This window comes from Fundulus heteroclitus, chromosome 2, assembly GCF_011125445.2.
Source record: "Fundulus heteroclitus isolate FHET01 chromosome 2, MU-UCD_Fhet_4.1, whole genome shotgun sequence".
Classification (NCBI taxonomy): Eukaryota; Metazoa; Chordata; class Actinopteri; order Cyprinodontiformes; family Fundulidae; genus Fundulus; species Fundulus heteroclitus.
In genome coordinates this window covers 10,838,070-10,950,506 of record NC_046362.1, presented here as the reverse complement: position 1 = coordinate 10,950,506, position 112,437 = coordinate 10,838,070, and the positions used below count along the sequence as shown (strand labels likewise).

At 40.8% G+C, this 112,437-nt stretch overlaps 1 protein-coding gene across 18 annotated transcripts; it reads left to right on the top strand.

Annotated features, from left to right (window-relative positions):
* Positions 1-211: 211 nt before the first annotated feature.
* Positions 212-111,921, top strand: LOC105938498 (neuronal cell adhesion molecule). Of its 18 annotated transcripts, none has more exons than XM_036147395.1 (32): positions 212-359; positions 55,664-55,743; positions 81,087-81,255; positions 82,844-82,855; positions 83,437-83,542; positions 84,883-85,076; positions 85,450-85,572; positions 86,747-86,917; positions 87,437-87,493; positions 89,536-89,647; positions 89,727-89,911; positions 90,051-90,185; positions 92,337-92,480; positions 92,594-92,705; positions 92,801-92,967; positions 93,504-93,651; positions 93,783-93,907; positions 94,172-94,201; positions 94,864-94,965; positions 95,588-95,785; positions 97,015-97,085; positions 97,229-97,454; positions 97,623-97,738; positions 98,016-98,220; positions 98,457-98,579; positions 98,970-99,146; positions 101,504-101,563; positions 102,645-102,764; positions 105,293-105,451; positions 107,207-107,338; positions 107,610-107,688; positions 111,009-111,921. In XM_036147395.1, the coding sequence occupies exons 3-32, from the start codon at positions 81,165-81,167 to the stop codon at positions 111,253-111,255; spliced, it is 3,927 nt and encodes a 1,308-aa protein (XP_036003288.1). In that variant the 5' UTR covers positions 212-359; positions 55,664-55,743; positions 81,087-81,164; the 3' UTR covers positions 111,256-111,921. The 18 variants fall into 18 exon arrangements, with proteins under 18 accessions (XP_036003288.1, XP_036003297.1, XP_036003300.1 ...); XM_036147398.1 differs by lacking the exon at positions 212-359 and adding an exon at positions 49,596-49,724; XM_036147404.1 differs by lacking the exon at positions 55,664-55,743.
* Positions 111,922-112,437: the final 516 nt, after the last annotated feature.

The window sequence follows — 112,437 nt, the reverse complement described above, 5'->3', positions numbered from 1 at the left end:
TACCCTTAAGAGGCTGAAACGCTAATAGCCTGTACATATTTGTGTAACAATTTGCTGGAGCGGCTCTGTGCCTTCAGGGCACCGCGCGTCAGTAGCAGCGGCGCTGCAGTGCATGCGCACAGCCTGGAGGATACAGCTGCTGCGCGCCCCCGCCCGCGCTGTGTGCGTGAACTGGTGGGAGAGGAGGAGAGGAGGAGGGGAGGGAGGGAGGACCAGTGAGGCAGAGGAGGAGGCAAGTGCAGGAGGCTTATACAGAACGGGACTACGCGTAAATAAACAGCAAAGCAGCAAAGCGCTTCGTGGCGGAGGAGCTGAAGAGCCGGAGCCGGGCTTCTCGTGTCGCATCGAGGAATAATCAGGTAAGCAGATCTTAATTACACCATCTCTCCGACACACAAGCGCGCGCGCACACACACACACACACACGTGTGGTGCAGTTTACAGTTCACTGTCCGGAGTTTGTGGATGAAGGGGCAGCGCTCTTCAGCTGGATGCTGGGTTTCAGCAAACACAGACCTCTTTGAAGCTCCGTCGCTGGTGTGCAGGGGTCATTTGAAAGCCGAGCGTACTTTTCTGGTATTCATATTTATGTTCTGCTGGAAAAAAATTATTTGGAGTCATATGAGCTGTCAAAGCGAGGGTTTTGTGTTTGCTGTGGCTCAAGAGGTGCCGAGGAGACTGATTAAGGTCACTTATCTTGCTCTCCAACCCTGGCATGTGATCTCTCCCTCATCACACCCCGCGCTGTATTTGTGTCAGGTGAGTAAAAAGATTGATGGCTCTACTCTGATGAAACAAACTGCTAGAATTTAACCAATAAAATTAGAGAAACAACTGCCATGCATTTACAATGGGAAATTGTAATAGCTGTTTCTGCGTTGAAAATTTGTAGGTTTAACTGCTGAAAGACACTTGTTAAATTCCCACTAGACTAGTTTAAACAATGCACTTATCTAAGATCTAACTAAATATTAGACTAATTTTGCTCATCTGTTTTTTCCAGTCATATGAAAAAGAAACAAAAATAGGACTCTGTTTGTGAATAAGTTAGGAAAATGTTACCAAAAATAGTGATGGACATTTTAAATCGTTGAGGCCTCTCCAAAGTATTCGATTTTTTGACCATGACCTTAAGTGAAGCAGACTTGGTAATATTAGTTGGCGTGGAAGGGATTTAAAGGAGGAAACGCACTGGAACTGTTGCGGCGCGTAAGCACAGCAAAGCAGCATACGCGCATTCTACGCTTAGCTTAGCTTTTTTATTTAAATTAGTCAATAAATGTACACTAGAAGCATAATATGTGCGTATAACGCGTGTATTTACGTTACGCATTGCCTAAATTAGATTGAAGTTCTAATTTCAGATGCATATAAGCTCCTGTTTGGCAGGGAATAAACGGGAAAACAACATCCTGTGTCAAAATTCACTTTGGAAAGTATCCCAAAGGTTGAGTCTCAGTTCGGCCACAGGGTGGTAGGACATCTTGTTGCTCTGCTGATTGATGTGACACACTCATTTTTGCTGAGCTCTCCGTCTTTCCAACACATTGTCAACTAGAAGAAGGAAGGCCAAGGCGCGCCTTCTATTTGGTGCTCTTTCCAGGTGGCGATAGTTCTTTTCAGAGCAGAAACGAGCGTACTTTTCAGCACCTGGTGTAAATTTACGCTTTTAAAAACACGCCTGTAAGCCGCTCACGTTACGCTTACGTTAGGTTTACGTTACGTGCCCGGTCTATTTCCTCCTTAAGAATACATTTAGAACAAAATGTGTTTCTGTTGCTGGATAAAAGAATAGTTTTCTGAAAAATTATAATAGTAGTCCCCCAAGGCTCAATGCTAGGCCCAGTTTTATTTTCAGGTTTTATCAATGTCGTTGGCGGAAAGAATATGCCTGCATCTAAAGTGAACCTTTATACAGGTTAGACCACTTTGCTCAAATGGATCTTCTTTGAAGCAGGCTGGTGACAAGTTTCTAATAGCATTTTGGCTGTTGCAGGCATCTGTTGGTTCCTAATGTGAAGAAAGCAAAAATAATGTTGTTTTCCAGATAACCTTCCCATATCTCAGAAAATACTGTTTTTTCTGCCCTGTAGGTAGAGACCTTTTCAAGACAGTATCATCCTATACATATTGAAATATTTGGTTGGATGATAGCCTTTGTTTCAGAATGGATATTGCTTTTTGAGTTAAAATACTATATATTGAATATTGCATGCTTTTTTTGGAACTTGGCAGAGCTGCATCCTCTTCTATTACACATTGATGATGGCAAATGATCTGCGTGTGCTAATAATGCCTGATGTATGTGTCTCTCCGGGAGAGTTCAAAGCTTTTTAAAGCCTTCTGTCTTAAGAGTGGCACAGTTTTTACTAGGACGGATTTGTACCTTTATTATGATGACGCTGATTGGATTTATATAGTATATATGTTAAAGTAAAAATTAGCTTGAAATTTCTATTGGTGTGGCTTCTGGACCAGGTCTCCCTCCAAAGAGAATAGTTGATTTGAAGGGACTTCATGGCTACCACTGCTCTGGTTTAACAAACTTTTCTTGTTAGCAAATTGTGGACATATTCATTGATACTAACATATCAGCCTTACTATCCTGAGCTGGACATCACACATCCATCCACCCATCCGTTATCCAACATGTCTATCCCTATTGGGGTCGCGAGGGGTGCTGGCGCCTATCTCCAGCTGTCAATGGGCGAGAGGCGGAGTACACCATGGACAGGTCGCCCAGTCTATCATAGGATATCACACATATCGACTGCAAATAACAGTTGACTGAACCACTGCCTTCAGGTAAATCCGAATCAAAATTACGCTGATTACTGGTACCAAGGTACGGCAAGATATGCCGAAACTTTCAATGCTTAAGATACCGTTCCTGAGGTTTAAAATCAATTTAAGGATTACTTGCTGGTTGGCAGCAAGCAATTAAAAGACGATTGCTTCATTTTTCACTCGCTTATGAGAAAAGCATATCACCTGTGTTAAAGAATTTCAGGTTGCGACAATACCATTGCATCAATAATAGAGGGATGTAACCCATCACTCCTATTAAGGAGACATTGGTGCGTAGAGCGGAAAGTTTTGGCCTCACGGAGGGGCCTAGCAGGCAAAATGACACAATAAGGCTGCGTGGACCTCGCAGAAGCATAAACCCGCTTTTAGTCTACTACAAGCAGAACAACAAAAGGGATAATATTCATCTGTATGCTCATTGTGTTTCATCTCTGTGTTTCATCCTATAGTTCATCCAGCCCAGTTATTCTCTGTTTTAACTATTTTCATTCCTAGACATTACCACTAAATGAGCTAATGTGCCAATACCTTTATGCCATAGAAAGTACTACTTTTTTGTATTTTTTTCCCCTGTTTGTTTTTTGCCTTCTCCAACCCCAAGTCACTGGCATCTGATAGTTGTTCACATTGTGCTGTGTTTATGTTGAAATTTTTTTGTATAGTATTGTATTGGTATGACTGTGGCACTAAATAAATAACTGATAAATGACTGAATTGAACTAAACTGGAAACTACAACCAAAATCAGTCAATGTTTAGTCTATATTTTTTGGTTAAGGCTGTATATCTATATAGAAATAGCAGCAAATGTTACAGATAACCATAAACCTATAAGGATGTTTTCTGTGGCTGTTTGTTTTTGTTTTGAATTTTGGTGTAAAACCGTGACACCAAGAAACTAGGATGTTTTTAGTAAATTTTCTCATAACGTGGACATATAGTAACTGGCCTATCAAGAATCAAGATTTGTGGGCAGGATTGTTTTAACAAACAAAAAAAGTAGCTAATAAAGTATAACAATTAAACTTTTTTTTTAAAACCTGTATGGATATTATAAATTTAAATTTACCCAACTAACATTTATTTTACCCTCCAAAATAAATTTTTATAGTAAACAGTAGCTCACAGTTCCTTCCTTGACCTGTGTGGATGGGAATTGCTGCCTTAATACATTAAATCCCTCATATCCTAAGCTGATTTTCTCCCATCTTTCATTCCTGTCATGCTCATATCACAACTTTATTTTGGCTTTCACAGACCAGTCTGTTCGCTCTGATTTCCCCACATCATCAGCCTCCCATTGAGACTCCCCCAGTTCCATCTTTGAGCCGTCATTTCACAAGTCAAAAAAATCGCTGCACTAAGAAAAAAAAAAAAATCCAATTCTCACCCCCAATCCTCGGCTTTCTCCCCCCTCTTCTTCCTTCTGTCTGGCCCTCCCAATCAAAGATTTGGTCAAGGGGAAGCTAACAATCATCCCACAACACCCCTCTTTCCCCCTTCCCCTCGCCATTCTCCTAAGACGCTCTCACTCGTACGCAGGCCCAAACACACATGCCTCGACTGTGCACTTTTGCTTTCTCCTCTGCTGGCCAAATTAATACAATGCTAATGACCTCTGCTTTATTGTCTGAAGCCTCGCTGCTCTCTGAAAAGGCTGACACACTTTCCAGTGATGTTTATTCACTCCGCACAGACTACAGTTAATCTGTTTAAGAAGATAACAATATCCCTCTATCCCTGCTTTATGTCTCGTTAGCATTAACGCAAGAAGGGGAGGCTGAAACGGGAGAAATCTCAGCGTTTGTGGACTTTTTGCCGGTCTCCTGGTCGGGCATTACCCTGGAGCGGTCGGAGAAGTTCTAACGGGGGAACATCTCAGGCCCACTTGACAAATGTGGAGAAATCGGGACAAGATAGTGACCTACATTGTGCTGCCATCTTTTACTCTCAGCATCAGCGCAAACGGTACCAAGGCGGGGAGGAGGGGGGGGGGTGGTGGAGAGATTTGCATAACTAAGGGATTACGATGACACACGTTGGCCGGAGTTAGTGCGAGCGCGCCAGTCTAAGTCACACTCCTGACCTAAAACCAGCAATAGCGGTGCTTCTGGGCTCTGGGGGCTGTGGGAAAAGCTTGGGTGTTTGGAGGGAAAATGCCACCGATTCCACCCTGTGGGCCGAAGAAGCACGCAGACTATGCTCTGACAAACGATCGGGGGTCCTTCTGTAAGCAGCTGTCTGTGGCCTGGTGAATGCTGCAGTATGGAACAAAGTGCCTCACTGACAGAGCGCTCTTCTGTGTCACTTTGTGCTGATGGTGACATCATCTCTTTGAGGAACTGGACTGATCTCGGGAGCCTCTCTGTTGGCGATTATCTCAACAAGGACACTCATTTATGTAGCAGACTGATTCATGTCAGTCATTCTCAGATGGAACTGATTAAGCCGGCCGGCTCACTGACGCTGAAGTCAACGGGAGAAAGGTTCATTATTATAGTTGGCATTTATAGTGCCTTTCGTTGTCACTTTACAACGGCAAACATCGCTGTATTTCAATGGTTCTTCACGCAATACACCAAAATAATTGGAACATAATTGTGATGTATAGGTTCAATAATAAATGGTTTACAGTTTTTTTTAATATGCATCCTTCCTGCGTAAATGCTTTGTAGAACTGGATTTCTTTTATTCTAGCAGCAGGTCTTTTAGTGTTTCGGTCTTCCACCTTAGAGACCGACATTTCTGTCCTGTCTTCTTTGCAAAACAGCTCAAGCTTGGTTAGATTGGATGAAGAGCCTCTGCGAACAAACACTTTCATGACTCATTTGGATTTATGTCTGGACTTTGACTAGATCATTCAGAAATCTAAATACTTTATGTACATATTTAAACCATTTATTTTACCTTTGGCTTTATATTTTGGATTGTCAGGCTGGAAGGTCAAACTCTAACAGGTTTTCATCCAGGATTGTCTTTTATTTTGTTCCATTCATTTTCACATCAACTCAGACCATCTTCTCAGTCCCCTCTAAAGAAAATGATTCCCTGACAATTTTGTTTTTACAACCTTTCACCATGTGAAAGTGTTAGATTTTCATAATTTTCTTAGGCATCTTTAACAAAAATCATCTAGTTAAAGCATCATATTCAAGTGCGTTATCTGGTTGTTTCAAATGAGTAAAACCTTGTTTTAAAATGACTGATGTCTCTCAAACATAACGCTTTGTTGACTCAGCTCCTAGTGTAAATACTAGAAATGAAAGGTTACAAAGTAATATTTTGAATGCTGTTTTTTTTAAAAGAAATCTGATTCCGTTAAAATGTATGGGCAGGTGAAAATAGATAGATAGGAAAAGCATACAGAACTACAAAAGAGATTCACACCGTGTTCATCACCTGTTACCACTTGAGCTTCAGCATTTTGTAATTTGGGCATCAGCCATATGCTGGGCTTCAACACAGTCTATAGTACATGCTAGCATCTTTTGTGTAAAATACAGTTGGCCAAATAGAGCGTGTTTAGACACAGATTTCACTATAAAACTAAAATGTTTAACGCTGCAGTAAGGAGTTCTAAGATAACCGTGGACTGAGCCTAAAAACCTTACAGGCTCTCCCTCCCCCCCATTGCTGTGCTATATCCCTCCCTCCACAGCGGAGCCTGCTGTACTGCTCCAGTGTTTACCCTATTTGTATTTTGGGCTCGGTCTAATTCTTTCCTTCTAGCTTGCTGTTATCTGTCTTCTGTCATTGTTTTGTGAGCAGGTGCCACTAGAAAATTATTCCTGTACATTCCTTAGGTTGTTGTCCCGCCAGTAGCACAGCTGCAGCACACTGGCAATCTTTAGCTTGAACAACGATATGCGCTCTGCGGGGCAGGGCTGTGAACAGTATGTACACGAGTGTCACCCTGCTAAGACACTCCTCCTGGCCCTGATTGGTCGTTTCTGACCGGGAGCGAGGTATTTCTGCAAATGGCAGTAGAAGCAGAGGGAGAAGCCAGAGGAGCTTGATTTTGTTTTGCTCACAGATTATCGGTCTCATATTTTACTGTCAGGACATAGTGACAGTTTTAACAAATGTGTAGAAAATACATTTAAAAAAGTTATCTACTGAGACTTTAAGTTTATAGTTCTTTTAAGTGGTGAAAATTAGCTCTTTAGATGGGTCCTGCTCTGAAACGTTGCTAGTTTGACTCCCCCATGAGAACTTGTCTGATTCGCCAAAATTAGATCGCTGTGACTACTGTCTACTTACAAGAAAGATACTGACTGCCCATAACTGTCCAACACATTTACATTTCAAAAATTGTCTTTGAAATAGACTCTAATTCACGGTATAAATTCTCTGAATACTTGTTTATATCTTCAGCCTACCAATAAAACAAAGATGACAATGGTAGACTAGCAGGAAGAAAAAAATGGCCCACTAAACAGCTGTGACAGTCCCTCTTTTCCTTACTGTCTCTGATAGTAAACCCCAACCAACCCTCATTAATGTGCAATGATGTTTTTCTTGTCATAAAAAATTGCACAGGCGCAATTCAATATTTCACCATCATGTGTCAGTCCTGCTGATTGACCGAATGATTGAGTGGGCTCTGGGGACCCATATATGATCCAGCAGCCACTGTGAGAAGCGCCGGTGCGCTGCTCAGCTGAGATGAGGCCAAATCTCCAGGGACTGATGGAAGCCCGTGCCTATCCATTAGTGTCACTTCGGCCTGGGTGTTTCTTCCCAGCAGAGCGCTCACACACATCAGCGCGGCACACTGACATTGCCTGGACCCCCTTGTCACAAGCATTTTTGCCTTGCTTTGGGACTGATGTGCGCCTCATTAGAGGAAACGACACTCCCGCCTTCCGCCACGGACGCTTGAATGCTTGGTTGTAATTCAGATATATGCATGCGGAGCCAGAGGAATACATCCAAAGAGTGTTTTACAGACGTATTCATTATGTAGAGGTGCAAACACATCTCACTTTCTGCCTTTCTCTATTTGTGCGGTGGTCCTCTGTGGAGGCAAGGTGGTGGGTGCAGTTAGAGTTTCACAGGCAGCTAGGCAGCAGCTTTAATAGGAACTGACATGTTCCTGTGAATCCACTCAATGCAGCTGCAACTGTTGATGTTTACAGCTCAGACCTCCATTATTCTGTCAAGGAGAAGTGGTGACGTGTTGCCAGAAAAAGCCGATGAATGAGATGATTTATGTGTCGCTCAAAGCAACTCTACTGACTGATTAGCGGCAAAGATGTGAAGACTTGTTGCCTTTTTCCTCTTTGTTTATAGAGTTCCTCAATAATCCACACGAAGCATGTAACATGATAAAATTAATTCCTTGTTAGAGTAATTTTTGTTTCCATTGTTTTTACCAAACATTGCAAACATTCTAAAACAAATCCAACCTTTAACCGTCACATCAAATGGTATTTATTATTGCTAGTATGATATTCAATTTGGGCAAATGTGGATATTTAAAATAATCAACATTAGGTTGTAGATATTTCTGATAGAAAGGTTTCAGTTTTATTTTGGCTAACCTACTCTTTAAAAATGGGTAGAGTGCCTCCTCCGGGTCAGGGAGGATGTCCTGCTCCAAGTGGAGTTTAAGTTTCTCGACGTCTTGTTCACGAATGAGGGAAAGATGGAGCAGGAGATCGACAGGCGGATTGGTGCCACGTCTGCCTTGAAGTAGGCGCTGAACCGGTCTGTTGTGGTAAAGAGAGAGCTAAATCAAAAGGTGAAGCTCTCGATTTACCGGTTGATCTACGTTCCTACCCTCATCTATGGTCACGAGCTTTGGGTCATGACCGAAAGAACGAGATCCCGGATACAAGCGGCTGAAATGAGTTTTCTCCGTAGTGTGTCTGGGCTCTCCCTTAGAGATAAGGTGAGGAGCTCAGTCATCCGGGGAGGACTCAGAGTAGAGCCGCTGCTCCTCCACGTCGAGAGGAGCGAGTTGAAGTGGCTCGGGCATCTGGTCAGGATGCCTCCTGGATGCCTCCCTGGTGAGGTGTTCCGGGCACGTCCCACCGGGAGGAGGCCCAGTGGAAGACCCAGGACACGCTGGAGGGACTATGTCTCTCGGCTGGCCTGGGAACGCCTTGGGATTCCTCCTGAGGAGCTGGCCCAAGTGGCCGGGGAGAGGGACGTCTGGGCCTCCCTACTGAAGCTGCTACCCGACCCCGGATAAGCGGAAGACAATGGATGGATAGATTGTCTTTTTAAAAATATGTTTTTATCCTTTTATTTGAGAAAATCTGCATCCGGACCATTGCTAGGATTCCTTTCAAAAATGCTGAAATAATTATACCATGTCAGTAGGTGGCAGTAACATTGGTGTTAACATAGAAGTTAAGGGAGTTAAAGGTATTTTAGATCTCAATTTGTCACCAAAAATATCCGGTTTTGAGTGGCAGGGAGGTACAAATGTTTGCAAAAAATCAACACTTCAACAATTTTTGCGACGGGGCCAAATCTAGATATTTAATACCTAAATTTGGCCCCGTCCACAAAAATGCAGTGATTTGGGGAGGACTTTCTGCACTTGTGTGTTTAGACTGTATATCTACAGATTATTATAAGCATTGAGATACTGCTGCAGCTGGCCCACTCTACACGTGTCCTCTCTGGCTAGCTTTGCTTGAAACTAGCAAATGTAAAGAAGCTGGACAAATATTGTTGCTCTACAGATATATGCCAACTTGATGAAAATCTTCTGACTCTAAAGTATTAAATGAGAATATTCCCTGGACTTCTAAGTGCGAAATGAATGATCAAGCTCCTTTTTCAATAAGGTCAATTTGGGAGAAGGCTTGCTTCAAGGGTTTAGTTTAAATGTACAGATGCTGCTTGTATTGATAAGAGCAGCAGTTTCCATCTAAAATTAGATAGTTATTTTTGGGAAATAGGTGCTTTGACAGATGGTGGATGAGTAAAGGTCAGTGCAGCCATCCCACTGTGACCACATTATTGGACCAGAGCTTTACAGCATGACAGTCATCAAGCCTAATCACTCAAGGTTGCCAAGGGAACACTATTATCAGACGTGTCAGGCTATTTCACCCCTTTGCTGAGTAAAGGGGTGTAATAACATGTAGACATGCTCTTTTTTTTTGTTGTGACCAACTGCCGGGGGGCGGCAGCAATTGAGCCGTCTTTTCAACTGGGTCACTGGGATAATGGAAAGTAATGGTTTGGGTTGTACGCTGGTATTCTCCGGCCCCACGGCAGTTCAGCTCATCTTGCTCGGATCCGCGTCTCAATGTAAATCAGTCAAATTGAAATTGAGAAACGGAATATGAGGAACAGGACACAAGATTCAGATATTGAGCTGTTTTGAGCATGAGAAACAGTGAATTGAGGAGGGGGGGCAAGTGGGAGTGTTTTCGTGGTTTCGGAGGTGGGGGGGTTCCATGGAGGAGGGGCGGATCATGTACCACCGGCGATGTTGAGAAGGGGCAGGGGGAACAAAGGGGGTCTGTTTTCTCTGTCTGTACTGGTGGAGCGGCTTTTCTCGCCTCTTCCGCGTGTGTGTGTGTGTGTGTGTGTGTGTGTGTGTGTGGGGGGGGGGGGTATGGGGCTTACATTGGAGAAGATATACAATTGAAAGCCGGGTGCTGTGCCTCTCTTTGAGCACATGCTTGTTGCTGAAGTGGGGACAAAAAAAAGCAGTTTTGGCCACTGAGAGGCATTGGGTCTAATAAACCTCTGGTCAAATGTGGAAGGGCAGCAGAGGTTTGGTGTGGTTGTTGGTGGCCCAGTAGCAGGACGTAACAACACTCAGTGCTTCCCCTTCCTGCCTTTTCCAACAACAAGGGGTGGGCATTGCTCCACTGGCATGGTCATGGGCTCACCGAGATTCAGGGGAGTTAAAGGAGAGTGCGGTCTGGGATGAAGTTCTCAAGCATCCGTCCATCTATCGCTTAGTTGCGTGGAGATTATTAAAAAAAACAACAACTTTACGGCAAATTTCACTCCAGATTGGCAAAGTAATGAGTCTCGTTTGCCTCTTCAATAGCTCAGTAAATACAGAAGTGGACTCATTTGTTGGCAGGCTTTTATTGCAGTAGCAGTGGAAAATGTGAACATATCAAACCTTTATTTTGAGCAAATTTCTTTAGTTAGGGAATAATTTCATGGAAAAACTACAAAATCACTGGTGGGACAAATATTGGCACCCTTACTGTTTATACTTTGTACAACCTCCTTCTGCCAAAGAGACACCACTTACTCATCTACTATGTTTTAGAATGTTAGAGCATACAAAGAGAAGTATTTTTGACTATTTGTCTTTGTATAGCCGCTCAAGGTTCTCCAGAGTCCTGGTTCCTTTCTTATGCTCTCTTTTTTTTCAGCTGATCCCTCCACTTTCTCATAGGTTTTTGGTCTGGAGACTAAGATGGCCTCGGAAGAAAGCTGATTTGATGTTGATTTTGTGTCTGGCCAACCATTTGTATGTTGATTTGGCCATGTGTTTTTGATCTTTATCCTGATAAATCACCCGGTGGCGACCCATCATCAGTTTTCTTGCAGGGGGTAGACAGTTTTTCGAGTTTGCAATCTCCTGACATTTAGGAGAATCAAACAGCTTCCCAGGGCCTTGGTAAGAGCGTCTCGCTCACAGCGTCGCATATCTTCCAGCGCATTCATTCATCAGTTTGTCATCAAAACTTACCTGGAGCAATAGTTGTCTAAATATTTTAATGTTGGGTTGTTTTACGGCAATAAAAGATTAATTGTTTCAAGATGTTTTTGCACATCTTCCTCCGGGGAACGCTTACAAGTTTGCTCACATCTGAACATCACCTAGAAACTCTTATTCTGAATATTGAACTACAGATTTAAGATAAATATCATAAGGTGATATGATAAATATTGCATCCGTTAAACTCATAGAAAAAAGAGCTTTTAGACATGAGCAAACAAAGGACATAGATGATGCCCTCACAAGATGCAACCATGAATCAACAGGAACGAGGGGGACACTTAGCTGTCAACTCATGAATGAAGTTGACATGGAAACACACATTTGCCATGGTTCACGTGCCTCTCTGACCTCGAGATCTTATTTAGGCCAGGCTTTTCTAATGCCCTCAGCCTCTCATCCGTCCTTTAACCCCGCCCACAGCCCAGCCTTGGCTAAAAGGAAGCATGTTAGCAGCTCAGTAGCCACCAATGAAGGGCCCTTAATCCAAGTGGGATGACAACTTGGCTCCGGAGGCTGTTTCTGTGGCGCTGAGACCAATGGGCTTTTCTTTCCCTCTTTTTCCTCCCTTAAAGCCCCCAAACACAACCATGGGATTCCTGAGATTAAAAAAAAAAATTTCCCAAAGGAGGCAGAATAATGAGATGGTAAACAGATCTAAGGGTGGATTCCCTCCATTCAGCAGAAGATAGATAGGGACATCCCTTCACAAATCAAAAGCAGAAATGACAATGAAACATCAACATTTTTTTTTTTATCCCTGGTGCCACATGTTGTAAAAAACATAATCTATACCCACTTAATCTTTTTTCCAGGCTTCAAAATGATTAGGTAGGATTGAGGTCAGAAAACCATTTGAATCATAAAATGTAGTGCTGCTGTCACACCAAATCCCTTTTTCCTTCCTTTACACCAATCAGCTGCGCCGTTCTGAGCTCACGTGTTTACAGAGATTTAAGTGGAGCATTAGTTAATGTTAATGTCAAACAACAATGAACACCACACATGTGTTCCAGCAGAGTGAGTCCCCCCGCCTGGCAACTAAGGCAAATTAAGAACCAAATAAGGATGTAGTTCAGGTGCCGTTTTTCATTTTTAGCTAGCACTGTACTTTCTTATATGCACATTTAATAGGAACCATTGTTAAACATGTTTAAATAATAAACTAAACCAGTCTTTAATTTGAGTGCATTAATACAGTGAGGGAAAAAAACAACAACTAATATTACACTTTTAACCACATCACTGGTGCCACAATCATTGGCTCCCAGAACAGTTCAGTTAATGTAAGTTTTATCTATTTATGTTTATTTATGTTTTTAGGTTGATTATTGTGTGTAGGAGCTTTTAATTAGAAGTCAAACACTATTTCCCAAGAAGGACGTTGAGACCCAATTCCCTGAGTCACTCATCAAGCTGGGAAAGACAAGAAAACATGGCATTGCAGGCTTTATATTTGACACAACTGCTTGCAAATCTTCTCCATGTTGACATCAAAGTAATAATAAAATGTTTAGAACGGCTGAAACTGTGACAATTAAATAAGCAATCAGGTTTTTTGCCATCACAGAGAGGATTATCGTGGAGAAAAATCAAAATGTCCAAATATCTTTGCTAGAGAACTGCAGTAACGTTTGCAGTATGATATTACAGCTATAATATATTTTTCTATTTACTTCAAGGCTATGGTTTCAGGATATGAAGAACATACAAAATAGTTTTAAATCATTGGTTGTTTGAGTGGGAACAAAGTGTCTTGCTGGAAGGTACAAATGGAAGGATGGGTGAGTGTGAAATGTCCCGTGGCGGACGACTCCATTTATTATGGGAAAAAGTCGGCCAAGACTACAAAGACATGAACGAGAAAAGGGACAAAATCACCAGGTGCCGAATTTTGATATTTGTTCATTCATCAATTAGTAAAAATGTCAGATTATGACAATAAGGTGTAAAACGTGCAGTCCTAACTGGTTTTAACTCTGCAGCTAGAAAGTTATGTTTGAAATTAATTTTTGAAGACCAGTGAAAAACATGTTTGGCAATATCCTGAAATCATCAGTTGTGGAAAAAAAACAACTGACAAACCTATGTATTTTGTTAAAATCATGAATAATTTCAAGTAACATTGCTCACAACAAACATTGACTTTCTTCTTATTTTATAGTCTAGATAACTGAACATATATAATCATCTTTTTTTTATCCTATCTTCATCAGAACCTTATTTTTTTAACCTAAATAGCCTGTAAATTTGGTTTGAGGACAGAAACCTCGGGACGCCATCTATATGTGTTAAGGATTTGCACCAGACCAATTTGGCATCAAGCAAAGCATCAAAGGAATAACAATCAGCATAATCTCCTCGTGGTCAGTCCTTTTACTGGCTTCTCACTCGGCATCTTTTGAGGCTGGAAGACAGTAATTGTCCTGGAGATAATTTTCTCGCTGTGAGCTAGCCGGGTCCGCTGTGATGAAGGGCAAACAGACAAATGGCAGCTTCATTTATCAGGATATCCTCTGAGGCTGGCCGGCCTGATAACCCAATCAGATGTCTGAGAGCTGTCTCTGGCTACACCGGGCGTTTTCTCTACTATGTTTGTCTCTATTTATGTGGAAATATCAATAAGTCCATGTGGAAATACCCATGATTCAATGTGAGTGTGCCGCTAGCGATAGCTAAATCCCCGTGGTGTTAAAAGCATATTGCAAATGGCTCATAAAAAAAAGTTACTTATCTTTGTTTACCATTTTCTTTACATTCTCGCTCTATTACGCCATTGTATATTGGGAAGTTGGCAATGAATGGCTTTCCTTCTTTTTGGATTTAGTCAGTATTGTGTTGGTGGAGGCTGAAAAGACTCTGGGCCGGAGCGGACCTAAAGCTCGGGTCTTCAAGGTTGGCTGGTTCCGGGCCTCTGAGGGCTCAACGGACAATGACCACATCTCTTCATGAGAGGAGTCATGGTGGATGTGTTACTCAAAAGGGCTCCCTGCGTGACATGGCACACGCCTCCACAGATCCTGGGAGAGAAAAATAGGACACTTTTTACTCACGGTCGTTTGTAATATATCATTGAGGTAGAAGTCATATAGCTCCCGGTTTTGATGTTAGAGCCTTTATTGTAGTTGACATTTTGGGATTCGTAGAAGGCAAAGGGCATTTTTTAGATCTTTCCTTTGCTTTCATGAAACGCTTTGGCTCGGAAAAAGGGATTAAACTTGTTGTATTTATGTGCTGCTTTCTCTATGCAGTTTATTAGCAGCCCATTATAAATACATTCAAAGCAGTTCTGGTCAGAGGTTTACATACGGTCATCATGAGCAGGAAAATAATGTTAATTTGAGGATTTTTAATGACGCTTTTGAATCTATTGTTATCCAGGGTAGAATGATTATACAACAAACATATGTTCAGTGTTTGTTTTAGTAAATAAACTGCATGCAGAGGTTTGAGTTTGGGATTTTTTTTCTAATCCCCATACGGTCAAAGTTATACACACAGCTGATCATCAAAAAAGGATTTGCTCACTCTATTGCCGAAAAGGTTTTGCAAATTGATTATTGACAAGGCTACAAATAATTTTCAACATGCCATTATAATTCAATTGTTGATGAAAACAAATTAGAAGTTTAAAAATGTATATATACTCCTTTTACTCCTTATTCACCTTACTCAACTTCTTGGTTCAATAAAAGTACATTTTTCTATATAAATCTGCCTGTGGTGTGAAGGATTTATGGCCTAAATGTACAACAAGCTTCTGACATGATTCATGGTGGATATTTCACCAACTCTTCTTGGCAGAACTGGTTGTGATCATTTACCTCTTTTGCCCTGGCAGAAAGCTAATTCTAGGCTTCAAAAATAAGCTTTGAGATAAAACGCAACTATTTAGCTAAAACAACGAGAAGAATATTTGAGGAGTCAAGACATGTTTTTGAGACCTGACAACATTGTACCAGTTGTCCATGATTGTGGTGACAACTTCATGCTGAGGCTCTGCTTTTCTGGTGTATTGCACAAAGTGAAGCACTTTGAAGACCACCTATTGTTTAGCCTCACCTAAAATTAAAAGCAAGAAGGGTAAATCCTGGACCCAAATAGATTTTCCAACAGGACAACATTCACATTCAAGCTGTTTTTTTCTGAATAGATGGACCAGGACAACTTTTAAGTTATTTATATATAAAGGTTCAAATAAATAGTAAATGCTCCAAAGTAATATTACATTCATATGCATAATAATAATGAAATCCTCAAACAAAACCTGTAAATAAAAACCTGGAGTAAGCATTTGAATTTGTCCTGGCTGAAGTATGATGATTACAACAATAGCTTCATTTACACAACTGTCTCTGAGATCCTGAAGTGCTCAGAGCTTAAGGGTTTATTTAAACCTCTGAGACTTTGGAAAAGGATCCTTCGCTTCCCTGAGAACAGATTATGCTCTGATCTCTACCACTTTCCGTCAGTCTATGTCTCAGACCTCTTTCTGTTCCTCACATTGTTTCATTTCCTATCCGACTCTCTTGTTTCCATATCACTTTTCACATTTTTCATATGTACAGTAGCCAACTGTTGTTGACCACCAGTGTTGTCACCCTGATTTCCATTCTCATCTGGGTGAACATTATAACTCTTAAGGCTTTGCGTAGGGTTAGGGTTGATAGTTCTTATCTTATAATAATAATAATAATAATAATAATAATAATAATAATAATAATAATAATAATAATAGTACTAGTACTAGTAATACTACTAATAATATATTTTATTTACAAGTGCCTTTCATAATAATCAAGGTAACAGTACAAATGTGTTGTGCCATTGCGTTTTAAGTTACTAATGTTTAATAAAGAACTCTCGGTCTAGGTATTGTCCAGTGCCTGTAGAAAGTCTAACATTTCTTTATGGCTTACCATTTATAATCTGATATTTCCTCATGGCTTGATTGCACAATAAAGGAAAACATAAAAACCAACAAGATTAACAAGATTAAAAACACAACATAAGTTATATGGAACAATGCAATCACAAGGAGTAGGCATGATTGAACATGTGGGTTTTAAGTCTGAATTTGAACCCAGGGAAGAGTATCAAAGTTACTGGTGTTTGGTGGGATAGAGATCCAGAGTTTGGGAGCACAGCAGGAGAGCGCTCTGCTCCCCATGGTGCTGAGGTGAACAAAGGGAACAGTGATGTGGATAGAAGAGGAGGATCTGAGGAAACGACAGGAGGAAGTGGTTACGTGAAGGAGATTGGATAAGTGGGGCAACGTTGGTGGAGGATCTTGATTTTAAACAGCAGGATTTTGAATTTGATTCTGAATTTGACAGGGATCGAATGGAGCTGCTCTTGAACTGGGGTGATGTGATGAAATGAAGATGTTACAGAGACGATGACAGAAGCTGAACTCTAGGCCATCTGGAGCTTATGGAGGGGTTTTGAGGGAGATCAAAAAGAAAAAAAGTTGCAATTATCAATATGGGAGGTGTTTTGGGATGAGGCTGTGACCAAGAATTGAGGTGGAGTAAAGTAGGGACGGAGACGATTAATGTTGGATAGATGAAAATATGCACACAGGGTGGTGGTATTAATGTTAGAGATGAAAGATACGGAGATATTAGGAATGACACGAAGACTATGGAATATTCCAGTGTGAAAACCTGTCTATTTTTGGAGAATACAAAATTTCTTCCTATAAGAAGGAGCTCAGTTTTATCACTAGTTAATTTTTGGAATTTTGAGGTGAACCAAGATTGTATTTCAGACAAGCAGGACGTGAGGGAAGCGAGTGGGAGTATAGAGTTGGGATTACCGGATAAGTAGAGCGGTCCTAGGGCAGAGCCCTGAGGCACACCGGATTTTACAGGTTGAACAAACTGAGTGCCACCAGAAAGGTAGGGGTAAAACCAGTCAGCGGGGGTGTGAGTGAATTCAAGCAAGGAGAGAGGAGAATGGAGTGAGAGATTATTTCAAAGGCCATGCTCAGATCAAGGAAGAAAGTAAATTGGATTCAGCTGCTAATAAAGATAATTGGTGATTTTTATGAGTGCTGTTTCAGTATTATGTCGGGAACAGAAAAACTGGAATTGTTCCTGAGAAATTGAGTCCAATTTAAGCCTGTTTGCTGTTGTGATGACCCAAATAACTGAGAATTTGTAGAGGCATGTTCCTAAAGGTTATTTTGAGTTAAAAGGGAAATGCAGTTGAATATAAACTGTTTTTTTCCCCCCCAAGTATTCTGGAAATAAAATGTAAACTGGAAAAAAGGTGGAGATCATTGTATTTGCTGGGATCTGATCAAGTTTTTTTTCAGTGTAGGAATGAAAATGCGGTCTTAAGGAGGGTGGGAACAATTCCAGTAGCGAACGAGGAGTGAATGATAGCAGTCATGAAAGGAAGGAGAGATGAGAGGCAGGATTTAGCCGGGGCTGAAGGATAGGATCAAGCTGGCAAGGAGAGGGTTTAGATTGACTGGTGATGTCTGAGATTTCTGAAATGTTCGGCAGTTGAGAACTGGAAAGTGGCTGACGGTAGGAAGAAATTACAAATGTTGAGAGAGCAGAAGGGGTAGGAGATAAACACGGGTGAATCTTATAGATTTCCTCACCAAAGAGCAGCGTCATACAATTACGGGTATCGGTTAAGTACAGATATGGAGATAGTGAGTCCAGAGGTTGCAGAATATTGTTGAACAGTGAAAACTATCTTTTAGAGTGACCTTCATTGGTGCACATTTAACAGAAATAATAATTAGATTTGTTTTTTTTTGAAGCAATTATTCCTAATAATCTGAAATATGAGTGTATACATTGCTACATTGCTGTTAGCTGGAGCAACACAGTTCAGCAGATTGTTTAGATTTTCCACAATTGACTCAAAAGGTCTGTGTTGTGATATAGTGTATAATCATCCAGAATAGAGTAGCTACATAGAAGCCAGATTCATTGGTTTCTACTCAGTTGTGCATTATTTAAAAAAAATTATAATTAAGCCTCTGGTTTCCCAAGTCATACTCTTCAGGATTATGCTGGCTGTGCACCTAAAACCTAACCCTGGGAGAGAGTGATAACCAGACTCTCATAGTCTGAAGCTGGAAAAGACTTAAGCGGGGTACTGATGGTGAAATCCATTCAAACTGAATCCACCCACCCAAAATGTCAGTCACACCATCTCAAAACCAGTCAGCATCAATCAGGGGAGTGAAGGTCAATCAGCCTAGCTTTTTTTTATTATTTTTTTTTGGAAGAGATAATGATAGAGAGACTGATTTCATGTACAGTTTTGTTCAAGTCGTTCACAACCCCCCAGGCTTTGAAGCCAAATCAGATGTATGTATGCTGGTAGACGCTCAACAGATTAAAGAACTGAAACCAATCCTTTATTTTTCTCCGTTATGTCCGCAAAGCATTTTATAGCTTTCTTTAAACTCACTTTTGTGTCTATCGAATCAAAGTATGCATTTGCTGTCGCCGTTGTCTCTTAGATGGCCCATAAAAACAATCACATGCGTCTTATATTGATCAGGTGTTTGTTAAAAGGAAGCATGCATTGAGTGTGGAAGAGGTTGGGAATAGAGATGGGCCGAGTAATTGGCTCTTTGAAGAAATCGATTTTTAGCTTGTGTGCTGCAACAGAAGCTTAAAAATCCTATCTGCTTCCAATCAGTGAACGCACCATACAGAAGCCCTACCAGGTTGCGCTGACAACAACAGTCTTCAGAGTGGAAGCTGTCACTAAGTGAGGAATACTCAAAGTTAGCCATTTTATCCATGAGGGTGCAAAACTGTGCTTTTATACTGAAAATCTTTGTCCATAGCCCTTCTGGTTCGAACTTCTTGCGTACCGAATGAACACAGCGTTATTTTAAACCTGTACACATGCAGAAGTTAAAGTGCGGAACTAGGGTTTAAAAAGCGACACCAGAACAAGGCAGACAGAACTTCCCGCTATCAGTAAAGCCGGCTCTTGAGAACAGTGAGCTTCTCATTTTTAGCAAAAGTGAGAAAGAAATGTGGACCCAATTAAAGCTTTGTGTCAGCAATTTTCAACAGAGATTGGGTACTTACAGTAGTTTGCTCTGCACTTAAATTAATTACTCACCAGAAACTAATGTCAAGCATCAAACTCAAAGCTATAATACAAATCTATTTGCCCGTGATATTCAATCACCCATAGGAGTCTTTATAGAATCACACAGGTGACCACCCCTGTAATGTGTCTAAGTCTGTCTGACGAGAGATGGTTTTCCCAACAAAGGCGCTCCCGGCATTCAAGTGAAACTCGCACTCTGGATTGTTTATGTATCAAAACAACTTCAAAGTAATTTTTACCAAATTTCAGCGCAGCCTTTTCCAAAATTTGTAAACAACATCAACAATTTTCATCTGATCGTGTAGTGATATACTCCATCTTTCCATCTATTGTCTATATCGTCTCGTCCTTCATTAATTGACTAAATCAAACCAAACCCGTCAGTTTTTAAAATGCTAGAACGTACGGATAAAATCTAAATCATTACCATCACTTACTGGCGAATGAAATAAAGAAAATATGTAGACATTTTGGTTTGTTTCTCTTTATTGAAATATACTGAAAATATACCAAACCATGACTTTAAAATGGAGGTGCACACCCTTTCGTGCACTCTATCGGCGAGGGTGTTTAAAAGTAAAGTTAGAGGAATGCACGGCAATGTAAGGTGCTATTTAACAGGAAAATGTTTTTCTACTGTATGTTGAGAAATGTTGCAGTTCATCCAGGCTGCAAGGGAGAGCTAGACTTCAGGCTGATCTGATTACAGCGAAGTCACTCTGTTCTATTAGTTTAATATTTCAGCGCCTGTCATGGAACACGCTGGATTGGGATATATTGACAACAATTTAGAAAATCTCAGTGAAGGTAATTGTTATGATTACGATCTATACTTCAAAGACACATGGAGACTGTTGTTTCAGTTATGTGGGCTGTTCCAGTCACATATATTGCTTAAATAGGATGCTATACTCAGGTATCATTTGTTTTTCCTTTACAATTTTGCTAAAGTTTGCTTTACAGCACCTGTTCTTGTACAGAAAATTATAGAAAATAATCAATGACGCTTCATTACAAGATGGCTGGAAAATGAAAAATGGCCACAAAAGCACACGTCTTCTTTCAATCTTCTAAACAATGTACCTGTTGAAGGCCTGAGGATAAGTCTTCTCCCAGTGCTACTTTTCTTATGTCTCCATTGTGTCGCTGCCTGTGTGGGAAAATTTATGGGATTCCACTATCAACACACTTGCAATTTTCTTCTCCTCTGTTTCATTACAAAAGTTAAAAAGTTGCAAGGTTTTGTCATGTCGGCTTCCTTTCTCAGGGGATTTTATTGTTGCCGAGCTGTTTTTCCCCCCGCCTAGGGGGGGAATGAAGCCAAAGCACAAGCTGATGATTTGGCTCGAAAACAAAAGCCTCTGAGTTTGTTTAGCTCGGACTGTTTATCTAAACTGTGACTCAGCTGAAATTGGATTTTGGATCTGAATTTTGAGAGGATGCAGAACATGGGGTGGGCGGTGGGGGTATGGTGTCCTTGGCAGTCCTGGTGGAAGACCACTTTCCAAATGACTGATTTAAAGAATGAAAGCTTCTTGAAGAAAACCTTCAGCAGAGCTCAATTATCTCAACGGGCGAGGTCCATCTTTTTCCATGATGCCTTTTAGTGACACATATTGTGTTCTGTGGAAGAATAATGAAATAAGAATAATACGCAAGACAGCTCATCACACTGCTTCAGTCTGACTAGCACGTCTCTTTCTTTCAAACATGGTAATTTGTATAAAAGTGGCTCTTGTACATAACAGTGGACAATTGCACAGTTAACCTCCTTTATTCACCGCTGTGGCCCTGCTGGACTGGATCAGCCTCACCATATGTGTGTTTTCAGACGTGAAAATAAGCTGAATCATAGGTATGTGCTTGACAAGGTAATAAGGCAGACATATTGTGGAAGTCTTTGTTGGTATTTGTATCAAACTCATTTACATATCAGAAGAACACAAGACTTTAGCAAATACAATTTAAAGTTTGCAAATATTTCTATATTATATATTTATTTATCATGGGAAAAAAAGCTACCTGAATGAAATTATTCTTTTAAGAAAAAGTAATTACACCCGTTGGCAGCCTAGTCAGAACTCGGCCACTAATCCAATTGAGATGCAGTGGCATGGACTTTAAAGGGGCTCTTCATTCTCGGAAACCCTTTTTACCTTTGATTTCTACGGATTTGTAACACGCATATCATTCTGTTGAAATACAAAGGTTCTTCTTCTTATTATTCATAAGCACTCTTTGATAGAAATATGTGAAGAGCTGGCCTTGAATTAAGATGTGATTTCATATAATTAGGCAATGAAAACAGGGATTTCAAAACAATATGCATAACACGATCATATCCATTTTGTTAAATAAGAAACCAATATTGTTAATAATAGGGTTTAGAAAATATAGCATGTTGGTGAATCTATTTGTCTTCTACATGAAGACGTGCTGTCAGTGGAGGAGGAGTAGAAAACAAGTAAAGAGGACCATAGATCATTCTATTTGCAGTTTTCTGTTGAAATGGAGGACCATCCATACTCTTTACCCAGTGAGCGGAAAGATAAAGTAACCTAGAAAAGAAGAAGCTGGGGAAATGAGAGTCTATATCAGCACAGCTATTATTACCAGGTGAAGATAATTTATGAAGGAGCGGGGGTTAGAAACGGAAGCAGAGGTTGCAGGCTTTCTGCTGGACTGGTAAGTTAATTCAGTATAACAGTATAGTGTATTTTTGCTGTTATGTTTGACTTGGCAACAGTGCCAAAAACATTTCATACGAAAACTGTGGCTATTAGCTGTTAGCAGTAGCTAATACATGAAGGACATGTTAACATTGTCACATTTATGATAATCAGTGGCTTCTGTAATAGTTATTACATGCTTAACTGTGAGGTAATTTGTAATTACCTCAGCCAGTGTGAAACTGGAGCTTTACTGAAACAAATTTAACGCCTTGTCTAGCACGGGCACTAGACTTCTCTAGGCTTCCACTATACAAGGAATTTGTTTATAGGTATTTACTTTTGCCTGCACTTCATAGTGCCATAAAAGGATGTCATAGCATCGTTATTTATGATTTATGGAGGCAAATGACTTTGTTTTATGTATTCTATACAGCAAGTGTTGCATTTTTCCTTAGATTGCATTGATGGCCCTTCAGGTGAACATCTCTTATCGCCGCTTTTATCTGCTTATTTGCTGATATACAGCAATGGCAGGAACAAGAGAAGCAAGGGAAACACACCACAGGAGACATGGTGCCCATGCAAAGTTAAGCACAAAGTTATTTAAACTTCTGTCAGATTTAGATCTAAAATCATTTTCACTCATTCAAGAAGTTTGTTTCTGTAAACAAAATGTAAATGAGAAAGACATCTCTTGAAATATAATAACATGTAAAAGTAGTTCACGTTTTGAGAAAGAAATCTGTTTCTGTTTACATTTTGTTTAAAAATCGCATGTTGAAAATTGTATGCACCTTTCTGAATAAATGGTAGACAACTCATTATTGCCATTGCAGCAATCAAATTGTTCTTATAACTGTTGACCAGCTTTATGCACGTCTCCACCGGTATTTTGATGATTTATCTTTGGTGATGAGCTCCATGTCTTACATGGTTGAAGACGTCTTTGCCATCACCCCAATTTTTAGCCTCTTCCACAGATTTTCTATCAGTTTCAAGCCAGAATTCTGGCAGGATTAAAATTACTTCCAGGAAGAAGAAACATGTTGGTCATGGTAAAATATCAACTTATATCTGTAGCACATGGAGCCTGTTAGCCGAAGAAGATGCCTTGTTTTCTAGGCACAGCCATCCTGCACTTTCCTATGTGAAGGGAAAGTAATTCCCAGGAAGTCAGGAATCCATTCAGATGTGAAAATCATTTTGTTTCATGCTGGTCTCTAGCTGGTTACCTAAAGATACTGAGTGCAGCGCTCTGCCTGTGGCCAATCAGTGCTTTTTGCCTCATTCTTCATCCAATCAGATTAATTCACGATTCCTATCAATCAAAGTCACACCCCTGGCAGCTGAGATGCGCAGGCATTAATGGCTCACACACACACATTATGCAAACGGAAGAGTCGGACGACAAGATAGGAGCGAATGATGCTGTGAAAGAAAATGATGTGATTTATTTACAAAGTAATAATTTCACGAGGCTTTTGCTGGAGGAAAAAAAAATGGATGTGGATACAGCAACTTGGACCGGACCAGCCAGACTTAAAAACCCAGCAGCAGGCAATTTACCATGGACGGATTTATATTTAAGCAGAGCATTTATTGTTGTGTGATAATGTCCGACAGCTACTGACATTTTTGTTTATCACCAGCATTCAGGGATTCAATCAATCAATCAATCAATCAATCAATCAATCAATCAATCAATCAATCAATCAATCAATCAATCAATCAATCAATCAATTGCTTATTTACTTAAACCTTTACACAGCCAATAAAGACAACCGAAGTGCTTTACAATTTAAAATAGAGAAAAACATAGAGAGATAAACAAAACAACAAAAAATAACAGGTAATAAAGATAAGAAAAAAAAATCACAAATAAAATATTGTGGTGCTACTTTCTATTAAATCCAGCTTGGACAAATGAGTTTTGATTTGACAAGATATTGATCAGTGGTTGAAAGTAGATCCAGAGGGAGCTGTCTGGATGCTGAGTCTGGATGCTGCTACTGGGAAGGACCATTCATCCAGTGTTTGAACCTGGTCCTTGGCATATCTCATAAAAACTGATTTGAAGACCTTTAAAGACCTCCCAGGCACACAGCAAATTTGTAGTGTGTAATTAGTAGTTACGGTAGTTAATAATTCAGACAAATAAGGCCATGGAGGATGAAGACAAACAGGATGAAAAAGAAAACTAAAGACTGGAGGATACAGATTTTGTTTGTTAAATAATTGTCTTCATAAAACTGCTGCTTCTTATTTTTATTATTACAAGGAACAGAAAAAAACAGAATACATCATTTTTCAAAATATTTCAGATTTTTATTTGTCCAGTATCACTTGAAAATTTAGCTTTTATTGTTACAGGTTAATTTTGTAATACAGAAGAGCCATTATTCATATCATTATTTAGTTCCAGAAATATTAAAATCACTTTTATACTTGTAGACTTATGAAAACCCATCTGAGGTTTATTTAAATATTCTGTCTAACTGCAATGAGATTCCAATCCAACTGTATTTGTAGAGCACTTTAAAACGCCACAGCGGCCCAAAGAGCTGTACAGAATTAGAAGGATATAAAAATGTTAACATTATAAATCTTCTTGAAGTAATCAGAGTATCATTAAAGTGTGTCAGGACTGGGCCTAGTGTCCTGTTTCTTTGCAAACCAGAACATGGTCACCCTAGTTCTGCACCAAAACAAATAGCAAACCCCACTGTTTTCCTTTGCAAACAGAACTCATGCAGCTCGGCTCTAACCTCCCAGATGAATGGAACGGCGCATAAATGTTGCAACTTGTTGACAATGTTTATTTTGAAACGGTGTTAAAAGTGGTGAAGGTGACACTCCCCTGCTAGGCAAGTCGTGACAGGTTCTTTTTGCTAGTGGGAGAATTTCACACTGGCAGTTTTATTTATTTATTTGTTCCTTCATTCATCTTCTGAAGGGGAAGACAGTTTAGAAGGTTGTGTCTAATTTGACCGTAATACACAGCTGACTGACTCTTCGCATCGGCAGTCGGGGGACGACGGTTGCTGCTCTGTGTTCCGCCGTCTCGTGAAAAGGAGTTTATTGCAAAAGACTCCACATCACCCAAAACCTTTGCAGTTTTTAAATCGTGGCTCCGTCGTATTGAGAAACAGGGTCATCCCTAGTGTTAATGACTTGTATTTTATGATGCTAGGCTTTAGCCGTGCAATAACAGCAATATCAGCGGATTCCAGGCCATTTACAATCAGCCTTTGTATTTTCATTATATTTGCTGGTCAAATTGTGCAGATGACTCTTCTTACTACGTGCACATCATATACAGTCCAGTGCATCGTAATATTGTCGCTCTCTTCTATAGGTCGTATGCACCTTGAATCCAAACAAAGTCTCTAGGTCTGGCGTTAGGATGGGGCTTTCTCTTTTTCTCTTAGCTCTCGTTGCACCTTTTCAGAGAAGAAAACTTCATTTGCTGTAATCATGGATTGCTTTTTGCCACTTCCCTCTCGACTCCTTCCGCAGCGTGGATTAAATATAACTCAGGATAACATCCCATCATTCCCTGAGGCCAGATGTAAATAGCTTCAGTTATGGCGCTGTCCTGTTTTCCTCTCTGCTTCGCTCGCCTTTTTCGCCAGAAAAATATAAGAATGTGTCGAACTATTCAATAACGCCGCGCATTGTGCCGTATGATTTATGATGGCGCTGGTAGAAACGGCGGTTTTAACATATATGTGATCCAACTAAGTTGTTTTTCCACCAGCAGCAGCAGCAGGTTTCAGAGGCAGAGAATGCAGAAGTGGTGCTCTAAATGTTTAATGGAGAGTTAAGGGGTAAAGGGGCATCTTCTGTCTCTGGCTGCAAAGTGTCTCATTCCAGTCTGGCCAAGGTCCAGTGCTCACTGCAGCACTCTCACCCGCTATGCTGCTGCGCCAAGAACAAACACGTTCATCGGGGAGTTTTTAGCCCTGCTGAAGTTATGTGGGGTATTGACTGGTTCGTACAGTACAGTCTTCCCAAGCACGGCCAGACTACAAAGAGCATTTGTCTCCGGAGTCGTCTGCACCTACATTTCATTTCGTTGCCTCACAGCAGCGGTACCCGACGAGAATGCAGGTCGCCCGGCCACCACCCACCAGCCCGTGTCACTGTCAGACCCTCGGCGTTTTGGTGAGGCCCCGGCGGTCCCTGAATGGCCCTTTCAATGCCACTTGGTGACAATGCATTTTTTTTTTTTCCATGCCATAAAGCAGATGCTGTATTATGGCAGCACAATGCCGGTCCCATCTGAAACTGCTTACCATGTGAAAGGCACACCGGGATCAGGATGCCTGCCACTCTGTAGGGCTATTTAACTTGCCACTCAATAATGAGTACACAGTGGAAGGAAAAGAAGCAGACAGATTTAACTGGCATTGTGATCTCTGCATGGAGAGAGGAAATGGCAGAATGAAGTGCTGATCCAGGCCATTCTTCTGAGGCTGGGACTTTTCATACTTTCTGAATACTGTGATTATTGCAACACCAGATGACTTTGTCATCAGCTACACCTATAGCAGGGGGAGCTCGCAGCTTCAATCTTTGCATACCTTTATAAAAATCAGCTTTACATGGCCTTCCAAAAAAAAAAAAAAAAATCTCTTGAGCCATCCACTTTTTCTCATTTTGCTGTCATATCCCCAAACATCAATGGATTTCATTTGGTCAACACACGTTTCTGCCTGACTACAAAGCAGTGAGTAATTTTCTTTCCTCTTTTAAAGCTTGTTACGTCATACCGTCACCCCGCATCTCATGAACATGCAGCGACCGTTAGTCTGACCCTGAATGCTTTATTTTGTGGCTAAACACTCAAGCACGACCTTGAAAGGTCGGACGTACCCAACCAGACGGGACGGTTGGTCAGGCGCTCCTCACTGTCCTCCCAGATTAAATGTAAGAAGCAGAACCTGAAGACGGAGAGCACTCAGACCCACTTCTGAACCCAAGCTGTCGTTGGCCCTCAGCACCACTCAGAGGGATAATCCTCCCTGACAAGAGCTCTCCCAGACCGTCGACCGGTCATCAGTCTTGTCAAGTGCCTGAAAAATATACAGCAACAGCACAAACACGCACACACATAGAAGAGCCCAGAAGGGGACGTTTTTTTTATTTTTTTTTAGATAAATTTAAGTCCCACCTGTGAGGAAGAATCGAACTGTAGAAAATAATGATGTGTTAGATACAACCCAGTTGACTGAACCAATTTAATTTCGGCAGTGGTTACAGTTGGGTGAACAAGAAACTGAAGTCATTTATTTATTGCTGCTGTTTGGAGTTCAAATATATATATATATTAATATAAATATATATGTAGGCAAGCTTTGAAGTTCAGAAACTGCAGTATCCTTCTGGCTGTATACCTGCGCTACCTTTGTATTCAGATGGTGGGTTTTACTGAAATCGCTCGGAGAGAGTCCGTTTGGCAAGAGATAAAGAGACTTTTTGATGAAGGTGAAGAAAAAGTGAAAATGGGGAAAGATGGAAGATAAGGTGTGGAGGTGGTGGAAAGGAAAAAAAACAACTTTTGTTCATGTCATATTTGTTTTTCTTCTGTCGATAGAGTACTTGTAGTTAGCTATGGTTTTCTCTGTCTTCTCTTTAATCCCTCTCATCTTCTTCCAATTCTGTAAAGAACGATAGGCCTTTGTGAGCTTTAAGGGCTCCACCTTACTGCAACCTTACATTAACGGTGGAAAACACAGCTCAGCTGTAACAGCAAGTTCATCTAGATGATAAAATTATATGTGTTACTTTCTCAGTGGGCTTCCTCTAGTATATTATATACAGTGATATAATGAACAGGTATAAAGCTATTTATTTTAACAAATTAAAAATTTAGACCTACTAGATTTTACCTACCTGTAATGGTGATTGGGGGGAACAACCCCATGGGAGGATCCCAGTGTAGAGGCACAATTACGTTCCATTGTCAGACACATAAATTCATGCAAATGTACATGAGGCCAGTTATGAAGAACCATAAGGGGTGTGAAGGGGAACTCACCATGGTCTATATAGAACTTTACATCTAAGATTTGTGTAGTACATTTCCCATTCTGAACATGAGACCTGTCAGTGATGTGTGTCGCCTTGCCTCTGCAAGCAACCTGCTCCCTTCTCGAATGGTTTCCGTTTTCATCCGTCACCACTTCTGAAGAACCTACCCATGGCTGAGGTCCAATGATCTGTTCTGTCTCGGCACCCTTCAACGCAAAACCGTCCAATCTGTGTTCTTGGTGAAAGTTGATATATGTCAACACGCTGCCAAATTTTCCCCCGGTGTGTTTTCCTGAACTATTGCAACAATATCGTCGTACTGACTGGAAATTTCTGTCAACTGCAACATCAAAACCTCGAGCTGCAAAATGAAATCTTGCATAAAGGATGTTTTTCAGCTCCATCACTGCCTCTTTTGGTGGTTTAGAAGAGTAACTGCATCAGGTTGACTCCTTTTGCCGCCTTGGTGCTTTTAGAGATCACACAGAAGGCTAAAGTTTTTTTCTGAAATGGGCAATAGATGCAACTAACTCTTCTTAATTTGAGCATTTGTGAGATGTGACTGTTACATGCAAGTTCACTTTTTTTTAAGTTTTCACACTGCTGAGGTTAATAGTATCACATCTTATTCGGTAATCTGAAACTATTCCCCATTTAGTTGAAATATTGAATCTGTTTGTTTGTATATTATATAATTTTTTAATAAAAACACAATTAAACTGAAAAGAAATCTGCATGGTGAAGTTCTAATGTTTTGTTAGAGATTCGCCTATCAGAATGTTGAGAGCAATTTCCAGCGTAGTTTTGGACTTGGCAAAAGTGAATAGCAGTTTTTAATTTCCATTTACCCATTTCAACATAAACAGAGGCTTCCAGCCATTAGGTAATTAACTATTAGACACAGAGGCAAGGTCATATATATGTGGAAGAGAGAAGTCTGTATACATATGGTGTGCCAGCATGTTGGTGTCCGATTTTTAGTTCAAATGTGAACAGATTTAAGTAGTTGCTAGTCTGGATTTAGACTTTCTGACACGTTCACTTTCTGACCAGGGTGTTTAGTTGCCTTCTGTGCTAATTTAATGATTTTTACTTTGAAACTTTTACTATTTTCTGTCAGGGTTTGTTTACTGAAGAACTCAGGAAGCGCACACGGGACTAAAGTTTAAGAGTTTTTATTAGAGGAGGTGTGCTGGATGGTGGATGATGATGGTGGATGATGATGACCGGGATGTAGGTGATGGCAGGAGCTGATGGCCTGGAGTGAGTGTCCATAATAGCTAGGTGGCTAGGAAAGCATAGTGCTGCTTGACTAACAGGCCTCGTAGCAACACCTAGGCACAGAGCGGAGCTTCTCTAGGGCGGCTAGTCAGGTTAGCAGTTCTCAGGAGACACCAGGACACAGAGCAGAGCTTCTCCAGGAACAACAGCAGGGTACCAAGTCTTTCAAAGTGACTGGCAGGACTAACCTTAAACGAGAAAACAGAAACAGATCTTCCAAGGCAAAAAACCGAGGACTGGCATGGAGTGGTGGACAGAAGAAGACAGCCCAGTGCTGAACTGAAGGCAGAGGGAGGTTTAAAAAGAGCACTAAACAGGTGGAACAAGGGTCTGGCTTATTAACTGGTAAATTGTTATCATGTGTGACTGACTGCCGAGGAGGTGAAGTGAAGATCACAGAAAATAACTGATGACAATGAAAACTAACAATAAATAAAGTCAGACCTAACCCAAATGAGATGAAAAAAATAAAAATAACAGAAAAACAAAGCCAAACAAAAACTCAACCATGACATTTTCTCAGAGATTACGGGCAAAGAGAAAAGGAAAATGCTGACTCTAGTTGGAATACAACAAAGCAGATGCATACCCATGCCTTCCTAGCTATCCACTCTGTATTTAATAGAAAAGTGTAGATCCCACCACAATCTCCCACCCTTTGGAAAATATGCTCATCTATTCACCTTCGGAAACAATTGCATTACACATGTAACACACAGGCTGCGTGAAATCCCTCTGGGTTGTAAATAACTGAGCCTGTTGCACAGATACCAAAGAAATCACATCAGTGAGAAAACTCGGTCTGTAAATGACAAAGCTGTTGTCTCCAGAAAATCAACTAAAGGTTTTTTTTTTTTTGCCCACAGCTTCTTCTAATCCTTGGAGCCAGTGTCTTCGTCAATGTGCATCGAGGCACAGCTTTTCTGTTTGCTTTGTTTTGTGACTAATTTATTCATTTAGGCGGCGGCAGCTATATTCAAAGACAATAGTGCACAAGCTCTGAGTTGAATTAACCTCGGTAGTTATGCGGTTCTGACGAAAGAAAAGCCCAATTGTTACTCTCTCCTTAAAATTCTTGCCCCCCTTCTGTGCTTGGCATCCAAGTGAATAAATGACTCGATCCGAAAAGATGTCTGAACCCTTGTTTTTGAAAGATGGAACAATGCACTGCTTTATCTGTGCCTGGGTTTCCAGATTGTAACCTTCAAAGTTAAGCATTCTGGTTTATGCTTGCATATTAATGCCTCTGAAAGCATGTATCCCGACCTGCTGTCGGCGCAGGATATTTCTCTTCTCATAACATCTTAAAATAATCAGCTTAAAGCGTCTCCAATAAAAACATGGAATAAAATGCTAATGGAGTCCTTTAATCAATACACGAGCTTTTCACTGTATACCTTATAACCTCCAGAGCCTGAACATATAGGGCATTTGAATGCATTAGGGGTCAATTTCAATAAAAGGGCTATTTGAGTTGCAGTTAAGTGTTTAGAAGTAATACTTCCTGAGGTAGTGGCCCAGGTATTTTCATACTGAAGGATCTTGCTTGGTTTAATGTACTACTCTCTATATGTGGTCAGTCAAACGCACTTCGCAATGCAGCTTGAACTGTCATGAGATTCACACAAAGTCATTCTCCAGGCTGATATTCTGACAAAATCCCAGTCAAATAATCTTCTATTCTGTTAGCTCTGGTTGTCTTTTTATTGTGATGAACAAATAATAATCGTTTCTTTACAGTTCATTTTGTTATGTGATTGATGTTATTAAGCTTCGCTGAAACAGAAAATTACAACCTTTTTCAGAAAGGGAGTCCACAAAGATGCATGCATCTGAATCCTGGAGCATTTTTTCTACTCTGGAATTTACCTTTTGTGAGTCTTTGTGGACATTTTAGCCTCAATTTCCTGCTCTTAGCAGTGTTCTTAGGACTGACATCCAGTTTGATCGCCTGCAGATGTAGTTCATCTGCTTTGAGGTTTTATGCTTTGTTCAGAGATAGTCCGCAACACACCTTGGTTGTAAAAAAAAAAAAAAATTGCTTTTTGAGCAACTGTTGCCTCTCTATGACTGCCCGTTCTCCTCTTACCTCTGACGTTAAAAAGAAAACACTGCTAAAGCTCACTGGATATTTTTCCTTTTTTGTACCACGCTCTGTAAAACTGAGCGATGGTTGCACAAGAAGTCAATAAAATCCAGTTTCTTCCCAATTTGGATGCATTGTTTGAGCTTAGCAAGTCCTCTTTACCCTGTCTAGAGGCTTAAATGCACAGAGCTGCTGCCAAGTGATTGGTTGATTCACTTTTTGTGTTAACAGGCAATTGTACGGGTGTGCCTACTAAAGTGGAATTCAAGTGTATTCTTTATTATGGTGAAAAGTTAATGGTCCTCCAAATGACTGCAGGATGCAGATGCAGAACAAGAACACATCATGAACCATCATGCTTGTTTGGCGTTTGCCAGATTTGAGGATCTACATAAAGGCCAAACATCTTCACCCAGGTGTTTTTGGTTCCTAGGAAATTCAGGAGGCCTGGTTGTTTGTTCGGATGTAACTTTGAAAATCTAAATTGTGCATACTTTTTCCAGTTATTGTGAGGAGGCATTTTCAGACAGTCCTTGAAAATAAGCCACAGTGGCTCTGTTTTAATGAAAAAAAGTCTACCTGTACTCGTATAGATTTTAACATCCAACAACACTAACTGAAGCCTAGAGAGTCTGAGACGTGTCTCTAGGGTATGTTTGCAATTTCTGTGACAATGACAAAGCATGACCTTGCTGTGAAGAATCTTTCTGAGAAGATTTGAAGCAATCCTAAATATATCTTATGAATATTCATTATCACTGTGGAATGAAAAAGCCCTAGTTGTTTGGAAATGGAACTATGACTGCTTATGCATTCTTGAGAAATTCGCTGAAAGAACAGAAGGGTTTAACGTGGAGTAAAAAGTGGCCATGATGACAACAAATTCCCTTTTTCTGTGGTTTTGGGGGTATAATATGATCTGTTGTGCACTGATGAAGCCGTGTGAATGTCAAGAGTGGGTACTAAAGGCTCATGGACATTCAGCTTTGTTGCTTTGCTCAACAACGGACAAATCAGAGAACAATTTACTGTTCTACATACATTTTCCTATGTTTTAATCATGTAAAGCACTTTGCATTGTCTTTGTACTGAAATGTGCTCTACAAATAAATTGGCCTTGCCTTGCCTAGGTAGGTTATCTTTCTACACTATTCATATTCTCCTATTACCTGACGCCGCCAGATAGATTTGCTCCGCATATCCATCTGGAAACCTTCCGTTGAAGTAATTTTGGGAAGGGGCGAAAATACTGGTTAGCTGATTGGCCTATGTTGGTGATAGACGGGCCAAATAAACCAATCAGATTCGTCGTCGCTCGTAACAGAGCGACGACGAAAACACAAACACAAGCCAAGCTACTCTTGCTGCTGCAGGTAAAGGCTCGTTAGCTCAGCAAAGAAATACTCTGTAATTCCAATAAAACTTGCTCGATAGCCGCGCTAACGCTAGTTTCATCGGCTGAAGCCGCCATGTTCTTTAGACTGAACTGTCGCTTCTCATTGCGTCACACCTCAACCCGCCTCAAAGCCAACGCTGATTGGACGTTCGTTTGGTGAACGGCTCCAAATTTTCTTTAACGGAGGGTAGCCAGACTGATCTGCGAGTGAAACCTTGAAAGCTTGCGAGATCAGGATGGTCTCACGAGGCTAATTCTCCTACACCATCAAGCAAACAGCCATCCCCTCCATCCCTCCAGCCGCCCACCCCACCCCGCTGATACATCTTTGCGGCTAAGTTAATGGCATGAGTTGTGTTAGCATGTCTTACTACTTCACAAGAGGATGGGTACTAAAAAGAGGAGCTGTTATGTCAGAGTTTGCTAAAAAAAAATGGATGGAAGTTTCTGCGTACGGACGAAGGATGAGAAAATTACAGAGCAGTGGCTGAAGTTCATTTGTGGGGAATTACCACACAATTATAAACCAATGTGAGACTATGTTCAGCACACTTTACTCAAGACTCTTTCCTTGGACATGGAGGAATGCAAGTCAAGGGTTTCGAACAAAATGGTTTTGAAAACAAACAAAACTTCTGTAGCAACACTGAAGGTGGCGGCCACAACACTGTCATTACCCATAAGTTTATTTAATTTCTAAATGCTGTCTTGTCTGATAAATGTATATACTGTCTGAAGCAGCCGTGCTGCGAGTTTTTCGCCGCGGTCCTGTATTTAGAGCTTTAGATTCCCACCGTGTTGAATCGAGCTGCCAGGTTAAAGCCTTTGGTCAGCTTGGCCTCGCCTGTCTGACATCCTGCAACACAAACACTTCAACCAGCCATAATGCCATAATAATATATTTGTGACAGTGCTGCGCTGAGAAGAGAGGTGTAGATGGAAGGGGCAAGGACGTGTGGTGGCGCATTAGACTAGTTTCCCATATATGGTTGCAGCCAATCAGAGTAAAGGGGATCAGAGGAGTGGTGGCCTAGTGGTTAGAGCAGCGCGCTTGCACTCAGAGAAGGATGCAAGTACCCGGTTTGATCCCCAGTGCTGGCACTCTGGGTTCCTGAGCAAGACCTTTAACCCCAGAACGCTTTCCGGGCGCTGCACATGGCAGCCCACTGCTCCCCAAGAGTGATGGGTTAAAAGCAGAGAACAAATTTCGTTGTAATGTGTGTTTCAATGTATGTTTCAATGACAATAAAAATTATATTACTATTACTAAAGTCAATTAGGTAGAGCCGCATACCCAACCATGCCAGGGAAATCTGACCTGCCAAAACAACCCACTACAAAAAGGCGACTTTTTTGTTTTTTTATGAATTTCTTCAGAGAATTCACATATGCAGCGAAATCAACTAGATGAAATAGTTTATACAGTGATGTCAGCACTCCTTTAAGAATACTCTACATATCATTACATGTAATTTACCACAGATCAGCATTCTCATGGTTGCATACAAGAATCTGTAAATAGTATTTATTTGTCATTCAGTTTTGCAACTGTGTTACTAGTAGTTATTCTGATATTAATTCCAAACTTTGTCAGTCTCAATATTTATACAGTAACCCAATCTGAGACTATTTGAGACATATAAAAATCTACTTGGGCCCTAAACTTATTAAACCAAAAAGCAGTGTGTGTAACTTTAAGTCAGAAGGAACAAGCATTATACATTACTTAGTAATTTGTAATGGTATCTGGCCACAAGAGATCGCCCGGCTGAGGGATAGGTGTTAGCTGACTGTGGAGAACAACAAAACAGCAGCTCAGAACAACAACACCAGAAGCACGGTTGCATCCTGCGTTTGGCTGCTACACGAAGGGCGGCCGAAATTCTGGCTCGTGCAAAAAGCAGTTCAGATAAAAGCCTGCCTTCGTCAGTGTTCCCAGTGAGCAGTGAGGGCTTTGGAAATGTGATGCCGAGAGAGAGAGAGAGCTTTGTTTTTTTTATTTTTTTTAAGTCAGGTGTTCCTAATAATAGAAAAGTGCCAGAAGCCTTCTTATTGTTTGTGTTCCCACAGCTCTTTGTCTAGTTTTGTGCTGTAATGATCGGCGATCGGTCGGTTTATTCCCTGCTTATTTCAGCATCGCTGTGTGATTTTGTAGTTTTTCGGCCATTCTTTAAGGCGAGATCCGTGTTCTTTGTGTGTTTTTTTGTGTTCAGGGTTCTAAGGCAGGGTGAATTATTGATGCTGTGTAAATCCAATCTTCCTCATGGCAGGTGTGGCATGTAGAGCTTGTTGTGTGTGTGTGTGTGTGTGTGTGTTCAACAGTGTCATGGAGGAGGAGGAGGACGAGGAGGTGGAGGGAGCAATATTGTAATTAAAAGGAAGTCCGCTCTGCAGTCCAACCCACACACGCAGCCACACAGACTACCTTCCTCACAGTCATTATAACCGTAAACGTTCCTATACATCGAAGTTTGAATCTCCTTCACCTTTACCTTTCAGTTTTTTTTTCCATCTGTCTGACCCTGCTGCACGTTCGTCCTCCCTCCTCCTCCCACCGCCTGCGTCTCTTCCTCTTAACACTTTCGACTCCATCTCCCCGTTGCTAACCGGCGTGCCTGACTCAGAACGCAGCCGTCCGTTTTCACATTGTGGAGCAGGCGGACGAGCTGCTCGGGTTTGGCCAGAGGAATCAGCTCATTGTGCCTGAGCTGTCACCTGCACCACGGAGCAGGGGCGTCCTGGGAAGGGGAAAAAAGGGGAGGCGGGTATAGAAGAAAGAGAGGAGGGCGAACGAGTCAGGAAGGCTGGGATGGATGAAGGAATGTGTGGTCTTCCTCCACTGAGGGACTTGGAAAACACCAATCGAAAAAAAAACAAGTGTGAACTTAAAAGACAACTATTTACTGTGATTCACTAAAGATAATATAAACTGTAATTTGTTTTGATGTAGTGCTTTGGTCCTACTGGTTTTGGAGGCCTTGATGAAGGTATTACAGGCCAAGACCCATTTTACATGTTCACTGATATCTGACTTTGGCAATTTCTATATTTCTTCTTAGAACTATGATTTAACTGAATAATATTTCAATATTAATGACTATAAAAGATAACCAGGTTGCTTGATAGTGGTAGCTTTGAAGCCAGAGTGCATTAAGGAACATTATATTTGTTGTTACATTTACAGAGCATTGACAAGCTAGCAAAAAATAAATAAATAAAAAATTCTCAATCTGACCTGCCAATCACAAGTCAGGGCCAGTAAAGAGAAAGATTTTGATGACACATCTTTTTGACAGCACAAATGTATAATTTGTTACTACCAATATATATGAGGTTTATGGCCTAAATATGAATTCAGATTAAGGAAGTAATAAAGCTGCTACAATGAAAAAAGCTTATCTGGAGATACCTCCCTGTCACAGCGGTAATTGCTGGAAACCGACTTTAAACTGAATAGATGGGTCTGATAGTGATATATTAGATTTAGAAATATGTGAAGGCTAGTGGAAACTGTCTCTGGGCCAGGCTGGTTTACCTGGCTGCTTTTGTCTGCTTCTCAGTCCAGTTTCCAACAGGTTAGGCTTTCAATCTGAATGGTTTTAAACAACATTATTCGCCCCGATGGCTTCTTGAAAATGGTGTTTAAGAATTTGTGAAGTACGCTTGTCCATTGGGAGAGATGAGTCATTTTCAAGAAAGTAGAAGAGAAAATCAACAACTGAAAAGCTATTTTAGAGCTGATTTCATTTCAGTGTTTGCCTGGCTTTATCTGTGTGGACGAGTCACCATAAACACACACACATAAACAAACAGGATATTTCTGTGTGGGTGCTGTTATGCCAAAGAGACATACATCCTCTCATATAAATGATAAATATTTGTTTGCTAATGTTGCTATTTTGCAAAACTTAGTCATATTCAATAAATTAGAATATGCATTACAAAGAGGCTTGTTTACCAGATTAAAAGTACCTTTTGAAAACAAAAACAGCCTTTAAGCTGGTATTAGACATGCTTTGCATCAACCCCCATTTCTGCATGAAAAATTGTGCTTTTTTATTGGTCTGATGCAATATTCTAATCTTAATTGCTGTATTGTTTATTAGCTGGAGGTGGGAAAAATATCCTATTTACCAAAAACAAAGGCTTTAAAACATAATCAGTCTGTGGTAATCTATGTTTCCCACAGTGAATTAAGTTACTGAAATAAAATAACCTTTCAATAATATTCTAGTTTATTGAATATGACTGTACTATATATATATATATATATATATATATATATATATATATATATATATATATATATATATATATATATATATATATATATATATATCCCTTTTGTATATATTTCTGACTATCACACTCTCTCTCTCTCTCTCTCTCTCTCTCTCTCTCTCTCTCTCTCTCTCTCTCTCTCTCTCGTGTGTGTCCACGCTCCTGTGTGTTCATGCATCACTCTGCCATAGACAGGCTGATTCATGCTCTCTCCTTCACCACAGAGCACCGTAGCATACCGTCACTCCCACCCCGCCATCTGCAGCTTGGATCAGAGTTGTTTATTTTTAGCAATATGCGTATTAACAGAGAGTGCAGAAGTTATCCTTTTTCATATTTCTATTGAGCCATTCAACGCAGGACAGATTTCGTTTTGAAAGGGAGGGCAGGAAGCAAAGGATCAGACTGACTAGGTGTTCATTAATGCTTTGTGCTCATCAAAAAACAGTCCAAGTATTTGCCGCAAGGCAGATAGTTTGATGTTTTTCACTCTGCTTTTTCTTGGCCATCTGTTTCTTATTTGAACAGGTGTGTACTTGTGCAAAGCTTTTATGCCGTTTAGAAACCATTCTTTGGTTTGGCTTTCTGTGCCCATTCACTGAAGGCTGGAAATGCAATGCAATGTCAGATAGTATGATACACAAAAATCCTGAGCTAGTTGTTTGATTTAAGTTGTTGCCATACTGTTGCTTTGAGATTAGGCATTGCTGTCCTTATAAACCATTAATTTGACTGTGTATCAAACATGTTCGCTTCAGAAATGTAACATATATTGAATAACTTTGTAGGCTTTTATTCCGCTAATTTGAATCCTGGGGTGCAAGTTCAGGATAATGACGGCAAACATAGTACAATAGCAAGGTTGAGATCAAAGCATATGAACATGTTAGTGACTCAGTCAATGCTCAGACTGTATTACAGTTGAGAATCTGAGGCAAGACTTGAAAAAGGATGTTCAGAGACACGGCCAGTCCAATGTGACTGAGCTTCAGCTATTCTAGGAAGACGGACGAGCAAAACCCCAAGTCTCTAGATGTCAAAGATGGTGGAGATATACCCCAAGGCGGATAAACAATTGATACACGCCACACTTATCAGATTTATATTTGTACAAGGAAACCACGTGCCATTATCATTCTGCTTCACAATTATGTACTGCGTTGTGTTAGTCACATTAACTTCTGATAAAATATGTTGTAACATAGCAGATTGTGAAGTTCCTGTTACAGAGGACTCTGCTTATTCAAGGCAACATATCTCCGCCGTTTTAACAACAAAACAGCCTCTTTAGTCCCAAAGTTCCACGCTCAGAGAAATGGACTTGCACTTCTCTGTGACTTGAAGGGACGTGTGTAATGAAAGACATGCCACAACATCTTTCCAGCAATCTGTCAAATGCGTCACAGTCTGAACCCCTCTGAGCTTCTTGCGACGGCAGAAAAATGAGGGGCGTGTGAGAAAAAGAGAATAATGCACTGATCTGTGTTGGTCTATCTCATTAAACTACACCGAGGTTTGTGGTATTAACACGACAAACGGTGAGAAACTTTAAAGAGTGCAGATCTTGTCGGAGGGGGCTGTATGGTGACCTGCTCAGTTGTTCTGTAGAGGCTGGGTTGAGGAGACAGGTGGTTGGGGAGTAGACCTCCCAGCATGGGGGAAGATGAAGATTAGAAGAAGTGTGGAAGAAGGAATATTTGGTTGCCCTCCTGCTGCCACACGCATGCCCATCAAAGATCGCTGCTGGTGACACCGAGCCGCCTCAGCTGTTGTTTTGGTTGGTTCATGACACTAATGAGAACTAATGAAATTTAAACCACAGCTTCATCAGCGAGTTCTGCTCTTCCTGCTCGTAAACTACGGGCTTAATGCAGTAGAGCTGTGTAAAGTGAAACTACCATTCACCCGCCCAGCCCTAGCCTATACGTTATGCATCAGCAGGCCTGGCTGTTTTTGCTTATGGCCGTAGCGCTTCCAACGGTAATGAACAGCCTGGATGGCGCGCCCCGTGCGGCATCGATTGCGCTCTCTCACACAGACGGCGGATGGAAATTGGCCCTGGTGGGGAAGCATAGGCGGCGCACACATGCCTACGCCGTCTGTGGATGCATATGGACACCGAGATCAGAGCACATACACATACAGAGAGAATGAGTACAAGGGAGACAGTGTGTGTCTATTATCACCCACGGACGCTCGATGCTCACTGGACTGGGGATGATCTTCTTATGGGTGACAGTATGGGCCGTATAAGAGGAAGAAACCTGCTCAGTGGACCTCTCCCTCCTTTTGCTGTGGAGTACTTTTGGAAATCTTCCACCTCCCCTCATGTCCTCAGCTGGTGTGCTCTGCAGTTGGAGGCAAGCCCCATCCAGACACTGTGTCAAAGCAGGCTGCAATGCTTCCTCTCCTGCTTCATTAGCACATGAATGGTTGCCATATTGCAGTATACATTCTGTCACATTCTGGCAGGCCACTCAGAGTCATTGGCTAGTTAACAATACATAAGGGGAGCTGGATTTTCATCAAATGATGCATAAAAAGCAAAAAATAACAATATATCAAAGTCTCTTGGGGCCATAATTAGACCAGTCATGAAGAACAAAGCTGTTTAGTGAGTTTATCTTGAATGGAAAGACTCACCCTGGAAATATCTGCATAATATCTAAAGATCCTCAGGGAGATTGTGCAGCAAATAAAAAAGGAATGGAGTCTGTACAAAAACACATAAAGAAAAGGCTATATATAAACCAAAATAATTGCCAGTTGTAACAATGTTGCTATTGCCTATTTAGAAAAAAGTATTATCTTTTTATTTCCCAGCAGCAGTAAAAGATGTTGACGTTCTCTTTGTCGAAATGCAATATTCTAGAAATAATAATACATTTGTTGCAGTGTTAGATCCTCCTTTCATTTTTATTAAAGTAGGACAATGAGCATCTAGAGTCACAAATAGAATTAAAAAGGATTAAATAAGGTACAATCTTTGCAATAAGCTGATGAGTGAGTCCACCACATCTAAGGGCATTTGGAAATGTTGGAACCATTTTATGACTCTCAGAGTAAAAGTAAGAATCTACTGTTCAGCCCAAACTTATTTAAACCCTGGTAGATTCAAGTTTAAAGTAATAATTCTAATTTTACTATCATGGTCCTTTATATTATCATCAAATGAAGAAACTTCAGGTGGCTACAGTGTTTAGTCCCAGACTTTGGATATAAGTGATTTAAGAACGATGCAGTTCCTGATTTGTCTTCAGAATGGCACAAAACTCAAAGATAGATTTCGTGAACAATTTGAAAGAACTTCTCAATGACCTACAGGTAGAAATATCCACTTGTAGGTGCTTTGAATATTTATTTCAAAGAAATAGCTGAATGTTTATGTATGTTTACTGTTGACCAGCTTGATTGTAGGCTGCACAGTGGTACAGTTGCTAGCATTGTTGCTTTGCAGCAAGAAGGTCCTGGATTCAAATCCTGGCCTCTGGTCTTTATCTGTATGCAGTTAAAATGTTTTCCCTGTGCATTCGTGGGTCCAAAAAAAAAAAAACACATAACTGGTCTGTACATCGCCTGTTGTGAGGGCGTTTGTCTTTCAGTTGCCTGTGTTGGACTGGCAACCTGTCTAGGATGTAGCCCTTGCCCATTAATTGCCATAGATAGGAAACCATCCCCCCATGTGATGGATGGTTTCCTTGCTGTCACTTGTGTCTTCCTGTGTACCTTACTTGCCCTGTTTTTAAAAAAAAAAATATCTCAATGTCATTGAGTTTTTGTTTCCTGGTTAAGTAAAGGTTAAATTAATAAAATAAAGAATATAGAAATATTTTGTGCAAGTGTATCTGTAGATGTACACAACATTTTGTGAAGTGAAATAACTTTCAATTATTAAAAAAATGATTTTAACATGTTTTACTCCTTTTTCTGTCTTGTTATAAAGACTAATGAGCTTTTTCCAGGTAAGGAATATAAAGTTAATACATAGTAAGCACATCTATCTGGGAGAATAAAAGGGTTTCAAGTCTCTTTTTTTTTGCAATCACTGACAAACATTTTCCTCTTTGATAGTTTTTGTAAATGGACGGTTGTTTTGCATGATCCCTGTAATCATCTGACTAGCTTTGCACTGAACGTCAACATTGCGGCATTTACTGGATTCAGTTGTTGACCGTTAATGACAGGAGTCATATTAAACCTACAGATGGAAATCCCATTTCTACGGTATTATTTTGCATTACAGAGACCAGGAAAGGTGTGAATACATAAGAGAAGAAAAGAAGTGCTGGCCCACTTTTCCCTTCCGCTGTTTGAAGTGTTGTGTGTGTGTTTTGGATTGTGTCTCTGAGGCTCTTTGAGTAAAAAAGAAATACGATACGCACTGGTCCTTAACCTCTGGGATGGTCTGCTGCCTCTGTGTGGTAAATCTCTTCTATACCACCCTTGCCTTGTCATTTTTACTGCTCTCTCTCTCTCTCTCTCTCTCTCTCTCTCTCTCTCTCTCTCTCTCTGTCTGTCTTGTGTTTGTCCATGTTAACACTTCAGTCCTGTCAGTGAGTCTCATGGCACCATGGAAACCAGTAACACCACTCTCCAGCAACAGTGTCACACTGTGTATAGGTTTGTGTGTGTGTGTCCGTGTGTGTGTGTGTGCCGATGGGTGGGATCCGGGTGTTGTTTAGCTTCAAATAGCTGAGGAGAGGTCACGGCCGTCTCTCTGGGGGTCTTTGTGTAATTCATGTAAATTGTCTAAATAACCTGACCACTTTCTTTGAGCTCTGTCTTCTTGATTGACAGGCTTTTTTTTTTTTTTTTTTTTTAATTGTGTATTTTTTTTCTAATTCTGTTAGCTGCAGTGCTGGTCAGAAGTTTACATACAATTGTTTTTGCATTTAATGATGCATTTAAAGAGGTGTTTTTTTCAAGGTGGAGCTATTATACAAAAAAATACACTTTTCATAGCAGACAAAGATGGAGGTGTTTGGCTACAATGTAAAGAGAAATGTTTGAAGGAGTCATTCAACCCTAAGAACCTCTGCAAAGCCTTGGTCCCTTTAGGCTTGTAAAGTGCACTATAAGCAAAGGTTGATTGATTGATTAAAAAACAGTGAACAAACTGGTAAGCATGATGATAGTGGTATCATGCTGTGGAGTAAATTGAGGCCTTGTTTACTGGTGCGGTAGACATATTGGTTGGGAAAATTCAATTCAGTTTATCTCTATTGCGCCACTTCTGAACAAATCTCACCTCGAGGGACTTAACAAAGTCAATTCACTCTGTTGAGACGGACAGTTTGGTTTGGTATCAAACGAAACCCAGCAGGTTGCATCAAGTCATTGACTTGGTGCATTCACACATCCTGGATGTGTAGTAACAGTAGACAGTCGCTTGTATTGTGTCATAGACTTTGCTTCATATCGAGCATGCATATAGTGTCCATGAAAAGGAAAAACTCCCCTTTAACAGAAAGAAACCTCCAGCAGAACCAGGCTCAGTGTGAACGGCCATCTGCCACGACTGACTGGGGGTTTGAGAGGACAGAGGAGAGACACAAAAACAGCACAGGACGCACTGACTCAGGGGTACTTTCTGTGTCAGAGAGTAATGAAGGATGACTACATTCACATTCCTCAACATCGTCTCAAGACAATCATCTAACATTAATCATTTCTGAAATGGCCCTGGCCTTCGCCCCATGGAACATACTTTGTTCAAAGGCTGGTTACAAACAACCAAGATTTTTAAGCACAAATAATTGTCCAAAATCCAGCCATAGTTAATCCAGGAACTGGTTCATAGCAACAAAATAATGAAGTTGTTTTTATGTTTATTATATGCTGAAAAGAAAACTGTCCAAATTAATCTGTCAGGCCCATGGCTGGTGTATGTAAACTTCTGACCAGACCTGTACATATCCCTCTTCAGCACCTCAGCTCTCAGAGCCCCCCTTCTGTTCACGTTTTAATGAGTTGATCCAGAGGTAACGAGACCTAAATTGATACAGACATGGATGAGGACAATGAAAAGCAATTGCCTGAGGACAGTGCTTTCTATTCCTATCATGTCAGTGTCATGCTTTATTAGTTCATACAGGAGAACATCCAAACAGTTTTCTCCTCGACGTGACCTGAAAACACATAAGAGCACCTTTTTTGTATGACGGGTTGGAACAGACACAGTCTTGAGGATTACTGAGCAAACATTAGAGAGCTAAATCACCAATACTTGTTATTTAATTCTGTCGCTGGGAGTAGTTCACAAGTGTCCCACCACCCCGCCTTGATAGTGTGGTGAACCCAGACCCTTGTTTTCACCCCGAGCCAATCATATTTCATTCCCATTCACACTTCTGACAAGGAAATTCAAAAGAAGCCCTCACCATGGACGCCCATGGACACCCACGTACACACAGGCACAAACACACACTCTAGTTAGGACTGCATAATTTCACTGCCGCACGAACTTTGCTCTGGTAAAAGTTGCCATTGAAATATTGTAAATCTATTGGTGTCATGACAAAGAGCAGGCAGCGCTTGCGCTCCTATCTCAGTGTGTTGTCTAAAGGAGCAATGGGCCGGCGGGGATCGCCCAGTGTCTCTGCTCTACAGAGTCAGTGTGCAGAAATAATGCCCATTAGACTTGGTCAATCACACCCCTCGCTCAGAGAAATATGGCTCTTTCTCCTGTTTCATACAATAATCCATACGCTTCAGTCCTATCCATCATCTCTCTGAAAAGTGTCTGCTCCCGTGAATGCTTTTATTTTAATTTCTTAAAATTAATGCCATTTCACGCGGCGACGTCAAAGCTAATAAACCTTTACATGCTGAGTTGTTAACATATAAAAAGGCTAGAGGCCGTTCATTACGAAATTAAAAGTAAAGCCGCAGCCTAGGCGAACTGTTTAGACTGCAAGTAGGTGGAAATGATATACGTGCAGTTCAACAGTAAGCATCTTGTTGGGCCCAGGTTACATTTTAACATGTTTTGTGACGTCACAAATGTGGATTTGGAAATTAATAGATGCCACACCCTTGTTAATAATTGATAATTGAACTTTATTGATCTCACAATGGAGAAATTCACTTCTGCATCTTAACCCATCCCCTTGGGGAGCAGTGGGCTGCCATGTGCGGCACCTGGGGCACAATCAGGGGTTAAGGGTCTTGCTCAGGGACCCAGAGTGCCAGGACCGGGGATTGAACTGAGTACTTGCAACCTTCTCTGAGTGCAAGCGCGTTGCTCTAACCACTCGGCCACGACTCCACCCAGAACCAGATTCTGTCAGGAGTGGGACAGAATCTGTTGAAGCAATGCAATGCAATGTTGAAGCACTGCATAAAACTTTTTTTTGTTTTTATTTTGTTTCTGTTGAGATAATGTCTCCCTGTAAGAAAAAAACAACTGAAGATGTTCAAATTGATTTGGGCTTCAATAGTTGAAGACATTGTTTAGTGGCTTAGGGGTTTGGGCTTTGCCACTTTGGCATTGGGGTATGAGGATGGTGGCACTGAGGCGATGCTGTCCCTAGGCAGACTGGAAATTCGGGTGCTGCCCTGGAGTGGCAGTGGGCATGACATGGAGGTGTCGGTGGTGGGATGAAGGTGTTTTGGATGCTGGCACTGAGGCGGGGTTTCAGCATCGACCGCTGTGGCCTCTTGTTTGGCCCGCTGCTGCCCCTGACTGGTTTGGGTGGATTTGGGGCGAGGCCCCTGGGTGACTTAGGTCCTGCTTTGGCTCCTGGTAAGGGGTATTTCTGAGCACTGGCGGGGAAGCTTCCCCTGCACGCTTAACTCAGTGTGTGGGCTGGAGGGCTTGGTGGCTTGGACTTAGTGGGCAGGGGGCGTGCGAGTGTGGGTTTGGTAGATTTGGATCTGAGGCCTGGGGGTAAGGTAATGGATTCAGGTTATGCCTGGGTCAACAGTGTGGGTTTGAAGGCTGGGTGCACCTGCCGGGGCCCACATGGTGTCTGCGGTCCTGGCTGATCCGGTGAGTCTCTGGATCCTTGTGCACGGTGTGGTCCTTCTGCTTTCCCCTTTTGACCCCTGGGGGCTAGCTCACCAGGCATAATGGTCATGTGCCTTCCTTACCATAGTTCTCCTGAATTCTAGCTGCTACGCTGGAAGGTTACTGTTACATTAATGTGACCTGCCTACTTTAATGCTGGATTGAATCTGAATTCAATAAAATCAATCACACAATTAGGGCACCATCTTGAGTTATCCTTTCTGTTGCACATGTAGACCTTCAAGGTTCTGGGTTTGTATCCTACAGACTGCCACTCTGGGTCTCTGATCAGTTCTGACAGGCAAAAGTTGCACTTTCTAAGGTAACTATTTTCCCTTTGAAATTAATGAAGCACTAATCAGAGATTGGCAGCCAATTTCCAATCTCCAGTTTCTGTATGATATGAATACTGGTAGTCTCCAAATTCTCTTTAGCACTCTTATAATCTTGTTAGTGTAGAGTGGTTTGGACATGTGTTTTTTGTTTTTCGCTTTTAATTGGTATAACAGTCAAAAACACAAACTCAAAAAAAATGACGCAACATAACTGTCAGATACTGAAAATAGAAGCTGTCTAGAAAAAAGGGTGATAAACAACTCCTAGATTTAAAATAAATTAATGTGGCCTGCATGCAATGTTGCTCACAAAGAGGGTTAAGAAATGTAATTAACAGAATTCAAAATATTTCTAAATGCTTCCTTTGAGCAGTCATTAATTATTTATACAGTGTGAGTCACTGTAAACCGGTTGTAAGATGGAGACAAATTGATTCCCTACATGAATGCAGACCCTTACCTTGTTTGTCATTACCACATGTTCAGTGACACAGATGATATGCTGCAGAGAAATAAAATAAAGCAACTCATTTGCAGAAGTCGGGATCAGTTTAAAAGTTGAAGCCTGAATAAACGGCTGACCTGCCTCCATGGAAAACAGTTTTCTTCTTCTGTGCTTCCTGTCACTTTGTTTTTTAAACAAATGATCCTGAAAATAGCCGAATGTAAGCTGTCCTGCTTCAGTAAACCCACACTGAAGAGTTTTATTGTTATAATTACTGTAACTGAGAAGTATCCAGCTGCAAACGTCCTTCTCAGGCCTCGCCCACACGTCATGAATTCTTTGCTTTCATGCTCAGCACCTACACCAAGTCATGACTGCGCCACCTACCTCTGACTGACCGGAAACCCAAACACTAAAGACAAATTACATTAATATGTTGCTAAATGATAAACTGTTTGTTCCATTTGTTCTTTTTATTTGCACTATATAAAAACAGCAACAAATCTCAACAAGAATAAAGCTAAATATGCTTGAGATAAGAAAATCTTAAGGGGCTTATTTGACTCTCACCTGAGTTTATTTACATTTATTATACTTACGTAAATTAAAGATCTAAGTGACAGTATAAAAAAACATAAACAAATGGCACCCAAAATAATTTTCCTAAGTACGTTTTGTTCAGAAGAATATTTCTAAGTCTATCTTTGAAATTTTACTTGTATAAATCCATGTATAGTTCGTTCTTTGTTTTTGTTTTTTGAAACAGAAAGACCAAAGAACGAATCGGGCACGGATTTAGACAGAAGTACAATTTGAATATTGTGTTCCACAATTGGACCCCTCTATGCTGAATGAAAAATGTTTTCCTGTATTATGATTGAGTTCATTGCTATCTGTTGTGAATAAGGTTTTACAAGAAACAAAATATAAGGCTACCCAAAAAGTTGAATATAATTTTATATTAAAATATTTGATTATTTAAAAAGCGGCACTGGAAGTTCAAACCTAAGGCTAAATATCACGATCAAAATATATTTTGCTAAACAAATAGTTTATGACTATAGCAAGAATGGGTAGCGCCCCATACAGTTTTACAACGTATAAGTCACAGATATCAACAAGTAAAGAGCTAACAAGCACCTTAGATAAACTAAACTACAGAGCTTAGTATGGTGGTTGCATTTTTTGATCTGAAAAAGATCAGATTTTAAGTTTCTCATTGTCGTTTTTCCCAGTTCCTGTGAGTGTTTGATTTTTCGGTTAATCTTTGTTTGAACTTTTTGTAATGGAAAGCAAAAGATCCAGAATCTTCCCACACAAATTTTGAACCCAGGAGAAAATGTCTGCTTTCGATGTGTGTTGGTACTCAGACAGGGCCTGGGTATGCCCAAAGTCTGTGTTGTGACATTTGAGTTTAAACAGGATATTTTACCAACCCAAACCAACAATTGCAAATCCATATAAACAGGTTCTGTTTCTCAGAGATGGTGTGAAAGAAAATAAAATATTTTATGGGTGTTTTGCAGTAAGAGGGCCGGGTGCACGTCGCAAAAAGCTAGCATTAACAGGAAAGAAACAGGAGATGATGAAGCATCATCAGCTAGTAAGTAAAATCTTGGGCACAATCGGGCCTTTTAAATAGACAGGAGTCCTAAGCATATTGCTAACTTGATTACTAGGTGGCTACCAGCCAACAAAGCCATTTTTTTTAGTGTCTTAAGATTTTTCGGAAGAAATTGCCTCAACATTTATTTTGGCTTTTTGCAAATAAAAATGATTGCGGTAATCTTAACTGACCTGAACCAGGAAAGGTTTAGTCGGATTTAATGTCAGACCGAGTCAGAACAATAGAAATGTATCCTTTTGTACAGGGTATGTAAATATCTTCGCCTTACCTTTAGTGGTCACTTGATGCTAAATCTTGCAGCTACAGCTCTTTGCTAGAATAACGACCTGAATCAGTTTTTCGTTTGCCAAGTTTATTTCATTGTGTGTATATCTTTATCTATCTATCTATCTATCTATCTATCTATCTATCTATCTATCTATCTATCTATCTATCTATCTATCTATCTATCTATCTATCTATCTATCTATCTATCTATCTATCTATCTATCTATCTATCTATCTATCTATCTAATATATATATATATATATATATATATATATATATTTTTTTTTTTTTTTTTGTTTTGTTTTTTTTTTGTTTTATTTTTTTTTTTGAAGAAGAAGAACTCCAGCTGCTATGCCACATTTCTTTCAATTTTTAGACTTGTCACCCTCTTATCTTTTTTCTGTGGCTCAGTGGATCACTTAAACAATTTCACATCTTAAAACAACTGGAGGTGGGACACATTCTGTCATTATTTGTTGTTGTTGTAGGCAGTAGGTTATTACTTAAGTTGCTAAATAGATGGCAGCTTTTTCACTGTGACAGAACGCAAACACATGACCTCTGATAACTTTAAAACTCCTAACTTCTACATGTCTTGAGTAAAAGCACTGAAAACAGTTATAAACTGGTGAAAAGATGTGAGGCAAAGAGCTATTTGGACAAAGAGGGCTAAGTGATTGTTCAGCGGGATGGACGTTGCTCTTTGACGCAGATAATGTTACATTTTCTGGGCTTTTGTCACGAGAGGAGGGTTATTTAAGGCCGGGTGCAGAGAAAAGCCATTCTCTCAAACCATTGTTGCCCTCTGCAACCATAGCTAACAGACGTCAAAAGACTTTTCACATCCATTCTTTTAAAATGGGCCGCGATAATGCTGGTGAGGAGTCGGCAATAAATAAGCTTCCCCTCACTGAGTCAACTAGATTAGATTGCACGGGGACATCTGTCGGGTGTAGCTGAGCACTTTCATTGGCTTCTAACTGTATGAGAAAGGAAGTGTTTAGGATGTGCCCGGAGGCTTTTCCCCCCATTTTTTTTATCTAAGTTGCTGCTCTATTTCTGCGTCCATCTCCACCCTCCATTGAAGATTGAGGAGGCTCTATTGAGTCGAGCACATTTAGCAAAGCCGACAGTTGTTTTCATCCAGACTATGCACAGTTCGACTTAACATGAAATTAAAGTGTCAGGTTGGCTTTAATGTTCTGCCAAATTCATATAGCCCAATGTTGCACCCTGTCTTCCGCTTGTTCTCCTCGACGTTTGGTCTCTGATCCAAAACAAACAAGTTTCTTTAAAAAGTCTGAAGCTCCTGCGCAAACACGTCTCCAAAACCCAACTCGGTAACTTTTGCGGACTCGGGTGGCCGTTCATGCGATAGCAGGAAATGTTTAACCCGTATTGTGGATAGACAAAAGGTCGTTTTAATCCCAGCGAGAGAGGGGAGTGGTGGGTTTGTGGGTGGGGAGGAGGGGGAGGAAGGTTGGTGGGTGTGTTAGTGGAGGCAGATTCTTTTTTTTTTTTGAGGGGAAACAGCTCCTCTCTCTCTACTGTCACTCAGTCACAGCCGATACATCGAGGAATACACAGCTGCTGGGATTATGACCGCCGAACTCCGCTTTCATCCGGCAAATACAAAAGCTGACAGGATCTGTCCAAACTGATGCCTACGAAGATTAAGGTGAGGCATCGTGTTTCCTATTCAAAGGTCAACGAGTAGTGGTTATGTAAAAAGTGTTGATGATAGGATCTGCAGGTGGCGTACAAAAAGCAGTTTTTATGTTGGATAAAATAGGAAGACAATGATTACTTAATACTTAATGATATATTAGAAGCCAAATTATTACTTGTGACAACTTACTGATATCAAAAAAGGTACCGGCAAGAAACAGGTCCCATTCTAAAGGATGTTTCACATATTTATTATTGATTAAAGGGATTATAACCAAGACAACAGAATTATAAAAAGCGTTCACGGTAAAAGCTTATTTACTAGATTGTTTTTAGAGGAGAACAGTACAATGATAAAGATGATGAAGAAGCAGAAGATGAGTCAGTGAGTGTGTCTGTCTTTATTCAGATATTTATTCTAGTTATTCTCCTTTCATTGCAAAAATAAAAAGCCAAACAGAACCCATATCTGTCCACAAAAGCTAGGTCTTCTGAATTCAGGTCCTCACTTTTCCTATTCTAATAATTTCACACATTTTTGGCATCAACGGTGCTTCTGTGCCTCTTCTATGTCCGCATTCTACCTCTCATTAGCTGACATTTAAACACACAGCCTGCTTATGGGTGATGTGGATCTCCCTTCACATGAGTGATGCACACACAAACACACATTTATTTAAGTATTTTCTATAGAATAAGTTAGATACATCCAAATTCTAGTCTTCAAATGTTTTTAGTGTTAACTCGAAAAAGTGAAGGAAGTCTTCTCTTGGAAGGAACCAAATACTGTTTCCTTCTGAGAGAAGGGGGAAAAAAAACATGTGGCATTATTGGGAGTCAAGCTTGATCAACTTGTTGACTTGAGCTACGGGCTGGTTTCTGTTGTGAAGCCTACAGAGGTTTTAAAATGTGTCAATATTTGCAATATTGCAATATTTCTGAGCTGTGTGAAAACGAAATTTCGTTCTGTATGCACTCTGTGTATACAGAATGACAATAAAGAAAGTCTAAGTCTAAGTCTAAGTCTAAGTCTAATTTCAAAGCTGCTAAAACTGTGTCCTTTTAAAGAGATGCCAGAGAAAGCATCAGAGTGACCACCCTTTTCTCCAGGTGTGTACTGTAGACCATAGACCAATGAAGAACCTCCAGTCTGTTATACCTTGAAACCTTGGTAGTAAAGTTAAGTGAAATAATCTTATTATCTGCTAAAAAATGCATAAAGCTCCTTTAAAAGGAGGTTTTAAGAATGTGTAAAGAATAAAAAAAAAACACAAGGGCATTCTTATTGCTTTGAAGCGAGTTTAGCAGATATCTTGTTAGTAAAACTGCCTTACTGTCATGTCAGTCAGGTGCTGGTTATTCTAGCCTTGTACTGGAGGTACAAACAGGCACATTTATCTGGAGCCCTGTTAATAATTTTTGCCTAAACCTGCTACTCCCTTGTAACATAATGTAGTAAATACTTAGGAACTTCTTATGATAATAATTTGACTCATAAGTATTAAAGGGCAAAATTTACCATAAAAGAAAACCAATATTTTATTATTTTTATGTGCAGCCCTTGCATATTTCTTCAGTTTTTTGCTTATTCTCAGATCATCAAAACAAACGATTACTTCTGTTTTTCATCTAATTATTTTCTTAAGCGCAGGGCGGGGTGTGTTTGATATATTATAGCATACTTTGTGTTGTGAGACAGGCCTGTTCAGGTGATTTCTCGATCCTACGGGTCGTAGCACTCAGGCCTAGACGTGGCTGGGGAAATTGAGCCAGCTAGTGGAAGCACAATAAGTTGTTGACCGGGAAATACCTCTTCGAACCTAATGTAATGCATTTGCGATGCATTTGTGAAGAACCATTCTGGTTCACCGATTGAATCAACTGATACCAATCAGTTGCTCACTATCCTTAGCTTGCAGCTTGACACGTTTGTGATCCTGTGATTGTTGAAGCAACATTGTAAAAAGGCATAAATATTGAAAATAAAACCAAGGTGTTCAGAAGAAAGATGGTAAATCATCCACATAGGTTACAGGAGCAGCAGTATCTAGCACCAAATCAGGCTGCTTGTGTTTATCTTGCAGTTAATTAGACTAAAATCTGGTTTTACTCTGGGCCTGTACAAGTTTCAACAGCCTGTTAACTCTGGCATTACTCACAGCATGAAAACGGTCCCAGAGGTGTTGAGGATCTCTTGCTGAGAGCTGTGTTGTTGTCTCGTTCACTTGCCACAGTCTGGCTATTTTCAGCCCCACTACCACATCCCCTTCTTCCTATCTCCTTGGCAACAGATCTAGACTGAACTCTGCCCGGCTCTGTGGGGTCCGAGGGCAGAGGTGGGGCAGTGGGACGGCGGGCCCGACGTCGTGGGGCGAGGCCCGCTTTTGATGGGATCAGGCTTTGGATCCCTCCAACAGGATGTGGAAAGGTCATTTCGTTGCTGTGTCTTATTTAGAGTTATCAGCGGCATAAGCCTCTCACGGCGATCTACTAAATCCACGGGAGAAGCAGAAACCATCAATTGCGTTTGGTACGAGAGCTCTGAGGTGCATGTCTGTACTGTTTCTGTGAAGTCAGCAACGGTGTCAGCACTAATACAAGGTGATATTTGAAGAGAAAAACATCTATGTCAGTGTTTTCAAAGTCTGGGTCAGAAACCTTCTAAATCCAGGGCTATGGGAACATCCTTTTCTTATCTGTTGTTTTCTCCAATCCTTTTTGAGTAGACATTTATTGACGACCCGTATGTTGTCGAAGTCAAATAATTGCACAGCTGGTTGAAATCAATGATGCATGGTTTCAGGGAAGGTAGGACGAGAAGGCTCATGATAAGTTTTAGATATGCAAAGAGTTGAATAAGGAGGAAACCTGCAGCTGACGATAGCCTCCGTGTGACGACGCCAAAAGCAGTGCTTGTATTTAACCATGTGTATTCCTCTCATTTGGGCCTCCAGACTCTTATTTTGAGCAGCAGACTGAAGTCGATAAGCCTTTTGCTACAAGTAAATTGGATTGGCTTCTTCAATCATTTTGCCTGTCAATCCCTTGGAGCATGTCTGCGTTCACCATGAGAGGCTATAAAAGAAAAGATGTAAGAGGATTGGGCATGAAAAAAATAACGTCAAAGCAAAAGAGTCCTTACAGATTGTTTTGAATGAAACCTTGTTGAAGGAAGTGCTTTCATCGCCATGTTTGTAGAGAGATTCGACATTTGGCGTGCTGTCTAAGGTCAAGACACATCTCCCACAGCTCATTGAAGGACGATGGAGAGAGGTGAAGGGAGAGGACAGATAAAAGCATGACATCGTGGGCGAGACGTGACAGAAGGAGATAAACGGGATGATGCAATTCATTTTATAACCGGGTGCTCAAGTCATTTGTGATAGGTGGCTCAACATTTACAGTGCCTTCCAAGAGCATTAAAGCTAGGGTCGGTAATTTTCCCCCAAGTCCCATCTTGAATAGCTGCGTATGTGCAAGACTGTCTTACGCTGCTCTTTCGCTCTTCATGGGGATCACATCTTGAAAATCTCCCAAAACCCCCTCTGGTCTTATTTATTTCTATTGAGGCTGTCCTCTTCTTCTCATAAACATGAATGCAGCTCGCTTCTTGCGACTCTCAGCCATGTTGAAAGTATACAGTGAGAGCAGCGGAGCTACAATGAACGGCTAACACTGACTAACCGGATGCATAAACACTAGAAGGGTTCCTGCGCAGCCAGCAAGCGGAAACTAGGAATGAACGAGCACACACACTGGCGTTACGTGAGCGCGTCAGAATGATTGGCATGTGGGACAACCATGAGGGACAGAGGGGAATGAGCGCAATAACAAGTTTTTACAGGCCTGCAGCTCCCACAGAGATATTTAACTCCTTTTTCTGAATACGTAATGTATTTACTACTTTCAGAATGGAAGGGCGATTTTACCCAGTATAATAAAAAGTGCTTCTGAACAGGAATACCAATTATAATTGAAATAATGAAAAAGTGTACTGTACCACAGCAATGTGTTATTTGCAAATCTTATGAGACTGGCCAACGCAAAGTCAAGCATCATTGTAAGCTGGAAGGAAAATTATGCATAGTTCTTTTTTCACAAAAAAGATAAGGCAAGGCAAGTCAAGGCAAAGCAAGGCAAGGCAAATTTATTTATATAGCACAATTCAGTACAGAGACAATACAAAGTGCTTTACATGATTAAAATATAGGAATAAAAGCAAGTAGGGATAGAATGTAGAAACAAATACGAACATTAAAAACAGTAAAACAGTTTAACTGGAACATTCAAAGGCAATTTTAAACAAATGTTTTAAAATACTAAGATAAACACTTAGTACTTGGTCCCCTTTACTTTCATACCCACACAGGAAATCCACCACAGCTTTTCAGTTCATCATTCTAAAATGGAGATTAGCTAAATTGGAAACCTACGCGAGACATGAATGTCCATCCAAACTGACAGGCCAGGAAAGGAGCGTATTAACCGGAGTAGCAGCCAAGAGGTCATAATGGCACTGGAGGAGCTGCAGAGATCCAAAGCTAATGTGGGAGAAACTATACCTGTTAGCCATGCTCTCCCGAAATCTGACCTTTTTGGACACGTGAGAAGAGGAAAGCTTTACTTAAAAGAAAAAAAAAAAGCCACGTAGCAAACACAACAAACACGAGGGAGAAGGTTGTGTGGTCTGACAACAACTAAATTGAATTTTCTGACCTAGATGCAAAACGGAGTGATAACCTGGTAAAAGTAACACTGCAAATCACTCTGAACTCACCATCCACACTCTCAAACATGGTGGTGGCAGCATCATGCCGTAGGGATGTTTTCTTCCATCAAGGAGAAGGAAGTTGATCAGAATTCATGGGAAGATGATTGGAGCTGAATACAAGACACATTTTCAAGAAAACCTATTAGAGGCTCCAAAATACTTGATACAGACCAGTCTTGAAGTGAAACCGATACAAATACCCATTATCTATAACTTTAATCTCTCTCTTTTTTCAGAACAACTGTTGATAAATGATTTAAATAGGTGTGTAATGGAAAAAGTAAAAAATTTTTAGACTTGCAAAAACATCTGTACAGCAGTCTTACCAATGTACCGCTCTGTCCGAACAGTATCTACAGGATAGATAGGATAGACACTATCCTTACTACATGTAAGGACATGTAAGGATCCGTGTAAAGATCCTTGTCCTTACATGTAAGTCCTAACCTTAAAGCAGGAAAAGCGAGGGGACAAGACACAGGTGAGAAAATGAAAGAGAGGGCATCAAGGGAGGAAAAAGGATCTGTTATGGCTGGTTGGAGGAGAGACGAGGAAAATTAAGACAGTGGCGGGGACTTATACCGAAAAAGAGAGTCTGAGGGGGGAAATAGGCAGGCACAACGGGGAAAGTCTGTAAAGGATGACAAATAGATGGAAGAAAGAAGAGATCAGCGATATAAGAGAGCAACAGGAGATGCGAGAGGTGAAGATGTGTGCCAGCTCTGGGCCTTTTGTCAGCATGGACTACACACTGTTTGTGTCTGAGAGTCCAAAAATCACACTGGTTTACACAGCTTGGGTGTTTGCTTTCCTTTCTCTTACAAATCTTTTCACAGTTGGGTGTGTTTTAAGTGCATATCCAAAGACCAAACACACCCATAAAGGTTTACACGCGTTCTTTAAAAAAAAGGCCGAGCCTTTGATGAGGGGAGATTTACTGTTGGCGCATCCCATGGTTTTGACAAAAAGGGATTTTCAGCAGATTGTAATAAAACCAAACACAGAGAAGCGAGCCCATTGTGGATGGAAGTGGGGGGGTACAAAACGTCCTACTGAGAAATCTTTTGAAAGAGATTGGATTTTCATTTGTGGTTGCTTTGAAGTCCTGCTAACGAAAGAAGAAAAATCTGAACGCTGTAAGTTAAAATAAAATGTACTTATTCTCTTAAATTCACCAGACTGAAGAAAAGCCCAAGAGGAGGAAGAAGCAGCCATCTGCCCAGCGAGGAAGAGGAGACAGGGTATTTGGGTTTCTCTGGTAAGCTGGAAACATTTCTTTGTGACCTGTTTTTTTCGACATCACATCACACCCTCCTCTGATATCATCATTTTCTTTTAAAACTGTGTGAACCTCCAGCCTTTTTAACATCAAACGTTCTCCTTAAAGTCATCTCTAGTCCCGCAGGATGTAAACACATAGATGTCACTTGGTTGCCACACTCCACAGATCTCCCCAGCCTCAATATGTTCATCTGTGACGCTGAAAGGCCGTGAAAAACATTAACGCGAACACTTTTCTGTGGAGATTATGAGTCAGCAAGCATCTACCCAACCTTTCTCTTCCTCTTTTGAAAGTCTGCTGGGATGCCTGCTTTTTTTTTTAACCGTAGCTGTGAGGCAAAGGTCACGGCTTGCTTGACTGCCATTTGTCTGCTGGCGGGGAATTTTGGCAGCAACGATTGCCGTGGAATTACAATGAAACAGCGTTTGAATGGTTTGACTGTCTTTTTTGACGCATTTGGTTCTCGGCGTAACAAACCGTGTCACCACTCGCCCACCGCCGCTTTACTGCAGTACTTAGAAATCACAAAATATCCCTAAGAGTCTGAACTTTGCCTTGTTCCTCACCGCTGTTGGCACATAATAGCTTACAGCGGAGTGTGTGGGGGTGGGAAGGCTTTGCACACTCACAGATTTGATATTGCTTGAACCTTTTCACGTTCACAGCCACAGAATGCCCTCCGCACCGCTCAGAATTAGAAAAAAAAACTCACTTTATAATAATCTGCTTGTTTGTTTTGGTCTTTCACATTAAAATACCAATAAGATTCATTAAAGTTTATGGTTGTAACATGTGAATGTGAATACTTTTGCGCTATGTATAATTATGAAGTAGTTATCTGACGCTTAAGATTGTTTACACAGAATTGGTTTGAAAGCAGCTCTATGCGACCTTTGGCTCTCCCTCATTGTGCCGAACTGAAAGTGTGTCTATGATCCGACAGCGAGTCGATCTGATGCTCTTTGAGCGAGGTGACGGGGTGTGATGTGAGTCCACCGTCCATCGCACTGTGAAGGAGGGGTTCCACGTCGGCCTCGCAGCACGCCGCTTCCGGCTGGGAGCCGGCACGCAGAGCTCAGAGCCGAGGGACTCAGATGTGCTCGAAGCTAATCTGGCTCTTGTGTTGCCGCTACAGTTGTTTTATTTATGCCGGCGGAGGCATTCCCCCGGCCCATGCTCCTCTCTCTCTCTCTCTCTCTCTCCTCTGCTTTTGCTTTCCTCTCCGTCCTTCTGTTTTGTCTCTGAATTCTTTCCGTTTCACCCGTGTCATTGCGCTGTTGCAGCGTGAATGTGCGCTGTGGGCCAAAGAGGCTGAGTCTACAGTTTTCAATGGCCCGAGTCACAGAGGGACCACACTCAGGAGCGGCACACTGAATTTAGTGGTTTGAAACACAGTGAGGCATGAAGCGTCTATTGTGAACAGCTGCATTCAGGGCCAGGACCCTCCATTAGAAGGCCGCAGAGGTTTCTGTTTACCTCCAAGCTGCTGTCTTTCAACCGGTTTCTCTCTCATGGTCGTTGGGGAGTGTGGCATTATCGTTTCAGTGTTCTGGATGCCAAACAGGGCTCGGTGGGACTTACATACTCTTCTGGCACAAGTGATAATTTTACAACCAAATGATTTTGGACTCCAAATCTTTCTAGCTTCAACACTCTTATTTTTTTGTAAAATTAACAAGTATTGAAAATATATGAATACAACAGATAACAGTAGATTTATTTCTCTACATTATGTTAAGAATCTGAGGTGTGGAGCTATATACAAATCTTAACTGTATTTTCGTTGAGCAAGCCTTAAAAGAATAGCTTAAACTTTTTTGAACAGGGGTCTTATGGAGTTATCATTAGTAGTTACTATCTTACCAGCTGTTAACTGCATTTAAAATCATATTGGTCCAACTTGGACCAATATGATTTTATGATGAGCAGCAAAGCTAATGGCTTTTCAGAGTGGAACTAGCTTCAACACAGCCCTTCCATGGTATTGTGGTGTTAGCACAGAATTATAAATCAGATCACCTCTCTACTGTATGTCCTGTAAAACATGACGTAATACATTTTTATATAAAAAAGAAAAGAAAATGATAGTCCTACTACGGCTAAATTTATGAATAATTGATCACTACAGTTATGGTAATGCTTTGATTTTGAAATAGCATGTACAGTATAGGAAAAACATAAAAAAGCTTCAGAAGTAAAACACGTGTGGCACAGAATGTTATTTTCTTTACAGCCCTGGTTCTAATTTAACAAAAATATCACAAACTGGGATTATCCAGTTTATAATTTATGGTATCATCTTGAATAGCATTTTAACAGACATGCTAACTTTGAAGCTCGCTAACCGCAGTTTGATAACAGCCTTAATAAGGGTGATACGTTGGTGCTCTTGTAGTTTTCGCACCGTGACTTTCCATGTTTTTTCATTACTGGAAATATTTCCATACAGCCTTCTCTATTTTTCTCGAATAGAAGTAAAGTGTTGCAGCCCTCTTTCAGCTAGCTAAATGGCAGTGTGCAGTAGCAGGTCAGGGAGTGCTGCATTGCTCCACAGAGTCAGGGGAAACTTTAGTTACTCTGACAATTTCTTTGCCGTTTAGTAAATGGTGTGAATAGTATGACGGAAATGTTAAATGGCCCTGAAACTGTAACTGTAAAACTTTGGTATAACTTAACACAAACCAAAATCTGCCTTATTTTCTTCCATTTTAATTGACTCTAACCTCAAATAGATTACAGACTTTAATGTGTTGGAAGTGTAAACACACACACACACACTTCCATTACTTTCACTGTTAAATTTGACTGCATTGTATTTTAAGCAGACTGACTTGAGCTGCATGTAAATAGATCAGAATCTGACTTTTCGATTCAACTATATTGAATTGATATGAACTGAATGTGGATACGGTTGTGTTTTACAGAATTGGATTTAAATGGAGTCTTTTTGGTTTGCAGCAGGCCAAAAAATTAAACTAGTTTTGAATTTGTTTCTTATAAATTAACCAAATTAAACTGAACTTTAAATGAGCTAAATCTATAATCATTTACCCAAAGACAGAGATCACTTTGATCTCTGCCTGTTGCTCATAACAGCAGCATGAAATCCTACTTCAAATATTCCTAGCTTTCCCTTCAAAGTTCTGGATCATGTACCGGTATATGTGAAAAAGGTCTTCAAAAATATAGATAAAGACTAAAACAATACTCACAGCATTTTTAGGAACAGGTATTTACACCTAAATAAAGCAACCGAAGCAACCGAAGCTTTAAAGTTATCCCGCAAGGTGAAGAGGAGCCAAGCTTAAATGAGTTTGACAATTAGAAATATGGATCCACACTGAGTACTTGATGATGGACAGATCAAAGATGTAAATGCTCACACATGAAAAACCTCAGCCCGATTATAAGGCTGAGAATTGGAAGAGGGGTCAGGAATCTGGAGAAGGAAATGTCGTCCATCACAGAGAAAATGAAGATGTAGCATGTGGAAGAAGCAGAGGAGAAACTGAGCTAGAGCAACGGTGGGAATGGCAGGGAGAATTTTCCAGAGTGTTCCCTTACACAGAGACCAAGAAGGCTGAAGGTAATACTTTCAAATAGAAAGTCAAGCCGACACAGAATTGCTACCCCAGTGTCGGCTGGTGGGCTGTTAGCCTTATCACACTCTGTTCGACAAGGAAATAACATCGAAAGTTATCTGAGGCTTCTCCAGCGCACAGTAGACAAATATCTGGTCGCCTCATCAAAGAAGAACAGAGTTTATCGAGTTGACCTGAGATTGAGGAGAAATTACAGTGTGGTATTTGTGACAGGTGCGATAACCTGGCTGGGCAGCACTTAAATGTCTCAGCGTTTGGATCTGCGCTTTGATGTTCGGCCCGAAAAAGAGATTAATCACCTTCTAAAAGAGAGTATAAGGCGTTAATGTCAAAAATGATAGCAAGGTAAATGATGGACAACTGTCTGGATGAAACCTTGATGACTTCAGAGGTTTATTTCACACGTTGGAATTTGGGGATCATGCGTTCGTCTGTCCATCACCGTCTGATCAGCGAGAGGCGGGGAGGACGACTGACGGCTGTGCAGATTTGTAGATTTGCATCATGAATTGGGGAAGTTAAGTAGCTGAACAGGAAATCAAGCCTTACTAATGTTTACACACGGTCTGCCTAAAGGTACGAAAGCTCAAACTGACTGATTTCAGGTTGTTCTCCTCACAAGCCTTTAAAAACTGCTATAGTAGTTGCCCACTTACAAAGTTCTTTAGGTTTTGTAGCGTTTTTTTATCAGATGATCAGGGAATTTGTATGCCAAACAAAGATAATTAGAATAAATACAAAAAGCAGTTTTCAAATGATGATTTTATGTGTTAAGGAAAAAAAAATCTGTCCAAACCAACTTGGCTGTATGCGAAAAAGTAAATTCAATACCTGTGTGCTGGCCATGATAACACCAACTGCAATCAAGTATTTACCAGCCATTTTTGGTGTTGACTAGGGCACACCAAATCCTTACATTTGTTTGTTTTGAATAATCAAGAGGTGGACTTACTTGTGTGCCACAGATTATTGTCTTCATTGGTGCGCAAGAGCTGCAGGCTACAGGTGACTGAAGACAGGATTCAGGGCTCCATCATTCAATGCAAGTCGTCCAGGTCCTTAAGAAACAGCCCCAGACCACGGTACTACCAACACCATGTTTAACAGCCAGGATCTTTTTCTGAAATGCTGTGTTAGTTGTACGCCAGATGTTACGGGATGCATATCTTCCAAATGTTCCACTTTTGCCTCATCAGTCTACAGAGTGTTCCCCCAAAAGTCTTTGGGATCAGACAGGTCCTATTCACTTGATTTATTGGAGATTCTGTAATAATCAGACGTGTGTGGGAAGAAAAAAATTGAACGGTCTAAAATGTGTTAATCATAGTTAATTCAAATGATCGGTAATTACTTTTTCATCCCTTTGATAAATGGATGGTGATTAAGTTTTCACATGCCGGGCTGGTGTGGACAGCTTTTCTCCCCGCTCAATAAAGGAAATCATCATTTTAAAATTTTTTGTGTTTACCCAGGTTATCTTTGATTGATAGGAAATTTATTTGATGATCTGAAACATGGAAGTGTGACAAAAAAATCCAAAATCAGAATACATCTGTTTACGGTGCAAATGCTTTTTTAAGGCACCGTACATCCTAATAATAAGTGATGGTTAAACAATAAAGTAGGGTGTTAGTTTTTAAGGTGATATTTTACATCAATTAAAAATTTATTGTACCAATAAAAAACTTTCAATTATAGAAGTTTTCAGTTTTCCATTTTTAACTCATAGATACCTGTAGGTATATGTATGAAATATGTAGTTCACGTTCATGAAGGAGTATTTTTGCTGTTAGAAGGAGGGATCCCAGGAAAAAGATATGGGACGACTGATCTAAGGTTCATGCCTTTATAGTATTCTCCAAGAGCACACACCGTGCAGACATAAAATGGGTGGAAAACTCAAGCCCAGTATCTCACTGTACCTGCTAGAATCAAGTTCAAAACCCAATGAAAGAGAACCTTGATGTGGTGCTATATATATATATATATATATATATATATATATATATATATATATATAATTTTTTTTGGACTGTTGGGCCTCCAAAAATCCAGAGCTGCAAATAAGGAAGGTATGTTAAAAAAATGTGAGTTGAGATTTTCACATTTTTCATTTTAAGAAACCTCTTTTAAAATAAGTGTCAAGAATACTGACTTGAATTGCAAGACACCTCAATCAAAATCTCGCCAGGCCTTTTTGTTGCATCATTTCGCTCCCCACCCCCCTTCGTTTTTTTTTTGTTGTTTTTGTTTTTTATCTCGTCTTTATCGTTTTCAGTCAAACAAAGACGCCGTAAAGAGATAGTGAGTGAGAATATGAAATAGATTATAATAAAACAAGACTGGACCTTTTATGTCTGTAATATTTAGTTTTACATTCTGTATATGGGGATATATGTTTATAGGCAGTGCTGGATGAATTCTGCTGAACACTTTGTTTGAGTACATACGTGAAGTGCAATAAAAGTTCCTCAATCTCTATGCAAGGGTGCGTTTTAAAGACTTTATATACTGCAGGCCATCGTCTCTCTCTCACGTTTGGTTGTAAAGCAGTACCAGTATGCAGCTATAGTCCTGAGATCAGATGAGTGGTGGGATTCAGACGTTCACGTTGGGCCCCTGGGCCTCTCCTGGCACACATCGTTTCAGATGAACGCATCGAGGTCTTTCTGAGGAGTCTTTTTGATAAGAGCCTGGCAACTCTCTGACGGTAAACAGTTTGAGCAGGCTTTCTCCATGCATGTTGTGTCTGCTGCACGGGAGAAGGAAGGTGTCTGCAGATGCGCTTGTTTTTCTATCTCTGTGGTTGTGTGAGAAAGCAAAAACAGGGCGGGGACATCCCAAAAGAGACAACTGGTTTCAGAAAGAAGGACACGAATAAACAAATAGATGAATGGAAGGATACAAAGACAGCTTTTGATAAAAACAGCCTGAGTGGTGAGAAAGGGGTTGGGGAGGCCCCCATCGAGGGGGCTTCTGCTCTTCTTCACTGTCTTTCAGGGATGCTGGAGAAAGTTGGCTTTGTGTGAAACTTACTCAAATTGACAGCCTGGGGTTGTGTGTTCTCTTTCTGAGGTCGTATCTCAGCCCTCGCATCTGCTCAACCTTCCTTCGGGCCCAATATTAACTGCATCTCTCTTTTTGTATAGTAAGCTGAAACACAGTGGATTATCCAGTTGTGTTGTCTGAGTTATTGTTTGTTGGATTTAGCTGTTTTTTCTGCTTATTTTTTTAATTGTATTTACTGCAAAGCAAAAGCAGATTTTAAACCATTTCTCTGTTTAAGAATGGCATTCTAGGCAACCCAGGAACTGCATTAAAAATATTTTTTTTTCTAGCCAGTTACAAGCAGAGGTGACGTCACACTGTGTGTGAGAAGTTATCATCACAATTAGCGTGTCTTGCTGTAACAATAGTCTCCCTTATTCCCAAGATCAGAGCACATCCTTGACTTAACTGTGACATTCTTACTCAATGCAAGGTTTGTTGTTTTCTAATCTGATTTTTAAATTTAAGGACGATCGAGCTGAAATTTGTCCCATTTAGGTCATCAGACAATTTCCTGGTGCGTGCGTATTCAAAATGATGCTTTCATGTATCTCCCTAATGAAAGGCCGAAGACGACCTTTACAAAATGTCAAATTGTGCTTTCAAAATGGTAATCTATTTTGTGTGCCAAAGTTTCCAATTAAATAGAAGACAGGAACTAAAACACTCAGGCGGGTGAATATTTTACTTAGAGTTAAAAAAAATCATAATGTTTAACAGCCAACATCTGAGCATCTGAGCCATTTTTTGGAAGGAGATATTTTTGAAAGGAATCAATTTCTGTTTAGAAAGAAAGTCAAAGGTTTATTTTTTTTCCCCTCAAAATGCCTCGGAGCCTTTTTTTTCCCCCTCCCTTCTCCTGAAGTCTGATTTGTCTGTGCATAAGTATCGACTTGGCTTCAGGACAGAGATGATTGTCCTGCTGCCGTCTGAAACTGGTTGGATCGGTGTGTTTGGAAGGGCCTCTAAGAAACCAAATGATTTATGTGATTGGCAGGCCAGGGTCTCAGTTCAGGGCCAAGCCTATCACTGTAAACAGGCGGCTCCCTCGGTGTCGAGGTGGAATACAAATGCCTGAATTTAGATGTAACCGCTGGCTCACCTGCATCTCTGCCAATTCTGATGAGAAAGCTCTCCTGCTGGGAAAGTAAAAGAGAGAGCAAATGATGCAATGTGGCAGCATGCTGAAAAAGCAAGCAGGTGATGTTTGTCTTTAGGTTTCTTCAGCATGTTAAATTCTACCCCGTTTAGACATGCCAATATGTTATTTATCCCGTTTATTGTGGGCTAGTGGTACATTCAGCGTCACGCACGGGCACTTCACATTCTCCACTGAGAAGCTTCACATTTTTTAGTGAGATTATTATGAAATTCTTTCAGGTTTTCTCACAGGCATGTTTATACCTGCGTGTGTGCTTTTGGACATTGTTTTGTATAAATCAATTATGGATAAATGAACACAGGTGCGTTCAGCGTTTTCTTCAATTTTACCCCAAATCTCCAGCTGTATTTTCATTTACAGGAATGCAAATAACCAATTAGCCATCAGAAAAATCAGTTCATATCTATATTTGTTTATTTTGATTCTTGATTTTAAATCTGAACTACAAGCTGAGGTGAAACGAGGTCGGACACAACTGACTGGTAAAACCTAACGTAGATGTTTTTCTTCTTTAAATCTGCCCATTAACTGTATGGCTTTATTGAGGAGAGATTAGAGTTAACGAAAGGATCTGAAAAGTGCTGAAAATGACTAAAAGATTAATTTATCAAGCTTTCCTGGACTGGAACTATGGTTTCTTTTATCCTTCTGTGGGATTATCTCTTGGGGAAGTCATACATTCCTCTGCCTTATTTGACCCACGCACTTACGAACAACCTGAGTCACCTCTGATCTCCTTCCCTGGAAGCGAATCACATCCACCCTATCCGGCAGAGCTATTGGACATCACCGTGTCAGCATGTTTCTGTGCATTATCTGACTCCTTGAGGCAGTCTGAGTAGGCTCCTGCATAGCCTCACCCAACCATTATCCAACAGCCCAGAAGAGCCTTCCTCTGCTCTAGAGACTGGGCTCATCCCTGCAAAGGCGGACGCGGGACGGAAGCTATTAGCGGAAGCCAGGTGGACTGTTAGTGTTAAATGAGAGCAATGTTTTCTCTCTAATCCCTATTTGACTTCCGAGGGCTGACGGAGCAGTTTGAGGCCATTATTTCCGATGGGGTCAGATGATCTGAAGCGATGAAGCTGTGTTTGTCTGAGCTGCAACGCCCCCCTGGGCAAAGCACCAGACCTACTCAATCAAACCCTCTCTGCGTTAGACAACTTGGGGAAAAGGAGACAAAACCAAAAACCTCTTTTTACACTGTAGGTCCCTGGTGTACTTTTCTTTTCACACTTTATCATGTAAACTTACAAGAAGAGTTTGAAAAAAAACACTGAGAGCTCCTTCCTGGAATAGCTTAGTCTAGCATCAATGTCTCTAATGCTCATTGTCTTCAATCATTGATCCCCAAGAGAAGTACAGTAACATGTCTCAGCGAGGCGCCAGTAGCTGGCTTCAGATACTCGCCACCAGAGACTTTCTGTTTTGTTCTTTAATCTCCAAAACCCTCTTTAATTTCACAAATTGAACAGCTATTTTCCTTGTTTCATTCCTGGTTACCGTTCACAAGTTTCTGAGCTTTAGAAATTAATTGCCTACATCGCCTCCAAACACTCCAAAAGGGGAACTAAAAGTAAGTAAACTTTTCTTGAAATTACAGTAATCGTCTGTGATTTAAGAACATAAATAAGACTGTCTGCCAATGGAATAAGTATTTTGACCCCCAGAATAAGAATATTAGGTAAACTGCACTTGGGATAAGATGACAGAGATGAGTTGTTCCCATTTTAAGTACAAAAATCTCATTCCATTAGCAGATCATTTAAACTTGCCTGCTCAAATCAATGACAAATACACTCATTCGAAGAAGATTTTACTTACTTTTAGTTCCTTTTTTGCAGTGAAGCCACAGGAAGGGGGAACCTAAAGTGAAAATTAACTGTAACAATGTTCAGTTTACGTGATATTCGAGTGCACAAAATAATCAACCTCCAATAAAGCCCTGCTCTGGGCCAGATCATTGGTCAATGTGATGCAATATCTCCAAAGTTGGGTAAGAAATCATTTGCTCTGCCAGATTGCTCTTTTTCATGAACAAAACAATCAAAACTGCGAAGATAGCTGCTGTTGCAAGTGGGACCTGGTCACTTTTAAATTGGTGAAGTATGAGATTTTTGAGTTTCTGACAGGCCCACCACTGATCAGGGACCTATCATGCTTAAAATCGTCCTATTCCAAGAACCAGATGATGTTTTGGTGCCTTTCTAGAAAACACAAACCTTACACGTCACTTAAACCTGCTGAGAAATTGAATGTAGAGCTTTTAAAATGAAAATCCTTGCAAGTTAGCAATTGTAATAACGATTGCATGTTATTTACGCATCTAAAATATAAATGACTAAAAGTTTAAGAACAGTAAAAACAAGTCTTCCATTTCTCACCACCGGTGCACTTCTTGATTGCCCCCTTCAATAATAATAATAATAAAAAAAACACTACAATTTGATTTTCTCACACTTTGTAAGGACTATTGTTTGTCTGAAATTGGATGGTGAGTCCTTTTAGAAAGCAGCCGAGTGGAAATGATTTGTATTCACCTGCTGTATCTGAAAAGAGCTGGGGAGGGGCTACGCGAAAGAGACGGGGGCCGCTACATAGTGCTTCCTTTATGTGATAATGGATTGCTCTGACACTCACCAACATTGTGGCATGGCGTGTTCATCAGGAAGCACTCTAACTTGTGGGATGAAGGGTACATTTTAAACAAATGCCTTTAAAGACACCTGCATTGCCACCGCAGATAACCGAGTTTCGGCATGTATTGTTATTTTTATCTCAAAAGACCAAGGTGAAAGGACGGCATTGCACATCCATGAATGCGTCCTATCATTCTTCTCGCTGGCGAATTAATTCCTTTTTCCTATTTTTCTCTCTTTTTTTTTATGTGCTTGTATTCTCTTTTATTGGCCCAGCTGGGCAACTGGATTCTTCTGGCAGGAACACAAAAGAGACAAAGTAAAACCCAGGACAGGCAGTAATGAGCAACTCCTCTTACAGTGTTACATGCGGACCTGCCGCAGTGTGGGGAAACCTTCTGGAGACAATGGAGGGGTTTAAGAGGTCTCTAGTCCTCTGAAGCCCTCTTTGATTGAGTTTCCTGGGACTGGGCTTCGGTGTTTGGGATGACTGTGGAGTGGGAGCTACAGGGCTGGAGGGAGGGGGTGGCGAAGACCCTCCTCCACACTGACCTTTCACAGACACAGGTGGGGTGGAGTGTTAGGAGCTGTTGGACGACGATGAGGAGGAGAGAACTGTGGGAGAGGCCTATTGTGCGGCGTGAATGTCAAGGTGCCATTCATCAGCAGCAAACTGGCTGCCTCCGTCCACCTGCTGCAGATTTTCTCACAGCTCACGTCCTCCCCAGCCTTGTGACCCGTTCAGATTACACGTTCTGGTAACATGGTGGGGTGACAGATTGTCTCAGCGCTGATTTTGCAGGTGGATTTTGATTGATGTCACCTTCTGCAGCTTGCTCTTGTTTAGGCTTGACTCAAGCAATAACAATGATGACGCTGTGGAGGGACATAAACCGATACGAACACGCAACGTTCCTAGAATTTTGTTTTGTTTCCCTTTTATCACATTAATCAGAAAACGTACGCCACATGGCCGATTTTAAAGTCTTGACTTAGACCTGTTCTTGGTTCTGATTTTCACGGATGATATTGTTACTTATCATAAAGTCTGCGTCCTGCTTAAAAGCACAAAGTGTCTGATACAACTGACTGTGGGTCAGCTTCCATTTTGCATGTATCCACCAATAACGATATTTAAACAAAGGGGTCTTTATCCAGATGGCTGATTGAAGGCTCTGAGATGTGAGATAGCGGGAAACTAGACTACCCCACAAAATAAAAATAACCCCTGTTTTGTTTAAAGTTTAATACACTTTAGATTTAGCTCCTCAGTTAATTTCATATGCAGATTTCCATGAATATGGAAAGTGGCTTGTGTATATTAGGAACCATGGTGTCTCTCACTCACTATTTCTCCACAGCTACAAGGGAGTAACTTCCAACACTGTCACTTGTCATGTGTTTTCTGAAATATGGCAAGACGTCAGCAGAGAATTTGTATACCACAATTCCCAAATCACAGTTAGCTCTGATGTGACATGTTGGGGGAAGGAACAATGAATAGCTGAGCAACCCCCCCCCCCAAAAAAAAAAACAACAACAAAAAAAACAAACAACAACTCTACTCAATGAGGTGTTGAGTTGAATTGACCCTGTGAAGCTTGTTGCAGGTTATTGTGTTGCTGCTACTTGTTGCAGCTTCCCAAGTCAACCATAGACTTGAAAACCAAACTAGATGTAAGAAATACTAGACTAAAACTATAAAAATGAATTGTACGTTCTTCTGGCTGCTCCCTGATGCGCCCTGAAGGGTTAGGGTTGCTCTTGCTGATGCAACCCAGATTACAACCTTGGTCCCCCTTATCAAATAAATTAAATGTTTAAAATATAGTGAAAAGTTTATTTGAAGTACTATACATTTTTAGACTTTTTTAATAACCCCCCACAACACTAAATATCCCTCCAAGAGAGTATTTCCCATTTACATGCAATTTCCAGTCATGCAAATTAGGGGAATGCATCATGAAGCATTTTCTAGCAACTTTTAGTACAGCCAGTAGCTACTTTCCTTACTCAGGCATTGGCAGCACGTTTTACTACGTTATCATGTCAACCTCGTTTCAAAACATTTCAGATAGTCTTTTGATGATCTACAATTTCTACAAGATATTCAACAGACAGACATTCCTGTTCTTGCATGTTTCTGATTTCCTCTTTAACTACGAGATATCATCTGTCCTAGTTGAAGGCTTTCTGCTTCAGAAACGACCAAAGGTTACACTCTACTCAGTTAAAGCAGTACTGATGGTCCATCTGCTACTTTCTCACTCGTGAACGAAATGTACCGGTTCACACAGTTATTCCAGATCACAATCAGCGCTCAGGCCATGTTATCTGATGTTGTCGGCAGGTGTTGAAACAACACAAAGTGCAGACAAGTATATTTGCCAGTTGTTCGCTGCCTATAGACTGTATCAGCTCAGTTTATCAGACAAGGGTCTATTATACAATTGTGTTGTTCTAGAAGGGCATTTTTTAAATTGTACTGGTAACTCATTGAGCCCCCACAGAGGGCTTTGTAGGCTCACCATTGATGCCGTGGTCCACGGGAATCTAGCTGCAACAAAACGTCACAGCTTCCAGCGTGTTTGAGTCTGCGGTGGGCATATTCCGGGCTCCCTGTGAAACAGAGCCTCTTTTTGTATCTTCCTAACTTTAAGCCCGACATAAACTCCACATATTGGTCCCCGTATAGAGAGACCATTCAGATGTAGAGTAAGCCATCCGGTAAGGATACGGTGCCAAACTGAGATTCTAATCAGTAATCTTTTGTTAAACTCAGAGGAGGTAGAGAGGTGTTATTATTTAATTTTTTTTCCCCAAGCAGATGTCAACAGCAGAGTTTCTGTTCTGCATTAATCCAGGGCTGACAAATGGTTTTGTTTCTCTTTGTCCCTCTTTTTTCTATATATGTGTATTTGATGACAGAGTTGACATCTTTTTGTATGGATATGGCTCTAAAAGCATTAGGAGAATCGCCATGGATACAGAGTGCCCTTTGGAGGGCAATTTTGCAATCATTCACTCTGCTAAAATTGGATGAGTACCTGTGTTTAGCTAGCAAACACTTTCTAGCGTTTGTGATCTACAAAACTGAAGGAACTGATTGTAAATTAGATAGCCTATTATGCACGGAGGCTTCTCTCTGTCCTCTTAGAGGATTTGCATGTTTTCCAGGAGATTAGTTTTATGTAAACTTTTGTGTTTTTTTTTAAGTTGCTATATTTCAGTAGGTGAAGTGTGTCTTGTGATGTTGTGTGCGGAGGAATTTGAGAGTCCTTTTAGCTATTGAAGAAGCCAGTCACCATGCATCCCTCTCACTCTCCTGCATTTGTTCAGCACAATGAATGTCTGCTCAGCATATGAATGGCTTCACCCATAACAGTCATGTGAGAGGGCAAGCAAACTCGAGCTCTGTCCATAATGTCTTGCTCTGGTTTAGTGTGAGAAAAACTATAATGAATGTCGAAATGTGGATGCCTATGCAAATACAGAAGATGAATGCATGCGCAAACTTGGATGAGAAAAAAGGTTTGGGCATACAAAATAATAGTAAAGAAAGAAAAAAAGAAAGAAAGAATTTGCTATCAAATAAATACCACAGCTGAACTTGATCGCACCACCTTTCTATGGGTTGCAAAAAATAAAGGTGCAACTACAGCCATTATCAACTATTTGCTTAGTAAATTTAAAGGGGCCTTGTCATGTATTTTAACCATAAAAAGAAAACACAAAAACTATATATCAATCTTCAAATTAAACAATATGCATCAAGCGTTCTGCCTGATAATGTTTATCTAGTCCTCTTTGAGCCTGAAAAGAGCTTTGTATCAGCTGCGATTAGCAGACATAAAATTGTTGCACCATTTGCCAGAAGTAGCGCAGAAAGCGAGATGGTGGACAATTGACACAGTTACTGTAAGAGCCAGTAGAGCGTTCTGCAATGCCTCGCAGTAAAGTGACAGCTCGACGTGGTCGTAAATCAACCCGATCTACAGCTTTAGGGTTACTGAACCTCTTTCTTTTCACACCTCCACTGGGCGTTGTTAACTTGCTTGGTTCCGTTGCTTCTCCTTGTTTACTCAATGCATGTATCTGCAATATCGTACTTCCGGTCACTTGGTCTTGTTATGCACAAAAGCATTTGGTTACTATGAAATAGAAAAAAACCTAATTGTAAAACACAGAAATAAAATATAATAAGCAACAGGATGCAATAATTTAAACGGAAAAGCTTTGCAACCACAGTGAGCTACTGCCGTAAATATTCGTGAAGTCGTAGTACGTGACTAGGCTCCTTTAAGACATGTGCACAAATGTCCCAACTTTGAGAAAAAGGGATGTCCTTTTAAGAATCTTGATTAAACTGCTACTGTATTAACTTATATTTTAAAGGTTTTGCAACATTATAAAACAGTGAAAGAATTAAAAGACCCAAGAATAGGGAAAGACCAAGTTAAGCTGTCATACACTACTGGTCTAAAATCACCCCTATTTATTTTATGCTTTGCTTTAGAAGGCATACTTTATTGTAATATTTAAAGTTGTCTTGATAATTTGTTTCCCTGGATTTCTAAAGCGTTTATGCGGTTTTTCTTTGAACTTTGGCTGCAGTTTCCTATCTTTGGTCCAGGACCTGTACCTCACCATGACAGTATATCGTGTAGTGTGTACTTAAAAAAATGAAGAGGACAAATGGACAAAATAACCGTTCCATCTCAAGAAACTATAGAACAGGCGTGCGGCCTGTAAAGTCATATTCAATGGCAATGGCAATTACTATCATGATGCAAAAATATATATTGTTTGGTCTTTAAAAGATTTTCTGGTTTGGTTTTTGCATTGAGTAGACTAGAGTTGTGCAGTTTATATATATATATATATATATATATATATATATATAGAGAGAGAGAGAGAGAGAGAGAGAGAGAGAGAGAGAGAGAGAGAGAGAGATAGATAGATAGATAGATCTCAAATCCCAATTCTACAATTTCAATGGATGAAATACGGCAAACACAACTGCTGTGATGCAATATTAGAAAGGCTCCAATGTTTAAGGTGGAATTTTTTTAAAAACTGTTTGCCAACACCGTATTATGCCAGGTGGGCAGATTTATCCTGTTTTTTTGCAAAAAGAAAACACAAAAAACTATATATCAATCTTCAAATTAAGCACTAAACGTTAAGCGTTCTTCCTGATAGTGTTTATCTTGTCCTTTTTGAGGAAATATGGCAATCACAACTGCTGTGATGCAATATTAGAAAGGCTTTAATGTTTAAAGTGTAATTATTTTAAAAACTGTTTGCCAACACCGTATTATGCCAGGTGGACAGACTTATCCTGTTTTTATGCACACACCTGAAGTAGATGTCAGTAACTAAGAGGTCAAAGCTCAAGGAGACTCCATGGGTGATCATGATGATGAAACACCAGGAGAAAATTCAATTCAATTCAATTCAATTCAATTCAATTCAATTCAATTCAATTCAATTCAATTCAATTTTATTTATATAGCGCCAAATCATGAAACATGTCATCTCAAGGCACTTTACAAAGTCAAGTTCAATCATATTATACAGATTGGGTCAGATTATACAGATTGGTCAAAAATGTCCTATATAAGGAAACCAGTTGATTGCATCAAAGTCCCGACAAGCAGCATTCACTCCTGGGGAACCGTAGAGCCACAGGAAGAGTCATCTGCATTGTACATGGCTTTGCTGCAATCCCTCATACTGAGCAAGCATGAAGCGACAGTATGAGGGAGGACATTGTAGCACTTTCAGTAATATTACAATAAAAGTAGAAAAACGAACAACCATTCTCTTTCTTACAGGCTCCAAATGCAAAATGGCTAAAGATCCAATTTAGAAATGGTTCCTATTATGTGTAGATAAAAACCTGGTTCATCCTTTGAGATTTGCAGTCTTTTAATGCCTGAATGTATTATATCTCAGTTACGTGGTTTGCCTAACAACAAGACTTGATTTGAAAATCACGAGCTGCTGTACTGTGCGTTAAAAGTAAAAGACGACATACATGGGCATGTATTTTTTTAAAATAGCCACTAATTATTTCTGTGTAACACAGTTAGCGGGTAGTGGTCGGGTGCCGACCCTCTGAGGTGTGATACCAAGCAACGATTTTCAAACATGTTTTATTCAGAAGCCTTGATGATTGTGGTAAAACTATTAACGGCCGAAATTTGGTAATCTCTGTGTTTTTTGTGTCGGCACTCTGGAGTAAGACATCTTTAACCACCCTTCAGAAATCCTGGAGTACTATTCATCTTCAACAGCTTTAAGGATAGTAAGAATGTTTGGCAACTTGAAAGCTTGAAATATAAGAAAGTCAGTGATGACCTGTGAACAGCCCTGTTTACCAGATTGAAGAAAACTCTTCAGTGGGAATGGGGGTATAATCTGAACAAATGACTTGGCGTTGACATTGTTTTTCTTCCTCGCCAATGATGAGACGAAAGCGTAACCCCTCGTTCTCCGCGAAGTCGAGAAGCCCAGAATTTCCCCGCTAACACCTCCATCTCTTGTAGAGCTGCTGCTTCCATCTGCATGCTAAAAAGAAACCCTCTCGCTCTCTCTCAGAAGCACCGGCGCCATCGCTGATTAGCATTTGGACACAAGGGACGGGGAGCAAGTCCTGGAGTGCTGTTGCCGTGTATGAGGAGGAAGCTCCGTGAATGCCAATGGGCTGTGCGCTGAAAGGAGGGGAACTGAAAACAAATTGCCGGACATGTTGCATTAGCACCAGATGTCAAACAGAGTTAAGAGATGTTTTATGATGAAAACTGGGGACGGCTTCCATTAAGCTTGCGAGGAACAGTTATGAAGAGGATTGTTAAAAAGCGACGTTGTCTCCATGTTTGCCTTGTAGTAGCTTGAAAAACAACAAAAAAAACACCAAAGCGTACAGTTCCCATGATGCCAGCCAATTTTCATTGCCAACGGGGGTACGAGGGAAAGAAATACTGATGTATAAATAATGGCTGAGTTTCCTGAAAGCCTTCCAGTAAGGACAGCAGCGCATGCCCGCTGCTTCTTCCACCAGGTACAGTAATACACCTGTACGTGCAGGGGTGGGGTGGGGGGGGTCTGTTGCTGCTTGTTAAAGGCTTGCAAAGCTTTTATATCATCAAAGTCTTTACTGGATTTCGTGTTTGCTCTGTTAGACGGATGGCGCCCACATCACAGGCAAAGATTAAATACAGGACATGTTGTGCTGTGCTCAGACAAAAGCTTAGATATACAAACAAAGTGCGTAAGAGCTTTTTTTATATAAAGCCCCTGTGGTCTCGAACGGCGTTGTCCGCCTAAAATGAAAGAGCTGAAAGGGGAGAATAGCAACAGCGTACAGTATTTCTAGAGGAGCCGGTGACTGATGATGTCCCATTGTCTTGCATTGTACAGCGCAGATAAAAGGGCTCGGCTTCGTTTTTTTTTTAGCTGTGAGGTCTGCCCCGAACAACAGGATGCCAGTTCACATGTTAACCGGCGCAATTATTTGCATATGGTCTCCCAATTATAAAGGCTAATGAGAAGATTAGGGGCAACCCGCGCTGCCTGTGGAGCTTCCAGCGTGATCGAGCGACGGCTCAAAGAAGGGCGTCCTGGCCATACTTTTCACGTCACTGCTGGAAAACAAAACCTCAGCGTACATTTAATCCACCTGTTTTGATAGTTTTTCAGGAGCCAGCGAATAACCTTCCGCCGCCAAAATGTTTTGAGGAACCTTCCTTTCCCCTTGGCTGCTTAATGGCAGAGAAAACTGGATGAGGTGCTTGGCATAAATAGAAGCGTCCTCAGAAAACATAAAGTCTTCCAGGCGTTTCCATTTTCTCCCCTCCACTTTTCCTGCCTGTACGGAGACATCCTCGTCATTATAACCTCCCCATTCAGCTGCCTGTGGGGGGATCCCTGCTGCTCCATTAAGGCCATACCAAGCCTCACAAACTCTGATTGCATGAGCCATCAATAGTGCTGATTATGGGAGTTAATTAGGATGCCTGGAATGAGAGACTGACTTTTTTTTTTTATTTTTTTTTTTATCAAAGATGTTAAAATTGTGGACTTTTGAGGCAAAAGCAATGATTCTGTCGGTCGCATCTTTGCTAGAGGTTAGCATGTAGCGCAAAGATATTGGATTAGCCGTGTGTTCCAACAGGATCAAAGTTAGGGCTTTCCCCCACGACGACTGCTTTTCATTTACACTTCCATTCTCAGTCCTTGAGCCCCTGACACCTCCGTTTGTGTGTTCAAACGAGCTCTGCGCTCTGTGTCCGTGCGTGTGTACTTTTGCGACATGTGCACAAAACCAATTAGTTTTGGGATGTTGAAGTAGCTGGCTGTGGCAAAATGACAATGGAGTAATTGAAGAGGCCAGCTGAAAGAGAGGCCAGGCTGCTGAATGCGGCTCTGACAGAGGAGAGAACTTCCCTCGCTGGCAAAATAAGTCTCACGTAGCTGTAGACAGTAATGAACATAAGAACCTTTCAGTTGGCTGACATTAATTATAATAAGGTTTTCAGTTGCTGAGGGTTTACTATACGTCCAATCTTGTCAGTTTGCAAATTAGGAAACTGCTTAGATTTTAATCTTGCAGTTTTTTTTTTTTTGATGAATGTTTTGGACTCTGCTTTTTTTGGTCCCTGATAGACATCTGAGTAATTTAGGAATATTTGGCTGGTCCGGCACTTATCTGAAGTAAATAAAACCGTACGCTTTTATAGCTGTAAGAGCAGTAAACTAACACACTGTATTTTATCATTGTCAAAACTCAGTTACCAGCGGTATACTGAATGCTGCAGTCGCTCCGTATTTTTCTTACTTTTCTCCCTGTACTTGACAGTGCGATATATTTCATCCAAACCAGAGCTTCTGCAGGTCTGCCTCAATACGCTGCCTTAGGGTTTATTTAATTTAAAAAAAAGGCTGCAAAAATATTCTGACAATTCATCCCCTGAAACATACAGTATCTGTATTATTTGTTGGAATATAAAATTATCAGCAATTTTGATTTTGTGATTTAGAACTGTTATAATTCTTCTTGGGATAGACGTTCTCACAAACTTTGTTTTATATCGACCTAACGATCTTCCATTTACTCACAACCCAAAGGCACTCTGCTGGCTAAAGAGCCTGTGAACAGCGGAGGCCATTGTTTACATGACGCTCCTAGAGAAAATACCGTCCGCATCGTTACATCCTCACCACCAGCCTGAACGATTGATACGCTAATGGATACACGAGTTGGGCTGCTGATGTTGTTTATGCCAAATTCTGACCCTACCACCGTAATGTTGGAGCTGGAATCAAGCCTCTGTGGACCACATCATATCTTCCAGTCTGTTAGAATTGAACTGCGGTGGAACTGTGGTCTCAGCGTCTTGTTCTTACCTGACAGGACATACACCTGTTGTTGTCTACCACTGCTGCTGCCCATCTGCTTCAACGTTTGACATGTCAGAGGTAGTCTTTCCACGAACCTGTCTTGAAATAAGTAGGTATTTTTATGTGAAAATTGTGGCCTCCGATCTTCCGGCTAGTTCACGTCACACAGTCACAGACAGCAAACCGACAACAGACAGTTGGGGCTGATCGTCGTCTGGGACTCTGGAAAACAATCATTTGAAGATTGAGACCCTGAGCCAAATGCTTGGGACCGGATCAAGTCATCCCTGTCTTGAATCAGGCAAAACAACGTAACTGTAAATGTAAATATCCTGCGATTTGTTGCCGCGAGCTTCAAGGGCAAATAACTGCAAGAATTGAATTTGAGCACAGGCTGGTTATTAAAAACTGCATTACAGTTACAGTACAGGGTCAATTTGTAATGTGCGGGTCTATGTGAAGGACAGATATGTTTAACCGAGATAAATTACATACCTAAGAAATCCACAAATAGTTAAAAACAGTATGCATTCAGTGGTAAGTAGTCCCAGATGCTGTGCTGTTTAAACCGGTGTATGCGTGTGTGTGTGTGTGGGATCTGAAAACAAAACGGCATCTGTGATGGAAAAAAAAAACAAAATCATTCTGCTTTCATCTGCTCAAGTGGAAAGAGAGGCGTTAGAGAGGGGCAGTTTTCAATTAATGCAAACTTAAATAGCAGAAGTCCGTAGGAGCCATTAAGAAAAGGCATTTTTGAGAATTTTACAAATACATTGTTTTTAGACCTTTTCTCATGAAAACCACAGACTTAATGAAGACTTAGTGGCCTGGAAGCTGCTGTAATTATCTTCAGGCATTCACTATATCAGGTGACATAAAGCAGGGTTTATCATCCTCTCAGGCTAATCTATTTGATGGATAGCTTTTTTAAGAAATATCAGCGCCTTTGTCATCTCCAACCGATCATGCTTCTTTCTAAAAGGCCTTTTCCTGTTCGATTTTATCAGTCGCCTGACAGGGTTTGGCACGCCATCCTAAACAGTGCTTTGGATTTATCTGGGCCTCAGCAGGAGCTTTATTGACTTTGGCTTTTTTGTCTCTGTCAGCACGAGGATGCATTGGAGGCTTTAGCCATAGAGGCAGATATTTGTTTTTTTGTCTTAAAGAACTGCATATCTAACATACAATTTCATAGCTTTTCTCTTTTGTCTCGCTCCGCCTCGCGGAAACCCTGTGTTGGTGGAGCGAAGGTGCTGGAATTAACAACATGAATCCTTTATTATTTCACTTGAACAGGGTAAAGTCAGCCTCTTTCTCCACTGGCTGCTCTGTTGGTCTTAAGAGCCTCGCTACAATTTCCACTGCCTTCCTGCTGTGACAGGGATGTGAATGGTTGGCTCCATATCACTGCAGCTCGCAGGGATAATCATATCACACACACGCACACACACACACACACACACACACACACACACACACACACACACACACGCTCCCTGTATACCGACAGTCGCACACTCCTGCAACTACAGACACTGCAGAGGAAGACTAAAACCTGCTGACCGGCTGGAGCTGAGCTTCTACACCTCATTAAATTGGGAAATGAATCCTGGACGAAGTGCTGGCTCCATCCCAGATAAGCTTGAGGTGTTTTTGGATTCAACATATAAGTTGCTGCGGCTGCTTCCCGACGTCTAATTTTCATCACCTATTCTGATTCCTCTTTTACCTGCGAAGTAGAGCGGCACGATATATCGACTTGGTGTTTTCATCCCGTATTCGATGTCTGCAATATCCCCATCACAAAGGATTGTTATATTTCAAGTGAAATAGTTGATAGTGATAGGAAAATAATGATGATGGAAAACAAAAGTAAGCAAAATGTGGGTTAATTGGAGCTAATGTCTTCATTGCTATATTAAACAACAATGTCACAATTGAGTGTTTGGCTGATATAGTTCACACCCCCAATGAGATGTCAAGCTAAAGCCAGATTGAATGGCAAGTTTCCATTTTAACATCTTGTTTTAGCAGTTTCCCTATTTTTCTTTGAGTGCAAATCCTTATTCAAGGTTTTGGAGTCCAGGTGGCTAACCAACTTTCCCAAATCCAGCATGTTCCACAGCAGACAGAGGTTGAAGCTTTTAAAAATGTTACTTCTTCACAATTCAATTCAATTCAATTCAATTCAATTTTATTTATATAGCGCCAAATCATGAAACATGTCATCTCAAGGCACTTTACAAAATCAAGTTCAATCATATTATACAGATTGGGTCAGATTATACAGATTGGTCAAAAATGTCCAATTATAGTTTCCACATTATGTAGGGTGCTTTTACTGCTCATAAGAAGATTGGATGTTTTGACTTACTGGTGCCCGATGGTCAACAATCAGGACCAGTCAGCCTGAAAATCAGCTGATTCCAGGCCGACAGCCAAATTTCTCCGTGGTTCTCTAATCAGTTTTAATTTGATTGTTCACATTCAAGTCATTTAACCATTGCCATTAATGAAATGTTTGTTCATCGCTTAAGATTTTACATTTCTCACAGCACACTGAAAATAAATATTGAAGGAGCGAGTGTGTTCAGGCTCGGCAACCCTGCCTGCAGCTTTCAAAGGAACTGGGTGAAATACTCCCCCTTATCTTTGTGTGTCAAATCCCAAGCCAGACCAGCCTTTTTGTGAACACAGCCCTGTGATTGGCTGAGCCGGCCGAACAATGCCGAGCTTCCCAAGAGAGATGTAGTCGAAGCCCGAGGTAACAAGTTACCAGACACCGTCTTTGGGGGCCATAACTGTATCATGACCCTGGGGCAGCACTAACGAGCACATTCACTCCCCAGGGAGGACCAGGCCCCGAATCCAGGTCTGACTAACTCACTGTTTAGCCTCTGGTACCAGACACAACTTCCACCACCTCGTCTAAAACCTTGTTCTGTCAACCCCTAAAGGCAAGGCAGCATCGCACATCTACAGCTCTACCTCTTAAGAGGCTCTATTAGATTCTTTCATGCTGTAACCGTCATTAGAATCCCACATTTTTCTAACGTGCTTTTGTGATGGTTGAGAAAATGAGCCTGCCCCAGCTCTAATTGAAGTTGTGACATTTTAATACCAGACTAGTAGATGCCTTGGGTGCCACATGCGGGACCGAAAGATTAAAAACAGGTCTCGCTGCAGTCATTAAAAGATAGAGAATGGCTCATTTTTAAGCGCTTCCTTTATTCTTTTTCCCTCCTCGTTGAAGAATCTTTACTCATATAAAATAGTGATGAGATCCTTGCAATAACATTGAATAAAAACAAATGCACTGTTTAACATTTTGCAGCTGATTTCCTATCTCTGGTTTTTATAAAGCTTTAACTTGATGATTACCCTTCAGGGAATATAACATTAGAAGATGTAAAAACGGCACTCCACATTTTGTACAGCCTTCCTGTCAAGAGCAGTGAGAAATTGCATTTGATTTTTAGTGCAAAGACTAATTGTTTAAGAACCTCACATATCATTGGCTGCATTGCCCGAAGAATGCGGGCAATGCAGCTTGCACGATTTTGGAGAACATCCAAAATCGTGCAAGTTGCATTTGACATCAAATCAGTAGGAAAAAAAAGTTACTTTGCTGCACACCGTTCACCCTTCCTGTTATCTGCTGAAATGTTTCCTCTTTTTCACAGTCTGAATAAGAAGTTTCTTAAATGATCCACTCTGGAAAGATAATAAAACACTGTAAAAGTAGGAACATCGTTGAAATAAATCAGCTGTTATGTTTACATTTGAATAAATATGACATGTTATTAGCAATAAGTGTACTATTTTCAATAATCAATAATTGGCATTTGAGCTGTCAAACTTTTTTTACAGTCACTGATCAGCTTTTTGGGATAGACTTCCTCAATACCATTGGTATTTTGACACTTTATCCACACTCAATCTTAGCTCCCTCCGCAGATTCTCTCTGATTCAAGTCAGGACCGTCTGGACCATTCCACAACATTCATACTACTTCAACACATGTTGGTAAAATTACACGATCACTTCGCACCTGAATCTGAAAAAAGAAATTGTTTTGGGATTAACATGTCTTACAGTTTCCTTCCACTCGGCTTCTTACTTCTCTGTTCATTCTGTGACTTAAACACCTCGCTGACATTGAAGAGTAGCTACCTTTGAGTCCAGAAGGAAGAGAGTTGTTGTCAGCGCAACCTGATAAAGCTCATGTATGATGCGTTCAATAATCAGAAAAGTGATCGGTCTCAACAATTCAAGTCACTCTGTAGTGCTTTTATGATAGTTTTAAAAAACATGTTCTGTCTGAGCTCTAATAAAGCAGGGACATTTAGACCTAGATCAGCTCTTTCCTTGGGTGAGACTTTGCACAAGGGAAAGATAAATAAAACGGGTCTTATTACTTTCATTAAAAGATGACTCCTTTTTTTATCCAGTTTCTTTAGTCTTTTTACTCCTTATCTGAGAACCGTAGCTTTTATTCATGTTAAATACTAACTTTTACAGTGACACTGAATTCTAACAACAGATACTAGGGACAACCTGAGTGCATTTTGGTTAACTTTAGTGACTATGTTTTTTCCCAAGTTTGTTTGTTGCTTTGGTTTTCACTGTCTTGATAGTTTTCGTGTTCTGCTATTATTCTTTTTTTCACCTTTGTCTCATGAAACAACAGCATCTATTGGAAGCAGGTGTCACATTTTAACAATGAGCTGCCAGCTAACAATAAAAACATTAAAGAAACATAAATTTTGCTGTTTTAATTCTCCCTGTGTCCGCAAAATGTCAAAATAGGTGTAAATAACGATGAATTAACGTCTCACTGTTTTGTTTAACAGATCCAGACTAGTCACCCCGGTTGAACCTGTTGTATCTCCCCCATCTGTCTCTATCAAACAGCTACCAAACAGTCGTACCTGACATTTCCTGCCACAGCTGCTGTCTCGCGAAAGACTGATGGTCCAGTGTCAGAAATCTGACCTCACTGCAGATCAATTTTGCCTCCGGCTCAATCTGCCAGTCGCTCACATTGATAAAACCGAGAGTGAAATGTGTTGGAATGAAAAGCACGTCCCCCCGTCCTGAACCCTGAACCCATCCGTTGGCGTTGGAACATCGACGCTGTAGCGAAGCCCTAATGGCACGGCGTGATGAGCGCAGCCAAACGAGCCCATGTGGCTTCCTGTCGATCCCTGCTGGAACGCTCCGCATCAACAAGATAGCTCTAAGCAAAAACGCAGCGCATGCCAGCAGAACATTGATCTGTGACCACAGATTCAGTATATGTAGCTAGCTGACTTGTTCCACCTCTGACCCTCTGGTGGATGTAGACTAGAACAAGCTCAGCATCATGATTAAAAGCTCCTGCGACTGGATGCTCTGGGAAATTCTTAGCTTCTATTTGGTGTCTGAGCTTCGCTTTCTCTGTGTTTCTGCTTCTCCTTGCAGCTGTGGACGTAACCCTGAGACTGTGTGACTGAGCAGCAGAGGGGCAGATCACTGTGACACACGACGACGACGGCGACGATGATGATGATGGAGTTGAGGCATTTAGACGCAGCGCTGCTGGTGTTGATCCTGGGACACCTCTCCTCCGCTCTGGAGGTCCCGCTAGACCGTAAGGAAACAGATCACACCACACACATCAGAAACCTAGAGAATACTAAACGTTTAAACAGTTTATGAGGACCGGTCGAAGAAATTATCGATTTGTTTCAAAGAGTTTATCAGTTATGGAAGCCCATAGAATAATATAAAGGATCTTTAAAACAAGATTAAGTAGTCAACATCTTTTAATTTTTTCATCTGAGTGATGGAAATGGGATTCCACAGTATGTAGATTCAGTGGGAACGTATTCAGCTAATAAAAATTCTTCACGTTTTGTCCCATAATAACTTGAGATCATATTACTGGGATTTTACGTGATAGACTAGCAAAAAACTGTATGAATGTTTTTTCAAATATTTTTTAGCAATTAGGAATTTGGTGACCAGTGAAGGCAGCTGGTTGCGCTAGATTTTAATTGGGACTATCAGAGTAAAAAGGGGTGAGCACACGTCACTCTAGCCTGGCCAGCCAGACTGAATTACACGGAGCGTAAGCCAGTCTGGTAAGGCTCCCTTCCCTCCAGCCTAAGACAGACCGGACCAATCACAGCGCGGGAGGTGGGACTTTATGATGCGTCGCTCTCAGCGGCAGAATTACCCATAATGCAGCAGCGGATTTCTGTTACCATAACAGTCAAGATACATACGGAGAATTTGTTGCTTGGTGCCTTGGAATATCAAGAAAGAGCATGTCAGTACACCATGGATACTCTGATTTCTTTTTTTTGGCAAAAGCGGTAAAGAATTGTTTACTGGAGAGTTAGGATATGCGGCAGGATATGCTTCACGGACCACAAATTGAAAAAACAGAGCGCACCGCTTGGAGTGTTTTGTGTCACATCCATAGTTATCCGACTGGTTTTAACCTGAAGACGCTGACCCTGTTAGTCCTGCCTTTTAAACCGGGCTCTACCAGCTCCTTACCAGGCCGGTAAGCTGTGTCTGTATGGCGTAAGTCAACCTGCCAGGCCTGGCTAATATCGCCCCACACTTTAAAGACCCTTCATTTGTCAATTCTTGTTCTTCTAATTCAAAATTAGTCAATACTATTTGTTGGCCTTTTTCATAAAATCCCAACAAAATACAACGAAGAAAGAAGGTTATTGGCTGCACTGGATTCTATTTGCGTGCATCAGGGGAGCTGAATGTCTCCACATGTCACTCTTTGCACATTTCCAGTTGTAATAAAAATATCTAGAAACCTTATATCCTGTTCCTTCCACGACAGAAAATGTGTAAAGGTTCAATGGTTTGAATTGTTCAGCAGGATACTGAATGTATTGATCACCAAGGGAAGAGTGTAGATCTTTAACCTTTTTCCACATTTTCTTCATTATAGTATTATTAATCTAATGCTATGACCTCATGTCCTCAACAAATAGAGGAAGTCAAACTGATTTTCAACCCCCCAGGTTAAGGTTTTTGTGACAACAGATTTTCTTTCCACCATATCTGGTTGGAAATGTTGACCATCGCAGGCTGCCCTTCTCCAAACGTTGGGCAACCTTTTTTATTTTTTTTGTCACCACTAATGTCTGCATCTCTCTACTGTCACATTGTTTTCTTGTTTGCTGATTCATTGGGGGAAAACACAAAAGTTCTGCCAGGATGTAAGTCATAAATTAATGTATTTTTATTAAAGAAAAGGTTTGCGTTTGCAGTTTTTGTGAGGATTTGTTTTTTTTGTTTGTTTTTGTTGTTGTTTTTCTTCTTATCGAGCTGCTTGATATTTATGTTTTAGTCTATATTAGAAGGTACTGAGTGTGATTTGGAGTGTAATTTTGCATGCAATCATTTCTTTGCCTGCCGCCTTTTGTTTTGTGTGTTTCTGCAGGGCTGGGAACATTTTACTTAGAGCAATACTGCAAACAGCATGAATCTTTCAGTTATTTGTTTTGTCATAGTCCATTAGTTATCTCCCCGGCACTGACAGGAATTCAGCAAGCATCAGATAATTGCACTAAAGTGAAATGCTCCTTGGTGTTCTGCATGCTTTTCTTTTGTTGTTGCACACATTAAGGGGAACTTTTTTTTGTATGTCAGCAAAGCCCTGTGTGCTTTTAGACACTACGGTCAGTCTCAGTGTGTTTGGTCATGATCGGCTGTGCGGTCAACACAAGAGAAGAAAAAGGGTTTAAATTAAAGAGTAAAAGTCATGTTTACCCCCCCTTTCTTTCTGATCTCCCTCTAGTGCCGCAGCCTCCGACAATAACTCACCAGTCCCCGAAGGAATACATCATGGATCCTCGAGAGAATATTATAATTCACTGTGACGCGAAGGGGAAGCCGCATCCCAGGTAGGAAGAGGCCAAACGCGGTTTAAAATTCACGAAGTGTAAACAGCCCCCTAGCTCTCAGATGTGAGACGTTTGCGCTCACAGCAGGTATAATTTTACTCCGTCTCAGTTTCCGCGGCTTATTTTCATTCAAAATTTAAAACAAAGAAATCGCTGTTTACTTTTAGGCAGGCTGCCCTTGCCAAAGGCTGGTTGCTGCCAAGGCGTTTGATTGCAGCAACAGCTTTACTGTTGCCGTAGATTTATATGCACTATAATTTTGCATAACCTTAGTAAAAACAAACATGCTGATATAAAGGACAAACTTAGCAGCAACCGAGGTTACATAAAAAGGGAAATAATCCTTTATTTTGCTATGGTTAATAGTGTGGTCTGTAGCAGATTTAAAAAAGCAGAGAAAGTTTCCAGAGGGGTGGGACTGATGGGGATCATTTTGAGCCGTAAAAACCAAAACCAAAAACCAGACAAAACATCTGGGAGTTTTATTTTCTTCTCATTAGATATAAACAGTGTTGTGCAACCTGAACCTTAACCAGTTTTAAGTTGTTCACTACCTTAACAATCCGAACTAAATTCACACTTACAACATCAACCAGTTCTTTTTCATTCTCCTTAGCAATTGCGGATTAGCCGTCTGATTATTTCACCGTATTTCACGCCTGGTCCTGGAGGGCTTATTATATACCTCATTATTTAAGACTCTCGTGTTCATGATGTTCATATAAACTGTGGCTTAATTTGTCTCCGGACTCACCGTTGTCATCCATACTGTATTTCCCTGCTTTGTCAGAAAACAAGGGTGAAGTTTTAACACTGCAACTGTAGCTCCGTCCATGTTCAGCGCACCACAAGCTCTCTGAGCAAAGTCTGATTCTGTTTAAATATGTCGGCTGACAAAATCTTCAATCTAAATTAAATTCATCAGTGCTGTTGTTTTGTTGAGTTAAAAGAGACTGAATGCATTAAGCTGCAGCTACCTTCCTCTGTTAACCTCTGCTGTACCTGCAAACCCACCTGGTCTCGCGTTTTTATTGGATAAATTAGGACATGAGTTCTGATGAAGCTTGATCGTCAGATAAATAAATATTTTTTTAAATAACCTTTTAGCAGGTATTAAACATACTTTTCATTACATCTGTATTAAAAATTTGTTATTTTATTGTTCAGATATAATGTTCTTCTAATCTTTAAGTTTTTAAAAAAAAAAATTAGCCATAAGTAGAAAATCATCATAATTAACACAAATAAAGGCTTAAAACATCAGTCTGTGTGCAGTTAATCTATTAAAAGTGTTTGACTTGGCAAAGCGAGAAAGTGATTATACTGGATTTCTCCCCCAGCTTCTCCTGGACGAGAAACGGTACCCATTTTGACGTCGAACAGGACCCCAGCGTGATGATGAGGCCTCACTCAGGGACCCTGGTGGTGGACCTCAGCAGAGCAAGGCCTGAAAACTTCGAGGGTGTGTTTCAGTGCACGGCGAGGAACAAATACGGATCTGCGGTGTCCAACAATATTGTCGTCAGACAGTCAAGTAAGTGCGGTCGGCTGTTTTCTTTTGTTCCAGTCATTTTTCTCTTCTTCCATTCCAAATATGTTATGCAGTAAACATTTTGCATCATTTCCCCCTTTCTTTTCTTCTCTCTGTAAATTAAGTTACATTTTCCTTCCTAAGAGGGCTTATGGAAGGTAAAGCTTGCATGTAGGAAAAACAAAATGCACGTTAGTACGTAGATCGTAATGCCCTGTTGTATTTTTCCTCTTAGTATTTTGGTCAGTTAGGCATCCTCTCATCTTGCCCCATTGCTTCTGTCATTATGTTGGGAGCAGTCCACTATCAGCCAGCAGTTTATGTTCACACTGGGACAATACTTACCCTGGAATGTGTCTATTTCCAATCAATCCAGAATCCCCCTTGTGGTCAAAGGAGAAATTCAAGCCAATCGTGGTCCAGGAGGGCGTTTCCTTGGTGTTGCCGTGCCGACCCCCTGCAGGACTTCCTCCTCCTATCATATTCTGGATGGACAATAGTAAGCTATTATAAGAACGTTGGTTACTTTTAAAATGTCTAGTCTTCTTACTATTGTGGATTAACTTCCATGCTAGGTTGCAAGAATTTTCAGAATAACCTCCCTCAAACATTGTTTTTATTTGTGTTTTTTATTATTTATCCAAGGTTTAAATGGCTATGTCAAAAATAAAAAACAAAAACAGGCAAAAAAAGGCTGTAAAATGCACAAGTGTGTGAAGAAACACAATATAAGTGCATCTTTTATTTGGTATAAAAGTTAAAAGTGAAATCATGCGCAAAAACAAAGCAGCAGCAAATTTTAAGAACTCTCCCACTGCCGAAATATCTGTTCTCTAGTTCCAATTAAAATTACTTGAACTTCCACGTGGTTACGACTTCAGATCACAGTTTTAATTTCAGTTCTTTCTACAACTTTTTGAAGGAATCAGGGCTTTGTGATTCAGACAATTCTACAGGTAATTTGGTCTGACTCTAGGAAGAGACGTTTTTCACACATTTGCATAGAGCTGAATGTGTTATTTAAAGGCGACAGATTTACATATTATACGGATATAAAGGGACAGAATAGGATAGAATAGATTCTGGAGTTGTAACAAAAGGATTTAGTTTTGGTTTCAAATTAAACTCAAGTTTGAAATGACAAATTCTTTTTGATATTGATGCCAAAATACTAAAACGTCACCATGTCTGTTTTAACCTCTGTAGCAACAATACTAATTGTAAGAAGTGTAGACAACTCTGCTAGTTGACAATATAATTTAAAAAAAAAATTCCCCTGCATGTAGCATCAACTTGTGCTAGATTGAACTAAACAATATCAAAAGAAGACCAGAGAAATTCAACTTTTACATTATTATGTGATTATGTCACCTGGATAAAATATAGAAATTAGCATTTTGTGAAAAAACAAACACATTTCTTTCCTAAATTATCAAGAAGGGGTTGGTTGATTAAAACAGGTTACAGGGCAGGGCCATGTGTCCCAGAAGAGCATTTAGTCTGTTCTGACGTAGTTATGTAGAGTCATAGGCGAAGGATAGAATAAAATATTTAAAAATCACAAAGATTATTTATGTAGAAAAAAAAATAAGGTCCTAAAATACGGAATTGATTTGGCCTGTATTTTCTGAAATTGCCGTGGAAGCGTATTTAAATGGGTCTGCTTTTCTCAGACTTCCAGAAGCTTCCCCAGAGCAAGAGGGTGTCCCAGTCCCTGAATGGCGACCTGTACTTCTCCAACGTTCGGCGAGAGGATTCCAGGAACGACTACATCTGCTACGCTCGCTTCACACACACGCAGACCATCCAGCAGAAACAGCCCATCACTGTCAAAGTGCTCAATCGTGAGTCTCGCCCTCCCTGTGGCGCTCAGATTTAAAGATCCAGTGAACTTTTACGTGTCTGTGTGTTGTGCGCGTGCAGAAGAAGCGGTTCGTTTTCAGCAGGACAGTATGTGCTGGGAAGGCAGTATGTGGGAGGGAAACCCTGCTTCCCAACACGGATCCCGTCTTCGGAGACATCACTTGTCGTCATCTGACTCAAAAGACATATTGTCTGAGCTCTGGTTGTTCTTCGAGCTCTGTGCTGAGCAGCTTTTTACTGTAACTGTGAAGTTTTCCTACACGCATTCCCCTCCAACTACAACGACCACTCTCATCACTTCAGCCTTTACAGTGGACATCATATTTGCTACGTGTTCCCCCGATTTTATGTCATCTGAAGCTCTTCATGTTTTATTCAGTTGATTATCATTTTGCTCTCCATTATAAGTTCCCACAGCATGTTTATTTTTATTAATATCATAATTTGAAATTGTTGCATGTGTGATTTTTTTTGTTTGCTTTTGTTTTGCTGTGTTACAGTGGATGCAATCAATGACACAATGGCAGATTATTATAATGACACTGAATTGTTAAACGGTGAGTTTTTGACACCCTCCGGTGTTTAACTCCTCCCGACCCAGAGCTCCAGACTCTAGCTTTTACCTACTAACACCAACCCTTCAACTCATTCATCCTTGGGGCTTTTTTTTCCCAGACGCTCATTGGTTTCTTCCAGGGTGAGATCTAGCACCCCCTTGTGGTTATTTCTAACATAGACCTCAAAACTGTAGCCTACACACTGACACACATCTTCAACCCCAAGAGTCACTCCTGCTTTATCCAACTGAATCCCTTTTTACAATCACCTTTCCTTAACATCTTAAATGGCATATATCATCATTTCCATAATTTTGTTTTCAGTGGTGTTTGGACTTGTAGCTCATGATAGTTATATATTCATTTCCATGTCTGAAATCAAGAAATGTGGAAAATATCTTAAGAGGAAGAAAGTTGCCAGGATGGTAGGGTGGGAGGGAACTTGCAACATTGTACTCAGTCACTGTATAACACAATATTTAGTTAGTTTAAATGTGTGTTGATAATATAATATACATATTGATATGGCCATTTGCATGGGAGGAGGAAGTCAGACTAGATATTGTTTGAAAGGGGAGTAGCTTGTAGACCTAACAGAGAGGCACCCCATCCATGGATTTAATAGGTCTGTGTGGCAAGCCCCATCTGCCAGTGACTCCCCATGGTGGAAAATGACAAAAACTGGAATTCAGAAAACTCAAATTCTGGAAGCTTTCAGTTCAGAACAACGTTGTTACTCTGAACACTCCCATTTCCCAAACCAGCTTAGTGATTCTGTCACTAGAGTACTCTATGTTAGTGAGAGATGTAGTTTTTTGTAAAACATATTGACGGTGAATGGAAGCAGCTGAAAGTCTCACTTTTCTACACGTAGTCAGTGCTTTACTAGTGCGTATTCAGGAGGCACTGCACTACACTGATGTTAAAGCATTACTCTGAGGATAACAGTAAGTCATGGTACGCAGTACAGGTACTTTTATCACAGCAACATGTTGTCTGGACATAAAAAGTCACTTAAAGCTAATGCTACACTTTTCTTACATTGGGGATCGTTGGGGGAAGTAAGAGTGCCCACTCCATCCCCGTGTTTTAGTGATTACACTTTAATTCCAGATGTTCCAGTTAGAAAGATTTGTTTCTGTCACCAAAACAGTAGAGAGGGCTGTAGTGTTTTTTGACAGGTGTTTCTTTTTATGTCAAATAAGGGACTTTTAACAAAAAGAAATATGGAAAACAAAGATTGTGTATTATTTGTGTCATACGTTTAGGGTTTTGTTTTTGTCCTAGCTCCAAGATATGATGATAATTTTCCTTTAGAAAAGAAAAAAGAACAGGGTTTAAAAATGCTCTGACTTATTGATTAACAATATATCTGATCCTAGTGAAGCTCGTTAACCTGCAAATGCCCAAATCTTTCTTCAGCTAATCCTGCAGGAAAACTCTTCACATCTCCTGCCAACCTTCTCCTTCTTTCATCTTTGATTTAACACAAACCCTTTTAATCATTTTATTGCTTTTATTCACACCTTACCTCACTTGCCTGTAAATATGAGAAACCCTTTGAATGTTTAAACACTTTTATTCTAATCAAATTCAGGAAATGCACCACCTGTATAAATATTATGGGTGGTTTTACTTTCCTTAAATGTTTTACTAAAAATGATCATTGTCATTAACTGAAACAGTAACACTTAGTAACAGATTTTCTTTTATCTTTATTTTGCACTGGTTAAATACATTTTAGATGTTAGTGAAGAGAGGTTTTATTTGTAGATATGTTTTGGTTATAAACACCCACATAATTAAGCCCAGTATGGCAGTAAAGACCACATTTAATCACAAAACACGAGCATTTGTGTGCAGAGAAGGGTCCATTTCAGAGCAGACGGTTTAAAACGGTGCTGAGTGGTGGAGCGTTAGTGAACGGGAAGGGCATGGCTTGCCTTACTTCCTCTTTATTCCTGACTGATGCAAAAGAGAAAGTCATTGTTCTTCGTTTTGTGACTTGGTATGCGCATCTGTGTGTGTCTGTGCAACTGCAGAGGCCCCAGTGGATGAGAGGAAGCCAACCTTCCTCATCCCATCTGGCCACTCGAGCGCCAAGATGGTGCTGAGGGGACACGTTCTGGAGATGGAGTGTATTGCCGAAGGACTGTAAGTCACTGAATGTGTCCGTGTTGAATGTCTCGGTGCCTCCGGTGCCCACCTGCTTGATCACAACTCTTAAATCCAGGCCCACCCCCGAGGTTTCCTGGACCAAAGTGAGCGGAGACCTCCCTGGTAGGCGCGCGTCCTTCCTTCACTTCAATAAGACCCTGCGGATCGTGAACGTGTCTGAATCGGACGCGGGAGATTACCGCTGCACTGCCAGGAACCAGCTCGGCTCTGCACAGCACACCATCAGCGTCACGGTCAAAGGTGTGTCTGCGCCGGCTCTGCTTTTCCCTGCCTCCTCATTCTCTTTCTTCCCGTTCCTCCTACTCATAATTGATTTATGCACAGATGCCACTAGGATGGTCTGTTCCGTAATTAATTATCCGCTATGTTCGCCCTGCAGCTGCACCTTATTGGATCAGTGGGCCTCCAAAGAATCTTGTTCTGGCTCCTGGAGAGAGTGGAGTGTTGACCTGCAGGGCCAGTGGCACACCAAAACCCTCCATCATGTGGTCAAGGAATGGCGGCCCCATCGAGAGTAAGAGCAATTTCCTCCACTAACTGAAATATATCCACCCTTACATTAAATATTCATCACAGCAGACATAAAGTCGGCCATACTTTATAGGAATTTTTAAAGAGGAGATATCATGCAAGATTCACTTCTTTAACCCTTCAATACATTTTGTTGTGTAGTTGGAGTCTCTAGTGATGCAGAATATTTGAATGCAGTTCGTCCAGGTACAGCATAGAGATCTTTTTCTGTTTGGGTCATATTTTTCAAGCTGTTCACTTTTCCTCTGTTTTCTATTCCATATTTTTGAACTATTACGTCACAGTATGTGCTGCAGAGCCGCTAAACAAGGTCGTGAACTTCCGGCTCACTAGCCTCGTCAATCCGCTGCTTTTTATTTCTCTGAGCAAACTGCTAGCCTCGTGAGACCATCCTGATCTCGCGAGCTTTCAAGGTTTCACTCGCAGATCAGTCTGGCTACTTTCCGTTAAAGAAAATTTGGAGCCGTTCACCAAACGAACGTCCAATCAGCGTTGGCTTTGAGGCGGGTTGAGGTGTGACGCAACGAGAAGCGCGACAGTTCAGTCTAAAGAACATGGCGGTTTCAGCCGATGAAACTAGCGTTGGCGTGGCTATCGAGCAAGTTTTATCGGAATTACAGAGTATTTCTTTGCTGAAAGAAGAGCAAAACACTGCTCTGGAGGCTTTTCTCAGAGGAAAAGATGTTTTTGCTTTTCTCCCGACTGGTTTCGGCAAGAGCTTGTGGTTGTGTTTCCGTCGTCGCTGTTAGTACGTCATATGCTTCGTTGATCTGATTGGTTTATTTGGCCCGTCTATCACCAACATAGGCCAATCAGCTAACCAGTATTTTCGCCCCTTCTCAAAATTACTTCAACGGAAGGTTTCCAGATGGATATGCAGAGCAAATCCATCTGGCGGAGTCAGGTTAGCAGACTGCAGCCAGGCTGGAAATATTGCTTTGACGTGACCACATGTAAAAAGCACAACTTGTTCATTGTAAAATTTACTTCACATGCTAAACAACTGCAGTATTGTGGATTAGAAACATCATTTGAATGGTTTGCAACACCAGATGTTGCTTTGGAACGGAGGAAAGTGGAACTGCCAAGGTGGTGACTAGTCTTATCCCTATGTTACATATTGTAAATGATTCAAGGTTTAAAACACCAAAATGAAAAGTCATTCTGATTCTCAAAACTAACCTAACCACATCCTATGAAGATTTTAATCAATACCTTATTCAACATCATTTGTTTAGCACGTTTCATACAGTGTTTTGCAATACAAAGTGGTTTACAGAATTAAAATCAAATCTCAAACATTATCCTAAACTAACAGACTGTTAAAGATGCAAGTAAAAAAAAAGATGTGTAAAATGCCTTTTTAATCTGTTATGATACTGACAGGAACAGGGTTGTTGCAGAGGAATCTTTTTTAAACTCTTAAAATCGATAAGAAAACACTTAACAGCTGAAAAGCAAATTACTTACAAAAGGAGCAAGAAAGAAAGAAAAGAAAATGAAACCATTATTTTTTTTCCCCACTGGCTATTAGGAATGGTACAAAACTGTTTCACATGCATTCCTTTATAAAAAAATTCATAAAACAAACAAAAAAGAGCAGTGCATTTTATTTTCAGGCGCCTTTCAGCATACTCGAGGTCACCGTACAAAAGCAAAGACATGGCCTAAATGATAGAACTGAGAGCGGGAACATTTAATTAACATGTACGCTAAAACATGAGACTTCAAATAAATAAAAGATTTGAAAGAAAGTTAACATAGTGGCAGGACTTTTGTCACAAAGAGAAGGCCAGTTTATAAAGATGGGTCCTGAGGCGGGATTTACCAACGCCCAGAAAGTCAGTGGATCGTACGTCAGGTGGGAGGGAGGTCCAGAGTCAGGGGGCCGAGTGGCTGAAGGCTCTGTACTCATAAAGGCTCATGGTGAAGCTGGATGAGGGAGTACGGCGGTCAATAGCCTTGAACAAGAGGAGCAGTATTTTGAAGTCGATAGTTGTCGGGGAGTCATCGGGATGAAGGAGGACATTCAGAGGCCAGTCAACTGATTAGCCTCCACATACTGTATGCCTCTCCATAGACCACCTTATCACTCGCATCAGCAGTTCTTTAAGACTACCTTATGCTTTAACAGATTCACCTAAAGACATCAGCAGAAAAGTGGAAGACGACACAATCATCTTCACTGATGTTCAGGCCGACTCCAGCGCCGTGTACCAGTGCAACATCTCCAACCCGTACGGCTACCTCCTGTCCAACGCTTTCGTCAACGTCCTTTGTAAGTTTATAGCTCGACTTCCGTTCTTGATTTTTTTATTCCGTTTTTTTTTCCATCTCTGGCATTTTGTGGAGAGTAATAATCCGTCAAAATCTTCTGCTGACTCACTGCAGCCGAGCCGCCCAGAGTGCTGACTCCAGCCAACAAACTCTACCAGGTCATCGAAAACCGCCCGGCCCTGATGGACTGCTCCTCGTTTGGGTCCCCCATTCCCAAAATTACGTGGTGAGTTGATTTAAAAAAAAAAAAAAATGGAACAGATCTTTGTCGTAAATCCTGCCTTGACCAGAACTCGGAGCGGCCGACTGTCCATGCCTTAGGTTCAAAGACAGCAGAGCCAGCACCCTGGATGGAGACCCGTACATCCTGCATGACAACGGTACTCTGGAAATCCAAGTAGCTCAGCCGCAGCACAAAGGCAAATACACCTGCGTTGCCACCAACATGCTCGGCATCTACGAGAACCACGTCTACCTGGAAACAAAAGGTGAGCGTGTTCATTCCTCTAAAGATGTTTAAAATCATGAGGATACGTTTATCATTTATGTTGGCTAAAGGCTTGGGTCGCATTGGATTGACCTGCCTAAACATTTCTTGATATGACTTGGACCGGTTAGTCTTGTGAAATTCCTTCAGATGACATTTGTTGTGATGTGGGGCTGTAAAAATAAACTAAACTGAATTGATTTGAATCACAGACTAGACCGAACAATGCACAAATGCAGAGGCTTGACCTTTAACCATAACGGAGAGACCGAATAATGCACAAATGCAGAGAATGGTTTACATGGTCTCTCAGATGCTAAGGTACACTTGCACACGCCTTACCTGCTTCAATTTCCCCATTGTGGGACAGCAAAGGGATTTCTTATCTTATCTTTTTTAATATTTGTTCGCGCTTTTCTTAAAAATTTCTCTCCTTTTTTAAACTTTTTATCGACTAAAGTATTTTTCTACCTTGGTGTGTGAAACTAATGAGGTTCAGAATATTTACTACCCCATGTTTTTTTTCTGTTCCATCAGAGCCTACCCGTATCATAAAGCAACCGGATGACAAGGTGGTCCAAAGAGGCCGATCCGTGCTGTTCGAGTGCAGAGTGAAACACGACAAGGATCTCCTTCCTTCCGTGATTTGGCTCAAAGACGACGAGGAGCTGCCTGATGATGAGCGGTCGGAGATTCCTTTTTATGTCTGGACACATCATTGAAACACCTTTTGTTTAGTTCTTAAAACTGGTCAAATATCTGAGGTTCCACATACCTAAATTGACTATTTAAATTTTTTGGGGGATTTTTTTGCAGATTCATTGTAGAATTCGACAGCCTGTCCATCACTGATGTGTCAGAGAGAGATGCTGGGACCTACAAGTGCATCGTCAACACCACTCTGGACCATGATTTGGCCACTGCTGAGCTAACTGTTGTCGGTATGCCACTCTGAGCGTAATTTATACAAACTTACAACATGAACGCTATTAAAATGGAAGAGAAATAGGTACGTGCAATAATCTGATAGGCCAGTCAGCTCTTTATGGCTAAGAGCGTCAGGCCAAATTCAATAAGTGAGCATGCACAGTGGTTTAATATTTGATGACCTCCTCTCAGCCAGCCTAATTATCACTCCTGTTTACTTATGATGGCTGATTTGACCATCAAACTTCTTATTTCAATGCTGCCCTCCAACTTCACAGAGCCCACGCCAGCTCCAGCTGACCTCCACGGTAAATCTGCAGCACACACGAGCGCCCAGTTGTGCTCAGCTAGCATGAATTTTAGTTTTTTGTTTTTGTTTGCCAGTGTTATGCAACATGCTACGGCCCAGAAGCGGCCATTCGGCTCAAACAGTCGCAGAGTGCTGTCACCCCCCCTCTCAATCTGATCAACCAGTTTGATTTGCTCTCATCATTTTTTTTCTTGTGTTTTTTGATCTTCCATTTCTGTAGAATGAATCGCATTGAGGCCATTTGTCTGCCGGCGTAAACATTTGGGCAAGGAGGAGCAACTTCCTCTTGTTTTTATATCAAAGCTAATTTCGGAGCAGATATAGCCCCTGAGCGCTTCTTGTGATATTTCATCATTGCTCATTCATTTGAAGCATGCATTTCTTATCATTGCAACTCCATTACGTGAGCATCGGCTCGTTTTGTCTGGTCGAGCTCGAGACAAAGCGAGGCCTTGAACGTCAGTCGGTTCATAGCATGGTGCGGCATCTGCATGTGTTGTCGTCGGCAGTGGACTGCACAAGAGAAATTAAAAGAAACATGCAAATAAATAAACATGCAGCGGGTAAAGCATTGTGCTCCAATCACCTGGTTGTGGTTTCACTGTCACATACACAAAATACCATAATATGTGTCTCATTCTTTTGCTGCTTTTCTCCCAGGGCGACCCGACCCCCCCACAGACCTGGAGCTGACAGACCAGAAAAAAAGAAGCGTTCAGCTCACTTGGATCCCTGGGGAAGAACATAACAGCCCCATTGAGGGTATGTGTGTGTCTTTGTCTTTTTTTGTTTCACTTGTTCATTGAAAATAAACTTTAATAAATCTCTGAGCAGTCTTTTTGAGCGCCTTGTTTATTAATACGACCAGTCCTCAATATCTGGTCTAGAAGGGAAAAAAACCTGCTACTTGATGTTGAATTTCCTACTGGCTGCATTTAAAAAAAAATAAAAAAATCTCTGTTCTACCAGTTTATTTTTCTCTTATTCCGGAAAAGAAAGAAAAGAGCTTTTAACTTATTCATAAAACTTGTTTTGCTGATTCTTTTAAACTGTGAAACAGATTTTGTCAACTAAGCTGAGAAAAAGTATTCAGGCTTTACCAAATGGCTATCAAGTAATCTTTATTCATTCAAGTCAATGATAAAAAAAAACTGTATTCACGTAAAAGTTCTCCGACCTTGTTCACTTTATGTTAACATGCTCAGCGTGTTGCAAACACTCATTTTCAGTGAAAATTGTTCCAAAAGCCACCATTTAATTGCAGGCTCAGGGTGAGCTCTGTGGCTTTTTTAGTTCAAGTGGCATTAGTGCATTAATCCCATTATGCAAATACGTGGCCAGGCAGTGTTAAGAAGTGTCAAATAATTGTCTTTCTGAAACACAGAATTTGTAATCCAGTATGAGGACTCGCTGCACCGCCGAGGGCATTGGCACGACCTTGCACGGGTTCCTGGGACCAAGACGACCGCTCATCTCAAACTTTCGCCACACGTCTACTACACCTTCAGAGTATTGGCCCGTAACGCTGTGGGCCTGAGCGAGCCCAGCAGCCCCTCCCGGATGTATAAAACTGATCCTGCAGGTACAGACTCCTGGTCTCCTTCAGATGTTTCATGTTATTCGGTTTTACACCAACACATAAATAAATGGTTTCGCAACATAAGACTACCGGCACTTTCCCAGAACTTGGGAATAAGTTTCTCTGGACGTAAAGGTTTTCTTCCCCTCAACTTCAATGTGACATTCCCTAAATTTAATTTCAGAACTTACTAGGTACTTTGTAGGAATGTTATGATAACTTTCAGTTCTTTTTTTCTCATTTGTTTTTTGTGCAACGTAGCAATAAGAATTGTTGCCTTAGTGCCAAAAAGAGCCCAACAGATTTTACTTTCAGGGAATATTTCATGTTAAATGAACACTGAAACAAGAAGGTAGAAGAGAAAAAAAGAGAAAAGTGGAGAGAAAAAGGAGCGAACGATACAACATCCTCAGTCTGCTTCTTCATCTGCAAAGAGAGATGTAGAAAGAGCAGCACAACCAGCCGATGAAGTATTACAGATACAATCAAGTAACGCCTTGATACCGTCACTGAAGAATATACAGTATTATTTATTACGACATGTATAAACTGACAGCTGAAATTAATTATAGACGTTTTCTGTATAGAAGTGAATCTGTAAGTACCTGGATCCAAGCACCTGTAGGTGTTTGTGAGAGTGTGCTTGTGTACGTAAAGTTTATCCATGAGAAAAATGCTCAGTAGTGGTTGTGAAGACTTTCTGAGTTTTAGCAGGTACTCTCCCTGAAATTTTGTCACTCTTACAGTTCACTTTCCTGAAACTTGTCAGGTGCTTTCCTGGAACATAGAGGTTACTTCCTGAAACTTTCACAGAATATGCTTGTTACTTTCCAATAAGCCTAGACGTACTTTCCTGAGACCTACAATGCAATTTCCTGGAACTTGGAGATTACTTTCATGTAACCTACTAAATACTTTCTCACAACTTGGAGGTTACTTTCTGGCAACCTCCTATAACGGTTCCATGAAATTACCTAACAGATTTCTGGGAAAGCAACCAAGAAGTTCCAGGACGTGGCAACAAAATTCCCCAAAGTACGCCTTTGTGCTCCAAATAAACACAAGTTGTGTTATCTAGTGTTGCCAAAAGCCCCCAAAACTTGTCCATTCTAGTAATATTGTAGAAAATAAAATTCTGATCAGACATTTGTGAGAAACTTGACAGGGGCCACAACACACAGCAGCCTATTCTTCTGAAAGTTGTTGATTTTTCTATCGTATTCTGTTTTCAGCTCCTGACCAGAACCCAAAAGATGTGCGTGGCTCTGGAACTGAACATAACAACCTTGTAATCACCTGGCAGGTAATCATTATAATGTTAACTATTCTGCCGTTGATCTATTCACACTTATTTACTAATTTTATAAATGTTGTGGTGCGATACATCTCCAAAAGAAGTGTGGTGTCTAAAGAATGATATTTTGTCAAAAATGTCTGTTTCTGCAGCCTCTGTCGGGCCTTCAGTCTAACGGCCCGGGGCTTCATTATAAAGTGAGTTGGAGGCCGAAGAGACCGGGCAGCGACTGGACCACAGTGACGGTGGCCAATAACTCCAGGTTTACTGTCTCTGGAACACCCACATTTAGTCCATATGAGATAAAGGTTCAGGCGGTAAACGACCACGGAGACGGACCAGAGCCTGCTGTTGCCCTCGGCTACTCGGGAGAAGATTGTGAGTCCCACTCAACCTTTTAAGACCTTTAAACCCTTTCAAAATGACCATGTTACAATGCTTGGGGCAATGGGTTTGGTTGCATAACCTGGAACATTTTACTCTGGCCTTTTTGTATTAGCCTGCTTTAATGTTACACATGCGTTCTTTTTTTTTTTTACTCTACAGTGCCAGTATCAGCTCCAACAAATGTTCGGGCTACAGTGGTAAACAGCACCCTGGCAGAGTTACACTGGGATCCTGTGCCTCTTCATTTAATACGAGGACATGTCCAAGGATACAAGGTAAAGGATTTTGTTGTATAAGAAGATGCAGTTTTCTTTTAAGTAGCTTCTCAGACCTTTTCTATTTCACAATGAACTTGTCTTTATTGCAACTGTGCACGCTAGGGGGCGTGAGTCTTAGACGGAGTATTTTTGGCATCACATTTCTATTATTTTGTCTAGCCATTGAAAGCTACGGCTTTTGGAAAACAACTTTTTGAGCAAAGCTTTCTCCTATGTTTGTTTATTAACATGTTTGCTGACATTAAGCTGGTGCATATGACCCTATCTGTTGCAGGTTTACTACTGGAGAAGGCACAACCTTCATAAGCACAACCCTGATCACATGGAGAAGCGCATCCTTACGTTTAGCGGGAACCACAGCCACGGCATGCTGCCTGGTCTGCATCCTTTCAGCCACTACTCGTTTAATGTTAGGGTCTTTAACAAGAAGGGCGACGGCCCCCGAAGTACAACGCAGCAGTTTAAGACACCTGAGGGAGGTAAGCAAATTAATCCCACATGTAGATTTTTATTAGTTTGTTGTTTCTATGAAAAAAAAGCTCCAATATATGACTATGCATATGTTTTACCTCCCAAATTTAAAGGCACTGAGAGAAGTGTTTGGTGCCATCTAATGGCAAATTAGGAAATTGCAGTCAGCTAAGATTGTGAAATATGCTTTCAGCTTTCCTTTCATATACGGGTCTACACACTAATTGTTTGTGGTTTTCTGCAGAGCCTGGGCCCCCTGTCTCACTTTCGGTTACAGACCCAAGCTTAGATTCTTTGACCCTCGCATGGAGTCCGCCTCACGAACATAACGGTCACATCACCGGCTACGACCTCAAATATCAGCCAGGTGAGAGTTTTTCCTTCTCGCAAGACAGCAAGGGAGATTGTTGATCTATGTCATGTGATCGTCATCTTCTGTCATCTAGGGTGTAGTCTTGTAAGTCATTCTTTTTCATGACCTAATCAGTCACATAGGCGAAGTTTATAGCACAGCTTAACTGCATTTTAAATGTTCTTACAATTACAACAACACAAATTAACAAATCAACTCTGGTCACTCCCAACTTCTGTTTCTGAACCCTACTCCTCTGTTATCCAAAATCTTTCCATTTTTACCCCTGTCATTATTGACACTCCCATCTGATACCCCTCATCCTCCCACTGCTGCAAAACTTTCCTCCTCCCCAACTTCCTTCTCCATCCCATCGTTGTTGTCATCCGTCCCTCACCCCTGTAGTCAATAACTCCAATGAACTGGGCCCGGAAGAGGAGCTGGCCCTGGCTGCCAATGAGACCTCGGTCACTTTGAAAAACCTCAAGTACAGCCCACGCTACAGGTTTTATTTGAATGCGAGAACAAGCGCTGGAGCGGGCCCAGCCTTTTCACTGGAACATGCCGTCAAGTTGGAAGAAGGTAAGCCATCAAAGGCAGACAAGTGCAAAAAAACCATGAGCGTTTGGGAGGTTGTTTAGGATGATCAAAGGCTCACGTTTCTAAATTGTTCACCGGATACTCTTGAAAGAGACATCAAAAACATTCCCCATTTAATATAAAATACATTGACTTTTCACATTTCACACTTAACGGTGGTTATTTATGATAGATACGTCCGGAAATGTTCTGCTAATGTTTTGGAACCTGCAGCAGTTTTTATCTGAAGCAGACAAGATAAATAAATAAAAACCCTGGCCACAAGCAGCGTTTAAACAACGAGACAGCACCCACAGCAACCGACAGGCGTTAAGGGTGTCACCATAGAAACAGTGATCAATTTAGATGGGAATCGTAAATTACTGGGAGGCTACGGCCCGAAGCACAAACTAATTAGATAATAATTTATGAAACGAACATCATGCGTTATTGAAACTATTGACTGAAACAAACACATTAGGAACGCGTTTATAAAGGTCATCAATCATGCGCGGTGACGGGGGCCACTTAGTCATGATCTGCTTTTGACACCTAAACTTTTACGTGATGCACAAATCAGAAAACAGCAGAATTGAGTCAGAAATGTTTGTTAAATACAGCTTTGTCTGCTGGAAGACTTTTCTAACAAGGTTTAATCGTAATTGCTTTGTTATTGAAGCTCGTGTCCTCTTTTATTTGTACTTTTAGGCTAAAATGAAAAAAAAAATTATTGGAAGGAAGCCTTTGTTCTATTGTTTTGCTTTTTGTGTGACAGAAAAGGTCACTTTGATCAGGTAAAGCCAGCAGCAATTTTCAGCAAAATAATTTCTTTCAACTTCAGAAATATGAGTCTTTCCCTTTTATCTGGAAAAACTGGGCTAAAAGAGAAGTAGTTTAAAACATCTCATTTACAGCTGTGGTCAGAGGTTTACGCTGCTCATAAAGGGCAGGAGTTTCATATTTACATGGGGCATTCATTTATTTACTTTAACTGTCATTTTTGCATGATTGGAGTGATTGTGCAACACAAATCTATGTTCTGTTATTTCCATAACAAGAATCAGGTTCACAAGTTTAACATTATTGTGACGTTCTATTTTACACAGGTTTAGAATGACCCATATGAGCTCAAATACATAGATACATTTGCCTTAATCTTTAGATGCAGTGTGCTGAAGGTTGTAGGGTGTCCTTCAAAGCCAAGGCCTGTTGACCTCTGGTTAGAGACGTCCCCACAAACTTAGAGGACGTCGACCGAGGAACAAACACCTGCACCAAAAGTGACACCTTCGAGCCTTGACTGAAATCTGCAACTGTCTGCATGTGCAATCTGAATAACTACTGCAGGAAAGTTTTATGGTCATATAGGAGAGCTTTTCTACAGTGGCACAATGTAAACTTGCCAGCGTCAAGAACCTGGTTTTTTCACAGTCACTGGTGTGCTCAGAAACATGGATGTGACCGTTTGATCGCAGCTGTACAAACATTTTAAATGGCTGTCTCTTTTCATGAACTCATGAAGACTCACACTGTGTATCGTCAGTGCAGAAAAGAATGGCCTTAACTGATGAAATAAGCGACTGAGGCCTTTGCAACTTTCTGTCACATCACATTGTTATTTATTCAAAGAAAGTACCAAGGTCAAAGTATTTGCTTTTCATTTTAGGTTGGTACATTGTACCAGAAGCTCCCTTATCTGTCCATGTTTGATTCCTTACGTTCAGTTTCACTTTTAGCTAATAAGACTCATGTTGATGCCCTTGCATCGCCGATATCTCTCTGATAAGTGACAAAGGCTGAGGGATCAGTGGTGAGCTTACTGCAGCTTAACACTTGTTTCTCTCTCTCTCTCTGTTTGTTTCTTTAACCTGTGGCACCAAATGTTGATCGATTTGAGTGTATCTAAGGGTTTTCTACATTGAATCTAAAATTATATGTGGAGAACTCACTGCAAGCATGTTCTTTTCTGAGGACGTCCCTGTTTTCTCTGTCCCTCACCCACCTATATGTTTGAGCTAAAAGACGCGTAGGTGAAGACGCTATTTGACATGTGCCTATTTTTTACGTTCCCAAATAAATAAACAAGACAGAATTTGAATTAATTAGCATGCTGGGTTTCTTCTTCTTTGTTTCTGACAACTTTGGCCCTCTTATACGTCTTGCACGATGGATGCTGGTTATGCGTCCCGCTGCATGGCCAGGCTTTTCCTTGCGTGCTAATGAACTCTGTGCTTTGTGTATAATGACTCTGTGTCCGTTCTGTCTCCCCTTGTGGAAAGTGTTCTTTTTTATTTTTTGTTTTTTGCATGTGTGTGTCGGTGTTTGGGTGTCATTTTTTTTTATCCTCTTGGTGTTTACAGGGAACACCCAAACGTCTCATCCCGTTGCATGGTCTCCTCGGCGCCGTCCAATCAACAAGGGTATAGACCATGCTGAGATCTTAGTAGCCTGCATGTCTGATTAGTTTATTATGAGCTTGATGGTGGATTCTCTTTTTAATGGTATATCTCCCCATCCAGCGCTGTCGTGCACTTTTTGAGTGGGTCAAGGCGTTCATGTCACACAACTGCAGCTGCTTCTCAGTAGATTAAAAAAACGTCAACGAGTTGATCTATTTCCCTCAGTTATTCCACGGAGTGAAAGCCATATATGAAATTGAGACCAGACGTTTACACGATCAGTTTAAAAATAAACATGTTTTTTTTTAAATTATATGCGTTAAATCAAACTACGCTTAAGTGCACTTGGCCAGTTTGGATCACCAAAATTCTTAGATTTGTTAAACGCTGGAATAATGATAGATTTTTACAGAGAGGCTTTTTAATTCTGAAGTTTACATACAAGCTTCTTTCAGTGGTTTGCTTGAAATTTTTGGCCCATTCTTCCGGACAGAACTGCTGTATTCGAGTCAGGTTTGGAGGAATCTTGCTTGGACACTCCTTTTCAGCTCTCTCCAGACATTTTATAAGGCATTAAGATCAGGGCTTAATTAGCACCGTTCCAAAACATGGACTTATTATTTTCCTTAAGCCCCTTTGGATCTGATTTAGTGTTTTGCTTTGGGTCACCATCCCAATTTTTGTTCAACGTTCAACTTCCCGACTCAACGTCCTCAGACACAGGCTTAGACACATGCACAATATTCTCTCCTCATGCTAGCAGTCCCCTCCACGAGTGTGTATGTACCATTTCTGTTGAAAACATCCTGTTTTTGTTGGTCTTAGGTAATATTCTTGTTTTCTGCAAAACAAAGTTTTTGGTTTTCATTAGCTCTAAGCCATAATCATCAAACCTCTGAAATATAGAACTCTAGGCTCAGTAAATATAAGTAATAAATGATTAAAATGTTTGAACTGTTACTGAAAAAATATTTGTTGATGATATTCTGATTGAATAAGATGCTCTTGTATAATCAGTGCAAAGAATTTAATTGCCACTTGCTGCATTGTCCGCTGCACTACAGGCCAGTCTTCATTGTTGTCTCTTCTCTTGTGTGCGCAGCCCGGCCTGCGAGTCCTTTCGCAAACGTTAGCTCCTCGGTTGAAGAAGACGGGGCCCTGATCAGTTGGGAGTACTGGGGCCCAGAGAAAAATGTTTATGTAGAGTACATTGCAGACAACAGTAAGAAAACCACCTCATTAATATTTCTCTCAGCTCCATGCATGGGTGGCAAGAGACTCCTACTTCATTACTGGCTTGCGCAGGTGATTAGAAATATTGGCAGTCATGTTAACGCTGGGTCCTGGCAGCGTAGACCCTGATTTGATAAATGGAGCTTCCTGTAATTGGATCCGTAATAGCTCCGTGCTGGTGTTGGCTGGAGTTCTGATTTCCAGCGACAACATTGATAGAATTGACGAAGAAAACCTGCCAAAGAAAGCAGATCCTCCTGTCTTTCCTATGCCCACTGAAGTTGACTAAAGTGCTCGTAGTTGCCTTTTCCCACCTGCAGCGAGGTTAAAAGCATCGTGGTATGACTCTCTCACGCCTACTGTTTCATGCATCCGGTTAGGAATAGTCGTTTTCATAGTTCCAACTAATTCAAAACATAAACCAATCATCATCAATCATGACACATTTCACATTTAGCTCACTTCCACTGTTGCTTCTTCGGTGGCCCTGACAGCCCATTCGCAGACACTGGTCACAGATAAACAAATGCAGCAGCTTTGAAAGCGTTCAGAGGACAAGCCTGATGGAGATTTCTATCTTAGAGACAGATAAGCTTTGGCATAAGTGCTCCAAGTGACAGAGAAATAGGTGGCTTATTTCTTTGTCTGAAGGTCTGAACATCCATTGTTTTCTCTAGTGGGTGTTTTTCTGTGTCAGATCATAGGATTAGACTTTTCTTGTGACTCGGAGGGCAGAAAAGCCCCTTCTCTTTGGTTAGAACAAAACAGTTGAGCAAACAACTACAAAGAAAACAAAATATTTGAACCTCAATGTGCTATTGTACTCTACAAATGCAGTACATTGTTTTTTTGGAAAAACATGAATACCTCTTAAACTTTTTTCACATTTTGTCATCAGATAATGAATGAATGGATGACTTTGTTGTCAATGTACAGTGAAACTAGGAGCTCCTCTCCTGATACCTGTGAAGTGGAATGAAAAAGATATATTGTTTTACATTTTTTTTTACAAATACAAATCTAAACAGGATTTTTTTAAGCCCCTTAATAATTATTTTGCAAATCTTTTGAGGCATGCCTCTACCACCTTTGTTCATCTAAGGGCTGACATCTCAAGGTCAGTCCCATTGTACGCGGAGTAACTTTGAACAGCTCTTTTCAAGTCTTGAAATGATTTGATTGATTGGATTTATGCCAAGATTTGGCAGGGCCACTTTGCCCAAATGAATATGCTTTGATGTAAATACTTCATTGTAGTTGTGGCTGTAGGATTGGGGTTGTTTTACTGCTGGAAGGCGCACCCCCATCCCAGTCTCGGGCCTTTTGCAGCCTCTAACAGGTTTTCTGCCCTGTTTTTAGCTTCATCCAGACCCCCAGAGACTCTCACCAGCCTCGTTGTGGCCTGTTAAAGAAAAGCATCCTCACATCACGATGCTGTCCACCACTACGTTTAGCGTGATCTGGAGTGTTTTCATGTTTCATCTGACCAGAGCTCCCTCTTCGTCGTGTTTGCTTTGTCCCTGACATGGCGTTTGACAACTTTCAAAAAGGACTTCTTAGAGCTTTATTGACAGATTTGTGGAATTAAGTTATTTATGAAGCACATTTCCAAACAACTCACTGCTCAGTGCCACACATTTAATAGTTGTGCTAACTGATTGTCCCACCTGGACCGTGGTGCCTCTGAGAGTTTGTTGCATTTGAATTTATTTAGGGCTATTGAAGTAAAGGAGGCTGAACCAACACCACCCACACACTTTTTATTTGTGAAAGAGAATGGCATAAAACTTCCCTTTCACTTCATAAATACGCACTACTTTTAGTGGGTCCTCTATATAAAATCCCATTCAAATCCATCAAAGCTTCTGGCTGTACGCTGGCAAGATGTGGAAAAAGGTCAAAGGTCATGAGTATTCTTTCAAGGCACTGTGTGCAGCTGTGGAAACGAAAGGCAGCCGCATTTTGTGACTGGTCGGACTCTTTAGTGTGCAGCCCTGCGGGGATTTGTACAGATTTCGACCTAATTTTGGGGCAGAACGACAAGTCAAACGATCACGAGCATCGTGACAATTTATCATAAATGACGGCACATGAAAACTAGCTGCTGAACAACGTGTTAGAACACTTTCTGTGAGGCAGGCATCCCTGTTGTTTGCGTCTCCCCAGATTATTTTTCTAATTAAAAATCTGTTCTGAGCAGCAAGCAGCTGTTCTGAACCAAGCTGCTTTCCTTTCCGTTATTTTGTGGCGGCACTAATTGTCAGACACTTTTCCCAATTTGTATGGGCTTGTTGAAGTTCCTGCGCATTGAGCTTTGAGGGCCACCTCAATAATTTATTGGAAGCCTTAATTGTTTTTTTCATGAATATTCACAATTGCCTGCAGAGTAATGCCATATCAATAGTCATTTCCTTAAATCAGCCAAGTAGCTCCCATCACGTCATCATCTCCATGATCCATTTTAAGCTCTAATTACTCCCTCAAACGTGCCTCTCTCCGTCGACGTCCCTCCTGCAGGTGAAGACGAAGAGGAGTGGCAGAAAGAGCTTGTGAACGGCTCTCAGAACGTTAAGCTGAAGGGCCTAAAGGGGGGCCTCTCCTATAGGGTGCGTGTGGTGGCTCAGGGTCACCACGAGCAGCCGCTCCACTCCGAGGAGCTGTTTGTCACCGTCCCAGGTGAGGTGTTCCTGGGGCGCAGCCTCCAACTTGACCTGCCCAAGTCATGCCTCGTCACTCCTCACATGGTGTAGAAGTTCTAGTAGTTTCTTCACTTGTTTCATTTTGTGCAGATGAGTTTGCGCTTTGACTGAAGCGTTGCTGTTAGGGGTGTAACGAGATCTCGTCATATTAAACCAGCACAATGTTCCGTGTTAACGTGAAGTCTGGTTCGCAAAGCGCCACGTACCTGTTGTCAGCAAATGACTTCGGTGGCTGCTTTTAACCTTGAAAATGTATCTACAGTTGAGTTCAGAAGTTTCCATTCTCCTCGCAGATTTAGATTTACCCAATCTTTTTTTATTTTCCCAACACGTTTCTTCTGACTGGAAGTAATATTAGTGTTTAAGAGTCTCAATTTGAGTCTGATCGAGAAGTTCAAGATTAGGGTGATGGCAAAGAGGCCTTTCATCACAAAGTTAAATCATCAAAATCCCAATAGAAACATGGAAAAACCTTTCGGTGATCACAAGAAGGATTTTATTGATGTAAAGCGGTTCCATTAACTATTCAGAAGGGTGTCCATAATTCATGTCTGATTTTGTCCAAATATAACCCTGGTGCATTGTCTCACTATGTTGTCGGAGATGCCAACTACTTATCAGAAACAAACTTTTTAGTGGAGTGAGAGTAATTTTAAAACTAAATCTGCCCGGATGATGAACATGTTTTAACTTAACTGTGTGTTGGAAACTCTTATTTTGAACTAAGAAAGGAAGCGCTTCAGTTGCATTGTTATGTTGAAAGAGTCAACCTCTAAAGAAATTGCTGGCCGCCGTACAAAACTCAGCTAAAAGCATCAAAGAAATCTTCATAGCTCTTTTTACCCGGCAGCCTTTTTTGGAAGCTGGTAGACAAAGAAAAAGTGATAAAGGGACTGACAGGGTAGCTACAAACAATCTTTAAGCATTGTAGGAATAGCATGACTGGCTAGCCGTTAGCTGCTAGCAACGCTAATGTCAGTATCCACTGTGACTGGACATCAGTGCAAAACTAAGGGCCTAAATCTGTTTTTCTTGACTGATCAGAAGAGACTTGAACTACACTGAACAGAGATCCTTTGTGACATGTGAAACCTTAGCTCTGTTTGTGATAACTGGATTCTTAGTTTGACCAAAACTATTGCGAAGATCTTTTCTTGTTTTCATGAATCCAGTATCATGCATCTTCTGAGCTGATTGTGTCGTTACACCCCTATTTGCTGTAGCTCTGTTCAGAACAACAGGCGCGTAGAGACGTAATGTGTAGCAGTTTGCATGACTTTTCAGTTTAAAGGTTTGCACATTGTATATCCATCTCATTCTGTAGATATGCAGATAACCAAAAAAATTAATGTTTTAATAAAGAGGTTTTATATGTGTGTAGAGTTTGCTACCCAACTTAATGTCACTCCGAGTAAACGTGTGTGTTGGTCCATGATTGTAACTGTTGGTGTGTGTGTGTGTGTGTCATTGTATGTCAGTTTATTTTGTAAGATTTCATCAGTAGTTCATCTACTTCTTAAATTAATCCAGAAGCATTCCTGCTCATCCAGCCTAATATTAAGTCAAAAGCATGATCCTGGTTCACCCATGAACTGAAATGACGATAACTAACGGCTGTAACGTCCACCAAAATGATCTACGACCATAAGGAGGAGATTTTGCTCATCACTATGACGGAGTGCAAAAAACTTTGCATTAACATTTGTCACATTATCTCTCCGTCTCTGGCCAGCTGTGACGAGCAGACAGGTAGACATCGCCACTCAGGGATGGTTCATTGGGCTCATGTGCGCCATCGCCCTGCTCATCCTGGTCCTTCTCATTATCTGCTTCATTCAGAGGAACAAAGGAGGGAAATACCCCGGTGAGTCATGGCACAAACAACAACACTGTCTATACCCCATATGCATTGTTTTCAGCCCTTTGTGTGGGTAGCAGTCAGAAATATTCTCACATATTTATACCGTGTTGGTTGCAGCGAAAATCTCTCTTTTTTTTTTTGGAACATATTTCATATTGGCACATTTCTCTCAGTCGGGCAACGAGCATTCACATAAAGAACACAACACGAACAAGAATGCATTTTATTTCAAAATTGAGAAACTCTGTGTGAATTGCTTTGTCTGTCTCACCAGTCAAAGAGAAGGAGGACGCACACACGGACCCCGAGTTCCAGCCAATGAAAGACGATGACTGTACTTTTGTGGAATACAGGTGAGAGACAGCGCTCTTGCTACCGGATCCCCCTTCAGAGTGCGTTTTTATCCACCAACCCCCCTCGCTTTTTGCCCACCTCCGGCCCAGATCTGCTCTTTCTGGGCTGGGCTGGAGTTCTTCACTTCCTTCCTCTTCTCAACCCTTACTGATGACAATAAAGCATCCAAAAAAACACCAAATTCAGTCACAGCATCAAGAGGAATGCAGCAAGTTCTGCCAAGACAAAGCACAACATGTTATTTTTTTTTTCTTTATGTTTTGACGACATCTTGGAGGCTACTCGTCTTGGACTGGTGTGTCTGCTGGACATCATGTAGTGGTGGCATGTATGGAGCAGAAATCTTCAGGTTGAACGGATTTCGATTTTATTATTATAAAGGTTTAAAAATGACTGTTATAAAAAGCGAACAGTAAAAGCACACATTAACTCTCCTCCCAACAAATAAGCTATTTACAAGCATTGTGCGTACAGTAAATATAGTATTAACACTTTGCCTAACCTCCGGCAGATCTCCAGCTATGCTTGTTAGCCTCCTCCTCGGCTGCTTCTCCAATAGCATGCTGAAAAAAAATGAAACAAAAAAAAGCACTTTAAATATGTACATGTAACATTTTGAAAAATTGTTTTTTAAAGGTCAATTTATAAGATAGTCTTGATTTTATATTTTGTATTCTATTCCTTTTTGTATGTAGATATTAATATGTTCTATGGCTTTTATGCATGGGTATCTTGCTCCAGGGAATAATTTGGTGAATGACATTATTGTTTATACATAGATATAGTATAAATATATATTATATAGATGCATATGGATCTGATATGGAATTTAAAGCATGTGTGAAGACTGAAAATGCTGGTTATTTGTGCTGCTGAACTTGACAGCCATTCTATTTATTTGGGTTATTTTCAGGCCTAAAATCCTGGATTTTTTTTTACATTTCTCTTATTTACAAATTCCATAAAAAGACCAAAACCAGCAGTACTAGAGGCAATCTTCAGCCCAGTAATACTTGCCCTTTCTTCTATCTTGAGGAAGAAGTTGTCAGTCGAACAAGTCATAACAATGTCATCTTACTTTAGCAGCACAAACGTCTTATTAAACTAGTCGAACATTGTAGTTTTGATATAATGGCTCTTATAATTAAATATAGATAAGTATAATATAACATAGTTGGGGATTAATATAGTGTCCAATTTATTGTTTTGTCGTGAAGACTAGGACCGTTGTCAAGGTATAAGATTACCTTGACCACACAAATAATAAAAGAAGATGCAGACTGCACTGCTTAAAGGGCATTAATGATCATCTTCACTCTTTTTCCTTTTCATTTTTGTTTGGTTTACAATGTTTATGTTCTTTCCCTTGTCTGACATTTAGAAAAAAGTAATACAAAAAAGGTGTTAAAGAAGGAAACCAGGCACGACTCCGCCAAGAATACAGTCAAAGGTTGCCAGAGAGGGATGCTACATATTGAAAACCAAACTCAGGCATCAGTCACTAAAATGTCCAACCAAGAAAACTGAAAGATAGTGAGAAAGTTTCTGACTTCTATATGAGGTCATGCAGCAAAGACTTGTTTGCTGATTTTCCTCTCCTCACAGGATACTTCGGCAGAGGCATAGCAAACCGGCACACTACCAAATAATATAAAAGCAATCCATTGGGGGAGTCCTGACTGTCTGTAATTTGAGCGTTAAATGGCTGATAGTGACAGAAATTCTTATCTAAGAAGCAATAATTCTGGCAGCAATAAAGCTGATGAAAGCTTCTGCTCCAGTTCTGACCAATATTGTTTCTGTGATGTGCACCAGTTTATTTCAACAACTGTCACTAGACCACTAATGCTAGACTACAGTGCAGTGTGTTGCTGTTTTGGAGCACCGTGGCTCCAAAATACATTTCTGCAAAAGAAAATGGCATTTGAATATTGTCTGCTTTGATAAAACAAAAACAAAAAAATAGAAATGCTAGAAGGGATTTATGTTTTATACTTTAAAGATTTTTAGGTTTTGCGAATAAAAATTAAAATTAAATGTAGTATTTATGCTGTTAAGGTAATTGACATAATAATTTTTAGTGCCACCAGTACACAATGGTTTGGGTCTTTTTATTGTTAAAAAGGCGGACAGTCTATTTCGTTTACAGAGAAGGAGGAATACAACCATGGATACCAACGAACAAGAGATTTATTAAACAAACTACGAAGGAAAGTGTACAATAACATAGTGCCTTTGTTAGAGAATTCTTTGTTTTTCATCCTGTTTCATTTTATTCAGCGGGAACCTTACAGTATGTCAATAAAAGACATAACCTAACTCACCTGAGCTGTTCTTTGTTGACTGTAGAACCACGTTAAGTTCTGTCTAAAGCTTCGTTTCGCTTGTCGATTGTGTAAAAATAGAAAACTCCTCCCAGAGTGCGGGAGTTAAACAATGTCTAGGAATGACTGTCTGTGTGGGATTTCAGTGAGACGTCCTCATCTGATCTCAGGGGTGTGGGTCTCAGTGAAGGTAAGGGCGACGATGGTGTCTGTGGGGGTTGTTCGAGCTCCGTGGAGGTCCCTGTGGAGAAAAGCCCCGGCTATCATCAATTTTAATATTCGCTCATAAAGCCGTGATCATGCTCAGTGTGGCTCGTCTTCCTCATCAATGTGGCCTCACTGTGACACTCCATGAATGTTTTATGCTTACCAATTGGGCTCTCTTGTGGTAAATCTGGGGAACGCTGCAGCATAATGATGGCTTTTTGATCGCATCTCATTGACGTTCCGCTCATGCAACCATGGAATGTTTCTGATGTTTCTGAAATCCAAAGAAAACTTTCTTTGGAGACGTGTGTCATGCATCGCGCCAGGTTGGGGGTTGTTCTCATGCTTGCTTTGCAGGACGTTATGTCTGAAATCTTTGCTTTCTTAAAGTTTTCTTCACTTCATTGTGCCGGAGCTTCTCGTTTTCCATCACAGCCTCTGTCTTGGGATGGGGAATGCTTTTGTCCGACAGCACATTCGCCACCTCATGTTTGGTTTCAAGGGGAATTTAGACAGCTTCTGATGGCTCGAGCTGTATTCCCTGTTGCCTGATAGAAACCAATCAGTCATAGCTTCTGTGTTGTTGTTTTTTTGTTTTTTTTTAGATATGGAGCAAGCTAAATTTAAATATCATTAAAACTCGCTGCTTATTTTTCTCATGACTATGTTGTAATTGGCTGTTGCATGCTCCATCTAAAAAAAAAAAAAAAAAAAGAAGTGATCACTAATCTTCCTGCATCTGCCACCTCATCTCACCTGTAACATCTGCATGTTATTTTCTCCTCCAGTGACAATGAGGACCACAAACCGCTAAAAGGGAGCCGCACGCCGTCTAACGGGACGGTTAAGAGAGACGACAGTGACGACAGTTTAGTTGACTACGGGGAAGGAGGAGACGGACAGTTCAACGAGGACGGCTCCTTTATTGGCCAGTATAGCGGAAAGAGTTCCAGCAGGGACAATGCTGAGGGCCAGGAGAGCTCAGGGGCCCCGTCCCCGATTAACGCCATGAACTCCTTGAACTCCTTCGTGTAGCCGCTCAGTCCTAACGGACCAGCGTGGCGTCCTCGCTGCAGCCCGGCGACGGCAGCGTCTCCCTTTAGCCGGGGGTCTGGCAGCGCTGCATGGCTTCATGATCACGCTTTTACAGAGACGTCCACACATGGCACAGGAAATGTAGAGAGACTGACGATGCGTTCACTTGGAAATCTTCCTGAAGAGGTTGGACTTAATAGCTGAATTGTATGATATTGCTTTGACTATACATGTTTTTACTGTAAGACATATATTAATACTTTGACATTAACTCATATAGCATCTTTCAGAACGTCTCACATAAACAATGCGGTGATTTTTCGAGAATACATATTTGACATTGATTATGGCATGTTTGCTATACTGAAGCGTTGTTAAACGTCTGCGATGAATAGCTAACGTGTATGTTTCCACCACAGAACAGGAAGTTGTTGAAACTGATATTATGCACCTGCTGCATTATTTCAGTTTCCAAATGCATTTACAATCCAACTGGCAGGATCAGGCACACCTGCCATCGCATATAAACGAGTTTTGAGAATGCAATCCCCTGCAAAAGTTTTCATACCCAATTGTTGTCACTTTACAACCACATCCTTCACTTTATTTCATTGGGAACTTCTGTGACACACCAACACCAAATAATATATATAAGATTCAGATAAACGTTCTGAGCATTTGTGTCCAGCCTTCGCGATTCCATTTTTTTTTCTGTCACCTTTCGCAACAATTACAGGTACGAGTATCATTCTTTAATCTTAAACTCAGAATTAATGGGGAGGATCTATGAACAGACATTTTGTAAGCAATGCCACAGTTTCCCTGGATTTAGGCCTCAACGTTGACTGGGCCATTCTTAACATGCGATTCTGCTTTGATTTAAGCAAAGGCTCTGATGTGATGTTTAAGGATGTCGTTCTTTTTGGAAATCTGAAGTCTTTAGCAAGATGTTTTTGCAGCGTTATTCTGTATTTGGATCCATCTCCTATCTACTCAGATGATCTTCCCTGTCCCCTAAGGTCAAGAATTCCCACAGCATGATGCTGCCAATACCATAGTTGCATCATTGCCTACATGGCATATGGGAAACTTTGAAAAGAATCTATGAACTTTCTTTCAACAATGACTTTCCTTGTGCCAGTCGTCAAAAAAGGCCTGATGGTTGGGCTGCAGGGCCAGTAA

Excerpts from the sequence above, each read along its gene's own strand:
- LOC105938498 (XM_036147404.1), top strand. The coding sequence starts at position 81,165 with ATGATGATGATGGAGTTGAGGCATTTAGACGCAGCGCTGCTGGTGTTG. Across the intron at positions 89,912-90,050 it reads CATCAGCGTCACGGTCAAAG|CTGCACCTTATTGGATCAGT; the intron begins GTGTGTCTGCGC and ends TTCGCCCTGCAG. Across the intron at positions 92,706-92,800 it reads CCCATTCCCAAAATTACGTG|GTTCAAAGACAGCAGAGCCA; the intron begins GTGAGTTGATTT and ends TCCATGCCTTAG.